The sequence below is a fragment of the Nicotiana tabacum genome, chromosome 1 (assembly GCF_000715075.1).
Source record: "Nicotiana tabacum cultivar K326 chromosome 1, ASM71507v2, whole genome shotgun sequence".
In the NCBI taxonomy this organism is placed as follows: domain Eukaryota; kingdom Viridiplantae; phylum Streptophyta; class Magnoliopsida; order Solanales; family Solanaceae; genus Nicotiana; species Nicotiana tabacum.
The window spans coordinates 70,649,769-70,773,090 of record NC_134080.1 but is presented as its reverse complement, the minus strand read 5'-3'; the positions used below and the strand labels follow the sequence as shown (position 1 = coordinate 70,773,090).

The 123,322-nt window shown below is 37.8% G+C and overlaps 2 protein-coding genes across 2 annotated transcripts; both read right to left on the bottom strand.

Annotated features, from left to right (window-relative positions):
• Positions 1-11,547: 11,547 nt before the first annotated feature.
• Positions 11,548-27,243, bottom strand: LOC107772434 (protein TIC236, chloroplastic-like). The gene is made up of 10 exons (XM_075251443.1): positions 26,827-27,243; positions 26,589-26,654; positions 26,348-26,479; positions 24,698-25,522; positions 24,203-24,483; positions 23,513-23,769; positions 16,964-17,202; positions 16,616-16,807; positions 15,853-16,125; positions 11,548-11,944 (listed from the first exon to the last, which is right to left on the bottom strand). The coding sequence occupies exons 1-10, from the start codon at positions 27,013-27,015 to the stop codon at positions 11,798-11,800; spliced, it is 2,601 nt and encodes an 866-aa protein (XP_075107544.1). The 5' UTR covers positions 27,016-27,243; the 3' UTR covers positions 11,548-11,797.
• A 6,670-nt stretch (positions 27,244-33,913) lies between these two features.
• On the bottom strand, positions 33,914-79,678 carry LOC107777328 (protein TIC236, chloroplastic-like). The gene is given in 25 exon segments (XM_075251440.1): positions 33,914-34,323; positions 38,194-38,466; positions 38,957-39,148; positions 39,305-39,543; positions 45,852-46,108; positions 46,542-46,822; positions 47,037-47,861; positions 48,687-48,818; positions 48,928-48,993; positions 49,166-49,441; positions 54,620-54,742; positions 55,341-55,400; positions 55,482-55,649; positions 59,444-59,972; positions 60,877-61,034; positions 71,068-71,151; positions 71,229-71,459; positions 72,843-72,905; positions 73,463-73,603; positions 73,930-74,034; positions 75,377-75,436; positions 75,564-75,644; positions 75,646-75,763; positions 76,302-78,504; positions 79,405-79,678. Coding segments are annotated over 24 exon segments (6,705 nt in total). The 5' UTR covers positions 78,398-78,504; positions 79,405-79,678; the 3' UTR covers positions 33,914-34,176.
• Between the last annotated feature and the right edge of the window lie 43,644 nt (positions 79,679-123,322).

The following is a 123,322-nucleotide window of genomic DNA, read 5'->3' as shown; positions in this document are numbered from 1 at the left end:
CCCAAACTGAAGGGCCATGACTAGCACCCGACCACACTTGCCGAGCACCAACGTACATTTCATCTAACCTTCATTATTATCTTTTAAGGCTGACGAGATCAATATAAATGGTAGACCTAGATCATGGACAACCAGCAATAAAATATGACGGCATGAACATACATAGCAGGGGATGACCAGACAATCAAGAAACTACGTATAAGGTATGAGCTACCACGCTACTATGAAAGACTATACAACAAAAACTAGCCGACAAGGCATACCAAACTATACATGAGCCGACACCTGTCTATGAGCCTCTAAAAGAACATAAGTGTTGCAACATAGCCGGAACAGGGCCCCGACATACCCATAATGTCTATAACAAAAATTGCATACCAAGACCAAGGCAAGTCCGGAGAAGGGATCTCGCCAATCACCTCTGAACTGGACAGTCTACTGTGGTGGGGGAGCTGCACCTGCCTGTCTATTAGGACTTGCAGCACGACATGAAGCGTCCACAAATAAAAGGACGTCAGTACGAATAAAGTACTGAGTATGTAAGGCAAGGAACCATAAATACGATCAATAATGTAAGCAAGGATAGAGAATATACAACCTGTAACATCTTAGTACCTCTGAGGGCTACTTACATGAAATGCATGATACATATGTATAAATACATAAACCTTTAAAGCATTCGCCTCTGTGGGCATCATCATCATCATATCGTACCCGGCCATAATAGGCTCGGTAGAATCGTACCCGGCCACGTGGAGCTCGGTAAAACCCAACTGATCAGTGGTTGCACAATAGATGCCGTACCCGGCCAACTATAGCGTGGCTCGGTAGAGTAAAATAGATACATATATATAATGCATGCTCGACTCATGGAATCACATTCTAAACCTTTCGGAGTGATGTAAGGTCGGTATCCTCTATACACGTTATTAGGACTAACTCTTCACTATGAACCTTATAAGATTTAGGAAGTACGAACAACATTGATAACATAAGAATAAGAGAAGTAACATTAACATTAATCGTTCCATAAGAGGGAAAACAATGTAAGTACTGCTAGCTTCTAAGAGTAGAGTATCTTGGAAGCTCGTTCATTACATTATGTACAATCGGAGTCGTGCAAAAGAAGGAAAGGGATAGCCTCACATACCTTGTATATACTGCCCCAATCTCAAGCTATGCAATTGTCAAAACTCCTTAGTCTACAATAAGAGAAACGATACTATCGTTATCATTTAAGCGTCATAACTATTATGTATCGAACACAACCTATTTTACGATAAAACGGACAACACCTCCCCTATATATATGACCTCACACCATTCAAAACAGTCACCAAACAGCCCAAACAACATCAATAATAAACATATTGAGCCTCCCAAAATAGTCCACACACAGCCTAATCACTTCATACATACAACGACCACCGTAGTCGTGTAAAACAACCTGGAAATATTACGGATAACTATCAGCCCATAACCCTACATATATATGGTGTTTATCCACACCCTTCCTCCTCCAAAACTCCACAAGATAGTAGTAAAATACGCAGCCCAACAACAACGCAAAACAGTCCACAAAACAATAACATTACTACCAAGCCTTTCGATATATATCTCACAAGTTCTAGCTTCAATGGCTTAGCCGCAACTTGGATAATCTTAAATACATATAGAGTAAGAGGTTCCTTACCTTTATACATAAATAACAACTCCAATTTGACCTTAAATTTCCATGAAATATCCCTCCAATGCTGCCACAACAACAAAAAAGCGAAACTAGCGATCAATTAGTGTTTTTCGGCACTAGAATCACTTTAGAAGGCTTGAAATCACCTAGGATTGATATTAAGAACATGAGGGAGTATTTACAGAACATAAAACCTTTAAAACAACCTCCCACACGAGCTGGAACGACACAAAAATGAGCAACAACAAGAAGAACAAGAGACTTACTAGCGCCACGGAATTCCCGACACTTGATTTGTGTTGTTTGCCCTTTTTTGGGTCTTGAATCTTGAGAGAACCTTGAGAGGATGTTCCTAGGGTTCTAAGGTCTGAAAATAATGAAAAGAAATGACTTAAAACGGGTTGGAGTCATCCTATATAGGTCCAAATATCTTAAACCGACTTAGTGGGCCCCATAGAGAGGTGCTTGGCGCAGTCTCGCGAAAACGCGAATATCTCTCTACTCCAAGATCGTATCGATGAACGGTTTAATGAGTTGGAAACTAGACTCCTAGATCTTTAATTTGGTTGGTAGATCACCCCTTAATTCCTTGTAAATTATGAGAAAAGATTAGAAACATTTGACCCAATGTTTAAGTAAAATTATGAACCTAAGTTGCGACAACTTTTGTCGACTTTTGTTTCATAACTCGTTTGACTTCAAGACTTATGATACGGATATTATATGATTAAAATACCTTAATAAATGACCTCTTGAGTGTATTAAGCACCGCTAGATTACCTGAAAATACGAGTTACAACATCCTTGATTCGTTTAACTTCTAATACTGGTTAATCACCCTTATACACTCTTGTATCACTTAAGACCAATAGGATTGACTTCTTATCATCTAAAAGATAATTCCTTATTGGATTTATGTTAACTAATATATGGCATGAACTAACACATGTGGATATGGGTTGTAACACCCTCCCCCCCTTAGGAACATTCGTCCTCGAATGTAAGGGTTTATGGGGATTTTAAATCATCGTGGATTCCAATGGAAATTTCCGATCAATTTTCCCCTATAAAATGGTCACTAGCAAAACTTGCATGTAATTAAGCCCAACATATGGCTTCACAAGGCTACACAAAGCATTATGCGTATTTACATTATCTACATATCACCATTTTGTATTAAGGAGGAGTATTCTCAAATTATTGCTTACCTCATAGAGCCGTTTCACCTTCCAATGTATCCTGTCTTCCACCAGCATCCTTGTTATCTTCATTCTGGAATAAGTAAGGGTATTTAGACTTCATCTCCTCTTCTGCTTCCCATGTCATTTCTTCCATATTTTTGTTCCTCCATAATACTTTGACGGAAGCTACATCTTTTGTTCTCAGCTTGCGGACTTGCCGATCTAATATCGCCACTGGCACTTCTTCATATGATAGGTCCTCTATAACTTGTACATCTTTGATAGGGACAACTCGAGAAGGGTCTCCAATACATTTTCTCAACATAGATACATGGAATACCGGGTGGACAAATTCCAATTCGGATGGCAATTCTAACTCATAAGCAACCTGTCCAATCCGTCGAAGAATTTTATATGGCCCGATATACCTTGGACTCAGCTTACCTTTCTTCCCAAAATGCATAATACCCTTCATTGGTGAGATCCTCAGGAAAACCCAATCACCAACCTCAAACTCTAGATCACGACGTCGGACATCAGAATAAGATTTTTGCCTGCTTTGTGCCGTCCTCAATCGCTCCTGTATCACTTTCACCTTCTCAATAGCTTGGTGAATCAAATCTGGCCCATATAATTCTGTTTCACCGACTTCGAACCATCCAACTGGTGATCTACATCTCCTCCCGTATAGTGCCTCGTATGGGGCCATTTTAGTACTGGAATGGTAGCTATTGTTATAGGCGAATTCTATGAGTGGAAGATGATCATCCCAATTCCCCTTAAAATCTAGAACACATGCTCGTAGCATATCTTCCAGTGTCTAAATGGTACGTTCAGCCTGTCTGTCAGTCTGCGGATGAAATGCAGTGCTGAGATTTACTTGTGTGCCTAAACCCTTCTGGAAAGACCTCCAAAAGTTAGCCGTAAATTGAGCTCCTCGGTCTGATATAATAGATATGGGCACACCATGAAGCCTAACAATCTCCCTGATATACAACTTTGCATAATCTTCAGCCGTGTAAGTTGTCTTCACTGGCAGAAAATGGGCACATTTTGTAAGTCGATCAATTATCACCCAGATGGAGTCAAACTTATGATAAGAGCGAGGTAATCCAATAATGAAGTCCATATTAATCACCTCCCACTTCCAGGTCGGAATCTCTATATTTTGAAGCAATCCACCGGGTTTCTGATGTTCTATCTTTACTTGTTGACAATTGGGACACTGGACTACAAATTCTGCAATAAACTTCTTTATATTATCCCACCAGTATTGCTCCTTGACATCATGATACATCTTTGTCGAGCCGGGATGGATGGAATATCGGGATTGATGAATCTCATTCATAATCTTCTCTCGCAACCCTGCCAAATTAGGCACACACAATCGGCTCTGGTATCTCAGTGCCCCATCTTTTCCGATCCCAAAAGCCATACTTTTACACTGTTGAATGCTTTCTCTTAATCATACTAAGATAGGATCTTCATATTGTCGTGCTTTTACCTCGACTACCAAAGATGATTCTGATGTATTCTGTACAGTAACACCTCCGTCATCAGAGTCTAACAATCTGGTTCTCATATTGGCTAGCTGATGAAGCTCTTTAATCAACCCCCATCTACCTGCCTCAATATATACTAAGCTTCCCATTGATTTACGGCTGAGAGCGTCTGCCACAACATTGGCTTTACTGGGATGATACAATATCTCGACGTCGTAGTCTTTCAATAATTCAAGACACCTACGCTGCCTCAAATTCAACTCTTTCTGCTTGAAGATGTATTGTAAACTCTTGTGATCTGTGTAGATGTCAACATGGACGCCGTATAAGTAGTGCCGCCATATCTTCAAAGCATATATTACTGTAGCCAATTCCAAATCATGGGTTGGATAATTCTTTTCATGCTTCTTCAATTGTCTTGATGCATAAGCAATCACATTCCCACGCTGCATCAATACGCACCCCAAACCTATACCTGAGGCATCATAATATACCACATAACCTTCTATTCCTTCAGGAAGAGTGAGCACTGGTGCAGATGTCAATCGATTCTTCAGCTCCTGAAAACTACGTTCACAAGTGTCAGACCACTGGAATTTGGTAGCTTTTTGTGTTAACTTAGTCAATGGTGATGATATAGAGGAAAATCCTTCTACAAACCGCCTATAATATCCTGCTAGCCCTAGGAAGCTGCGGACTTCTGATGGTGTTGTAGGTCTCGGCCAATTCTTTACTGCATCGATCTTCTGAGTGTCGACACTAATACCCTCATCAGATATCACATGGCCAAGGAATGCTACTGAGTTCAGCCAGAATTCACATTTGGAGAGCTTAGCATATAACTTACGATCCTGAAGCGTCTGTAATACTATCCGCAAGTGGCCCGCATGTTCCACCTCCGAACGAGAATACACTAGAATGTCATCAATGAATACAATCACGAACACATCAAGATAGGGCCTGAATATAGTATTCATGAGATCCATAAAAGCTGCTGGGGCATTTGTTAGCCCGAACGACATCACCAAGAACTCAAAGTGCCCATATCATGTCCGGAAGGCCGTCTTTGGAATATCCTTCTCCCTAACCCTCACCTGATGATACCCTGAACGTAAATCAATCTTAGAGAAATACTTGGCACCCTGGAGTTGGTCAAACAGGTCATCAATTCTTGGAAGTGGATACTTGTTCTTTATAGTAGACTTATTCAACTGTCGATAGTCGATACACATCCGTAACGACCCGTCTTTCTTCCGCACGAATAGGACTGGTGCACCCCAAGGTGAAGTGCTAGGCCTAATAAAGCCCTTATCTAGCAAGTCCTTCAACTGCACCTTCAACTCTCTCAACTCTGCCGGGGCCATTCTGTATGGAGGAATAGAGATCGGTTGAGTGTCAGGCAACACATCAATGCTAAACTCAATCTCCCTTTCAGGAGGAAGGCCTGGGAGTTCATCTGGGAAAACATCTGGGAATTCGTTGACCACAGGGATTGATTGTAAAGTAGGCGGTTTCGCCTCCGTATCCCTAATGCGAACGGGATGATAAATGTAACCTTTTGAGATCATTTTCCTTGCCTTAAGATAGGAAATAAACCTACCTTTCGGTGTAGCAATGTTCCCTTTCCATTCAATGACGGGTTCACCCGGAAATTGGAACCTAACCATCTTCGTACGACAGTCAACATTTGCATAGCATGAGGCCAACCAGTCCATTCCCATTATCACATCAAAATCAACCATTTCTAACTCAAATAAATTTGCCGAGGTTTGACAACTACAAATCATCACAGTGCAACCTCTATATACCCTTCTAGCAATCACAGAATCTCCTATCGGAGTAGATACCGCGAGGGGTTTACTTATCAATTCAGGTTCAATGCCAAACTTATTAGCCACAAAGGGTGTAACATATGATAATGTAGATCCCGGATCAATCAGCGCATATACATCATAAGAAAACACAGATATAATACCTGTAACAACATCTAGAGACGACTCGAGATCCTGTCGACCTACTAGAGCATAGGTTCGATTTTGAGCACCACTCGAACTCGGCACTGCACCTCTACCCCTACCACGACCTGTCGACTGCTGAAAACCCCGTGCTGGAGGTCGAACTGATGAGGAAGAACCAGACACAGATCCAGTCGGCTGAGCCATACCATCCCCTCCTCTATTAGGACAATCCCGCATCATATGGCCAGGCTGCCCGCACGAATAGCATGCATCAGAACCTCGACGACACAGTCCAAAGTGGGCCTTGCCGCACTGATCACAATGTGGTGTTGGGGGTCTCATCTGACTAGTATCCCTGTGATGTTGCGAGCCAGATGCCCGCGAACTCTGACCTGGACCAGAATAGGATCGATCATATCGAGGCCTCTGAAACTGTGGAGGAGCACTAGCTACAGGTGGCGCCGGACTCCTCGAAAACTATGGCCTGATGCGGCCTCTGAAGTCATCAGAATACACTGCAAATCTCGCCCTCTTATGCTGGCCTCTATCCTGCTCCCTAACTGCCCTCTGCTGGCGCTTACGATCCTCTAGGGTCTGGGCATAAGCTTGAATACGGGAAATATCCATGCCCTCCACCAAGGAGGCTGTCGTACACTCATTTATTAGATGTGGTCCCAACACATTCACGAACATATGCACCCTATCACTCATCTCGGCCACCATATGGGGAGCATACCTTGCCAAAGAATCAAACTGCATACTGTACTCTCGCACACTCATATTACCTTGTCTAAGGTTCAAGAACTTATCAGCTCTAGCTCGTCGTATCTCAACTGGCAAGTAGTGACGAAGAAAGGCCTCAGAAAATTCCTTCCACACAGCTGGAGGAGGGTTCGGACCCCTGGATCTCTCCCAACTATCATACCAGAGAACCGCTAAATCCCGTAGCCGATAAGAAGCCAACTCTACTGCCTCTGTATCACTAACATGCATAACCCGAAGTGTACGATGAACCTGGTCAATAAAAGTCTGTGGGTCCTCCTTCGGGTCTGATCCGGTAAACACTGGAGGGTCTAAATTAATAAAATCACGAACTCTTGTACTAACTGGTTTCTCAGCAGCACCTGTATTCTGCCTCTGAGCCTGAGCAGCTACCAAGCTAGTCAATAACTGCAAAGCACTCTGCATATCCTGGTCTGGAGTGCCAGACGGAGGAACTGGAGGCGCTGGGTGCCTTCTAATACCCTCTGGAGGAGATGGAGTAGATAAGGTATGAGAGGGCATCTCACTTTGAGCCTCACTTTGTCCTGCACTGACTTGGGGCACCTGACTGGTACCCTCTCCCGCTGCTGTATCAAGCCGTCTACTAATCGTTTGCTTCCTAGTCGAAGGCATCACTGAAAAAAACAAGGTGAATATTAGAGACAAACACTTACGACTCAACTCTACGCACGATCTAGATTCAGGAAGAAGGTAACAACCCTAGATGTCATGTAGCCTCTTGATTATAAATGTGGCACGCTACACATCCATAATCAAGACTCTACTAGACACGGCTCATAGACAACCCCTAGGACAGACTTGCTCTGATACCAAGTTTGTCACGACCCAAACTGAAGGGCCATGACTAGCACCCGACCACACTTGCCGAGCACCAACATACATTTCATCTAACCTTCATTATTATCTTTTAAGGCTGACGAAATCAATATAAATGGTAGACCTAGATCATGGACAACCAACAATAAAATATGACGGCATGAACATACATAGCAGGGGATGACCAGACAATCAAGAAACTACGTATAAGGTATGAGCTACCACGCTACTATGAAAGACTATACAACAAAAACTAGCCGACAAGGCATACCAAACTATACATGAGCCGACACCTGTCTATGAGCCTTTAAAAGAACATAAGTGTTGCAACATAGCCGGAACAGGGCCCCGACATACCCATAATGTCTATAACAAAAGTTGCATACCAAGACCAAGGCAAGTCCGGAGAAGGGATCTCGCCAATCACCTCTGAACTGGACAGTCTACTGTGGTGGGGGAGCTGCACCTGCCTGTCTATTAGGACCTGCAGCACGACATGCAGCGTCCACAAATAAAAGGACGTCAGTACGAATAAAGTACTGAGTATGTAAGGCAAGGAACCATAAATACGATCAGTAATGTAAGCAAGGATAAAGAATATACAACCTGTAACATCTTAGTACCTCTGAGGGCTACTTACATGAAATGCATGATACATATGTATAAATACATAAACCTTTAAAGCATTCGCCTCTGTGGGCATCATCATCATCATATCGTACCCGGCCATAATAGGCTCGGTAGAATCGTACCCGGCCACGTGGAGCTCGGTAAAACCCAACTGATCAGTGGTTGCACAATAGGTGCCGTACCCGGCCAACTATAGCGTGGCTCGGTAGAGTAAAATAGATACATATATATAATGCATGCTCGACTCATGGAATCACATTCTAAACCTTTCGGAGTGACGTAAGGTCGGTATCCTCTATACACGTTATTAGGACTAACTCTTCACTATGAACCTTATAAGATTTAGGAAGTACGAACAACATTGATAACATAAGAATAAGAGAAGTAACATTAACATTAATCGTTCCATAAGAGGGAAAACAATGTAAGTACTGCTAGCTTCTAAGAGTAGAGTATCTTGGAAGCTCGTTCATTACATTATGTACAATCGGAGTCGTGCAAAAGAAGGAAAGCGATAGCCTCACATACCTTGAACATACTGCCCCAATCTCAAGCTATGAAATTGTCAAAACTCCTTAGTCTACAATAAGAGAAACGATACTATCGTTATCATTTAAGCGTCATAACTATTATGTATCGACCACAACCTATTTTACGATAAAACGGACAGCACCTCCCCTATATATATGACCTCACACCATTCAAAACGGTCACCAAACAGCCCAAACAACATCAATAATAAACATATTGAGCCTCCCAAAATAGTCCACACACAGCCTAATCACTTCATACATACGACGACCACCGTAGTCGTGTAAAACAACCTGGAAATGTTACGGATAACTATCAGCCCATAACCCTACATATATATGGTGTTTATCCACACCCTTCCTCCTCCAAAACTCCACAAGATAGTAGTAAAATACGCAGCCCAACAACAACGCAAAACAGTCCACAAAACAATAACATTACTACCAAGCCTTTCGATATATATCTCACAAGTTCTAGCTTCAATGGCTTAGCCGCAACTTGGATAATCTTAAATACATATAGAGTAAGAGGTTCCTTACCTTTATACAGAAATAACAACTCCAATTTGACCTTAAATTTCCATGAAATATCCCTCCAATGCTGCCACAACAACAAAAAAGCGAAACTAGCGATCAATTAATGTTTTTCGGCACTAGAATCACTTTAGAAGGCTTGAAATCACCTAGGATTGATATTAAGAACATGAGGGAGTATTTACAGAACATAAACCCTTTAAAACAACCTCCCATACGAGCTGGAACGACACAAAAATGAGCAACAACAAGAAGAACAAGAGACTTACTAGCGCCACGGAATTCCCGACACTTGATTTGTGTTGTTTGCCCTTTTTTGGGTCTTGAATCTTGAGAGAACCTTGAGAGGATGTTCCTAGGGTTCTAAGGTCTGAAAATAGTGAAAAGAAATGACTTAAAACGGGTTGGAGTCATCCTATATAGGTCCAAATATCTTAAACCGACTTAGTGGGCCCCATAGAGAGGTGCTTGGCGCAGTCTCGCGAAAACGCGAATATCTCTCTATTCCGAGATCGTATCGATGAACTGTTTAATGCGTTGGAAACTAGACTCCTAGATCTTTAATTTGGTTGGTAGATCACCCCGTAATTCCTTGTAAATTATGAGAAAAGATTAGAAACATTTGACCCAATGTTTAAGTAAAATTATGAACCTAAGTTGCGACAACTTTTGTCGACTTTTGTTTCATAACTCGTTTGACTTCAAGACTTATGATACGGATATTATATGATTAAAATACCTTAATAAATGACCTCTTGAGTGTATTAAGCACCGCTAGATTACCTGAAAATACGAGTTACAACATCCTTGATTCGTTTAACTTCTAATACTGGTTAATCACCCTTATACACTCTTGTATCACTTAAGACCAATAGGATTGACTTCTTATCATCTAAAAGATAATTCCTTCTTGGATTTATGTTAACTAATATATGGCATGAACTAACACATGTGGATATGGGTTGTAACATAAATATTAGGACTTTTTACTTAATTCAAATAATGAATGATTTAATGATAACAATTTTAGTTGATTTTGAATTCCTAAATATTAGGAAAATAGTTTAAATTACAATTTTATCCAATATGAATTCTATTTTTAAAGGGTAAAAAAGGCAAACGACATTTCGCTAAAGGCCTTCGTGCTTTTAATATAGTATAGATAGATGACACTTGTAGCTTTTTAATGTATTCTCTTGTAAAATATTCAAATACCGTGGGGAAATAATACCATTCATATCAATTTTTCAATTTGATGTTTGTGTTTGACATTAACCGAAGGTTAAAATGGGTATTATAGCACGTACTCTTTTTATGTTAATTGAAGCAACTTAAACGAGTTATAATTTGTAGCTTAATTTTATGTAAATTATTAAAATAAATTAATTGTAAATTGTGATCCCCAATATCATTCTCTATCCATGATTAAATGCATATAATAATGATAATTTATTTATTAAAAAATTAACTAAGAACCGACAAATAACAATTTTAAAATTGTAATGTTGGGCCCGTATACATGCCTTTCCTCATCTAGTAAAAAAATACAAGGTAAGGCTGCATCCAGCAAGACCCAATGAGGTTTGACCCCTCGAAAATTCCGCACATAGCGGGAGCTTAGTGTACAGGGCCACCCTTACTTCTAATGTAGCCGAATTGCTGGTGAAAATAGTGTGGGGGTATTGAAACATATTTTTCAATGATTTTTCGAAATCAAACAGGGCAAATGCTTGCAGCTTGTCATGGTGGCAGCAAAGAGAGAAGGGGAGGAGAAAGTATTGTCTTGGTTGCATCTATCTACTCCTTTGAACCCAAGGTTCTGCTCACACCAGAAGATTGAACAAGGAATAGCTTAGGGGTCAGTAAAGAGATGCTGCTATGGTGCTATGTATGTCCTTCAACTCAAAATTATTTGGGATGAACAAACTGATAATAGTCATCTTGCATATATTTGAACCAAAAGTAAAATTTACAACCTATAAACATGCTCATTTGTTCCTTTTTCTGAGCAAAGAATAACGGAATTTCCAACTAATTACATCATTCAGATGCTGCAATGAAATCTGCTTTACTAGTAGTTTGCTGGTGGGTGACAAGGCGAGTGAAGGTGTTTTGTTCTAGATTCCTAGGCTCCTATAACAAGAACAAAATATTTACAATGTTGAAAACCTAAGCTAGTCTTGTGATGTTGTTGAATATTCGAATAGAAGACGTTTGGATGGAGTAGACTGTAAAAGCACCTGGAGCCGGCTTGTGAGCTGATATATCAAAGTCCATTGCATTGCCATCTCAGAGTCCTTCATCTGCCTTACTACAGAGGCCTGAAAAGGAGAGTAGAAATGTCTTGGTTAATGATAAATTGGTAGAATCAATTAACATAGAACTGAGTATCACTTAAATAGAATATTTGCAGATAAAAGGGGATTTACAATATTATCTCAGAGTATGATTAACATGATGTTCTCCAACCCTTGCACTTTTCAACCCAATGCCAGAAAAAGCAGCACGAACGACCAGAAGATGTTAAGAACATACTTTTTATGGCCCCACCAACGCAACAGTAAGTTCAAGTGATTCCACACAAAAACACTAGAACTGAATGATGAATTAGCTATTCAGGCTTTCTTTGCTCATTGTCTATCAGCTTAAGAATTTGGAGTATGACGGCTATCGTAGATAATCATAATCCTACAACAACTAGGTGTGCTGCTTTTGCCATGTGAACAGCTAGAAACATGTGACGATATGTGTTCCAAAGTTTCATTGTACTCACAAGTCGTTTGATAACCTTTCTACTAAATAACAACAAAAACAACAACCCAGTATAATCCCACAAGTGGGATTTGGGGAGGGTAGTGTGTATGCAGACCTTACCCCAGGGTAGAGATGTTGTTTCCGATAGACCCTCGGCACAAAGAAGATGAAATGCGACAATAGAATAATAACAACAACATAAACAGAAAGATAGTACTAACGAGCTAAGAACCAAAAAATATACCTGGAAAAGCAATATCAATAATCAGTGCAGTGACAAGGTCCTAGAAAATAGTAGGAGCACAACATGTACCTAGCATACTAAAACACGACACTGACCGACTAGACTTACACACAGAACGGAGTAGAAAAATGCTCAACTACCTACTAACCTTCAACCCTAATGCCCTCTCTCCATACCTTCCTATCAAGGGTCATGTCCTTGGTGAGCTGGCGTCGCGCCATGTCCTGCCTGATCAACTCTCCTCAATACTTCTTAGGTCACCCTCTACCTCGTCTCATACCCGTCAGAGCCAACTGCTCGCACCTCCTAACCGGGGCATCTAGGCTTCTCCTTTGCACGTGCCCGAACTATCTAAGCCTCACTTCCCGCATTTTGTTTCCATGGGAGCCCCGCCTACCCTCGCCCAAATATCTTCATTCTTAATCTTATCCAACCTCGTGGCCTGCAAATCCATCTCAACATCCTCATTTCTGATACCTTCATCTGCTGGATATGGGCAATCTTGACTGGCCAACATTCTGCCCCATACAACATGACCGGTCTAACCACCGCTCTGTAGAACCTGCCTTTAAGTATCGTAGGGGCAGGTTGGATGAAATGGAGGTTATCATCTAGCATTTTGTGTGACATCCTCGTCGATCTCCCCGTTCCCCTGGATAATCGACCCAAGGTACTTAAAACTTCTTTTCTTGGGGATGACTTGTGAATCAAGTTTCACGTTGATGTCCACTCTCCCCATGGCATCGCTGAACTTGCACTCCAAGTACTTAGTCTTAATCCTGCTCAACTTGAAACCTTTAGACTCAAGGGTCTGTCTCCAAACCTCTAGCCTCTCGTCAACACCTCCTCGCGTCTCATCAATCAGAACTACATCATCAGCAAATAACATACACTATGACACCTCCCCTTGAATATGGTGCGTCAGTGCGTCCATCGCCAGTGCAAATAAGAGAGGGCTGAGCGCAGATCCTTGGTGTAACCCCATAACCACCGGAAAATGCTCCGAGTCTCCTCCTCCTGTCCTAACCCGAATCTTGGATCCATCATACATGTCCTTAATCACACTAGTGTATGCTACCGGAACACCTTTTACCTCCAAACATCTCCAAAGAACCTTCTTCTATCCCTCTAGGTCAATAAACACCATGTGTAAATCCTTCCCCTTATCCCTGGACTATTCCACCAACATCTGGATAAGATGGATAGTTTCCGTAGTTGAACGACCCGCATGAATCCGTATTGGTTCTCAGATATAGACAGCGACCTCCTCACCCTCGCTTCCACCACCCTCTCCCACACTTTCATAGTATGACTAAGCAGCTTGATAACCTTATATTTGTTACAATTATGGATATCACCTTTGTTCTTGTACAACAGAATCATCGTACTCCATCTCTATTCCTCTGGTATCTTCTTCGTTTAAAAATAACATTGAACAGCCCGGTCAACCACTCCATGCCAACTCTACAGACATACCTCCAAAATTCAATCGGGATCTTGTTCGGCCTAGTCGCTCTGCCCTGTGAGGGTCATGGGGGCCTGGAGGAGCAATGGAGACGCTAGTGTTATGTGGTCGATGATGTCGAACTGTATTAGGGAGGTGTTAGCGGTCTCAAAGGGTTACTCTGGTGGGTATAAAGGAGATTGGTGGTGGAATGAAGAGGTTCAAGGAAAAGTAGAAGCAAAGAAAGCGACATACTTGAAGTTAGTGGAGAGTACAGAAGAAGAGGAGAGAAGAGCGAACAAAGCAAGCAGGGGCGGCTAGAGGGTGAAACCACTAAAGCAGGGGCCTTAGGCCCAGAATTTTAGGGGCCCCAATTTTTTTTCCAATTCCTATCTGATGTCCGATATTTGATTTGGGACCTTGAGTAATTCCACGTACTGTGTAAAGTCCTTTAATTTGGGAACCGCTCCTTAGAAATAATTTTTTCATTCCCATTACTCTAATCGAATACCTCCGATTAAGGAAGGAAATATCCTATCTATCCCACTACAACACTACTTCTGAGGTCCCAAATTTTTCTGGAAAATATTAAGTATTTCAAATTAGAAAAGTAAAATACTTTATATAACGAAAGATTACATTTATCATTAGAAAATTAGTAACACACTTTTAAACTCCGTTTTATTTGTTTTTTTTCCTCAGGTTTCCATCATTGCAACAGGTATATTCAAACATCAAAAAGTTATTCTGATATAAAGTTATCAACTTCTTGAATCGGGTTGTATTAATTAAGATCTGTTACATGAAAGATTAAATGGCTTATGTAAAAAAAAAAATTAAATTTTATTCTAAAAAGCTAGAAAAAACTTCAAATAAAAGTATATAGGATTTTTTTTTTAAATAAGGCATTTCATTAAAGTTTGACTTTAGGCCACCAAATTTATTGAGCCGCCCCTGAAAGCAGGGTATAAGAAGGCTAGGAAGGAGGCGAAGCTAGCGGTCACTTATGCCAAGAATGCAACGTTTAGTCGTTTGTATGAAGAGTTGGGAGACAAAGACGGGGACAAAAAGTTATTTCGGTTGACCAAGGCGAGAGAGAGAAAGACTCATGATTTGGATCAAGTGAGGTGCATCAAAGACGAGGAAGGCAGAGTTTTAATGGATGAGGCTATGATTAAGAGGAGATGATAGACTTACTTTCATAAACTTCTGAATGAAGAGGGGGACAGAGACATTGTGTAGGGTGATTTGGAGCACTCCGAGAGAAGCCGTGATTTTAGGTACTGTAGGCGCATTAAGGTTGAGGAGGGCGTGGGCTCTATGCGTAAGATGAACATGGGCAAAGCGACTTGGCCGGACGAGATCCAACCTTTCTACTAAATGAAATCTAAAAAGATGTAGTTCATCTACCTCCTCTAGTTTGGACTAGATTGAATATACAGTGAATGATTAATTTGTTCTGTCATAAGTTCTGCTCATCATTGAAAAGCGAAATATGTTCTATTAAAGGTTCTATTTGTGTCCTAAAAAAGGACTCAAAGGAATCAGTTTTTTCATGATGTCCAGAACAGAAGTTTATAGTTTCATTTACTTTCACATCAAAATCATCTTTAATTGGACCAGTGGCCTCCACTTATGATGCATATAGCATCCATCTTCTGAAATTCTCAACAATATTAATGCTAATGTAATTTATCTTGAATTATAAAATCGTTTATGGAAAGATCAAGCACAGAATCCACTGACCGGCAAAATCAGAAACGGAAAGAAGAAAGAATAATTCTAACCTGGAGGCGCTTCCCTAGTTGAACTTCAACCTCTGTACCAAATGAAATATTGCTGGCCAGAGACTTCAGAGGATCAACACTGGGATCAACAGAAAGCAAGTTGGGGATCTGTGGTGCATAAACTAGCCTCCATCTGGCCTGTCCAAACTCTCCTTTCCCCTCTATTCTTGGCATCAATGTTTCAAGTGTTGCAGTGGCAAGCTTCTTAAAAGCAAGCTGGCCATCACCTTCTAAAATGGATTCAGCTAATTGACTCTCGAAAACTCTAGCAGCCTGTTCAGCCAGAACCGTTTTAAGTTAGTTTAGCCATGTATCAATACATCTCTTGAGCCACATTTACACAAATATTTAGTTGTCCATATAGATATTTGTAATTGTATTCTGCAGTTTATCCCAAAAGCATTAAATATTTGAACTCAAGTATTCAGTAGCGCAGGTGAAACATGAAAGCATGGATGGATGGAAGGATATTGGCATGTTCATTCATTTAAGATCCACCAGCAACGCACGCCAAAGTAATACGATTCTTTAGCTCACTGTAAAATAAACCACTAGAAAAATTGCTTTTGTTTCCCTCCCCCAACCCCTTTCCAACTCATTCTTGTGGAAGCATGCTCGTCTATTTAACCTTTGCGAAATTTAAGATTGTCAGCATCCAATTAAATAAATTTCTAAATAATTTAACGTAAAAAGTTCGCCATCTTTTCATTGTTGTATTATTAGATTGATTGCATTAAGAAAACATTGGCATCAAAGTGACAACCTCAGTAGGTGACAAGACATCTTGCTCCACAGAACGCGTTGATGTGACCACTAAATTATCCTGCCATTTGCTAGCACGACTTTGTATCCTGAATTGCCACTCTGATCCAACCAAAGCCAAGTCTAGCGTTGGGTCAAGTCCATTATCAGGCTCAAATTTGGCTATGTTTAAATGATCTCGCTTCAGTCTCACCTGGATTTGAAGACAATAAAGATATCAGATGAAGAGAAAATGGAATCTCAGAATTCCACAAGGAGCCTACACCCACCCAAGAACAAAAATAAAAATAAAAAAGAGAAAATCAACTCAAAACTTGCCAGGACGAGAAAAGAGTTCAAAAGGTTTAACCTGTGTTGCAACAAGATTGACATCTCCATTCTCAAACATTAATACGCCTTTAGGCTTTATCCACTTGGGATGAGCAACACCATTTAACTCAAGTTCTCCACTAACAGCAAAATTGAGAATTAGAGGATAAACTATCCTCAGTTCTGGTCCCAGAACAAGTTTCAGGTCACTGAGGCGGATATCCAGCTTAGGTTTGCTCTCTACTTGGACGCTTTCCTTAATATCTTCAGCATCTTTACCTGCATATTACAAAAATTGGATTTAACATTCGTAATAATGAACCCAGCAATATCACCTCATCTTAAGCAAGAAAGTCAAAAAGCCATAGGCAACTGCTGGACCATTTGATGTCAAGTTTTGACGCCACAACACGTGAAAATATTCCCACATTTTCTTCAAAACCAAAGCAAAACACCTTGGGAAATTGAGACAGCAGTATATCTTAGTACATAGTTTTCGAAACCAAACACAGGTGTTGGGCTCCAAATCCAACTTGGAAAACCCAGTTGATCTGTGAGATTCTCGGTTTTAGTTTCTGATTTCCAAAATTTTGAATTTGGTCCCATTTCTTTTTTTTTTTCACTTAGGCTTTCACATTTATAAACTGAATTTTCTTTTGCTTACCGGCTGCATGAGCCTAATAGCTGAACAGCCCTTCTCCTTTTTTCTATTCAGCTATTCAAATATAGTTCTTTTTTTAGCAAATAGAGATATTTTCTGATCATTCTCGTAACTATTAACATATGAAAGCGTCTACAACACTTTAAGGTATTGATAAATGGACCTTGGGCCTAACTCAACCCCAAAAGCTAGCTTATGAGGTGAGGGTTACCCAAGACCATATAAGGAGACCAAGGACCTCAAATCCCACCGATGTGGGACAACTCAACAGGTATTAGTGATAATCTATATTATATTAAAAGCACGAAGGCCCTAAGCGAAATGTCGTTCGCCTTTTTTATCCTTTAAAAATAGAGTTCACACGGGACAAAATAGTCATTTGATTATCGTCCTAATATTTAGTATTTTGAAATCTATTAAAATTTTAGTTACTAAATCTTTCCACGTAGGAAATTCTAATATTAAGGACTTTAAATTTGAGTCGGATTTTACCTTATTTAATTGTGCAACTATTTTCCTTAAATCCAATACTTTCACGTTTCTAAGGTTTTCAATATTACAGATTGTTATTAAAGCTTCTTTTTTTAACGCTTTTGTCTTCATTTTGAAGTAAACTTCAATTTAAATAGCAATATGTTCATAAACAGATATATGAAAATTAAATACAAAATTAATTTGTTTTGTGGTCTGCTATGTAATTATGAATTTGCCACGATTTTAATGATGTAAAAACTAAGAATCCTGCTTTTCCTCTTTAAAGTTTCCTAGAATTATGATCGTTTTAGTTAAATAGGAATCATTTGGAAATCATCTATTGTTACATATCGTTTTATAATTTATCGTATCGTACTGTATTGTATTGTACTGTTTCGTTTTACAAATATAATGTTTGGATAGATTGTGTTATTTTCCATCATTTCATGATATCACACACCAGCGATATAAAGAATAAACTTACAATATTATAAAAAAAAAGTATGATACAGGTAAAATTATTATATAAAAAGGTAGGGTAAATGATAAAATAAAATTATTTAATAATAATGAAGGGTGAGATTGAGAGAAAAAGACAAGGTAACGACGCGACCATACCAAATTGGTCGTTACATAAAGTGGCACATTTCGTCGTTATGTAACGAGAAATTTAACGATACAATACAATAAAATTTAAGTAACAATCAAAACAAATATCGTATTTAACATAACAATACGATACAATACAATGGGTAACAACCATCCAAACAAACTGTAAGTTTTTGTATATTTCTTTTTTCTTTTGTCAGAATTATTTTAAATCATATTTAGACTAAAATAGATGTTTGGTAATAAAGTTAGATAGAAACGACTTCAACTTTTTCTAGAATTTATGACCTTAATAATCAATAAGAACCTTTATTTCATTGCATGGTAATGTTAGGAAAATCCTTTCCAAATTTTCAAATTTTAACACATAAGAATCATTAAGCAATTATTGGAATTCTAATCTTTCGTCGACTTCCTTTTGTTTAATTTTCATTCTAAATTAAATAATAATAAAATTGTTGTGAATATATGAAATATACTGCATCCTACGTGAGAATATCAGTTGTGTTGATTCTAATTTTTCACACGTGGACAAAGAGTTAGGTGATTTATAAGTTTACCTTTAAAAATAAAGTTTACATTGGATTACAGAAAGTACATTATAAAATTATTATTTAATAAATTTCTTAATATTTAAAACTTTTAAATTAATAAAATTTTAATTATTAAACCTTTTCTTATTTGAACTATATAAAAACTCCTAATTACTCGAAATTTTTTTACTTTTATTTCTTTTTTAAACTAACTATTTTTTTACCACGTTCTTTTCTTCTATTATTTTTTAAATAAAAATTAATGTTTCCAATTTTGTTAAAACTTCTTAATGGTCGTGTTGATTAGAAGATGGTGATAATAAATAAATTTAACTAGATTGCTGCAAGGAGATCAAAATTAATTATCTATTCTTTTGTATATTTGGTTGATGATACTAAGGATATATACTAACTATAAGACCATGAATCGATTAAGACTTTAGTATTTTAATTTTAAATAAATTAACATTTAAATTTAAAGTTTATAGTATGAATTTTCACTCTATATTTTAAAGATCTTTTGATCTTATATAATCGAAAATTTATTTTATTCTAGAAAAAAAATTAATTACTTCACCATATATTAAAAGCAGTAAGAAAAAAACATATATTAGAAAATACTGAATTAAAATACTTTATTTCCCAGGCAATACCTTAATTTACTATAATGCATATTTCCTTAATGACTTTTTTTTGGGATAAAAAAAAGTTTGTTACATAATTTGACTTTAAGAAAAATAGAAATTAGGTATGGAATTCGTCTCATAGCTAATGGAAATTTTCTTTTGATAATCTGTCACTAATCCATAGCTAAAGTTTACTTAGAAATTAATATTTACTGTTTAGCTACATAATTTATTTGTCATAATTTTTTTAGTTGCTCTGTCTAAAATACATATTACCTAGACAATTATTTTCATTTTAAGTTAAAACAAAAGAAGGATAAATGATAGATCACTAAGTTATCAAAATTATCTTGATTGTTTTCATGCTTAGCTAGGTCATCTTCTATTTTGTTGACTAAATAAGATCAATATTCATCATTTTCAAGAACTTATATTTTTAAAATTTATATTATAACTCATACACATTATTTAATAATATTTATGTAATTTTAAAATATATATACTTATTGATATAGGATACACGCGCATTGCGCGTATCCTAAAACTAGATTTCAATATGATCAAACATTATTATTTAGAAAATTCCCTTAATAATAATAATTATTCTCTTTAATGTTAAGAATAAATAATTAAGTCCTAATTAACCAGAAAAGTCTTTGATTTTACTAATTTGTAGAAAATCCAAGTCATTCTTTTTAAAATTCATCATATAAATCGGTTATAGGTAATTGTTAAAAATACAAACATTATACAATAAGATGAAGCATTAGAGACAAAATATATTCTCAGTGAGTTGTCATTACTTATTTTTCTTTCTTTCGATATTCATTTAAACAAATGACAACTCTCTATATTTTTCTACGTACAAAGTTACTTATTGTAAAATACTATCTTAATGTAGGCATTTTAAAACTTAGTATTTGATAATTTCATTTACTTGTTCTTCTTGTACATATATTTTATTGATTGATGCTAAGTATTGACGCGAAATACACGTGCAATGCACGTACACTAAAGCTAGTTTTAAAAAAAATTATAACCCAAATCCAAACAAGACTTTCCCAGAAACAAACATAAACTGACTCTTTTAAAACCACCTCCAAAACCAGGCATTAGTGCAGCTAGTCAGTAATAACTAAAGTCCCTAAGAGCTTTTATATGTGTTTCGTTGTGAAAGTGACTATTCAAATTGAATGTTCTCCATTAGCAAAAGAGAAGAATTTGGATTTCACATAAATGCTAAATCTGGCAAATATTTTTACCCAAAGATCAAGCATTTAAGAAACACTACAATCGTTAAGGTCAATGAATTGCGTTTAACAGTGCCTTCTGCAAAGCATCAGACACAGAGTTAAGTTTGGACATTACTCTTGTAAGATCCCTGTTATCCGTAATGAGGACAGTGGTTTATATCACATAGAAAATAGAGCGTTAAAGACATCAAACACTGCTTAAGATTGACCATATCATAAGTCAAAAATACAAGAAAATGATAGCTCAAGGGTAAACTTAGTAATGGTGAAATATTGGGGAAATTCTCCATTGATTAAAGTCATTCTTCACACTTCTAAGATGGTATGAAGCATACACATTTCCAGAAAGCCGACATATCCTATGAGGCCTTTGTGCTTACACCTCGTCAACCAATATAGGAACTGTATGAAATGTGTCGATCATATTCAAAATCTTGTTTATTGTCGAAGATCAGAAACATAAAGATTTTCAGTTCACGCATCAAGATTGGCATGCCCATTGTAATTCATTATTGTCCCCTTTCCCAGCCGCACGTCTTCTTTCAAATCCTAATACAGAGTCTATGTAGTGCTTGAATAGGAGGCAAAAATATTGTAGTTAATATCAAAGGATAATAAGGGTTGACTGTTTTGTATTGTGCCACACAGTTCAATCAATTATTTATAAATTAAATATCACTGATCATAAGTATCTGCCTAATGTTCCTAAATAAGAGCAGTTTTCATAGTCTATATAAACACACGTGAATAATATTATTTGAGTAATGTGGACCCTTAATAAGTTATATATGGACTGTTAGCAATAGCAAAAACAGCTATAGTTCAATCACAAAATAATTGGGTTGGAAATATGAATCCTCTATTATCCATTCCGCTCCATTTGGGCATGTTAGTGACAACCTCCAAGTTTAGAAAGAAAAAAAATAGCCACACGGCCCTTTCCAACACTTGGCTTCATTTCCTAATGCTCTTTATGGTCCTATAGACTCCCTTTACAAACTAATCTTTTCTTTAATTTTTTTTTTTATAAACTGCAAAAATAACTTTGTGGCAGATGCACAAAGTCTGACCTTCATTAACTAACAGCAATTAGCAAGTATTTTCATTTATAACATTGTTAAAGACTCGATTGGAATGTGCTCAAGTCCCGAAGCTCAGTAACCAGGTCATGTGCTTTGCCTCACTTAGGTGGGGCTAAGGTGCTGTGCCGTGTCCCTCGCTACCCATGGACCCTGTCTTTAAGAAGGTGACACTAGACAATAAACACAGTTCGCAAACTGATATATTAATAGTGAAGACGACACTGTGGATGAAGTATTAGTCACTAGGAATTATGAAACTAAATATTTAGCATATGAAACTCACCCATCATTTTCTTTAAATAAAAAATTTAAAATAGTTTTTTAACTTAATTTCCTATTTCACCCAATTATAGTTTTTTAATTTTAAAATCCTTTTCCAAATAATCATTGTTTGCGTTTAAAGTTATTTTGTTGCATTATACTATTTTTTTTCTTCATTAGTGCCTTCTGTCACTAAAGCCCACGCTTTGATTCTAGCGTGTGCTTGTCCCAACGTATTTTGGTGCTTTTCTACGCTTTTTGCTTTTGACTACTTCTGTAATTATGTAGAAAATTATAATAACTAAATCTGCTAGGATATAATTCTTATACTTGAAATGGAGCACCAAAAAGACTCTTATACTTGAAACGTGGTAATTCTATCTATTATTTCATTTTTGGGAGCTATTGCAACTGAGTCCACTCAAGTCATGAATCATGGAAAAAGGACTTTGATCTCAAAGTCAAAATCCCTTTATGACAATGATGTGGGAGGATGGATGTGCTTAAAATGAACAGCTCATAGAACTTTCAAACTTTAAAGAGAGCAAACCAAATTGAGATAAAATAGAAGCTAAAAGAAATAGAGCTGAAAAAAGATGAAGACTGATATTTTATTTTTGGGGAAAGAGGGAAGGACAATCCAAGTGTAAAGTTCCGGCTCAGCCACTGCACATCCATGCAAGGATATATTTGTTGTTGTTAACAAATGATATACACATGTCTTCATTTTTCCAAAACAGCAAGCTGTTTCGATATCTGGTTCTTTCCACAAACTAACATCAAGCAGGCTCTCATCAAACATGACACGATATTTTTATATCAGTATATATATAACATTTCAATACTAGTCAGCTTAGGCTCAGCCCAAGGGCAATTAGTTAATGCACACCGAATCATGCTAAACAGTGTGAGCTAATGTTTAAAAAGCTTTAGTTTGACAAATCATCAAGTTGACAATCAAAAAGCAATGAAGTACCTACCACGTAAATAGAACATCTGGTTCAAGCAAATAGCCTGAACTCAACCAGGATGCTCGAGTAAATTGATGAAGAAACCCAACTATATAGACTAAAGTTCATACTGAAATTACCTGATGATTGATTGAACTGAATGCTTGAAGCAGCAGGCTTTAAACTGAGGAAGCGCGAAACATACTTTGATGCAACTATACGATTGTAACCTCCAGCTGGAAGTCTTGATTGATCGGATGTCTCTCTATTGAAAGGAGCTGTTCCACTACCCTTGTCGTGTGGCAGGTATGCTTCACCATGACTCAGCTTCATCTTCCCGGAAATGTTTGGTTGCAATATGGACCCACTTATTTGCAATTGAGTATCAACTTGCCCGCTTTTATTTCAGAGATCAAGTTTTAGAAGAAAAGAAGAGATGATAAGATTCAAATGTTTTGCTTGAGCTAAAAAATTCAAAAAGGAAAATAACTGAAGAAAATAGGAAAAGCGGAATGTAAAATGCAGTACAAGCAGTGTAATGTCTACATAGACTCATCAGGAAAGCAGGAAATGGTTTTTAAAAAGAAAACCCCAACATAAGGTGAGCAAAGGAAATACTCTATGTCGTTTAAAACAAAGACTTGAGAAGATGGAAGAGTGACTCGAAGCAGAGAGAAAGCAAGTCAACAGGCTGAAAAGTGGGCCTAGACAGATGAAAACAAAGACTTTAACAATTTGCTTGTTAATGCACCTAGACAGATGAAACACACAGAATCCTGCATAGTCACACATTTAAATATTTCCTATAGATAAATGCACATAAAATATACCTCAAGATATTCTTAGCTCGTACTTCCAGAACTTCACATTTCAAATCAATTTTATCACCATCAGATGCCTCAACTGTTCTGAGTGGCAAATTTCCCTTCACGGAAAGTTTTCCTTTTCTGCTTACCCTACCTTCCAATGAACTAATACTTAGTCTGTTTGAGTTCACTAGAACTGAGCCACCAAAGTTGGTCAGAGGTTTACGAAATACAGGTGAAGATACGGTCGCCCTATGGAAAGATGCAGATCCATCGAGTACTGGTTGTTCAACGGTACCTCTAACCTGTATGTTTGAACAAGTGACGTATATCAGCACTAAGAGAAAGGGAAACAGATACATAATAAAGTGCAACTCCCGATTTTCTCTCTCTCTTTTTTTCTTTCTTCCTTTTTATTTTTTTGAAAATCAACTTTTACCCAACTTGAAATAGTCTGTTGACGCTTCACACTTTCATTTTGACATTTCTGCATGTAATCTAATAAGTAAGTAACCCTACCTGAAGCACAACTTCAGCATTTCCATGGAGCCAGTTTGCATATGGAGACAAAGCCGTCAACAACATCATGCCAGAGTCTTTAATATCAGCATCAATCCTGACTTCCCCGGCATCAAGTAGGTTCCAGTTCAACCCCTTAAGGTTTTCAGCTAGCTGAGTGTCCCAACCCTCCTCATTTCTCTCTCTGGAGCTTCTTTTATCACTAGCTTCATCAACAGGCGCTTTGCTCTTCTCCGCACCCCAACTCCGAACCCACAATGCTTCACTTTTGTCCCTTTCTGAATTATCTTCCTCCAGAACATTATTTTGGACAAAGGTCACAGGAACACTTCCTTGAACGTGTACATGACCATTTTGGATGATTGGTTCAAATTTTGCATTGAACAGGAAACGGCTGGTTGGGGTTAGTGAAGCAACAATTTCAGCTCGACCAAGCTCAATACCCCCAATGGCACCATCTAGAAGCCTTACTTGTACATCACATTCTGGTTTAGCAAGATTTCCTCTAAGATCACCTTCCATATGCAATATGCCTCTTATTGGAGACAGAAATTGCCGCAAAGAATGAACAGCTTCAGTGGCAGTTGATTCAATAACCTGAACCAATGTAGGAACTAAACTAACAGGAAAGTTTAGAACAGCAAAATGTAGGTTAGTCTTTGCTCCAAAGAGAGTTCCATCTGCATGTATCGTGGCATTATCCTTTTGAATAAAGATTCTCTCAAGACGCAAACCATCATCATTGCTGTATGCACCAGCTGCCAGAACACGCTGAGTCTTATAAGCACCCCATTCCCATTCCTCCCCATGAAAGTCGAACTCGGCCTAGAAGTTACAGAAATCAGGACAAAAAGTTAACAATAAGAAGCAACCTGGAAGTATATTGTTCAAACATCTTATGCTGTATTGTAGGCATTAAAATCATTTCAAAAAGCTATAGCTACATATCAACTACATGTTTCTTGAATTTCGCAATCCTACTTAAAAGAAAATATCTTGAAGGGGAGCCTTGGCGTAACTGGTAAAGTTGTTGCCATGTGACCAGGAGGTCACGGGTTGGAGTCGTGGACAACCTCTTGCAGAAATGCAAAGTAAGGCTGCGTACAATAGACCCTTGTGGTCCGACCCTTCCCCGGACCCCGCGCACAGAGGGAGCTTAGTGCACCGGGCTGCCCTTTTTATTTTATTTTTACTTAAAAGAAAACATCTGAGAGGTTTGGCACTGTTTCCACAGGAATAGGCTCCATAACTGTCACACCAAAGGATGGAGTCCATAGCCCACCCTAATAAAAAATAGATCAGGTGGGGAGGCAATTAGGTTAGAATATTTGCATGTAATACAACCAGCAAATAGGAAGGCTAAGGTCACAAGTGTAGAATAAAAATAAAGAAGCAAAGATTTGCATGCAGATTAGGGATGGAACCAGAATATATTTAGCTAAACAACCAGCTCAAACTTAAATTTTAACACAAAATCAAAATGCTACAGCATAATAACTTTTAGCAGACATCTTTGGAAATAGACTGAATCGCACTATTCTATTGAGTTTTGTGGCCATAATTAAGGTGGGAAACAATATATTGCAATGCAAAGACAAGCAGGAATATTCCATATCAGAAAACCATGACTGAAATGTAGACTTATTTTACCATTGTGTCTCCGTTTCCTCCACCACTTGCGTCTAAAGAGCCGCTCCAGTGACCCTTAAGTTCAGCTAAACCAGGAAGATTGAATTCTTCAAGGATAACTTCATCTGAGAGAGTAGAATGACCCCGGATTTCCTATGTTTATTGCCATCAAGAAATGAAAATTTCCATTAACTGAAAATCCAAGAGTAGCAGAATTAGCAAAAGTTTCCAAAACCTATCATGGTATTTTTTCGATAAGTACCTCGAGCAACTTCTGGAGGCTTTCAGTATACAATCCGATTGAATGCAAACTTTGGATGAAGAGGTCCTACAAGCAAGTAAAAAAGAGGGTTAAAATTTTTATTTAGTGGAATCATTATTTGTATTTAGTGGAAATCATTCTGCAACCAATTCAACCAATTCCATGCCCTCCAATCCTGTCTTTTTTCATTATTTCTTTACGAGAAACAGATAATTTCATTATTTCGTTATTTCATTACCTTTGACCTTGATTGAACAGCAGGGTCAGAACTTCTAGAGAGAAGCCTTGCAAGCGGAAGCATCTCAGCAATCTCAGCTCTTGGAACCTCAAGCCTCATTCTCCATCTACCCATGGAGGATATAACGCTACCCAGATGTCCAGTCATTGCTCGGTGAAACAAATTACCTCTCTCCTGGCCAGATGGCATCCGATATCGTGTGCCTGGCAGTACATATTCACCTTGAAGCTCATATTTACTATTGCTTTGCTCCAAAATGGACTTCTCAATGGTGATCTAAGAAACAAGGTATCAACCAAATTGCATTACTAAAACTTGGTACTGGTAAAACCTTAATCATGATACTGAAATAGATAACATAATTTGTCATTCTACATCAGTAATAACAACAGCACATATAAGAATATGCATTCCATAAACCACACCATTACACAGCTGAAAGGAGTTATCCCCTTTTTAAATAGAAGAAAGCAGACAGTTTTCTGTTGTCATTGAAATAATCCTTTTGAGCAATAAAACAAAAAGATATGATATATTAGTACATCAATCAGAGGTGGACCTACTCACAGGGTAGAGGGGTCACCAACCCCCAGTAATCTCGGAAAGAATGTACGTATATATATATATATATATATATATATATTTATTTTGGTTGGCACTGCAACTCACAAAAGTTGGGCAGCTGCATTGGTTTGTTTGGGGTGCACAGATTGACCTTTAGCATGCTAACTTGGGTTCAATTACCACTGCAGCATTCGCCAATTTTTTTTTCTTTGTAGCAAGTAATTGATATGTCTATGTTAAAAATAGTGGTGCCTCTACCACTTTCAAATTTTGGGTCCGTCTCTGACATCAATGAACTAGCACTTAAATATAACCGTCGCATGATTTAGGAGATTTAAGCTTCAAGCCTTTATCCATCACATAAAACAATTACCTTAAAGTTTTTAGAGCCTATGAATTAAGTAGGTTCATCTTATCTAAAGCTTACACTTGTCAGACTTTAATTATGCCATCAAAACATTCACATATGTAGAGGTGGATCCAGAATTTGAACTTGATCGTAGGACCTTTAACTCAAGCACTGAAGTGAACTCACTGTACTTTTGAAATTATGGGTTCAAAATCTAATATAGCTGAAATTTTGTGCTTTTTCACATATATAACTGTGTTCCATGTCAAAAGTACTGGGATCGGTTGAACCGTAGCTCAAAAGCTACATCTGCCATTGCACATATGAGAAGTATTCTTTTACGTAGTGGGACAAATGCAAACTGTTTGATGGTCTGATGAAAGGTAGAGTAAAACCATGAAATTCACTAGCTTTACTACTTTCTTTCAACAAAGTTGTTAATAGTCAAAAAAAGAGGTTAGAGATCATTTGGGAAAACATCTGGGAATTCGTTGACCACAGGGATTGATTGTAAAGTAGGCGTTTTCGCCTCCGTATCCCTAATGCGAACGAGATGATAAATGTAACCTTTTGAGATCATTTTCCTTGCCTTAAGATAGGAAATAAACCTACCTTTCGGTGTAGCAATGTTCCCTTTCCATTCAATGACGGGTTCACCCGGAAATTGGAACCTAACCATCTTCGTACGACAGTCAACATTTGCATAGCATGAGGCCAACCAGTCCATTCCCATTATCACATCAAAATCAACCATTTCTAACTCAAATAAATTTGCCGAGGTTTGACAACTACAAATCATCACAGTGCAACCTCTATATACCCTTCTAGCAATCACAGAATCTCCTATCGGAGTAGATACCGCGAGGGGTTTACTTATCAATTCAGGTTCAATGCCAAACTTATTAGCCACAAAGGGTGTAACATATGATAATGTAGATCCCGGATCAATCAGCGCATATACATCATAAGAAAACACAGATATAATACCTGTAACAACATCTAGAGACGACTCGAGATCCTGTCGACCTACTAGAGCATAGGTTCGATTTTGAGCACCACTCGAACTCGGCACTGCACCTCTACCACTACCACGACCTGTCGACTGCTGAAAACCCCGTGCTGGAGGTCGAACTGATGAGGAAGAACCAGACACAGATCCAGTCGGCTGAGCCATACCATCCCCTCCTCTATTAGGACAATCCCGCATCATATGGCCAGGCTGCCCGCACGAATAGCATGCATCAGAACCTCGACGACACAGTCCAAAGTGGGCCTTGCCGCACTGATCACAATGTGGTGTTGGGGGTCTCATCTGACTAGTATCCCTGTGATGTTGCGAGCCAGATGCCCGCGAACTCTGACCTGGACCAGAATAGGATCGATCATATCGAGGCCTCTGAAACTGTGGAGGAGCACTAGCTACAGGTGGCGCCGGACTCCTCGAAAACTGTGGCCTGATGCGGCCTCTGAAGTCATCAGAATACCCTGCAAATCTCGCCCTCTTATGCTGGCCTCTATCCTGCTCCCTAACTGCCCTCTGCTGGCGCTTACGATCCTCTAGGGTCTGGGCATAAGCTTGAATACGGGAAATATCCATGCCCTCCACCAAGGAGGCTGTCGTACACTCATTTATTAGATGTGGTCCCAACACATTCACGAACATATGCACCCTATCACTCATCTCGGCCACCATATGGGGAGCATACCTTGCCAAAGAATCAAACTGCATACTGTACTCTCGCACACTCATATTACCTTGTCTAAGGTTCAAGAACTTATCAGCTCTAGCTCGTCGTATCTCAACTGGCAAGTAGTGACGAAGAAAGGCCTCAGAAAATTCCTTCCACACAGCTGGAGGAGGGTTCGGACCCCTGGATCTCTCCCAACTATCATACCAGAGAACCGCTAAATCCCGTAGCCGATAAGAAGCCAACTCTACTGCCTCTGTATCACTAACATGCATAACCCGAAGTGTACGATGAACCTGGTCAATAAAAGTCTGTGGGTCCTCTTTCGGGTCTGATCCGGTAAACACTGGAGGGTCTAAATTAATAAAATCACGAACTCTTGTACTAACTGGTTTCTCAGCAGCACCTGTATTCTGCCTCTGAGCCTGAGCAGCTACCAAGCTAGTCAATAACTGCAAAGCACTCTGCATATCCTGGTCTGGAGTGCCAGACGGAGGAACTGGAGGCGCTGGGTGCCTTCTAATACCCTCTGGAGGAGATGGAGTAGATAAGGTATGAGAGGGCATCTCACTTTGAGCCTCACTTTGTCCTGCTCTGACTTGGGGCACCTGACTGGTACCCTCTCCCGCTGCTGTATCAAGCCGTCTACTAATCGTTTGCTTCCTAGTCGAAGGCATCACTGAAAAAAACAAGGTGAATATTAGAGACGAACACTTACGACTCAACTCTACGCACGATCTAGATTCAGGAAGAAGGTAACAACCCTAGATGTCATGTAGCCTCTTGATTATAAATGTGGCACGCTACACATCCATAATCAAGACTCTACTAGACACGGCTCATAGACAACCCCTAGGACAGACTTGCTCTGATACCAAGTTTGTCACGACCCAAACTGAAGGGCCATGACTAGCACCCGACCACACTTGCCGAGCACCAACATACATTTCATCTAACCTTCATTATTATCTTTTAAGGCTGACGAAATCAATATAAATGGTAGACCTAGATCATGGACAACCAACAATAAAATATGACGGCATGAACATACATAGCAGGGGATGACCAGACAATCAAGAAACTACGTATAAGGTATGAGCTACCACGCTACTATGAAAGACTATACAACAAAAACTAGCCGACAAGGCATACCAAACTATACATGAGCCGACACCTGTCTATGAGCCTCTAAAAGAACATAAGTGTTGCAACATAGCCGGAACAGGGCCCCGACATACCCATAATGTCTATAACAAAAGTTGCATACCAAGACCAAGGCAAGTCCGGAGAAGGGATCTCGCCAATCACCTCTGAACTGGACAGTCTACTGTGGTGGGGGAGCTGCACCTGCCTGTCTATTAGGACCTGCAGCACGACATGCAGCGTCCACAAATAAAAGGACGTCAGTACGAATAAAGTACTGAGTATGTAAAGCAAGGAACCATAAATACGATCAGTAATGTAAGCAAGGATAAAGAATATACAACCTGTAACATCTTAGTACCTCTGAGGGCTACTTACATGAAATGCATGATACATATGTATAAATACATAAACCTTTAAAGCATTCGCCTCTGTGGGCATCATCATCATCATATCGTACCCGGCCATAATAGGCTCGGTAGAATCGTACCCGGCCACGTGGAGCTCGGTAAAACCCAACTGATCAGTGGTTGCACAATAGGTGCCGTACCCGGCCAACTATAGCGTGGCTCGGTAGAGTAAAATAGATACATATATATAATGCATGCTCGACTCATGGAATCACATTCTAAACCTTTCGGAGTGACGTAAGGTCGGTATCCTCTATACACGTTATTAGGACTAACTCTTCACTATGAACCTTATAAGATTTAGGAAGTACGAACAACATTGATAACATAAGAATAAGAGAAGTAACATTAACATTAATCGTTCCATAAGAGGGAAAACAATGTAAGTACTGCTAGCTTCTAAGAGTAGAGTATCTTGGAAGCTCGTTCATTACATTATGTACAATCGGAGTCGTGCAAAAGAAGGAAAGCGATAGCCTCACATACCTTGTATATACTGCCCCAATCTCAAGCTATGAAATTGTCAAAACTCCTTAGTCTACAATAAGAGAAACGATACTATCGTTATCATTTAAGCGTCATAACTATTATGTATCGACCACAACCTATTTTACGATAAAACGGACAGCACCTCCCCCATATATATGACCTCACACCATTCAAAACGGTCACCAAACAGCCCAAACAACATCAATAATAAACATATTGAGCCTCCCAAAATAGTCCACACACAGCCTAATCACTTCATACATACGACGACCACCGTAGTCGTGTAAAACAACCTGGAAATGTTACGGATAACTATCAGCCCATAACCCTACATATATATGGTGTTTATCCACACCCTTCCTCCTCCAAAACTCCACAAGATAGTAGTAAAATACGCAGCCCAACAACAACGCAAAACAGTCCACAAAACAATAACATTACTACCAAGCCTTTCGATATATATCTCACAAGTTCTATCTTCAATGGCTTAGCCGCAACTTGGATAATCTTAAATACATATAGAGTAAGAGGTTCCTTACTTTTATACAGAAATAACAACTCCAATTTGACCTTAAATTTCCATGAAATATCCCTCCAATGCTGCCACAACAACAAAAAAGCGAAACTAGCGATCAATTAATGTTTTTCGGCACTAGAATCACTTTAGAAGGCTTGAAATCACCTAGGATTGATATTAAGAACATGAGGGAGTATTTACAGAACATAAACCCTTTAAAACAACCTCCCACACGAGCTGGAACGACACAAAAATGAGCAACAACAAGAAGAACAAGAGACTTACTAGCGCCACGGAATTCCTGACACTTGATTTGTGTTGTTTGCCCTTTTTTGGGTCTTGAATCTTGAGAGAACCTTGAGAGGATGTTCCTAGGGTTCTAAGGTCTGAAAATAGTGAAAAGAAATGACTTAAAACGGGTTGGAGTCATCCTATATAGGTCCAAATATCTTAAACCGACTTAGTGGGCCCCATAGAGAGGTGCTTGGCGCAGTCTCGCGAAAACGCGAATATCTCTCTATTCCGAGATCGTATCGATGAACTGTTTAATGCGTTGGAAACTAGACTCCTAGATCTTTAATTTGGTTGGTAGATCACCCCGTAATTCCTTGTAAATTATGAGAAAAGATTAGAAACATTTGACCCAATGTTTAAGTAAAATTATGAACCTAAGTTGCGACAACTTTTGTCGACTTTTGTTTCATAACTCGTTTGACTTCAAGACTTATGATACGGATATTATATGATTAAAATACCTTAATAAATGACCTCTTGAGTGTATTAAGCACCGCTAGATTACCTGAAAATACGAGTTACAACATCCTTGATTCGTTTAACTTCTAATACTGGTTAATCACCCTTATACACTCTTGTATCACTTAAGACCAATAGGATTGACTTCTTATCATCTAAAAGATAATTCCTTCTTGGATTTATGTTAACTAATATATGGCATGAACTAACACATGTGGATATGGGTTGTAACATAAATATTAGGACTTTTTACTTAATTCAAATAATGAATGATTTAATGATAACAATTTTAGTTGATTTTGAATTCCTAAATATTAGGAAAATAGTTTAAATTACAATTTTATCCAATATGAATTCTATTTTTAAAGGGTAAAAAAGGCAAACGACATTTCGCTAAAGGCCTTCGTGCTTTTAATATAGTATAGATAGATGACACTTGTAGCTTTTTAATGTATTCTCTTGTAAAATATTCAAATACCGTGGGGAAATAATACCATTCATATCAATTTTTCAATTTGATGTTTGTGTTTGACATTAACCGAAGGTTAAAATGGGTATTATAGCACGTACTCTTTTTATGTTAATTGAAGCAACTTAAACGAGTTATAATTTGTAGCTTAATTTTATGTAAATTATTAAAATAAATTAATTGTAAATTGTGATCCCCAATATCATTCTCTATCCATGATTAAATGCATATAATAATGATAATTTATTTATTAAAAAATTAACTAAGAACCGACAAATAACAATTTTAAAATTGTAATGTTGGGCCCGTATACATGCCTTTCCTCATCTAGTAAAAAAATACAAGGTAAGGCTGCATCCAGCAAGACCCAATGAGGTTTGACCCCTCGAAAATTCCGCACATAGCGGGAGCTTAGTGTACAGGGCCACCCTTACTTCTAATGTAGCCGAATTGCTGGTGAAAATAGTGTGGGGGTATTGAAACATATTTTTCAATGATTTTTCGAAATCAAACAGGGCAAATGCTTGCAGCTTGTCATGGTGGCAGCAAAGAGAGAAGGGGAGGAGAAAGTATTGTCTTGGTTGCATCTATCTACTCCTTTGAACCCAAGGTTCTGCTCACACCAGAAGATTGAACAAGGAATAGCTTAGGGGTCAGTAAAGAGATGCTGCTATGGTGCTATGTATGTCCTTCAACTCAAAATTATTTGGGATGAACAAACTGATAATAGTCATCTTGCATATATTTGAACCAAAAGTAAAATTTACAACCTATAAACATGCTCATTTGTTCCTTTTTCTGAGCAAAGAATAACGGAATTTCCAACTAATTACATCATTCAGATGCTGCAATGAAATCTGCTTTACTAGTAGTTTGCTGGTGGGTGACAAGGCGAGTGAAGGTGTTTTGTTCTAGATTCCTAGGCTCCTATAACAAGAAGAAAATATTTACAATGTTGAAAACCTAAGCTAGTCTTGTGATGTTGTTGAATATTCGAATAGAAGACGTTTGGATGGAGTAGACTGTAAAAGCACCCGGAGCCGGCTTGTGAGCTGATATATCAAAGTCCATTGCATTGCCATCTCAGAGTCCTTCATCTGCCTTACTACAGAGGCCTGAAAAGGAGAGTAGAAATGTCTTGGTTAATGATAAATTGGTAGAATCAATTAACATAGAACTGAGTATCACTTAAATAGAATATTTGCAGATAAAAGGGGATTTACAATATTATCTCAGAGTATGATTAACATGATGTTCTCCAACCCTTGCACTTTTCAACCCAATGCCAGAAAAAGCAGCACGAACGACCAGAAGATGTTAAGAACATACTTTTTATGGCCCCACCAACGCAACAGTAAGTTCAAGTGATTCCACACAAAAACACTAGAACTGAATGATGAATTAGCTATTCAGGCTTTCTTTGCTCATTGTCTATCAGCTTAAGAATTTGGAGTATGACGGCTATCGTAGATAATCATAATCCTACAACAACTAGGTGTGCTGCTTTTGCCATGTGAACAGCTAGAAACATGTGACGATATGTGTTCCAAAGTTTCATTGTACTCACAAGTCGTTTGATAACCTTTCTACTAAATAACAACAAAAACAACAACCCAGTATAATCCCACAAGTGGGATTTGGGGAGGGTAGTGTGTATGCAGACCTTACCCCAGGGTAGAGATGTTGTTTCCGATAGACCCTCGGCACAAAGAAGATGAAATGCGACAATAGAATAATAACAACAACATAAACAGAAAGATAGTACTAACGAGCTAAGAACCAAAAAATATACCTGGAAAAGCAATATCAATAATCAGTGCAGTGACAAGGTCCTAGAAAATAGTAGGAGCACAACATGTACCTAGCATACTAAAACACGACACTGACCGACTAGACTTACACACAGAACGGAGTAGAAAAATGTTCAACTACCTACTAACCTTCAACCCTAATGCCCTCTCTCCATACCTTCCTATCAAGGGTCATGTCCTTGGTGAGCTGACGTCGCGCCATGTCCTGCCTGATCAACTCTCCTCAATACTTCTTAGGTCGCCCTCTACCTCGTCTCATACCCGTCAGAGCCAACTGCTCGCACCTCCTAACCGGGGCATCTAGGCTTCTCCTTTGCACGTGCCCGAACTATCTAAGCCTCACTTCCCGCATTTTGTTTCCATGGGAGCCCCGCCTACCCTCGCCCAAATATCTTCATTCTTAATCTTATCCAACCTCGTGGCCTGCACATCCATCTCAACATCCTCATTTCTGATACCTTCATCTGCTGGATATGGGCAATCTTGACTGGCCAACATTCTGCCCCATACAACATGACCGGTCTAACCACCGCTCTGTAGAACCTGCCTTTAAGTATCGTAGGGGCAGGTTGGATGAAATGGAGGTTAGCATCTAGCATTTTGTGTGACATCCTCGTCGATCTCCCCGTTCCCCTGGATAATCGACCCAAGGTACTTAAAACTTCTTTTCTTGGGGATGACTTGTGAATCAAGTTTCACGTTGATGTCCACTCTCCCCATGGCATCGCTGAACTTGCACTCCAAGTACTTAGTCTTAATCCTGCTCAACTTGAAACCTTTAGACTCAAGGGTCTGTCTCCAAACCTCTAGCCTCTCGTCAACACCTCCTCGCGTCTCATCAATCAGAACTACATCATCAGCAAATAACATACACCATGACACCTCCCCTTGAATATGGTGCGTCAGTGCGTCCATCGCCAGTGCAAACCACCGGAAAATGCTCCGAGTCTCCTCCTCCTGTCCTAACCCGAATCTTGGATCCATCATACATGTCCTTAATCACACTAGTGTATGCTACCGGAACACCTTTTACCTCCAAACATCTCCAAAGAACCTTCTTCTATCCCTCTAGGTCAATAAACACCATGTGTAAATCCTTCCCCTTATCCCTGGACTATTCCACCAACATCTGGATAAGATGGATAGTTTCCGTAGTTGAACGACCCGCATGAATCCGTATTGGTTCTCAGATATAGACAGCGACCTCCTCACCCTCGCTTCCACCACCCTCTCCCACACTTTCATAGTATGACTAAGCAGCTTGATAACCTTATATTTGTTACAATTATGGATATCACCTTTGTTCTTGTACAACAGAATCATCGTACTCCATCTCTATTCCTCTGGTATCTTCTTCGTTTAAAAATAACATTGAACAGCCCGGTCAACCACTCCATGCCAACTCTACAGACATACCTCCAAAATTCAATCGGGATCTTGTTCGGCCTAGTCGCTCTGCCCTGTGAGGGTCATGGGGGCCTGGAGGAGCAGTGGAGACGCTAGTGTTATGTGGTCGATGATGTCGAACTGTATTAGGGAGGTGTTAGCGGTCTCAAAGGGTTACTCTGGTGGGTATAAAGGAGATTGGTGGTGGAATGAAGAGGTTCAAGGAAAAGTGGAAGCAAAGAAAGCGACATACTTGAAGTTAGTGGAGAGTACAGAAGAAGAGGAGAGAAGAGCGAACAAAGCAAGCAGGGGCGGCTAGAGGGTGAAACCACTAAAGCAGGGGCCTTAGGCCCAGAATTTTAGGGGCCCCAATTTTTTTTCCAATTCCTATCTGATGTCCGATATTTGATTTGGGACCTTGAGTAATTCCACGTACTGTGTAAAGTCCTTTAATTTGGGAACCGCTCCTTAGAAATAATTTTTTCATTCCCATTACTCTAATCGAATACCTCCGATTAAGGAAGGAAATATCCTATCTATCCCACTACAACACTACTTTTGAGGTCCCAAATTTTTCTGGAAAATATTAAGTATTTCAAATTAGAAAAGTAAAATACTTTATATAACGAAAGATTACATTTATCATTAGAAAATTAGTAACACACTTTTAAACTCCGTTTTTATTTGTTTTTTTTTTCCTCAGGTTTCCATCATTGCAACAGGTATATTCAAACATCAAAAAGTTATTCTGATATAAAGTTATCAACTTCTTGAATCGGGTTGTATTAATTAAGATCTGTTACATGAAAGATTAAATGGCTTATGTAAAAAAAAAAATTAAATTTTATTCTAAAAAGCTAGAAAAAACTTCAAATAAAAGTATATAGGATTTTTTTTTTAAATAAGGCATTTCATTAAAGTTTGACTTTAGGTCACCAAATTTATTGAGCCGCCCCTGAAAGCAGGGTATAAGAAGGCTAGGAAGGAGGCGAAGCTAGCGGTCACTTATGCCAAGAATGCAACGTTTAGTCGTTTGTATGAAGAGTTGGGAGACAAAGGCGGGGACAAAAAGTTATTTCGGTTGACCAAGGCGAGAGAGAGAAAGACTCGTGATTTGGATCAAGTGAGGTGCATCAAAGACGAGGAAGGCAGAGTTTTAATGGATGAGGCTATGATTAAGAGGAGATGATAGACTTACTTTCATAAACTTCTGAATGAAGAGGGGGACAGAGACATTGTGTAGGGTGATTTGGAGCACTCTGAGAGAAGCCGTGATTTTAGGTACTGTAGGCGCATTAAGGTTGAGGAGGGCGTGGGCTCTATGCGTAAGATGAACATGGGCAAAGCGACTTGGCCGGACGAGATCCAACCTTTCTACTAAATGAAATCTAAAAAGATGTAGTTCATCTACCTCCTCTAGTTTGGACTAGATTGAATATACAGTGAATGATTAATTTGTTCTGTCATACGTTCTGCTCATCATTGAAAAGCGAAATATGTTCGATTAAAGGTTCTATTTGTGTCCTAAAAAAGGACTCAAAGGAATCAGTTTTTTCATGATGTCCAGAACAGAAGTTTATAGTTTCATTTACTTTCACATCAAAATCATCTTTAATTGGACCAGTGGCCTCCACTTATGATGCATATAGCATCCATCTTCTGAAATTCTCAACAATATTAATGCTAATGTAATTTATCTTGAATTATAAAATCGTTTATGGAAAGATCAAGCACAGAATCCACTGACCGGCAAAATCAGAAACGGAAAGAAGAAAGAATAATTCTAACCTGGAGGCGCTTCCCTAGTTGAACTTCAACCTCTGTACCAAATGAAATATTGCTGGCCAGAGACTTCAGAGGATCAACACTGGGATCAACAGAAAGCAAGTTGGGGATCTGTGGTGCATAAACTAGCCTCCATCTGGCCTGTCCAAACTCTCCTTTCCCCTCTATTCTTGGCATCAATGTTTCAAGTGTTGCAGTGGCAAGCTTCTTAAAAGCAAGCTGGCCATCACCTTCTAAAATGGATTCAGCTAATTGACTCTCGAAAACTCTAGCAGCCTGTTCAGCCAGAACCGTTTTAAGTTAGTTTAGCCATGTATCAATACATCTCTTGAGCCACATTTACACAAATATTTAGTTGTCCATATAGATATTTGTAATTGTATTCTGCAGTTTATCCCAAAAGCATTAAATATTTGAACTCAAGTATTCAGTAGCGCAGGTGAAACATGAAAGCATGGATGGATGGAAGGATATTGGCATGTTCATTCATTTAAGATCCACCAGCAACGCACGCCAAAGTAATACGATTCTTTAGCTCACTGTAAAATAAACCACTAGAAAAATTGCTTTTGTTTCCCTCCCCCAACCCCTTTCCAACTCATTCTTGTGGAAGCATGCTCGTCTATTTAACCTTTGCGAAATTTAAGATTGTCAGCATCCAATTAAATAAATTTCTAAATAATTTAACGTAAAAAGTTCGCCATCTTTTCATTGTTGTATTATTAGATTGATTGCATTAAGAAAACATTGGCATCAAAGTGACAACCTCAGTAGGTGACAAGACATCTTGCTCCACAGAACGCGTTGATGTGACCACTAAATTATCCTGCCATTTGCTAGCACGACTTTGTATCCTGAATTGCCACTCTGATCCAACCAAAGCCAAGTCTAGCGTTGGGTCAAGTCCATTATCAGGCTCAAATTTGGCTATGTTTAAATGATCTCGCTTCAGTCTCACCTGGATTTGAAGACAATAAAGATATCAGATGAAGAGAAAATGGAATCTCAGAATTCCACAAGGAGCCTACACCCACCCAAGAACAAAAATAAAAATAAAAAAGAGAAAATCAACTCAAAACTTGCCAGGACGAGAAAAGAGTTCAAAAGGTTTAACCTGTGTTGCAACAAGATTGACATCTCCATTCTCAAACATTAATACGCCTTTAGGCTTTATCCACTTGGGATGAGCAACACCATTTAACTCAAGTTCTCCACTAACAGCAAAATTGAGAATTAGAGGATAAACTATCCTCAGTTCTGGTCCCAGAACAAGTTTCAGGTCACTGAGGCGGATATCCAGCTTAGGTTTGCTTTCTACTTGGACGCTTTCCTTAATATCTTCAGCATCTTTACCTGCATATTACAAAAATTGGATTTAACATTCGTAATAATGAACCCAGCAATATCACCTCATCTTAAGCAAGAAAGTCAAAAAGCCATAGGCAGCTGCTGGACCATTTGATGTCAAGTTTTGACGCCACAACACGTGAAAATATTCCCACATTTTCTTCAAAACCAAAGCAAAACACCTTGGGAAATTGAGACAGCAGTATATCTTAGTACATAGTTTTCGAAACCAAACACAGGTGTTGGGCTCCAAATCCAACTTGGAAAACCCAGTTGATCTGTGAGATTCTCGGTTTTAGTTTCTGATTTCCAAAATTTTGAATTTGGTCCCATTTCTTTTTTTTTTTCACTTAGGCTTTCACATTTATAAACTGAATTTTCTTTTGCTTACCGGCTGCATGAGCCTAATAGCTGAACAGCCCTTCTCCTTTTTTCTATTCAGCTATTCAAATATAGTTCTTTTTTTAGCAAATAGAGATATTTTCTGATCATTCTCGTAACTATTAACATATGAAAGCGTCTACAACACTTTAAGGTATTGATAAATGGACCTTGGGCCTAACTCAACCCCAAAAGCTAGCTTATGAGGTGAGGGTTACCCAAGACCATATAAGGAGACCAAGGACCTCAAATCCCACCGATGTGGGACAACTCAACAGGTATTAGTGATAATCTATATTATATTAAAAGCACGAAGGCCCTAAGCGAAATGTCGTTCGCCTTTTTTATCCTTTAAAAATAGAGTTCACACGGGACAAAATAGTCATTTGATTATCGTCCTAATATTTAGTATTTTGAAATCTATTAAAATTTTAGTTACTAAATCTTTCCACGTAGGAAATTCTAATATTAAGGACTTTAAATTTGAGTCGGATTTTACCTTATTTAATTGTGCAACTATTTTCCTTAAATCCAATACTTTCACGTTTCTAAGGTTTTCAATATTACAGATTGTTATTAAAGCTTCTTTTTTTAACGCTTTTGTCTTCATTTTGAAGTAAACTTCAATTTAAATAGCAATATGTTCATAAACAGATATATGAAAATTAAATACAAAATTAATTTGTTTTGTGGTCTGCTATGTAATTATGAATTTGCCACGATTTTAATGATGTAAAAACTAAGAATCCTGCTTTTCCTCTTTAAAGTTTCCTAGAATTATGATCGTTTTAGTTAAATAGGAATCATTTGGAAATCATCTATTGTTACATATCGTTTTATAATTTATCGTATCGTACTGTATTGTATTGTACTGTTTCGTTTTACAAATATAATGTTTGGATAGATTGTGTTATTTTCCATCATTTCATGATATCACACACCAGCGATATAAAGAATAAACTTACAATATTATAAAAAAAAAGTATGATACAGGTAAAATTATTATATAAAAAGGTAGGGTAAATGATAAAATAAAATTATTTAATAATAATGAAGGGTGAGATTGAGAGAAAAAGACAAGGTAACGACGCGACCACACCAAATTGGTCGTTACATAAAGTGGCACATTTCGTCGTTATGTAACGAGAAATTTAACGATACAATACAATAAAATTTAAGTAACAATCAAAACAAATATCGTATTTAACATAACAATACGATACAATACAATGGGTAACAACCATCCAAACAAACTGTAAGTTTTTGTATATTTCTTTTTTCTTTTGTCAGAATTATTTTAAATCATATTTAGACTAAAATAGATGTTTGGTAATAAAGTTAGATAGAAACGACTTCAACTTTTTCTAGAATTTATGACCTTAATAATCAATAAGAACCTTTATTTCATTGCATGGTAATGTTAGGAAAATCCTTTCCAAATTTTCAAATTTTAACACATAAGAATCATTAAGCAATTATTGGAATTCTAATCTTTCGTCGACTTCCTTTTGTTTAATTTTCATTCTAAATTAAATAATAATAAAATTGTTGTGAATATATGAAATATACTGCATCCTACGTGAGAATATCAGTTGTGTTGATTCTAATTTTCACACGTGGACAAAGAGTTAGGTGATTTATAAGTTTACCTTTAAAAATAAAGTTTACATTGGATTACAGAAAGTACATTATAAAATTATTATTTAATAAATTTCTTAATATTTAAAACTTTTAAATTAATAAAATTTTAATTATTAAACCTTTTCTTATTTGAACTATATAAAAACTCCTAATTACTCGAAATTTTTTTACTTTTATTTCTTTTTTAAACTAACTATTTTTTTACCACGTTCTTTTCTTCTATTATTTTTTAAATAAAAATTAATGTTTCCAATTTTGTTAAAACTTCTTAATGGTCGTGTTGATTAGAAGATGGTGATAATAAATAAATTTAACTAGATTGCTGCAAGGAGATCAAAATTAATTATCTATTCTTTTGTATATTTGGTTGATGATACTAAGGATATATACTAACTATAAGACCATGAATCGATTAAGACTTTAGTATTTTAATTTTAAATAAATTAACATTTAAATTTAAAGTTTATAGTATGAATTTTCACTCTATATTTTAAAGATCTTTTGATCTTATATAATCGAAAATTTATTTTATTCTAGAAAAAAAATTAATTACTTCACCATATATTAAAAGCAGTAAGAAAAAAACATATATTAGAAAATACTGAATTAAAATACTTTATTTCCCAGGCAATACCTTAATTTACTATAATGCATATTTCCTTAATGACTTTTTTTGGGATAAAAAAAAGTTTGTTACATAATTTGACTTTAAGAAAAATAGAAATTAGGTATGGAATTCGTCTCATAGCTAATGGAAATTTTCTTTTGATAATCTGTCACTAATCCATAGCTAAAGTTTACTTAGAAATTAATATTTACTGTTTAGCTACATAATTTATTTGTCATAATTTTTTTAGTTGCTCTGTCTAAAATACATATTACCTAGACAATTATTTTCATTTTAAGTTAAAACAAAAGAAGGATAAATGATAGATCACTAAGTTATCAAAATTATCTTGATTGTTTTCATGCTTAGCTAGGTCATCTTCTATTTTGTTGACTAAATAAGATCAATATTCATCATTTTCAAGAACTTATATTTTTAAAATTTATATTATAACTCATACACATTATTTAATAATATTTATGTAATTTTAAAATATATATACTTATTGATATAGGATACACGCGCATTGCGCGTATCCTAAAACTAGATTTCAATATGATCAAACATTATTATTTAGAAAATTCCCTTAATAATAATAATTATTCTCTTTAATGTTAAGAATAAATAATTAAGTCCTAATTAACCAGAAAAGTCTTTGATTTTACTAATTTGTAGAAAATCCAAGTCATTCTTTTTAAAATTCATCATATAAATCGGTTATAGGTAATTGTTAAAAATACAAACATTATACAATAAGATGAAGCATTAGAGACAAAATATATTCTCAGTGAGTTGTCATTACTTATTTTTCTTTCTTTCGATATTCATTTAAACAAATGACAACTCTCTATATTTTTCTACGTACAAAGTTACTTATTGTAAAATACTATCTTAATGTAGGCATTTTAAAACTTAGTATTTGATAATTTCATTTACTTGTTCTTCTTGTACATATATTTTATTGATTGATGCTAAGTATTGACGCGAAATACACGTGCAATGCACGTACACTAAAGCTAGTTTTAAAAAAAATTATAACCCAAATCCAAACAAGACTTTCCCAGAAACAAACATAAACTGACTCTTTTAAAACCACCTCCAAAACCAGGCATTAGTGCAGCTAGTCAGTAATAACTAAAGTCCCTAAGAGCTTTTATATGTGTTTCGTTGTGAAAGTGACTATTCAAATTGAATGTTCTCCATTAGCAAAAGAGAAGAATTTGGATTTCACATAAATGCTAAATCTGGCAAATATTTTTACCCAAAGATCAAGCATTTAAGAAACACTACAATCGTTAAGGTCAATGAATTGCGTTTAACAGTGCCTTCTGCAAAGCATCAGACACAGAGTTAAGTTTGGACATTACTCTTGTAAGATCCCTGTTATCCGTAATGAGGACAGTGGTTTATATCACATAGAAAATAGAGCGTTAAAGACATCAAACACTGCTTAAGATTGACCATATCATAAGTCAAAAATACAAGAAAATGATAGCTCAAGGGTAAACTTAGTAATGGTGAAATATTGGGGAAATTCTCCATTGATTAAAGTCATTCTTCACACTTCTAAGATGGTATGAAGCATACACATTTCCAGAAAGCCGACATATCCTATGAGGCCTTTGTGCTTACACCTCGTCAACCAATATAGGAACTGTATGAAATGTGTCGATCATATTCAAAATCTTGTTTATTGTCGAAGATCAGAAACATAAAGATTTTCAGTTCACGCATCAAGATTGGCATGCCCATTGTAATTCATTATTGTCCCCTTTCCCAGCCGCACGTCTTCTTTCAAATCCTAATACAGAGTCTATGTAGTGCTTGAATAGGAGGCAAAAATATTGTAGTTAATATCAAAGGATAATAAGGGTTGACTGTTTTGTATTGTGCCACACAGTTCAATCAATTATTTATAAATTAAATATCACTGATCATAAGTATCTGCCTAATGTTCCTAAATAAGAGCAGTTTTCATAGTCTATATAAACACACGTGAATAATATTATTTGAGTAATGTGGACCCTTAATAAGTTATATATGGACTGTTAGCAATAGCAAAAACAGCTATAGTTCAATCACAAAATAATTGGGTTGGAAATATGAATCCTCTATTATCCATTCCGCTCCATTTGGGCATGTTAGTGACAACCTCCAAGTTTAGAAAGAAAAAAAATAGCCACACGGCCCTTTCCAACACTTGGCTTCATTTCCTAATGCTCTTTATGGTCCTATAGACTCCCTTTACAAACTAATCTTTTCTTTAATTTTTTTTTTTATAAACTGCAAAAATAACTTTGTGGCAGATGCACAAAGTCTGACCTTCATTAACTAACAGCAATTAGCAAGTATTTTCATTTATAACATTGTTAAAGACTCGATTGGAATGTGCTCAAGTCCCGAAGCTCAGTAACCAGGTCATGTGCTTTGCCTCACTTAGGTGGGGCTAAGGTGCTGTGCCGTGTCCCTCGCTACCCATGGACCCTGTCTTTAAGAAGGTGACACTAGACAATAAACACAGTTCGCAAACTGATATATTAATAGTGAAGACGACACTGTGGATGAAGTATTAGTCACTAGGAATTATGAAACTAAATATTTAGCATATGAAACTCACCCATCATTTTCTTTAAATAAAAAATTTAAAATAGTTTTTTAACTTAATTTCCTATTTCACCCAATTATAGTTTTTTAATTTTAAAATCCTTTTCCAAATAATCATTGTTTGCGTTTAAAGTTATTTTGTTGCATTATACTATTTTTTTTCTTCATTAGTGCCTTCTGTCACTAAAGCCCACGCTTTGATTCTAGCGTGTGCTTGTCCCAACGTATTTTGGTGCTTTTCTACGCTTTTTGCTTTTGACTACTTCTGTAATTATGTAGAAAATTATAATAACTAAATCTGCTAGGATATAATTCTTATACTTGAAATGGAGCACCAAAAAGACTCTTATACTTGAAACGTGGTAATTCTATCTATTATTTCATTTTTGGGAGCTATTGCAACTGAGTCCACTCAAGTCATGAATCATGGAAAAAGGACTTTGATCTCAAAGTCAAAATCCCTTTATGACAATGATGTGGGAGGATGGATGTGCTTAAAATGAACAGCTCATAGAACTTTCAAACTTTAAAGAGAGCAAACCAAATTGAGATAAAATAGAAGCTAAAAGAAATAGAGCTGAAAAAAGATGAAGACTGATATTTTATTTTTGGGGAAAGAGGGAAGGACAATCCAAGTGTAAAGTTCCGGCTCAGCCACTGCACATCCATGCAAGGATATATTTGTTGTTGTTAACAAATGATATACACATGTCTTCATTTTTCCAAAACAGCAAGCTGTTTCGATATCTGGTTCTTTCCACAAACTAACATCAAGCAGGCTCTCATCAAACATGACACGATATTTTTATATCAGTATATATATAACATTTCAATACTAGTCAGCTTAGGCTTAGCCCAAGGGCAATTAGTTAATGCACACCGAATCATGCTAAACAGTGTGAGCTAATGTTTAAAAAGCTTTAGTTTGACAAATCATCAAGTTGACAATCAAAAAGCAATGAAGTACCTACCACGTAAATAGAACATCTGGTTCAAGCAAATAGCCTGAACTCAACCAGGATGCTCGAGTAAATTGATGAAGAAACCCAACTATATAGACTAAAGTTCATACTGAAATTACCTGATGATTGATTGAACTGAATGCTTGAAGCAGCAGGCTTTAAACTGAGGAAGCGCGAAACATACTTTGATGCAACTATACGATTGTAACCTCCAGCTGGAAGTCTTGATTGATCGGATGTCTCTCTATTGAAAGGAGCTGTTCCACTACCCTTGTCGTGTGGCAGGTACGCTTCACCATGACTCAGCTTCATCTTCCCGGAAATGTTTGGTTGCAATATGGACCCACTTATTTGCAATTGAGTATCAACTTGCCCGCTTTTATTTCAGAGATCAAGTTTTAGAAGAAAAGAAGAGATGATAAGATTCAAATGTTTTGCTTGAGCTAAAAAATTCAAAAAGGAAAATAACTGAAGAAAATAGGAAAAGCGGAATGTAAAATGCAGTACAAGCAGTGTAATGTCTACATAGACTCATCAGGAAAGCAGGAAATGGTTTTTAAAAAGAAAACCCCAACATAAGGTGAGCAAAGGAAATACTCTATGTCGTTTAAAACAAAGACTTGAGAAGATGGAAGAGTGACTCGAAGCAGAGAGAAAGCAAGTCAACAGGCTGAAAAGTGGGCCTAGACAGATGAAAACAAAGACTTTAACAATTTGCTTGTTAATGCACCTAGACAGATGAAACACACAGAATCCTGCATAGTCACACATTTAAATATTTCCTATAGATAAATGCACATAAAATATACCTCAAGATATTCTTAGCTCGTACTTCCAGAACTTCACATTTCAAATCAATTTTATCACCATCAGATGCCTCAACTGTTCTGAGTGGCAAATTTCCCTTCACGGAAAGTTTTCCTTTTCTGCTTACCCTACCTTCCAATGAACTAATACTTAGTCTGTTTGAGTTCACTAGAACTGAGCCACCAAAGTTGGTCAGAGGTTTACGAAATACAGGTGAAGATACGGTCGCCCTATGGAAAGATGCAGATCCATCGAGTACTGGTTGTTCAACGGTACCTCTAACCTGTATGTTTGAACAAGTGACGTATATCAGCACTAAGAGAAAGGGAAACAGATACATAATAAAGTGCAACTCCCGATTTTCTCTCTCTCTTTTTTTCTTTCTTCCTTTTTATTTTTTTGAAAATCAACTTTTACCCAACTTGAAATAGTCTGTTGACGCTTCACACTTTCATTTTGACATTTCTGCATGTAATCTAATAAGTAAGTAACCCTACCTGAAGCACAACTTCAGCATTTCCATGGAGCCAGTTTGCATATGGAGACAAAGCCGTCAACAACATCATGCCAGAGTCTTTAATATCAGCATCAATCCTGACTTCCCCGGCATCAAGTAGGTTCCAGTTCAACCCCTTAAGGTTTTCAGCTAGCTGAGTGTCCCAACCCTCCTCATTTCTCTCTCTGGAGCTTCTTTTATCACTAGCTTCATCAACAGGCGCTTTGCTCTTCTCCGCACCCCAACTCCGAACCCACAATGCTTCACTTTTGTCCCTTTCTGAATTATCTTCCTCCAGAACATTATTTTGGACAAAGGTCACAGGAACACTTCCTTGAACGTGTACATGACCATTTTGGATGATTGGTTCAAATTTTGCATTGAACAGGAAACGGCTGGTTGGGGTTAGTGAAGCAACAATTTCAGCTCGACCAAGCTCAATACCCCCAATGGCACCATCTAGAAGCCTTACTTGTACATCACATTCTGGTTTAGCAAGATTTCCTCTAAGATCACCTTCCATATGCAATATGCCTCTTATTGGAGACAGAAATTGCCGCAAAGAATGAACAGCTTCAGTGGCAGTTGATTCAATAACCTGAACCAATGTAGGAACTAAACTAACAGGAAAGTTTAGAACAGCAAAATGTAGGTTAGTCTTTGCTCCAAAGAGAGTTCCATCTGCATGTATCGTGGCATTATCCTTTTGAATAAAGATTCTCTCAAGACGCAAACCATCATCATTGCTGTATGCACCAGCTGCCAGAACACGCTGAGTCTTATAAGCACCCCATTCCCATTCCTCCCCATGAAAGTCGAACTCGGCCTAGAAGTTACAGAAATCAGGACAAAAAGTTAACAATAAGAAGCAACCTGGAAGTATATTGTTCAAACATCTTATGCTGTATTGTAGGCATTAAAATCATTTCAAAAAGCTATAGCTACATATCAACTACATGTTTCTTGAATTTCGCAATCCTACTTAAAAGAAAATATCTTGAAGGGGAGCCTTGGCGTAACTGGTAAAGTTGTTGCCATGTGACCAGGAGGTCACAGGTTGGAGTCGTGGACAACCTCTTGCAGAAATGCAAAGTAAGGCTGCGTACAATAGACCCTTGTGGTCCGACCCTTCCCCGGACCCCGCGCACAGAGGGAGCTTAGTGCACCGGGCTGCCCTTTTTATTTTATTTTTACTTAAAAGAAAACATCTGAGAGGTTTGGCACTGTTTCCACAGGAATAGGCTCCATAACTGTCGCACCAAAGGATGGAGTCCATAGCCCACCCTAATAAAAAATAGATCAGGTGGGGAGGCAATTAGGTTAGAATATTTGCATGTAATACAACCAGCAAATAGGAAGGCTAAGGTCACAAGTGTAGAATAAAAATAAAGAAGCAAAGATTTGCATGCAGATTAGGGATGGAACCAGAATATATTTAGCTAAACAACCAGCTCAAACTTAAATTTTAACACAAAATCAAAATGCTACAGCATAATAACTTTTAGCAGACATCTTTGGAAATAGACTGAATCGCACTATTCTATTGAGTTTTGTGGCCATAATTAAGGTGGGAAACAATATATTGCAATGCAAAGACAAGCAGGAATATTCCATATCAGAATACCATGACTGAAATGTAGACTTATTTTACCATTGTGTCTCCGTTTCCTCCACCACTTGCGTCTAAAGAGCCGCTCCAGTGACCCTTAAGTTCAGCTAAACCAGGAAGATTGAATTCTTCAAGGATAACTTCATCTGAGAGAGTAGAATGACCCCGGATTTCCTATGTTTATTGCCATCAAGAAATGAAAATTTCCATTAACTGAAAATCCAAGAGTAGCAGAATTAGCAAAAGTTTCCAAAACCTATCATGGTATTTTTTCGATAAGTACCTCGAGCAACTTCTGGAGGCTTTCAGTATACAATCCGATTAAATGCAAACTTTGGATGAAGAGGTCCTACAAGCAAGTAAAAAAGAGGGTTAAAATTTTTATTTAGTGGAATCATTATTTGTATTTAGTGGAAATCATTCTGCAACCAATTCAACCAATTCCATGCCCTCCAATCCTGTCTTTTTTCATTATTTCTTTACGAGAAACAGATAATTTCATTATTTCGTTATTTCATTACCTTTGACCTTGATTGAACAGCAGGGTCAGAACTTCTAGAGAGAAGCCTTGCAAGCGGAAGCATCTCAGCAATCTCAGCTCTTGGAACCTCAAGCCTCATTCTCCATCTACCCATGGAGGATATAACGCTACCCAGATGTCCAGTCATTGCTCGGTGAAACAAATTACCTCTCTCCTGGCCAGATGGCATCCGATCTCGTGTGCCTGGCAGTACATATTCACCTTGAAGCTCATATTTACTATTGCTTTGCTCCAAAATGGACTTCTCAATGGTGATCTAAGAAACAAGGTATCAACCAAATTGCATTACTAAAACTTGGTACTGGTAAAACCTTAATCATGATACTGAAATAGATAACAGAATTTGTCATTCTACATCATTAATAACAACAGCACATATAAGAATATGCATTCCATAAACCACACCATTACACAGCTGAAAGGATTTATCCCCTTTTTAAATAGAAGAAAGCAGACAGTTTTCTGTTGTCATTGAAATAGTCCTTTTGAGCAATAAAACAAAAAGATATGATATATTAGTACATCAATCAGAGGTGGACCTACTCACAGGGTAGAGGGGTCACCAACCCCCAGTAATCTCGGAAAGAATGTACGTATATATATATATATATATATATATATATATATATATATATTTATTTTGGTTGGCACTGCAACTCACAAAAGTTGGGCAGCTGCATTGGTTTGTTTGGGGTGCACAGATTGACCTTTAGCATGCTAACTTGGGTTCAATTACCACTGCAGCATTCGCCAATTTTTTTTTCTTTGTAGCAAGTAATTGATATGTCTATGTTAAAAATAGTGGTGCCTCTACCACTTTCAAATTTTGGGTCCGTCTCTGACATCAATGAACTAGCACTTAAATATAACCGTCGCATGATTTAGGAGATTTAAGCTTCAAGCCTTTATCCATCACATAAAACAATTACCTTAAAGTTTTTAGAGCCTATGAATTAAGTAGGTTCATCTTATCTAAAGCTTACGCTTGTCAGACTTTAATTATGCCATCAAAACATTCACATATGTAGAGGTGGATCCAGAATTTGAACTTGATCGTAGGACCTTTAACTCAAGCACTGAAGTGAACTCACTGTACTTTTGAAATTATGGGTTCAAAATCTAATATAGCTGAAATTTTGTGCTTTTTCACATATATAACTGTGTTCCATGTCAAAAGTACTGGGATCGGTTGAACCGTAGCTCAAAAGCTACATCTGCCATTGCACATATGAGAAGTATTCTTTTACGTAGTGGGACAAATGCAAACTGTTTGATGGTCTGATGAAAGGTAGAGTAAAACCATGAAATTCACTAGCTTTACTACTTTCTTTCAACAAAGTTGTTAATAGTCAAAAAAAGAGGTTAGAGAAGTTTGAAGCAGCAAATATGCATGATTGAATATTGATATAAGAAGAATCAGGTGTATATCACAAATAAAAGGAGGAAGAATAGTAATTAGTTAATACCTGCATCTAGAGAATCTTAGAAAGTGCTAGGATTGGGTTTATCTTAAATGGTTCTGAAAAAATCTTTTATAGTAGGTCTTGCTTCTCAGGGAATCTCCATAACCATAAAGTTGATTTTCTTCAAACAATGTAGAGAATAACTTAATGGAGTTGGATCGGATTTCTTTTTCCATATGAATTTTCTTTTGCGAAATCAGTAAACTGTATTAAGCACTTCTCTCATAGCCAAACTCTCTATAGACTTATCAGGATCCACATTAATCCTGCGTAGGCTAAAAGAGGATCAAAGTTTATTCTCTGCGTATTCTATGCTCAGCAACAGTTTTAGCTTAGCAGTAGCATAATCTGGTTCAACTGTAAGATATAGGAGGGAAGGAAAAGAAAGAGGTAAGTGCGAAGACCTAATTTAAAACAACCGATTGAGTTCTACATAGAATCAACAGGCAGGAATGATCCAGCCAACTTACCGAGGAACAAGACTTGGTGGAACATGATCTCTGCATGTATTTGGTGGATAATTTGGAATGAGTGGAACTTAAGATGCTTTGAGGGGATTGTCAACTCTAAACAGAAGATCATTTTGAATTGTATATTTTTGTTTCATATTTGGTGCAAAGAAGATGACGACGGCAAAGTTTTGATGGGAGATGACCAGATTAAGAGGAGGTGGCAGACCTACTTTCATAAACTTCTAAGTGAAGAAGGAGATCAAGATATTAGACCTGGGGAATCGAGGAATGCCGACAGTCACCATGAATTAAGTAATTGTAGGGACATTGAGATCGATGAAGTCATGGAGGCAATGCGTAAGATGAGAAGGGGCAAGCTACCGGGCCAGACGAAATCCCGGTTGAACTGTGGATGTGTGTGAGTAGAGCAGGCTTGGAATGGCTTAACTGCATTGTTTAGTGTTATATTCAAGACTAATAGGATGCCTGAAGAGTGGAGGTGGAGTACAATGGTCCCGTTGTATAAGAACAAAGGTGATGTCCAGAGCTGTAACAACTATAGGGGCATCAAATTACTAAGTCATACCATGAGAGTTTGGGAGAGAGTGGTAGAAATGAGAGTGCGAAGGACGGTGTCTATTTCAGACAACCAGTTCGGGTTCATGCCGGGGCGATCTACCACAGAAGCTATCCACCTTATTAGGAGGATGGTGGAACAGTACAGGGATAGGAAGAAGGATCTTCACATGATGTTTATTGATCTGGAGAAAGCGTACGATAGGGTTCCTAGGGAGGTCTTATGGAGTTGCTTAGAGGATAAAGGGGTCCCGATTGACTATATTAGGGTGATTAAAGACATGTATGATGGAGCTAAGACTCGGGTTAGGACAGTAGGAGGCGACTCTGAACATTTTCCAGTTATTACGGGGTTGCACCAAGGGTCTGCGCTCAGCCCATTCCTATTTTCCCTGGTGATGGATGCACTGACTCATCATATTCAAAGGGGAGGTGCCATGGTGCATGCTATTTGCTGATGACATTATTCTAATTGACGAGACACGAGGCGGCGTCAACGAGAGGCTAGAGATTTGGAGACATGCTCTTGAGTCTAAAGGTTTCAAGTTGAGCAGGACGAAGACGGAATACCTCGAGTGCAAATTTGGAGTTGAGCCGACAGAAGCGGGAGTTGAAGTGAGGCTTGACTCTCAAGTCATTCCCAAGAGGGGTAGTTTCAAGTACCTTGGATCGGTTATTCAGGGGATCGGGGAGATTGAGGAGGATGTCACACACCGTATAGGGGTGGGGTGGATGAAGTGGAGGTTAGCGTCGGGAGTCTTGTGTGACAAGAAAGTGTCACCGTTACTAAAAGGTAAGTTTTATAGAGCAGTGGTTAGGTCTGCCATGTTATATGGAACTGAATGTTGGCCGGTAAAGAACTCACACATCCAGAAGATGAAAGTAGCAGAGATGAGGATGTTGAGGTGGATGTGCGGGCATACAAGAATGGATAAGATTAAGAATGAAGATATTCGAGAGAAGGTGGGCGTGGCCCCCATGGAGGACAAGATGCGGGAAGCAAGACTCAGATGGTTCGGGCACATTCAGAGGAGGAGCACTGATGCACCGGTGAGGAGGTGTGAGCGACTGGCGGTAGTGGGCACGCGGAGAGGTAGAGGACGACCTAAGAAGTATTGGGGAGAAGTGATCAGACAGGACATGGCGCGACTTAGGATTACTGAGGACATGGCCCTTGACAGGGAATTATGGAGGTCGAGTATTAAGGTTGTAGGTTAGGGGAGAGTTGTGAATATTTCTACGTGAGACTAGCCAGTTAGGAGTTAGACTAAGAATGTCAATGGTCGTCTATTGATGCAGGGTTTTACCTGCTAGTTTTACTATACCAGCCATCTTTTTCGTATTTTGTATTCTGTATTTCATATCTATTGTATTGCTGTTATTTTATTATGCATTTATATGGTACTAATATAGCGGCTTTTGTTGCTTTTTGAGCCGAGGGTCTCCTGGAAACAGCCTCTCTACCCTTCGGGGCAGGGGTAAAGTCTGCGTACATATTACCCTCCCCAGACCCCACTTGTGGGATTATACTGGGTTGTTGTTGTTGTTGTATTTGGTGCAAAGAAGCACTAGTAGAAGATGTAGATTCAGTAGTTGACATCTTGGGTTCTTTGTAATTAGCACATGACTAACTTTTTGTTCTTTTTTGGGGTCCTGTAACTCAGGTTCCTCTTAGCTAAATCTTTGTGCTAAGGACTGCTTTCATTGTTAATAATATAAATGTTATCTTGTTCCAAAAAAAAAAAAGGCAGGAAGAAGGTTGGGTCATATCCATTCTTGAAGTTTTAAACAATGCCTTAAAGACACTCTAAGAAGTTCCGGACTTCGAAATTTGAAACCTATTTCAACCATTTAAAAGCCTTCATTAGATTTATTTTTTTATCCTGATGAGAAAGAACATGTATATGATCATAAAAGAACAAACAAAATCACCTCGGAATCCCCAAAACAGTGAAAGTAAAAGCACCAGGAAATACACATCACCATTTTATTTTTAAAGAAAGAAGAGTTCATTTGACAAGCAGGGGCGAATTTGTAGGCAAATTGACGGGGCACGTGAACCCATGGTCTTTCCATCAAATTAGGTATTTTATGTACAACTTTATTGGAATTAGTCTAGTATTCTCTGCTGGCACCCATGCTCCAAAGAGGCTAAATGGTGCACTTGGTTGAATGATAAGTTATTTACCTACAGGACTAGGGATCAAATCCCACTTTAAACTTTTTTTTTTCTCCTTTTTAGTGATGCACCCATGTTATAAAAATCCTAGATCCGCCTCTGTTGACAAGCCAAAGACTTCTACAAGAAATTATAACCGGAGAGGTCTAAATAAAACAAATGGAAAATATTAATTTAAAAAGACAGCACTGCAAGAGGTGGTAATTCCAACATAAAAATTGAGAAGAAGACATCAATAAGATGAACGTTTTGGACTCTCTCTTGAAAAAAGAAGGGACAAACATCACAAGACCCCTTTTCTCTTGCCGAACAAGAGGTTATAAAGTCTCTCTTACCCCATACAAACTAAAGAGGCATGTAACATACTCCCAAATATGCATTGTCAACTTGATAAATATTTTGAATTCTTAAACTCACACTTTTTAGCAATTTAACATTAACATTCTACACTCTCTGTTGGTGATGGTTATATAGATCACAGAGACACCAACTTTGTAAACTAAAATTAAACTTAACGGAAGATAAGTAAATACAGCTTTTTCAGTTCTTGCAAAAACATTTTCTTTTCTCGGTTAAAAGACAACAGCTTTTAAAATTCAACGTAGTTCAGCGTTGATTGTAGTATTAGCACTGCAAAAATGCGAGCTCAAGAAAAGACCAGATAACTGCAAAAACTCTAATGAAGACATAGGAGAAAACATAAGCACTTGCAACATCCCCACTTCACAATAAATAAACAAAAAATTAAAAAAGGATGTACTCACAACATCTCCACTCCACCTAGCAGCAACATCTAGAGCTTCACCCAACAAGCCGCTGAATTTTGGCCGGAGTACTGACAACTCCCCATGACCTCTTCTTTTCTGAAAGTTGAGTTGAATTTCCGCCTGAGAGTAAAAGTAAAACTTTACAATGTAACTATTTGCTAAATTGCGGATCCTCTAAAACGATACTCCATTCACTGCTTTATTACTTGAAAAGACTAGTGTGCTTAGTAGTGTAAGTCAATTGCATCAGTCTATTAGCATTAGATCATTTTGGAGTTTACGGCGTACAAAAATCTAGAGGGGAAAAGAAAAATAATTGATGGGGAAATGTTGGAAAGAATGGTTTCGTACAAAAAATCTTTTGATATTCAAATAAAGGGACTTTCTGAATCACTTCCAAGTATTGATGGTAAGAACACCTGATCCAGGAGATGAGAAAATGCAAGCAGAAAAGCCAGATAAACATAAACTCTATCTGAACCTCAACACCTAAGGCATGACGTAACTTATTTTCACGCAAAATTTCAGTAGTTTAGTTCCAATAGTTTCTTTTTACCTTTTATCAAAAGAGAAAAAAGAAGCTTTTATAACCCTTTAGTTTTTGAGACGTGTGAAGGATGATGATTCAAAGCTTCCTTATTATGCAAGTATGACAACCAAAACTCTTGACCAGGCAGTCAATCAAAGAACAAATTATTTCAGCTGGATAACAGATTACCCTTTGAATCGTTCCACGAAGCGAAGCCAGCTCCAATTCATCCAAAGGCAAATGTCGCACCTGGTATGCAGGTAAAGGCAGTATAAGTCGTTAAATCAAGCATCTTTATGATCATTAAAGACATGGAATAAATGGAAATACCTCTAAATTAGCTGAGTGCAGCGGCAGATAGCACATGTTAGCTTTTAAGTGTCCCTTCTGGAAGGAAAAAGAGAACATTTTGCCAATCATATTCTCTTCAGAAAGAGGATGAAATGGTCCTCTGACCTCCAGAGTAAGACTTTCATCTGGTCTCCCCATGGCATCCAACTGTATAGAAAATAGAATCAAAATTTAAACACTACAAAATTCATCTAATGGGTATAAATAATTAGAATTTGTAACAAAAATGGACCTTGGAATAACTCAACTCCATAAGCTAGCTCATGAGGTGAGGAATGCCCAAAACCATAAAGGGAGATAACGGCCCATCCCTCAACAAATGTGGGATATTCTAAGAGAACTAAAGCAACCTAAGAGGTGCTAAACAAACCTCGTTCCCATACAAAAAAAGGCAATAATTAAAAAAAGACTAGAACCTAAGTATTGGCATTCTAACTAATCTCATGTATTTAGAGTAGACACTACTCACTTTCTCCAGGCAATCACTCATGATTAGCCACCAATAGCTTGCGGTTATGAGCAAGGTGGGTTCTCTACCCACTAAATACTTGGGATTGCGCTTGGGAGCTTCGCAAAAGGATCTTGCAATGTGGAATCCGGTTATAGGAAAGGTTGAAAGGAGACTAGCAGGTTGGCAAAAGCGGTACTTGTCGAAGGGTGGGAAAGAGTACTCATAAAAAGCACTTTATCGAGCATTCCCACCTACTATTTGTCTTTGTTGCAAGCACCAACGAGACTCACAGAAAATTGGAAAAGCTCCAAAGAAATTTCCTATGGGATGCGGCTGATGGATAGAAAGATACATTTGGTAAATTGGAAACTCGTTACAGCACCAAAGAAGTGGGGTGGTCTAGGGGTAAAAGATCTGAGGCTGTTCCATAGAGCATTATTAGGAAAGTAGCTATGGAGATGTGGGGTGGAGGAGCATGCCTTATGGAGAGAGGTAGTAGTAGAGAAATTTGGTTCTATGGAGGGGGGTTGGAGGACTAAGACCATTTCAGTTCCATTTGGGTGTAGTATGTGGAGGAGCATAATGAAGGGTGGGAAGACTTCAGTGGTCACATTACCTTTAAGGTTAGGGACAATAGAAGAATTAGCTTTTGAAACCACACGTGATGCGGGGAGGATACCTTGAGGACCTCATTCCCTAATATTAAGGCTGGCATGCGGGCCGAGCTCGGGCCTAAGTGGGCTTCGTGGGCCCGGTCCCAACTTAAACGGGCTTCGCGGGCTTTTTGTAGGAACCGGCCCGGGACCTAATGGTCCCGGGCTAAGTGGGTCGATACCGGGCCTAAGTGGGCCCAACAGATACTTTCTATTTTTTTTAAAATTTTATAAAAGTTAGAGAAAAAAAATGGTAATAAAAATATCTAAGGCAATTTCATGTAAATTATATTTATAGAATTGTGACCTAAATTTTTTAATTCAAATTTAAAGACAAAAATATTGTAAAGAGATATTCAAAGCAATGCGTTATAATTTTATTATAGCATTATAAAAACATGACAATATCTTTCTTAGTCTTCCTCCCCCTATGGAATGAGCACAACAAGGTGCTAATACCACCGTTGAGAAGAAAAAGAAACTAATCAAGATGTGCCAAAATACAAGTTACATATTAATTTTTGTTCATACAAGTTACATGGTATCTCTTACAAATTTCATAAATCCTTCAAGGTCCGGAGGAATTTCCGTTGGTGGTGGCAGAAAAGAAGTTTGGTCATCACAGCTTCCGGGTGAAGCAGCATCCTCCCCAAGTTCAGCTAGCATCATTTGGATTATTATTAGTTGGGTTAACTTCAGGAGCAGGACTAGTGGATGTATCGCCATCCGGTTGCATTTCATCAAAATCTATTTCTTCATCATCATTTTCATCAATAGTTGGATTACCATAAAGAGCATTCATATATTCATGATTTAATTGTTCACAGGGTGCAATATTATGGCAAAATTGACTCTCGGTAAATTGTAATAAACTATTATCGCTATCAAGAATAGCAGGTGTAGGACGGGTAACAGGTTTGGGTCGGGGAGCCGGGGGAAGTGGAGGAGGAACAGATTGGCCACTAGATTCACCACTCTTGGAGTTCCCTTATTTTTACTAAATATTTCTTTTAAGGAATAAGCCATCTTAATTAATCAAGCAATACAAAGTAAATAAAACAAACAAAACTATTATATTAAAACGTAAGAGTTGGAACGAGTTTACCGAATTGACGAACTTATTGAAAATTAATTATCGTTGAAGACTTGAAGACTTCAATTCACCAACTTCACAATTTTTCACAAATTGTAACAACAAAGTAAGCAATTATAGAAAAAAATTAGAGAGAGATTGATGATTTGGTGAGAAAAATGAAAGAATGAGGGGTATTTATAGTTGAAAATAGGGAAAAAGTGTAATTATAAAAACTTTGGGGTTAGAACAAAGTTGGGGGGTTAAATGGCTATTTGGCAGAGGAAACGACTAGATTTTAAATGCCCAAACGGACAGATTTTTTTAAAAAAAATTATGGCCGTTGGGACCGTTTAGGACCGGTCCGGTCTCGGTCTCGCGGGCCTCAAGCTAAAGACCGGCCCACTTGCCAGGCCCACCTCCCCGATCCCGGTCTTAAACGGTTCAGTCCGTTTAGGCCCACTACCCACATGGGCCGCGGTCCCGGTCCTGGACCGGCCCACTTGCCGGCCTTACCTAATATGTACACAGTTTCGAATCATAGACCATTGACAGTCCACCAGATTCGTAGGGAGCATGAACGGGAAGTTCTATGGGACCTCACGTTTAGGAGAAATCTGCAAGAGGAGAAATCTGCAAGACTGGAGATTGGGGAGTTTCAAGGGTTGATGGAGCTACTCTACAGGCAAATCAGGCCCCATTTTATTAGTGACTCATGGAGATGGGCGTTGAGGGGTGATAGTCTATTCATTGTCAAATCTTTCTATCAAAGTTTGCTGGTGAGGGAGGAAACACACTTTCCACATCTATCGATTTGGATTCCTAGGGCGCCTAGGAAATATGCTTGTTTGCATGGTTGGCAGCAAGCGGAGCAATTCTGACAGCTGAGAATTTGAGAAAGAGAAGTATTATCCATAACAGCTGGTGCTATGTGTAAATGTCCGGGCGAAGAAGTTGGTCGTCTATCGGTGCATTGTGTAGTAGCATCGGGATTGTGGATGGTGGTTTTGAACTTCTTTGTTGTTCTGTGGGTTATGCCAACTACTATTAGAGACGTATTGCACAACTGGGATGGTAGACTAGGAGAAGAAGACAAAAGGCATGGGACGTTGCTCCGTTAGCTCTTATGTGGGTCAGAGAAAGAAATAGGGGAGCTTTTGAGGGGATTGAAAATAATTTTATACACTTGGGGAATAGTCTTTTGTCTTTGATTGCTTTTTGATGCACCCATGAGATCCCTACTTGTTTAGATGATTGGGTGCCTTTCGTAGAGAATCATGTTTTGTTGTAGATTCTCTACTTTTTGGTATACCAATATATACGGGATTTTCCCCATTGCTAATAATGTCTTTTACCTTATAAAAAAATGTATGCCATATCATCCTTCCATAGAGATGAGAACCAAGATACTAAATCACGCCAAGCCGACGAGTCAGAAACCTTTAAACAGAATCCCCACAGACCACAAAACCTTGGGACAAAAATAAAAAAGGACAGGCATATAGAAAGATTTGCAATTTTCTGTAATTAATTTCCTGTTAGGATGGATGCATTCTCTTTTCCAACCAACAACTCAGGTGTTCAGAAGATAACAAAGATGATCCCATGGGTTCTTCAGATGAGGACAACCTTGTCCACCAATATTTTAGGTAGGCAGAAATTTATTCAAGAGCTGAGGACTAAGTTGTAGCAAGGAATATTCAAATGCTGTTTCAAACATAAACTTGGGGTATACAAAAATAAGAAACAAACTAATGCGGCATACCTTAAGACCCTGCTGTGTGATGCTCAATGCTCCAGCCATCTGAGGTGCCAGCATCAATTGATTGAGTTTGAGTCCAGAGATTGAAACTTCACCAGAAAGAGTATCTGTAGCATCATTACATTCAACTGGAACATCTTCTGATCTCTTTTCAGAATGCACAAAATGCTGGTCAGCAATGCTGGAAGCTTTAACAACCTTTCCTTGAAACTTTATCCTTCCAGTTGCTTTCAGGTGAACAGGTTTTGGAGAATCCAAAGCATATGAAGAGACTGAACTGAAAAATTCGAAACTGCGCATTCTCAAATCCAGTTCAACTCCTTCCACAGTAAAGGGCAGGGGAGCATTCACGTGATAATCTCTCAGGTTTAAACAGTAATCATCACGATAGGAGGTCAGAACTTTTGAATACAAGTCAAAAGCAACTGATGAAGAATTAACAGTTATATGATCAGGTGAAATTATGATATCTCCACGAGCATCTGTGAGTGATCCTTCAGCTTTGGGTGCCGTCCATTTGATATCAAACCGTCTGCAACCAGAAATTGGTCTATCAGCAATGTCATGATAAATTTTTATCAAACTACTAGAAATACAACCTTTTTAAAAAACATAAAAGCATCAAATAGGGGAAAATTACTTACCCTTTTTCCGATAAAAGAAAATTTTATTAAGTAAGGAGGTTAAACAGAAAACTAAGATATCTTCATCCCTGAAAAAACGTCTACATCAGATAAACAGAGCCAGGAGCCTTCAGCTCTCATGCGAAGATCACAAGCGCTAAAACATGAAAAGAGCCTATTGCCTTCTTTTGGGACACTAAGACCCGACCACAAAGAAACAGGAAGATCACTATATCTCAAACATAATTTATCCTGAGAAACCAATCTTTGGTAACAATGATGCAGTCCGAGAAACTAATCGGAAATGCTAGCATTACATTCTACCAACGACATAATAGGCAGTGAAACACCTTGCTAGACAATCTTTCCCCCCAATATTAACATTGAAAATTTTACAGAATGAATGTGAAACCACAAAAGATTCAGCAAAAAGCCCAAACCATCTCCACCACAAACCTCTTGCAAACGAGCAACGGAGAGAAGATCTAGTTGTTCTTGCACATAATGCACCAAACTTGACTTATGGTTTTCTAGAGTGTTCTCAGCTGTAAAATTCTATTGGTGCTATGGAGCACAGACCAATCAAAAGCATTGGCTCAAAGTTAGGAGAATAAAAGAGGCCTGAGGGGGACTCCCTGAGGGTTGTCGGTGCCCGCGAGGATGGATGAAGATTTTTATCTGAAGGCCACAGCTGAATCTAGATACCAGATGTGTTATGAATATAAAATATTACCATTCAGAAAGTAGATACAGAACTGTCTATCTAAAGACATATGACACCACCATTAAGAAAGATGTGACTAGAAATCTTACGGCTTCAATAAAGACCCAGAAATCTTCGTATCTCCATTTAAATGACCCAACTTAAGAGGCATCAGCTGAAGGAAACCAGGTAGATAGCGATCCATGGTCTTATCAAAGCTTAAATTACCAGAGAAGTTCACATCCATAGCCGTGTCATCAACCTCTCCCTGCAAAATTGAAAATGTCAACACCAAGGTTACGGACATGATCAAATATGAGAAGTTGGACATTTAAGGTAATTTACTGTTCCTCAAGATTTAATATGGTGTCACAAAGTCAGCAAAAAGTCAAAAACATGTTTTTGTGTTGTATAATTTGAATAGGAAAAAAAGGCCCTATTTTGAGCTTGTCTTCCTGTGCATTTATCAGGAAACTATCCAGATATTAAATTAGTTGAACTTATATTCTTCAAAAGTTAACCAAATGTTTTGGCCTGTGTAAACACAAAGTGGGGTGAAAAGATGAAAGATCCTTTTTTTGTTGGGCCAGATGAACAACAAGCAAAAAAGAGATACTTTTTAAAATACAACCATGATGAGATAACTTGTTCAATTCAATTGAGGATGTTGCAAAGAGTTGATCAACAAACATTGACTTAGAAGTAGTAGACATATTACTCAATACTCAATAGCGTTTTGCGAAGAGGAGGGGCACATATGCTCTAGTGAGGAGGTGCTACAGGTTGGCAGTGATAGAGAGATAGAGGTAGACCGAGGAAGAATTAAGGAGAGGTGATTAGACAGGACATGGCACATCTTCGGCTCACCAAAGACATGACTTTAGATAGGAGAGCATTGAGGTCGAAGATTAGGGTAGACGGTTAGCAAGTAGTCGAGCGATTAGGGTAAAAGCTTAGCAGGAAGTCCAGTGATTCCTCTCCTTTAGGGTAGAAGGTTAGAGCGACTCCTCTCCTTAGTATGTTAGATGCTCCTCTTCTCCTTACTAGTATTATTGTTATTACACTATATTTATCTTGCTCTTCAATTTTATGACTACTGAGCGAGTGTATCGGAAACAACTTCTCTACCCCACAAAAGGGGGAAAGGTCTGTGTGCACCCCACTCTCCCAGACCCCACTCGTGAGATCACACTAGGAATGTTGTTGTTGTTGTTGTACTCAATAGTGTCCTCTCAACTTAGATAATTCTTATTTATCAACATAACTTGGTTAATTAATTATCATCCAAGAAAGACAGATTCGTACATACACATATTTATGTCTCACACAAGATATGTATGAAGATTGATTTCTTGTCTTTCATGGATTATCCAGCTTTAAGAAGATATGTGCTACTAGTTCTCAATTTTACTTTATCTAATTAATGTTATCCTTCAGACCACTATAAATTCTAGTTTGGTCAGGGTTTTGAGGGAACTTCTTCTTATTGTCCTATCTAGAAAACTCCGTAATGTTGTATGCTATCACAAAACCAACACTGTCTCCTTCTTAGACCTTCATAGATTAGCTACTTGACCAATTTGACAGGAAGTAACTCCGTTTTGCACTTTCCTATCCTAATTAAAAAGCAAAAAAGTAATGTAAAATTACCTCTCAAGTAAAAGCTGTCCTGGTGGGGCCATGTTGTGTCTTGCAGATTGTTAGAACACTCCCTATCAGTAATTTAGCATAGATGACTTAATTTAGCATAGATGACTGGTTTATATTTTGCTCTAAAGTTTTTTTGATTAGGTAAATTGTATTAATCAAAAGGGAGAAAAAACTCCCATGTACAAGAAATATACCAAAAAGTAGAGAATTTACATCAAAACATGATTCTCTACAAAAGACGCCCAATCTTCTATACAAGCAGGGGCTATATGAGTACACCAAAAAGCGATCAAAGATAAAAGACTATTCTTAAGATGTGAAAAAGGAGACTCAATCCCCTCAAAAGCTCTCCTATTTCTCTCCCTCCCAAAATATCCACATGAGAGCTAACGGGGCGAACTTCCACGCCTTTTGCTTTCTTCTTCTACGGAAACCGACCCAGCTATATAACATTTCCTTTACAGTGCTTGGCATCACCCATTGAACACCAAAAAGATTCAGGATTGCCTTCCACAAACCCGAGGACACAGGGCAATGCAACAAAAGATGATCAACTTCTTTCCCTGAGCTTTTACACATGTAGCACCAACTAATAAGTGTAATTCCTCTCTTTCACAGATTTGCAGCAGTCAAGATCACTCCCCTTGCCGCTAGCCAGGCAAAACAGCACACCTTCGAGGGCGTCTTAGGAATCCAGATCGAGGAGTATGGAAAAGTGGCCTCTTCTCTCACCAACATACTCTGGTAAAAGGACTTTACGGTGAACAAACCATCGCCACGCAACCCCCATCTCCAAGAATCACAAGATGTCTGGGGCCTGTCTTGCCCATATAGCAGTGCCAACAAATCTTGGAGCTCTGCAATCTCCCAATCTTGCATGTTCCTTCTAAATGAGAGGTCTCATACTATCCCCCACCCATGCTCCTTGCGAATCTGTTGGACCATCAATTCCTTCTGATTTGAAACTCTGAAGGCGTGGGGAAAGAGACCCTCAGAATATCCTCTCGACACCACCTGTGATTCCAAAAGCTGATTCTTCTTCCATCTCCCACCCTGTAAGTGATGTTGCCATTGAAGGCTTCCAATTCTTCATGATGCTCCTCCAAATGCCACACCCGAAAGGTGTTGTGATTGCTTTGGTCCTCCAACCCCCTCCCGTGGAATCGTACTTTTCTACTGTGACCTCCCTCCATAGAGCATGCTCTTCTACCCCGAATCTCCACAGTCACTTCCCCAACAAAGCTCTGTTGAATACTCTAAGATCTTTTACTCCAAGTCCACCCCACTTCTTAGAGGAAATGATTGTCTGTCAATTCACTAGATGAAACTTTCTAGTTCCATCCCCGCATCCCAAAAAAAATTCATTTGAAACCGCTCCAGTTTTTCTATGATGCTCACAGGAGCTTGCAACAGGGACAAGTAATAGGTGGGTATACTCGATAAAGTGCTTTTAATAAGCACTTCCTTACCGCCTTTTGACAAGTATCGTTTCTACCAGCCTGCTAATCTTTTTTCAACCATTTCGATCACTGGATTCCAAACTGTAGTATCCTTATGCGAAGCGCTCACTGGGAGACCCAGGTAAGTAGTGGGAAGAGAGCCCACCATACATCTGAGAACATAAGACAAAGCACCAATGTTAGCAACCTCACCCACCAGAAAAATCTCACACTTGCCGAGGTTAATTTTGAGTCCTGATACTATCTGAAATCACTGCAGGACCTGCTTCAGGTAGGTCAACTGATCCATATCGGCATCACAGAAAACCAGGGTGTCATCCGTAAAAAACAAATGAGAGACTCTTCGGGCACTAAGCACCCCGATCGGAGCTGAGAATTCTCTCAAGAAGCCTCCACCCGCCACACGATCCATCATTTTACTCAGAGCATCCATCACTAGAATGAATAGCATGGGGATAGGGGGTCACTTTGCCTGAGACCCCTGGAGTTGCCAAAGAAACCATACGGGCTACCATTAACCAGGACAGAGAATCTGACTGAGGAAATGCAGAACTTGATCCATCCCCTCCATCTTACCCCAAACCCCATCCGCATAATAATGAAATCCAAGAACTCCCAATTGACAGGGTCAAAAGCCTTCTCAAGGTCCAACTTGCATAGTAAGTCGGGTTCTCTATTTTTCCTTCTGGAGTCTACAAGTTCATTTGCCACCAAAGCAGCGTCCAGGATCTGCCTACCTTCCACAAACGCATTCCGGGATGACGAAACAGGCACGTCAAGAACCTTTTTGAGTCTATTGGAGAGCACGTTAGAAATAATCTTGTAAATGCTCCCCACGAGACTAATAGGCCTGTAGTCTCTGATACTAAGATACACCTTCTTTCTTAGGAACAATAGTAATAAAAGAAGCATTGATACTTCTCTCGAAAACACCGTTCACATGGAAGTATTCAATGACTTCCATCAACTCCCCCTTAATGGTGTCCCAACAGAGCTGGAATAAGGCCAAGGAGAAACCATCAGGCCTGGGGCCCTTATCACCAGCACAACTCGACACAGCCTCGTACACCTCCTCCTCCTCAAAAGCCTCTCTAGCCACTCACTGTCTCTCTCCCCTATGTGGTTGAACTCTATTCCCCCCAAAGTAGGGCTCCAACTAACTTCCTCTTTGTATAAGTTCTTATAAAACCTCACTATCGACCCTTTTACCTACTCCTCTCCCTCAATCCTCACTCCATCCACAACTAAGGACTCTATGAAGTTTCTCCTTTGATTTGCAACCACAACCCTGTGGAAAAACTTGGTATTTGAATCCTCCTCCTTTAACCAGAGTGCCCTCGATTTTTGCCGCCAACTAGTCTCTTGAGCTATTGCTAACTCGACTATTTCCCTCTTAACCTCCCCCAATCTCGCTTTCTCAGATTCATCTAGCTCCCTCGCCCCTTCCCCTCTCTCTAATTCCCCCAATTCATGCATAAGCTTCCTCATTTTAACCTCTACCCTCCCAAAAAACCTCCTTATTCCACCTAATAATATCTTCATTGAGCAATTTAAGTTTCTTCGAAAGACGGAATGAAGGTCTCCCTAATACCCCGTAGCTTGTCCACCATTCTTTCACTTTGTCACCAAATCCTGGCACTTTCAACCACATGTTCTCGAATCAGAAAGGAGCACGCACCCCCTCCCTCTGCATCCATCTAGCAAGATTCTCTATGATTGTTTACACCTTTCATAAGGGTTGTTCCCTCCTTAATATAAAAAAACCTTTTTGATAAACTTTTTGCCTTTATCAAAAAGGGTTGCCTTAGGGAAACCAACCCTCTATTCTTCTGATCCAAACATCCTACCATTTTCCTTGTTCTTTCTTCTCACTCAAACTACCTACGGATAGTGTGATTAGCTCATTCATCATTGGAGGTCTGAACCTATCATGAGCATGGTCATAGTTTGTCACGAAACGTATCTCAAGTTACTTGTTTTAACTCTAAAGGTCTCGACATGTGCTTTCAACCTAGAACGTTAAGTGACTCCTCCATATCCTCAAGAGGGAGAAAGGTTTTGGCATCTAAAAACCACATTGATTATTTACATTGCATTCTTCTCTTTGTAGAAACTGCAGTGTCTTTTAATAGCAAAGGAATTGGGATAGCCGGACCATAACATGAGAAAGGGATCCTTTCTGAAACCCTCTAGGATTGATTTCCCACCTGGTACTGAAGTATCTTTCATAAAGAAGGGTTCGGGACCCAAATTCCCAACCAAGCTTCTCTCTACCACAAGTAAATCTCAGGCAAATTGGACATAGAGAAGGCATACGATCACTTAAATTGGAACTTTCTGCTGGAAACTCTGACCAAAATGGGGGCTTTGAGGATAGATGGATTAACTGGATAAAATTTTGCATCAGTACAGTAAAGTTTTCAATTCTGGTTAATGGTTCACCAGTTGGTTTCTTCCCTTCTCAGAGGGTTTGAGGCAGGGAGATCCTTTATCTCCTTTTCTCTTTATAATTGCTATGGAAGGATTGAATGATATGTTGAAAACTGCCCAATTAAACAATAGGATAAGGAGTTTTAAGGTAAATGCTAGGGCAGACAGCAATTTGGCGATATCCCATCTACAATATGTTGATGACACTATTGTATTTTGTGAGGCTGACAGTGAGCAATTGAAAGTGTTAAGGACAATTTTTTTTTTCTTGTTTGAAGCTACATCTGGTTTACATATTAACTGGAACAAAAGTTTTATGTATCCAGTTAATAATGTAAGTGAGATGTATCTAGAATTCTTGGAGGTAAAATAGGGGAGCTGCCTACTGTCTATCTGGTAATGTCATTGGGGGCAAAGAGCAAATCAAAAGGGATGTGGAATGGTGTCATAGAGAAATGCGAGAAGTAGTTGACTAACTGGAAGAGTCAGTACCTATCAATGAGGGGTAGATTAACTCTGATTAACTATGTATTGGATGCTATGCCTACTTACATGATGTCCTTGTTTCCAATTCCTGTGAATGTAGTGAAGAGTATATATGCTTTAAGAAGGAACTTCTTGTGGGAAGGGAACTGTGATAAGAAGAAAATACATTTAGTCAAATGGAACTCTCTTACTATCAACAAGAAGTAGGGGTGGACATCGGTCGGTTCGGTTCGGTTGTGAATATTATAGGTTATCGGTTTATAAATATACTAAACCGATAATCGAACCGATAAGATATCGTTTATTGGGTATCGGTTAGTCGGTTAAATCCTTATCGGTTCGATTATCGGTTTACCCGATAAGAATAAAAACTATCCAAAAATTTATTATAGAAATCGTGACCATACTATTAAGAGAAAGGAATTGAATTTTTGCTCTTAAGAGAAGAGAGATTCAATTTCAACTTAGAAAATAAAACTTTCTTTGTATTTGAAAATCCCAATGAATGATCTCAATTTTCAAAACTATAAGTTAATAGGAGTAAGGGATAAGACATTCAACAATCTAATCTTACTAACTATCTCATTGCGGGCGGGCATAATTCATAGAAAAATAATAAAATCCTAATCTTGTAAATACTAAAGAATCAGTGCAACAAAAGAAACAAATAGAAAAACTAAAAATCTGAACAATTAATTCTCTAAAGTTTAAAACTAAAACTTAATTGAAAAATTAAAATGAGAAATTCAGAAAAGTTTAAAACTTACTCTAAGGATTAAGGTCAGAAGATGAAGAGTAACTACCGAGAGAATTGAGAGAATGAAGCCATAAAGTGGTTTTATATACTTAGTGGGTAAAATTATAATTTTGATAAAGCTTATTGGGCTATCGGTTAAACCGTTAATAAAATTGGGCAAACCGAGACCCGGACCGATAACCTATTAATCAAATAATATTAAACCGTTATCGAACTATTTACCCAATAACCCGATACCGATAACCCAATAGCATTTTATCGGTTCGGTTTATCGGTTATACCCGATATATGCCCAGCCCTAACAAGAAGGATGGGGGTTGGGAATAAAGAATTTCAGAACTCAGACTCAAAGCTTGATGATGAAGTGGTTATGGAGATTTGCTGGAGAAGAACAATCCTTATGGAAAGAGGTGATTAGGGAAAAGTATGGTATGAATGGTAAATGGACAACCAAATCAGTGAATGGGCCTTATGGGGTTAGTCTATGGAAATCCATCAGGAATCTATGGCCTAAATTCATGAACAAAACAAGTTTCAGTGTAGGAAATGGCATAAAGATATCATTTTGGAAGGATAACTGGTTCGGGCAAGGATCTTTGAGTCAAATGTTTCCTGACATCTACATCCTCAATCAGCAACAAGAAGCAACAATAGGAGAGGTATGGAATATACAAGGGTGGAATCTTACTTACAGAAGATTATTAAATGACTGGGAGGTTGGTAGACCAACAGAGTTGTATAATGTTATAGAACAGTTCAAAGGTATTTCAAACTCTGAAGATTGTTTGAATTGGCAAGAAAATAAAATTGGGAAGTTCTCTGTTAGATCAGCTTATAAGGAATTCAACCTTTCCATGAATCAGGTTGGTTGTTGGCAATGGAAACTGATTTGGAAAGTTAAAATTCCTTATAAAGTTGTTTGCCTTACTTGGTTGTTGGCAAAGGAGGCAGTGTTAACACATGACAACCTAGTCAAGAGAGGATATCAATTATGCTCTAAATGCTACTTGTGTGGAGAGGAGACAGATATAATTAGTCATCTCTTTTTACACTGCAGGTTGACTGCTCAACTATGGAGAATTTTTATCAACGTAAGGGGTATTATGTGGACTATGCCAAGAAGAATTCTTGAAGTTCTTGCAAGCTGGAAGAATTTCAGAGTTGGTAAGGCCATCAGGCCAATCTGGAAGATGATTCCTGCGAGTATTTTTTGGTGTATATGGTCAGAAAAGAACAACAGATGTTTTGAAGGTTTATCAACTCCAAATCATTCCCTCAAGGCTAGAAGTCTTTTGTATCTTTATAGTTGGCATTACCTTTCCCCCTTAGATTCTCCTGACAACTTTTTGAACTTCGTTAGCTCCATTATACTAGAATAGTCTTTTTGTAATTGAGCTAACAAAGTCTTTTTTGCTTCCATAACTTTTGTATTATTATACATCTTCTTGATGCCAGAATGAAATCTATCATTACTTCATCAAAAAAAAGTTCTTGCATGCTGGAATAGAGATGGTACTTTGTCCAATCAGAAGGAGAGATGGAGGATTGTCCCTGTTTGCATCTGGTGGACAATTTGGGAAGAGAGAAAGCAGAGATGTTTTGAAGACAAGTATAATCATGTCCAGATGATAAAAATGAAGTGTCTACTGTTGTTTTACTTTTGGTGTAAATGAAAACTTTTAGAAGAACACGAGTCTATTTTTGATGTTTTAGATTCCTTGCGAGAAGACCAAGGATTAGGAGTTTTTTTCCCTCTCCTATGTAATTGTGGGTGACTCCACAGTTTTGGTGTAGTCTTTCTATTAATATACAATATATTACCTTCTACCACAAGTAAATCTCAGGCCATCAGAAAATATGCAGAGCTTCAAAACTGCCAGTACATGATAGGTAAATGTGTAAGACCTAACAAGAGGTAATTATGCGATACTCCATCCATCCCATTAAGTGTGACCTAATTTGACTATCTGGAGTTCAAGAGGAAAAGGTTTCGATGAGTTACTAGGTAGATATATGTTAATATAACGGTTAGCAAATATAAAAGATATAAATTCTACTGATCATGATTAATGAACGGGTACAAATTTCACGTCAAATACAAATATAATATAAGTTAGGTCCTTATCATTAATTCGATGTTTGAAGTTGGAGGATGCTGCCATTCAAAGAGGTCATATACTTTAACAAAATAGGATCATAAAGTAAAAAGAGAGAGAGATCAGATGAGTGGAAGGGGCAGATAAAACACGATAACAGAAGAGTTAAGAGGCTGAAAACCTTGGGATTGCATCCACTAGTATTATCATTTTCTTTACACTTTTAAGGAGGCACCTATTACTGACAAGAAAATTGTAAAGAAAATGGAACTTGGACTTAACTCAACCATGGTAGCTCATGAGCATGAGGATTGCCTAGACTATATAAGAAGACAACAACCTACTTCCTCAACCAATATGGGAGAATCTAACATCCCATCCCCGGCAGGCCAAGGCTGGATGTCTGGAGCGTAAACAATATAACATTGGGGGGGGGGGGGGGGCATTAGGCAAACCAAGCATAAGGATGGGTTTAGATTTGCTACCATAATAAAGAAATAAATAGACCTTAGGCTTGCTCAATCCCAAGAGCTAGCCCATGAAACGAGGAACGCCAAGACTATATAAAAAAACAACAGTTCATTCTCTCAATCAATATGGGACAATGATCAGATGGCCCTTTCTTCGGGCAAGCAACCAAACCAGCACATCCAATTCTAGTCCGATCAACAACTTGGAGGTATGGCTGAGTGGCTTAAGGCATTGGTTTGCTAAATAGACATACAAGAAGATTGTATCATGGATTCGAATCCCATTTCCTCCGGTACGGAAATGAAAGGGGCGGGCGAAATTACGTGAGAGAAAGAACCTCTTGATGGAGTCCGGGGGAAAGTCCCCCGGAGGACAGCTTAACCCAAACGGAGTTCTTCCTAACAACTACATCCACACTTGAATCCTACATAAATGTCCCATAAATTATGTCGCTAACCAAAAGTTTTCCATATATATATTTTTTTTCTTAATAGATTTTTCTATATAGACATCCAAGCAACACAAATTTAAGGGAAGTATACACCTATTTTGGAGCAAGGATTGGTTATCAAGGGGTAGAATCAAAAAAACCTTGTAGCACCTCCTTGACCATAAAGCTATCGCACATTTCTATCAACACCAAAACCTGCATAACCAGGTACTTATAGGATCAAAAATTGTAGAACTGATAAATGCGGACAGCCCTTAGATATTCATCTGTAGCTAGCCAAAGTTACGTGCAGCAAGTTCAGGCTAATTTTTCTGGTTTAATATTTGCACCCTAAAAAATTGAAATATTCTGGAGACAAACAACTCTCTCCTTTGGACACTTATTATCGTGTATATTTTATCTAGTGACTTGAGAATATTTTTGAACTTTTGGTTACAGAACATAGCCATATTTACTTGATTTTCAAGCCAAAGTGAATTGTCTCAGATATAAACAAGTACCTCAGGGCATATCCATGCATTTCCTGCACCACGAATTTCACCGCCATCAGTTAGGCTAGCTCTAATGCCGTACAAGTCAGCCACCTGTCCCAGACATGATGAATTCCATAGTACAGAAGTTTTACGAAAAAATTGAAATATTTATAGCTGATTTTGCTTACACAGTTGTCCGTGTTGAAAGTAAAGTTGGCTGAAATGTAGGAGAATGGAACACGATCAATTGCTGCCACTGCACCAGCCTCCTTATTACTGATCACAGCTTCATATGCGGCAGATTTAGGAAATTCATTGGCCAAATTGGCTATCTTCCTTGACACCAATGCACTCCCCACGAATATGGGAATGTCCAAGGGGCCTTGACAGTTGAATACAGCTGTAACTGAACCAGCTAACTGAGTAAATCATCAAAGGATTTTGACATCAATAAGGAGAAAGAGGCCAAGAGCAGCCCGATCACAGCGCCCTCTTAAAAGATACAAGAAATCACAGAGATCTAGAACACATTTCAAAATTTGATCACAAATGGTTGTGCAATGCCTTTCATTAAAATAGGAAAGGACCTGTAAGAATGTTTACAGTCCTTGTAACAGAATAATGAAGCACATTATTTGGAAAAAGAAACCAGGAATCAAGTCATAAATAATGAAGCTGAAGCCTGAAGGAAATTTTCCCATTAATTCTCAGTTTTCACTGACTTGGGATGCAAAAGAGTTAGTGTGTTTCAGCAAGAGGGCAGGAGACTAGTTATTTTTCATCATTTGAAGTACCTCTTACTCTTGCTCTTCATCAAAGTAGAGCAGAGGTTCAGTCAAAATTGTCTTTTGATAAAAAAGTAACATTTCATTAAATAAAACACAACGAAGTGTTGCACCTGTCTAAACGAAGCGCATACTATGAAATCCAACCAGTAACTTAAAATAATTCTTTCCCTCAATACAATTTCACACCCTGTTAAAATTCCTTGGAATAGGAGAAACATTCTGATATAGAAAGGTCTATCATTAGATTCCTTCTGCCATGGCACATTAAGCTTAAAGCTACTCTATAGCACATTTTTCAGTTAAGTCTGCAACACTAAAAGCACATCCCTGACAGATGATAGTTTTTCAGATTATTACCAAATATACTATCAACAAAGACAGAACATCTTTGTCAAAGCACTTTGGATCTTTATAACACCCGAGCCCCAAGATGACTTACTGCCTTATTCAAAACACTTGAGATACTTATATAGAGGGGACATAAATGGTTCTTTTTAAGGCAATAATTTTGATAAATATAGCCATCAGAAATGGCTAAAACTACAGTTTATTTAAACAAAAGATATAAATGTGGAGCTACATGTTACTCTTTGTTTGCAAAGAACAAAGAGTATGCATTCATTTTTTTTTTTTTTTGGGTATTCATAACTTAGGGAAAAGCTGTGAAATTTACTTTATTTGCTGCTAGCTACTAGAGTAGATATTTATTTGGATGAGAGGCAAAAGAAGATCAATCTCTTGTTCAGATAATGAAGTTTGGAACAGGAAGGGGATCATAATTTATACCTATGCAACCAAGATACGAGGGTTACTAGCCCAACGCTATAAAATGTAAATTTATGCGTACAATAGATCCTTGTGGTCCGGTCCGGCTATTCCCCGGACCCCGCGCATAGCGGGAGCTTATATAAAATGTAAATTTATGGGAATAATTGGAGGCAAAAATAAACCTAGAGTTGCAGGGCTCAAGATAGATGAAAATATGTAGCCAAGGGAAGGTGAATAGAAACAAACCGGAAACAATAGAGGCTTCATCTTGAATGTTTTCATTAAGGCATTCACTTCAACAGATGGAACCTGAAAAAAGTGTCCATACCAAATCAGAATTATATGAATGAGAAATTTATTTGGCAGAAGAGAAGAGAAAGACCACCAGACAGGCAATACCACCTTCCACATTCCCATCACAACTGTTTCAAACACTTATTGGTAGTGCTTCTAAAACTAAGACAAACAACATTTAAGAGTGTCACATGACTGCTAGGAAAAGAATATCTTCTGCTGTAATGTATTGATACATAAAATAAGCTACTTCGAAGATTTCATGAGGCAAATTTAAATATGTTAAGCAATGGTGATCAAAGATCAAATGATTTCTAGTAGAAATTAATAAATCTACTTTAAATTTCATATGGCAACTTAAATTATGTTAAGCAATGTTGACAAAGATCAAAAGAATTCTAATTAAATGATTTCTACATCTTGATTTGAGTTCAAATTCGTTTCTGCTACCACTTACGCAAATAGGATGCAACCATTCAAGTTACTATGAATACATAACCCAATGTGGATAGCAGCGGACTGCAGCCCAAGAATGTTGTATAACTAGTAGCTATTTACTTCATATAGTATACCTGACACATGAGATGGAATTCTCCTTCCTCTGGATTGATGCCAAAATCTCCAGAAGCTTCTAAAGGAACATCACCAAACCAACCACTAGTATTATGCAAGAATATACGTTGAGCGCGAAAACATAAACTGGCAGACATGTCCTACATAAGAGAAGGAAAGAGATGAAAATGCATAAGGGCATCAACCATCATACTTTTCAGATGGGCCGTCAACACACTTAACCACGCTTATGTCTTAGAGCATGTAGGACTATGAAAAAATCGCCATTTCTATAAAGCTACTCAAGAACAAAAATGTCTACACAATTCACAAGTTAAGAGAAGCAAATAACTAAAAGTACTTCCACTACTTGTAAGTTTAATAGCAGACAACTCAATACAAGTAATAGACAAATAAATATATGAACTGTTAAAGAGATCATAAAAAACTGTTTGGTTCCCGACTCCAATGCCGAAAGATAGCTTACCCAAAACCCAGAAGGAGCATCATATATTTGAAATGCCAACCCTGTGACATCAAGCTGCCCATGAAGATTTGGAAAACTTTCCCCCTTATCCATGCACATGTGCACCTATCAACAAATGATAGCAAACTCAAAATCAAAGTAATTGATCAGCCATAAAATTAGTCAACATATACGATCTTCCACAGAGGATAATGTCAACCATATCCAAGGATAACATACAAAAGGAAATATACATATTACAAATAAGCGCACACACAAATATTTGGATCTGATAAAAGAAATCACCAAAAGCAACCCTGATACACACAGTCAGAATTTAGCTTTATGAATGATAACACGAGGAATTCAGGACAACAGTATGCATCCAGCTTTAGTTTTATGGGATACGTGAACTATGGATCCAGCTTTAGTTTAGCACAAAAAAAGTTTCACTCCTATCACAATGGTCAAGGGCAAAAGGATTGTGCGTTAGGATAGTGTTAACTAATCTCCGACGTTCATTACTGGACCCTTTTTACTACATTTACTGTGACATGAGAGAAGAGGTTGGAAGAGCATCAAAACAAATGTCTTACATCTATGTGCTTTTATAGATACTTTAAACAGTATACACAATTCATTCTTTCAATGGTACAGCAACACATATTTAAACACGTCATTGATGTGATTAGTTCCAATCTAACCAACTACAACAACAACAACAACAAACCCAGAGTATTTCCATAAATGGGATCTGCGGAGGGCAGTGTGTACGCAGACCTTACCCCTACCTTATAAAAATAGAGAGGTTGTTTCCGATAGACCCTTGGCTCAAGGAACAGTGGAGATAAAGCAACAAGTAGCAAATAATAGTAACAACAATATATTAAGTTAACGGGCGCAAATGACACGGCATGTAATAGTAATAAAGAACCATGAATAAGATAATACAAAATAGTCCTAGCTCTACTGGTAAGCCTAGGAGGAACACACTACTATCTGTCAACCTACAACCTTAATCCTCGACCTCCACACCTTTTTATCGTGGGTCATATCCTCGGTAAGCTGGAGCAATGACATGTCTTGCCTAACTACCTTTCTCCAATACTTCTTAGGCCTACCCCTTCCCTTCCTCAAACCCGCTATGGAAAAGCTCTCACACCTCCTGACCGGAGCATCTATGTCTCTCCTCTTCACATGCCCTAACCATCTCAGCCTCGATTCCCAGCAACTTGTCCTCCACAGATACCACTACTACCTTGTCCCTAGTAATTTCATTCCTAATCCTGTCATTCCTGGTATGTTCACTCATCCATCTCAACATCCTCATTCGGGTTACTTTTCTGGACATGGGACTTCCAATCTAACCAACTAAACTAACATAATCAACTCATCTTGCAATTGAGATGACATAATGTGTTAACAAACTGAAAAATGTTTACAGGACACATTCAGAGTTAGGGAATACCTCGCCACTAGCTCTTCCTTTGGACCATGTGATTGGAATTTCCAAAATTCTCTCGAAAAGCTGCATCCGAGATAACGAACAATACATGACACATAAAATAGTAAGAAAACAAGCATTATTGCAGCAGCCTCCTGTGGACTAGGGTCTTCAAATTTTACAAATCAAGTAACATGGCAGTGCACCTTACCGGAACAAAGAGGTTCACAATCTTCAAATTTGCATGCCATTTCTGCTCAGTCATATCAACATAAACATCTGTTGATAACCAAGCCACCATTGTCAGATCTGATGTCCGAACGCCACATCTTACAATTACCATTTAGTTGTACGTGCACCCGTCCATAGTGGTTTTGAAACTTGATATGCCCCGTGACATTTTCCATCTCTCTATAAACACAGACAAAGATAATACTGAATGCATAGACCAGCATGAAATAAACCTAAGAACGAGAAAAAAGATTGCCATTAAGATAACTTCAGTAGCAGATCATTCTCAACAAACAAAAAATAATAACTCCAGTAGCAGAGCATGCACACATCAAGAATGTATCTCCCATCACCACAGCATTCAACAAGACCAATTGGAATTTATCACTAAGCTAGCCACTCAAAAAAAAAAAAAAAAAAAACAGGTAAGAAAATAGATATTTAATATTCCCATTAACAACAAAAGAAACGCTGTCCATGACAAATCAAAACAGATGAGGATGTTAAAATCCCTATCAAACCAACTATACTGGGTGGAGCACGAGAGAGAGAGAAAGAGAGAGCGAGTAGGACGGAAACTATTTTTTTGATTGGTAAGAGTAGGACGGAAAATATTAAAAGGAAGAATTTCAAAATTAAAAGGAGTTTTCACAAGAATTATTGTTTTGGGCAGGATTCAAAACCTTTAACCAGGAGTTTTAGCTGTTTTGAAGCTTACCTTGGCTCTGTATCACCATAGGCAAGCAGCATCAATGAGCCCCCACTGAAATGTACAGAATCCAGAATTAGTGGAACCATCTTTTCAACACTAGAGACATGTTTTCCGTCATCACCATCAACAAGTTCAGCAACAATATCCTCCACTCTTGGACTCATCTCAAACTTCAGCCTTTCCATAGGCTTTACAATTGAATTAGCCCCGAGCTGACCTAGATTCTTCACAAAAGAATACAAAGCTGACTTTGGGCTCCAGGACTGTAGAGTTTTTGATGGATGCTGCAGAGGTAATGGCTCAAGCAAAGTAAATCCAGAACCACTAGAGGCATTGCCGTGTCGAATATCTGAAATCCCCCAATAAGACTGTTGTACCTGCTCCTCAAATCGATGTGAATCATCTCTGCTATTGGCACCCCTATTTATGATATCAGCTGCAATTTCTTCACTACTTTCTCCATGCCTGTCAGCTGTTCTATCCCCCATGTTGGCGGAGGATAATTTTTCACTGAGACTTAAAGCTTTACAAAGTCTAACCAAAGTAAAAAGAAATGGATCACGTAGAACAGCTAAACCATCAATGCAATCACTACCGCATTTCTCTACAGGCAAAGGATATGTTCCCAACATTTTTTGACACATATCAAGCTGGCATGTTTCTACTTTGTCAGAAATTCCTTCACTTGAAGAACCACAATCGAACACGTTACGTTTGGCATTGCTGGTAAATAAGTTCCCCTCAGAATTATCTACAGGGTTTACAACTTCTTCAGATATTGTTGGTGAAGAAACAGAGGGTGAGGTATCACCCTCGCTTTTGACAGGAAAAATTGCAGGATTTGCAACATCATAAGCCTCAGATGGCAGACAACTGACACCAAGATTTGCATTTGATGGGCCCTTGAAATACAAACAGGCTGCTGATGCACTACGCTCAAGAATTCTTCTTCTAGCTGCGATACCAGCTGCAGATAAATCTCTCCCATTAGCCTTCTTGAATCGTTGTCTTAGCGCTTCTGGTATGATTTTAGACCAAAACCTAGTCCCAGAAGGTGGAACTTTTGCACCAAATGTTTTCTCTAAATCTGCGTGCTTCAAATCATACTCCCCTCCTGCATCCATGTGATGCTGATCTCTCCAGTGCAGTTTCTCATCCATACAAAAGAAGGACTCTGAAGTTACTATCCTCGCAAGAGTAGTTGCAGCGTTCTTTGAGAAGTCATCATCTAATAGAAAAGAATTTCCTTCAGGAAGAAGATAACCCTTCTCAGCTGCTTCCCTTGCTGCAACATCTCTCTCCCTGGCCCAACGAGTAGCTGCTTCCTCTCTGGCAATCCTCCTAATTTTTGTCCGCAAATCAATACCTTCCTCATCTGACAAACGGCTTAGCGGACTGCCTTCAGAAAAGGGCAGTCCAAGCCATGTATAGTTTTGCTTTTGCACTACCAGAATACTTGGATTTGACAAGACCGCATCAACCACAATCTTTCCCCTACTCAGACTCGAAAAAGGACGAATTCGCAGCTTAACAGTTGGTAATTCACCACAGGAGAACTCTTCACTATGAGAACCAAAAGAGCATGACTCTAATGTAATACTTAAAGGTGATATTCTTCGGACCCTACCAAAATCAAGTTCACGCTGAACATATTCACTCAATAATGCACAAACAGAAGGCAAAAGCTTTGCTTCAATGTAACTCTTTGCTTTCAACTGGCCATACCATAGAAGTAAGCACACCCCAGATATTACAGCACCAAAGATTGAACATCGGACAAAGAATAACCCTTCTTCCCAAACTGGAACTAGTGACTTCACCAAGCCTTTACTTCGAGCTAATGGCTCTCTCACGGAGCACATTAATGAGCCACTTCTCAGTGCAAAACTCTTCCATAATAGCTCCACGTTTCTGCCACAAGAATGTGTAAATTTGACCCCTTGAGTTATCCAGTCTCCTTTCTTTGAACATCTACAGTTGTAAACACCTCTTCTTGATGATCTTACTCCACTAATAAAATTTCCGCTTTTCCTTCTGTTAAGGTTGCATTGAAGCGGAAGCCCAAGAAAGGGGCTATGAAGCTTAGCATGCGTTATCTCCATATTATGAGTCTTCACTTGATATTCAACATAATTGCAGGGGACCAAGAGCCTACTCTTAGTCCCCCTAAAAGCTTCAAGCTACAAACCAGTTCCCAAACATTCAAAGCCTGGTTAAGCATAAAAGAGGATTAACACTTTTCATCACTAAATGCATAAGTATCAATATTTAATAATTCATGAGGAGACCAACTTCACTAGCTAAAATCCATGGTAAAGAATTACGAAAAGATTTTAAAAAAAAGCCTGCATCCAATCCCATTCTAATTGACCTAGGTTGATTTCCAGGGAATTTATGAAGAAATGGAGCTTGGGTCAAACTCAATCTCAAAGGCTAACTCTGTTCAAGACTATATAAGGAGGCAGATAATCCCTCCCACACATGCCCAGGAATGGGCATCTGGAGCGTGGACAATATAAGATGGCAGCCCAACATCGGGTAAACCAAGAATTGGGGTAGGTCTGGCTCTAATACCATGTGAAGAAATAGACCTTGGGCTAACTCAACCCCAAAGCTAGCTTCGGGATTGATTCCAGCTCAAGGTCCATTTCTTATCATAATTTAAAACTAAGATGTCATTGATTTTTTTCTTTTTATATTCTTGTAGCTACACATAAGTTTTGTAGCTATGTATTTATTGAATTTCGTATGAAAGAGTTTAAAATGTGAAAAATAGAAAGCTGGTTGAGAAGTGGTCATCAAATTTTAAAAATGACACAATATAGTACTCCTATTTCTTTACATTACGCCAACTTGTTTAAGGGGAAAAAACATGTCAGTTTAGGATAGTTCATAAACTTTGAGCAGATAAAATCAAAATTAGGTCAATCAAAATCGGAGAAAGATAGAATACAAATTTTATTCACACAGCCTCTTTACTGAACAACAATGTTTCAAGCTATGAGCTTACTGAAAATGGCTTATCAATATTAAGAGTTTCACAATTCAGAAAACAGAAAATGAAACAGTGTATACAAAATTAACATGAGTTCAAGGAGTTGAGTCTTACTGTGTATAAGCACATAAAATATGTAGTAAAGAACTTTAGTGAGGCAAATTCAATGAGGGCAGAATCAAAAACAGGAAACTCTTTGTTTGCTATTTTTCAAACTATTTTGATGAATCTTGAGATTGCGTGTGGCTATCGTTTTTTTTCAGTACGCAGAAGGAAAAAAAAAAGAGTGTTCCAGGAAAGCGTGGGGCGGGGATTTGATTAATTGCTTTGGCTCGCTTGGTCAGTTCCGAAAGGAATGATATTGCAGATTGCACTGCAAGTCCTTTGAACTGTTTCGAAATGTGCCATCTAGTCCTAAAACGATCAATTTACTTCTCAGGTTTCGTTTTTGTTCCTCTTGTACCTCGTTCTTTAACAAGTACTAAAGAAACATTACTCTCTTTCCGGTTTACTTTAGAGGTGCTCAAAATCGAACCGAAATTGAAAAAATCTAAGCTTAATGGTTTATTGGTATCGGGTTAATGATTTAACGGACAGGGAATGAATTGAATTTTTTTTATTAACGACTTATCGGTTTGGGGGATTATTGAATTTTCTTAACGGATAATCCGTTAACCCGTTAAGAATATATATAAAAAATTTATTTTTATTCATATATATTAAATAATCAAAAACCCTTTTCAGTACTCTATCTTTAACGCCTAAATAATCAGAAATTCTAACGCCTAAATTTCAACCAGCAGCCACATTACTCAATCTCGTCGATAGAGTAATGTTGAAGCTTGTAGTTTCCAGCTAAGTGGATCCATTCCATCTACAGCTCAATATTATCTTCCAATTTTGCAAGAGCTATCTTATCTTTTTGTCTTTTTCTACTGATAGCAAACCATTTACTCCAACAATCTCTTGTACGTATTTTACTCCAACAAGATTATATGCATTGACTTTAGGTAGCATCTTGAACTTATGCGAAAATAGAGAACCGCCAAAAACCACACCAACATCACCGGAAATAAGTATAAAAATACTACCTTCGATTTTGTGGCCTACTGGTCATGATAATTATTCTCAACTGAAATTTGGAATTAGGAAATCAATTTTTTTTCTACTTTAATCTTTTTAAATAAAAATAGAGAAAAAATTGTTGGAGATAGAGGAGGATGAAACTGTTGGACTTTAAGCCATTGGGCTTTAAAGTAGAAGAAGTGTGAATTGGAAATAAGGGAAATAAAATGGAGGGAAAATGAAAATTTGAAGAAGTGAACTTTTGTCTTGCACTTTGTCCCTCATTGGTGAGGGACGATCACATTTGTGTGTTTATATATAGATTCACTTCTTAAAGCTCTTAAAAGGAGTTGAAGAGAATGAACCCTCGCGCCGTCGTCGTCGCTCGCTCGGCTCGGCTTCGGTGTGCTTATATATAGATTCACTTCTTAAAGCTCTTAAAAGGAGTTGACGAGAATGAACCCTCGCGCCGTCGTCGTCGCTCGCTCGGCTCGGCTTCGGATTTGGATTTGGATTTGTCAAATGATCGATAAGATTATTTTTGGACAAAATTTATTTAATTATTTAATAATTAATTAAATGCCAAATCACTGCTGAAAATACGCCAGAACACTTTCGGCCGCGATCGCGGTAGAACCGCGGCAGGTCGCGTATTTTCTGAAAAGGCACCTTTCCAGACACCTCTTCTGATATTTGCCTATAAATTTTGAGGCAAGACTGCATCTTCAAGATACGAAAAACACTATAGAACTTCTTTCTTTCTGAATATACTGCATCCTAATTCGCAATCTCTCTCTCTCAAATTCGTAAGTGTGATTTTGCTCCGTTCTTTGAGTTCGTTGGTATCCTGCAGTTTGTATTGCCACTGTTGCAGGAAGGTTTATTCTGTTTTATCCTGGGAGGATTTAATCCATTACCTTGGCAACGTGTGAGGGGGTTAAAATTCCTTAAGGACGCACAAGAAAATTGTGGACTCGGAATATTTCTGATTATTTACTATTTTATACATTTTTTTTATTCTTCTAACAGTTTTCTGATTTTTGTTTTAACACAGTAACGCTCACAAGCTTAAGGAATTTTAATTACTAACGTTTCTGTGTTGATTATTAAACTGTTTTCTATATACTTTGTTGGAGACTAAAGCCTTGTTGCTTTCTACTCCTATAATTGTTTCTGTCCGGTTTAAAGTACATAAAAACTTTGCCGGAATAATAAACGTACGGGTTTGAAGTATATAAAAACTTCACCATTGTTACGTGTTGTATGGTTGGTTTGGTATTCAGTTTGAAGATATCAAAAACTTCACTGATTAACAAGTTCTGTATTGTTTTCAACTTTACAGAAATATGATGAATGAAAACCAAACTAATGGAAGTGTTGCGGGAACGGTTGCTACTGTTACAAGCCGTTCTACTCCTGCTCATGCTATGGCACCGACAGAAAAACCCAGAAAGTTTTCCGGTATTGACTTCAAATGTTGGCAAATGAAGATGCTCTTCTATCTTACTACGTTGAGTTTGCAACGTTTCATCAAGGAGGATCCTCCGATCATGGCTGAAAATACTCCGGATGATGAACGACTTGTTGTAACTGAAGCATGGAAACATTATGATTTCTTGTGCAAAAACTACATATTGAGTTGTTTGGAAGATGGCTTGTACAATGTCTATAGTGTCATGGAAACTTCAAAAGCGTTATGGAATGCACTTGAGAAGAAGTACAAGACTGAGGATGCCGGACTTAAGAAGTTCGTGGCTGCAAGGTTTTTGGATTTCAAGATGATTGACACTAGGTCCGTCATAACTCAAGTCCAAGAATTACAAGTCATTGTGCATGACCTCCTTGCTAAAGGTATGACCCGAATCAATAATTTTATTAATAAGATTTATCTTATTATTAATTATGAATTTGTTATTGAAGGTATGGTCATAAATGAGGCCTTTCAAGTCGCTGCTTTCATTGAAAAGTTACCTCTATTGTGGAAGGATTTTAAGAACTATCTTAAACACAAGCGGAAGGAGATGACACTAGAAGACTAGATTGTTCGTTTGAGGATAGAAGAAGACAACAAAAATGCTGAAAAGAAGTCACGTGGAAACTCGACAATGATGGGGGCAAACGTTGTTGAGGAGGCCCCACAAAATAAGAAGAGGAAGAAGGCTTCCGGACCAAAGAATTACCCAAGCAAGAAAAAGTTCAAGGGTAATTGCCACAACTGTGGAAGATCTGGGCATAAGGCCGTGGATTGTCGTGCGCCCAAGAATGATAAGAAGAAAAAGAATCAAGCTAACATGGTTGAAGATGAAATGGAGGACTTATGTGCCATGTTGTCTGAATGCAATTTGGTAGGAAATCCAAAAGAATGGTGGATAGATTCTGGAGCCACCCGCCATGTTTGTGCTAACAAGGAGTTATTTTCTTCTTATGCCCCCGCAGGACCCAACGAGACAATCTTCATGGGAAATTCATCTACGGCCAAAATTGAAGGAGTTGGCAAGATTGCGTTGAAGATGACGTCGGGAAAAATAGTGACTCTAAATCAAGTCCTCCATGTTCCAGAAATTCACAAGAATCTTGTGTCTATCTCACTTCTTGTCAAGAATGGATTCAAATGTATTTTTGTTTCTAATAGTGTTGTACTTAGTAAGAACGATGTATATGTAGGAAAAGGTTACCTAAATGAGGGCCTTTTTAAGCTAAATGTAATAGCAGTTCCTATCAATAAAGTGAATGTTTCTTCTTACTTACTGTGAGCACGTGATTTTTGCCTTACGAAAAACTACTCCAAAATAAATCCAAAGATAAAATAAATTTCTTTTACTGTGTAATTTTTTGAATTTGCGTGGTGATTAAATACTTGTGTTATGTCCGTAAGTGTTTACATTGTCATAATAAAATGAAAAAAATAAAATAAAATATATGTTGCATGCATATAGGATTTAATTATGCATTTAAAAGATAATTTAAATAAAATCACAAAAAAATATGTAATCGTTCTATTTTAAATATTCCACTGTGTGATTGATGTTTTGTCTATGTGTTAAATAATTGTTATAGAGTAATTAATATATTTTTGTGAAGATAAAATTATTTTATAGTTAATATTAAAAATTTAAATTAGAACAAAAAATAAATAAATAAATAAATAACACATATACACAAAATCGGACCTGGATTAAAATCCAGGCCCAAATCGAATTAATTCCCCCCTCACAGCCCAATCCAAACCAACCTGTCCGGTCCAACTCATGAGTAAATCCAAACGACGACGTTTGGTCACACTCCATCAAGGACCGTTGTATTAAATCAATCCAACGGCTGATATCCCCTACCCTTACCCGTAACCCGTAACCCGACCCATTGACCCGATTCAGTCCGACCCCAGCGTTAAACCAAACGACGTCGTTTGGTTAAGTGAGTTGATCCTGACCCTTCATTCTATCTAATCCAACGGACAATATCAATCCACCCCACCCCTATATAAGTCCCAAGCCCTACCCCGGCCCCTAACTGAACACCCCCCTCCTACACTGTTCATCATCGTCCCCCAAACCCCCACTCCTAACCCTAGCCGCCCTAGGATCCCACCGCTTGAAACCCGGCGACATCAACGCCGCCGGTCACCAAAATAACACCCTAGAACCCCCTGAACATCCTCTACACGAATCTGACCTTAGTTTCCTTCGAATCAGGCCCCAACTCTTCGAATCTTAAATCGAAGGTTGGCCTGAAAACCTGATCTTCTCCGATGGCTTCCAAAATAACACCACAACTTCCCCTAGATACCCTCATCACGGATCTGTTAGTTGCATGGTTCGAATCATACTGGAACTACTCGAATCTTCATTTGAAGATTCGAGTACAACCTGGCCTTATCCCAACCTACTTCAAACTCACACCAGTTACCCTCTTGACCTCCCTCGTGCCTAGAACATCTTTGGTTTCCCTCGAATCTAACCAGAAATGAGTAAATCCCAAATCGAACTTTCAAGAACCCTAAAAATACCAGACTTTTGGATTCTGTCCAGATTGAATAAAGATTGACGTTTAATCGACCTTAGTCAAAGTATTTTCAGTGGAAAATACTTCGACTAAGGTCTGTTTGATTTCAAACAAAATCCAAATCCAAGTCGAGTTGAGTTCAGTTGAATTTAAAGGTTCAGAGGTAATTTCTGTTTCTTATGTGCATTCTATGTGTATTCTATGTTCGTTTCATTAGTTTGTTTAATTTTTCATAATTTTCTAGTCAAATTTTTGTTATACTGTCCCCTACCCGTTAACTTGATTCTAAATGTGAATTGTTTCTGTTGATTGTGATTATGTACAATGTGTGTAATCGACTCGACTAAGTTCGTCGATTAGTTATATCATAAATCCTGCTTCTGAAAATGTTGACTGAAATAACCTGTTTTGGATGGATTATTTTGCTATAATCAGTTAATTAGTTATTGTTAATCAGTTGGTTCTTGTTTAATAAATCCATCAAATGGACGTTATATGTGTGTTGTTTTCTGAACATTAAGTTCAGAACATTGTCAATATATTGACAATGCTCCTGTTTGTTTGATCTTAGTTCAAAAGTTGAGTTCAGTTTGAATTATTATGCTGAACTCAGTGTAATATTGTCAAGTTTGAATTCAAGTTTACAAATGTTGATTAGATGTAATTGTGATAGAAGGTTTACATTCTTAGGATTCAGTCCAAACTTAAGAGAATTGGTTATAGCTGTTTTAAATCAGGTTGATAATTAAGTTTGAACAGATTTTTAAATCTGTTTTGTAAATTCTGTTATGATTTTGCATTTAAGGCAGTAATAATAGTGATCATAGTAGGATTTCTGGGACATTTTTGAGACAGAACAGTAAGGATAACATGATAACATAATGGGCTGAAAGTTAAAAGTTAGTGGATATTATTTAAAGTGATAATGGAAAACAAAGGGTAATGGGGCTGCTGAAAAAAACAGGATAAATAGCACTTAGTTTTAAATTATTCAAAAGTAGTTTTAATGGAAAAACTTTCTGATTTTTAAAGGAGAAAGGGTCCATCCAGCACTAAACTGTATAGGACCAGCCCTGTATAAATACAGGGAGCTGGACAGACTTTAGAGAAGAGATTTTTGGGAGAAGAAAAATCTGATTTAGGAGAAGAGAAGAAAAAATCAGATTTGAAGAGAAAGAAGAAACAGAAAAAATCAGTTTCAAAAAATAAAGGGAGTTTGGAGAGATTTTGAAAGAAAAAAAAATCTGATTTATCAGTGAGACAGAAAACAGAATTTAGGAGACTTTAAGAGTTTTCAGAGAGAGAGAGAGAGAGACATACAGAGAAGAAATATAAAATTTGAGAAAGGAAAATCAAGCAGAAACAGAAATCTGAAAAAGGAAGATAGAAAGAAAGGAAAACAGAAATATTAAACAGAATTCTACATCGGAAGTTAGTATTGAAGCTGATTCTGTGTTTTGAAATTGAAAGCTTTTTCAGTCTACTTTGTTTTAAGTCTCAAAAATCAGAAATATTACTCTTTGTATTAAATCTGTCCGGATTTGTTCGATATCATTGTTCAGTTAAAAATCTGAAATTTCTTAAAAGTACTGTCACTGTGCATTTGGTTTTCTTCGGGTCTTATTATTGCTCAAATCTGTGGGAATACTGGTATTTTGCTGTTTTTGTTACTGCTGCAACTGCTGAAACTTACTTCTTCTACCTCCATTTCCAGGTACATATCCTTTTAAATTCTATGTTGGAAAGAGATTCAGTATGACAGATAAATGAAGCTTGAATTGTAATAATATCTTTATTCATTTGAGCTTTTTAATTAAAAATTCAGTTTTGATTCTGGATCAAATAAGTAGTATATGTTGATAGGATGACTGTAAGTTAAATATCCTTTATTGAAGACTGTATAAGTGTTGTAACAAGGTTAATTTTCTAAATTTTCATTAAAGTATAGTTGTGATTAAGATTGTCAAGGTAGGAGACCTGGCATAAAGTGGGCCATTATTTAAATTTTATGGTATTGTTAGCTAAGTAAAGAGTAATGTAGAAATATCAAGAAAACTACATTACTAACTCTTGTTGTTAAATAAGGTTAAGATGGTATTGATGGTATATTTTTATAAAGATAATAGATGTGTGTATAAACGTTGGTGAAAGATGATATGATATAGCTTGTTACGATGTTAAAACGTTATGAATGTTTACGACATACAGTTAAGTTGCATGTAAGGTAACTTTATTGAATTAACTTGTATAATAATTCCTTTCCTATAAACTCGATGCCTATCTACCTTCATAAAACAAATTGACCAAATAATTAGGCCTATTAGATTAAAAGCAAGTATATGAGAATGAAAAGAGATATACAAGCATAAATTGCCACACTTTATATCAATGGTAATTAGAAATAGAATTTGCATTAAGTAAATAATGAAAATTCTTGGAAAATATTTCCTTCCTTTATGAATCATTCATTTTCAGTTTCATATGCAATTTATTCTTTGGCATATATATATGTCATATTTGTTTAAAAAATAGTATTAATCATATTTTTATTCTGTTCTTTGAATTTGAATAGTTGGAATGAATATAACTTATATTCGGAAATCATAATCGACAAGCAACCTTTAATAGATTGCGAATTCTTTTCAAAGAATTTATAGGCCTCTAAAATGGGAGTTTCTCATGATTTTCACATAAAAGAAATATATGAATATAATAAACAATTTGTGGAAAATCCCTAAACCATTACAAATATTTTGCGCAATTAGGGATACGTTCGCGTACCCTGATTATATTTTTAAAAGCAAAATTCGGATTATGCGTACGCGCAATTTCGAGCGAATATTTAATAAAAGGATTTTTTCAAAAGCGTTAAATTAATTTCATAAAAACCCGCGATGTGCGGTTCAATATTTAAGAAAAACAAATATTCTTGATTCAACACAATCTCGAAAAATGATTGCTTAATAAATATATTATCAAAAGTTATTGTGTACACGTACGCGTGACACAATTCCGCATTTTTTTAATTTATAACACGAATATACGTACGCGTAATTCGATTCAAAGAAGGGTCCTTAATCACAATAAGTATAAGCGGTAGTTAAAATTACGTAATAAAAATATATTTAATAAAAATCAAGATAATTAAGCCAATAATAAAAACAGTTAAGCGACCGTGCTAGAACCACGGAATTCGGAAATGCCTAACACCTTCTTCCGGATTAATAGAATTCCTTATTCAGGATTTCTGGTTCGTAGAATAATAAACAGAGTCATATTCTCCTCGATTCAGGGATTAAAATTGGTGACTTGGGACGCCTAAAATTCCCAGGTGGCGACTCTGAAATAATTAAATAAATCCCGTTTCGACTGTCCTTCAATTGGAGAAAACTCCCCACGCGCCCCGCGGGCGCGGTAAAAAGGAGGTGCGACAGCTCTGGCGACTCTGCTGGGGGAAAAATGTTATTGTAACCCAGAACCATTGGTTCAGGGTTTAAAGAATTCGAGCTTAAAATATCTGTGTTAATTGGCTTTATTTACTATATGATTTTCAACTGTTTATATGCTAATATGCTAAATGTTTTTTTTACCGCTTTAATATTATTTGAATTGTGAATATATACAACTGCTACGAAACCCCCTTCTTTCTGAGTCTTCTGAATTTATGGTGTACACGTGCGCGTGACCCACCTTTCTGTTAGAGTCATACCAAATAAGACGGAGTTGGGACAAGTAACTAGGCCGGGCAGACTTTCGTGCTCCCGGTACGTTGCCCCCGCTTTGGCTCAAACTGTCCGTTTGGGTAAGCCAGGTTTAGAACAATCAACCTAAGGTTTTACACTTAGAATAACTCAGCCATGTACCGGATCCCTAGTAGGAACGAATATTTGCATCATATGCATTTGGCCTTGGAGACTCAACACAGGGGTTGGGTCTGTATAGGACAGGTGAACCCAAAATAAAAAGACCATCATGATGCATCCTACTTGTTACTTGTGCATTCATTTGCCTCGAACATGCTTGTTGACCAGCTTAAATAAAATCATGGTGAGAAGAAAGGAATAAAATGGGTTGTTTTAAAAATTTCGAAAAAAATATAGTTTTAAATTTTGAAATAAAGGTATTTAATAAATAAATAAAAAATCGAAAATGATTTTTTTTAGTATAAATTTTCAAAATGAATTTTAACTTTATCAAAATTAAATTTCAGATACAAAATGAGCACCACACAAAGCCCCTCATCCACAAGTACGGAAGAATTTCTATGTCAGCTTCAAATGTGGTGGTATGATTTAGGCGAAGACGGTCAAAAATGGGTCGTCAAGCATTTGGGAAATCTCACGGACATTATGAAAGTTAAACCCCGTGATGATCTGATTGCGGCGTTAGTAACTTTCTGGGATCCTGTTCACAATGTTTTTCGTTTCTCTGACTTCGAGCTTACTCCTACATTAGAGGAGATAGCTGGCTATGTTGGTTTTGACGGAAGTTTAAGAAATCAAAGCTTGATATTCACAAAGGCTCCTTCGGTACATCGATTCTTCGGTCTTCTGAACATCAGCAGTCAAATCAGGAAAAGCAATGTCATCAATGGATGTTGTTCCTTCAACTTTTTGTATTCAAGGTTCGGAAAGTCAGATGGGTTCGAAATTCATGAGAAAGGCCTTACCAATAAGCAAAACAAAGACACTTGGCAGATTCACCGTCGCTTTGCTTTCATGGTGGCTTTTCTAGGAGTCATGGTATTTCCAAACAAAGAGCGAACAATTGATATTCGCACCGCGAAAGTTGTGCAAATCCTCACGACCAAAGAAAATCACACCCTTGTCCCCATCATTCTATCAGATATTTATCGGGCTTTAACTTTATGTAAATCAGGAGCAAAGGTCTTCGAAGGATGCAAAATTTTGTTGCAAATGTGGGTGATGGAGCATCTCCAACAACAGCCCAAGATCATACAGTATGGATCAAACAAAGATAATTGCATCGAGAGCTATGAGGAAAGAACAAAAAATTATCAGGCTCCAGAAGGGATAGAAGCATGGGTATCTCATCTAAAGGCTTTAACGGCAAATAAAATTGAATGGACTCTGGGATGGCTCCCGATGAGGGAAGTAATACACATGTCAGCCTCAAATATCTACTACTATTGGGATTGAGAAGCATTCAGCCGTATGCACCACTGAGAGTCCTAAGGCAATTAGGGAGATATCAAATAGTTCCTGATGATGAAGATTTGAGTGTGCAAGTAATCGAATTACACCCAGAAGCCACTATTCCCGAGGCTCTACTTCAGCAGATGTGGAATGGGTGCCGATACTTGAAAAGTGATACTCAAATCCCAGACGCTACAAAGGGTGAGATAAATCCTGGATATGCAAGGTGGTTTGAAAAACGGTCTCGCGTGGATGATGTACCAGAGCCTGAGCTAAGAAGTCCAACAAAAAGACCCCATGTTCAAAACTTCAATGATAAAATCCAAGAACGGTTGATCTGGGGAGAAAAGGAAAAAGGGTACAAAGCAACTATCCATGCCCTAAAAGAAAATCTAAGAAGCCTCAGTTTGGAGAAATATTTGCAAGAACAAGAAGCCGAAGGCGAGAAAAAGAGTCTAGCTTGTGAGAATGAAAATCTTCATTCTCGATTCCAAAAAATGAAAAGAGTTTCTGAAACGCCAAAGAGAAGCTGGAAGGATAAAAAAACCATCGCCAATCTCTTTGAAAAAATGCAAGATTATGATTCCATTCTTGCGGAAAACGAAAGGGCATTGAGCAAAACAAAAGAAAGGATCCAACAATTAAACGAAGAAGCCAGATCTAACAAGGAACGCCAGGATAGGCAATCCGAAAAAGACAAGGCACAATTCAAGAAGGAAAAGGACTATTGGATGCAATCAGAAGACCAGCTTCATGCACAACTAGAAGAGGCAAGAAGATGCAACAGAAAACACCAACAAGCAGACCTCGACAGGGAAAGAGCGCAAGCAAGATTAGAGCAGGCCAGACTCCGAGCTCTGTTAGAATCAGCTCTAGATCGTGAGAACCGTGTTAGAGATATAGCCACCACTCGTCAGCAGCAATTGCAAGACCAAGACCAACGTCTCCAAGGTTTCAGGGCACAAATCCACGACCTGGCAGTCTTCACATCTCAAAGTTATGTAAACTGCCAAGGAATGGATTATGAAAGGTTTACAGAGCATGCGCCCACTTTTGCTCGTCATCTAGCAATGAAGTTGGAAAGGATGTATCGAACGCTGGGATTCCATCCGGGTCAAGCCCCACATTGAGCAGATAATCCAATATTTGACAACAAAAGTGGAAAGTGGGGCACGTTGTGAGATGTTAAGAATTGTATCTTTTATTTTGATTTAAGTGTGTGTGTTTTCAAGCCATTTTCTTAAAGTTTTCAAATGTAATTCCATCTTTGTGTAATGAATAAAAGTGATTGCCTTTGGTCCAAACTACGCATGGTCTGATTCATGTGGGGGCATGATACGTAGGCAATCTCTAAGATTCGACCACCACGATAAAAGATATATATAATAAATAAAAGTGAATAACAATAAAAAAAATTCAAGAAAGCTGGGACGACACAAGCAGTCGAGAAAATGCATAATAGAAAGGGATTATTTGTCTAGGAGCATTGCATCTCAACGTGTGATTATATATGTGTTAAACTCTAAAAGCTAACAAGATTGTTCATTTTCAGAATTCAAGCAGTTAGTTTCTCTAAAGAGTATACTGGCATATTATCACTATCACACAAGATCAAAAGGACCAATACCCGAAAGTATGTCTATCCCAGATGTTGACACAGGTATGGAGATAGAGGAGATGGATGTCGGGAAAATGAAAGAAGAGATGTTTAAGCTCAAGCAGCAAATGGCTGAGATGTACCAAGCCTGGTCCACAGGATAGTTACCCCCATCTTACCCAAATAACCCTGCTCCATCAATGACCCAAACTCAGGATAATATCACCACTGAATTGTCCCCAAACTTCCCCATTTACCAGCACTACCGAGGCACCACCTCTCAGACACCGCAGTCTCCACCTCCGAAACCCGTTCCATATTTTCCTCCACCTATGACTCCTGTTTTCGTAGCACCTCCCCTTGCTACATTCCACAAATCTCCTAGTGAGTCTATATTCCAGGCCCAAGACAACCAATATTACCCCCCCGGAGCCCACCCTCAAAGCTTTAGAAATTAATTCAACTGCTCCTCGTTTTGATCTCCCAACCGAAATTAACAAGCCAACTAAAAATGTTGAACAAGAAGAGATGTTCAGGAAGGTCAAGAGTCTAGAGCAATCGTTCAGAGACATACGAGGATTAGGCGAGCAAGTCAGTGTACCATACAAAGATTTATGCTTATTCCCCAATGTACAATTGCCAGTTGGCTTCAAGATGCCCAAATTTGACCTATACAGCGGGCACGACGACCCAGTAGCTCACTTAAGGGGTTTCTGTAGCAAGATGCGAGGAGCTGGGGGAAAGGATGAATTATTGATGGCTTACTTCAGTCAAAGTCTAAGCGGATCAGCTTTGGAGTGGTATACACGCCAGGACCATGGAAGATGGTACACCTGGGATGACCTGGCACAGGCATTCGCATACCATTTCCAATACAATCTGGAAATCATCCCAGATCGATTATCTTTGACCAAATTTGAGAAGAAACACAATGAAAGTTTCAGAGAGTATGGTTTTCGGTGGAGAGAACAGGCAGCAAGAGTGGATCCTCCTATGAAGGAGAGCGAAATGGTTGACTACTTCCTCCAAGCCTTGGAACCAACTTACTATGCCCACTTGGTTTCAGCGGTTGGGAAATCATTCAACGAAGTAGTGAAGATGGGAGGTATGGTGGAAGAAGGCCTCAAGACAAATAAAATCATGAGCTATTCAACAATTAAGGCAACTACTCAAGCTATTCAAGGCGGGGTAGGAGGAATTGGAAGAAAGAAGAGGGAGGAAGCAGCGGTAGTTGATTCAGGAATTTGGCCGGGACCCAGAGGGTCACCGCTTTACTATAATCAACAACGACCTCGCCCATCAGCTTACCACCATGATTCATCCCAACACTACTATCACCCTTCAGAGCCTCATTTTTCCATTAACCATGCTCAAGCATACAATCAGCCACCTGTTCACACCAATTGGCGTGCTCCCGTCACACCAAATACTTACCCATGAGCCTATCCCGGACCAGGTTTCAGGCCTAGGCCAGCATTCAGGGGAGAAAGGGAACAGAAAAAGAAAACTTACACTCCATTGGGAGAGTCTTACACCAGTCTGTTCCACAGGCTAAGACAGCTAGACATGCTGAGACCAATACAATCCAAGCTACCCAATCCTCCTCCAAAGAATCTGGATTACACCATTAGCTGTGAATATTGCTCCGGTGCACCAGGCCATGATACGGAGAAATGCTGGCATTTGAAAAATGCAATACAAGAGCTGATTGATACTAATAAAATCGAGGTTCAAACCCCCGAAGCCCCAAATATCAATAGAAATCCAATGCCAGCCCATCAAGAGGCTAATATGATAGAAATCATACAAGCTGATGGGGAGACAAAGAAGCCGTCACAAACTGTCATGATGATCAAGTCTCATGAAGCCAAGCCAGATAAGCAGTTAATAGAGGAGAAGCCGGTGTCTAAGCAAAACAAAAATGGTGATGAACTATCTATGATAGTCGATGAGGGGTCATTCGAGCAAAGTTGCCGCAAAACAAGAAAGGCCGAAAATAATAGTACCAGGGGTTGCTAACAAACCCATTGTATTCGTGGAAGGAGCCCGTACAGATCAGGTTATTATTGCACCTGTAATCCAGCTGCCGGTCATCAACAACAAAGCCATCCCATGGAACTACGAACGGGTGACTGTAATGTACAAGGGAAAAGAAATCAAGGAAGAAGTGTGTGACGTGCAAGGCTTGACTCGTTCGGGAAGATGTTTTACTCCCGAAGAGTTAAGAAAAACTAAAAATAATCCAACGCCAACAAAGAGAGCTGTGACGGAAGAAGAGGCGGAGGAGTTTTTAAGAAAAATGAAACTCCATGATTATTCTGTTGTGGATCAATTAAAGAAGACCCCCGCTCAAATTTCATTGTTGTCATTACTGATCCATTCAGAGGAGCACCGTCTGGCTTTGATGAAAATCCTGAATGAGGCTCATATTCCTGAAAAGATCTCTGTAAATCATTTGGGAAAAATAGCCAACAGAATCTTTGAGACAAACAGAATTACATTTGCGGATGATGAATTACCTGTGGAAGGTACCGAGCACAACAGAGCTCTTTACCTCACCGTGAAATGTGAAAACTCCGTAGTAACCCGTGTATTGGTTGACAATGGTTCAAGTGCAAACATATGCCCTCTCTCCACTTTAAACAAATTAAAAATTAAAGAGGAGAGGATCCAGAAGAATAGTATCTGCGTGCGGGGGTTTGACGGTGGAAGCAAAGATTCATTTGGCGACATAGTGTTGGAACTAACTATAGGGCCAGTTGAATTCACAATGGAATTCCAAGTGTTGGGCATAACTGTTTCTTACAACTTGTTGTTGGGTCGACCATGGATCCATGCTGCTAAAGCAGTCCCGTCAACACTACATCAGTCTGTCAAGTTTGAATGAGATCATCAAGAAATAGTCGTGCATGGAGAAGAAAGTTTAAATGCTCACAGCAGTACCATTGTACCGGTCGAGGGAACAGAAAATGACCAGGGATCATGGGTATACCAAGTGACCGACACAGTATCGATAGAGAAAATTCCAGAGGGGAAATATCTTCCAAATCCAAAGATATCCTCTGCATCAGTCATGGTAGCTTATGAAATGTTAAAAAATGGCTTTATACCCGGCAAAGGTCTGGGTTTATCTTTGCAAGGAATTATACAACCAGTATCTCTCCCTGAGAACTGGGGAACATTCGGTTTAGGGTTCATACCCACCGCCAATGACGTGATAAAGGCCAGGAAGTTGAAACACCAAGCATGGGTTCTTCCAAAACCAGTACCACATCTGTCAAAGTCTTTTGTCAAGACCGGTGCTAAAAATCGCCCGATAACAACAATTCCTAAATCCCGGATCAATCCTGAGGAGGAATTAATTGAAAGATTCGAGAAATTGTTTAGTGATGTGAACATGTTGGAAAGCAGAGAAGGGTGTAGCAACGCAGAAGTTCAATTCGTTGGGCCAGAAACAAAGCTCAATAATTGGAAAGCCACTCCTCTCCCAATTCGAAAAGAGTCTTGGTAGTCTATTTTGATTTTCTTTCAGTTTGTTTGGGTTACTTCAGGGTTGTAATCCCAAAGCTTATCTTACAGTTTGTGTGAAGTGTGAAAACCTTGTTATCTTTCATCATCCAATAAAAAGCAATTTCCTTTTTATTATCATTCCTAATAGCTTTCTTTTCTTTTTCTTCTTTCCTGTACAGTTCCTTTTACGCTGGCTCTAGTGATATGGCATGCATGAGGAATCCTCAGTCCAGTCTTAAAAATCAATCTGGTTCCGAAATATTAATTCAAGAAATATATTGTGATTATGAATCAGAATATGATGAAGATGAGATTTTTGAAGAGATTAGTAAAGAGTTAATTCACTTTGAGGAAAAAATCAAACCTAACTTGAGTGATACCGAGGACATCAATATAGGGGACACGAGTAATATCCGAGAAACTAAAATAAGTGTCCATCTGGAACCAAAGATCCGAGAGGAGTTAATTAAAGCACTCATAGAATTCAAAGATGTTTTTGCATGGTCGTATGACGACATGCCGGGCCTGAGCACTGATTTAGTGGTTCACAAATTGCCCACCGATCCAACGGTGCCTCCTGTCAAACAGAGGCTGAGAAAATTCAAGCCTGACATGAGTGTGAGAATTAAGGAAGAAATCACCAAACAATTGGAAGCAAAGGTCATTCGAGTCATTCGATATCCTGTTTGGTTGGCTAATATCGTTCCTGTACCAAAGAAAGACGGCAAAATTAGAGTATGCGTCGACTATCGCAATCTCAACAAAGCAAGTCCAAAGGATAATTTCCCATTACCCAATATCCATATTTTGATCGACAATTGTGCCAAGCATGATATAGGGTCTTTCGTGGATTGTTATGCCGGGTATCATCAAATTCTAATGGATGAAGAAGATGCAGAAAAGACGGCATTCATCACACCATGGGGAACTTATTGCTACAGGGTAATGCCATTCGGTTTAAAGAACGCCGGAGCAACCTATATGAGAGCAATGACCACGGTGTTTCATGATATGATACACAAGGAGATTGAGGTATACGTGGACGATGTGATCATAAAATCAAAGCATCAGGCCGACCACGTTGAGGATTTGAGGAAGTTCTTCTTAAGACTTCGCAGGTACAACCTCAAGCTTAACCCTGCCAAGTGCGCATTTGGAGTTCCGTCTGGAAAATTGTTGGGATTCATAGTCAGTCGACGAGGCATCGAGCTAGACCCCTCAAAGATCAAAGCCATCCAAGAACTGCCACCTCCAAGAAACAAAACTGAAGTAATGAGTTTGTTGGGGAGGTTAAATTACATCAGCAGGTTTATTGCTCAGCTCACAACAACCTGTGAGCCAATTTTCAAATTGTTAAAAAAGGATGCTGCGGTCAAATGGACCGATGAGTGTCAAGATACGTTCAATAAAATAAAAGGGTACTTGTCAAACCCACCCGTGTTGGTCCCGCCAGAACCAGGAAGATTTTTGATTCTTTACTTGACGGTTTTGGAAAATTCATTTGGTTGCGTATTGGGGCAACATGACCTCACTGGCAGAAAAGAGCAGGCCATCTACTACCTTAGCAAGAAGTTCACAGCTTATGAGGTTAAGTATACTCATCTGGAAAAGACATGTTGCGCCCTAACATGGGTAGCTCAAAAATTGAAACACTATTTATCATCCTACACTACTTACCTCATTTCTCGGTTGGATCCATTGAAATACATTTTTCAAAAGCCTATGCCAACGAAAAGACTGGCAAAGTGGCAGATATTACTCACAGAATTCGACATCATCTATGTAACTCGAACTGCAATGAAGGCTCAAGCACTGGCCGATCATTTAGCCGAAAACCCGGTCGATGATGAATATGAGCCGTTGAAAACTTATTTTCCTGATGAAGAAACAATGCATATCGACGAGGTGAAGCAAATTGAAAAGCCTGGCTGGAAACTTTTCTTTGATGGAGCCGCTAACATGAAAGGAGTCGGAATAGGAGCTGTAATCATTTCTGAAACAGGGCATCACTATCCTGTTACGGCTCAATTACGATTTTATTGCACCAATAATATGGCTGAATATGAAGCTTGCATTTTGGGGTTAAGGCTAGCCGCCGATATGGGTATCCGAGAAATCTAGTCATGGGAGATTCGGATCTTTTGGTACATCAAATTCAAGGAGAATGGGAAACCCGCGACTTGAAGCTCATACCATACCGACAATGTCTACATGATCTTTGTCAGCGGTTTCAATCAGTGGAATTCCAACATATTCCAAGAATCCATAATGAGGTTGCTGATGCATTGGCTACCCTGGCATCAATGTTGCACCATCCAGACAAAGCTTATGTAGATCCAATACATATTCAAGTCCACAATCAGCACGCTTATTGCAATATGGTTGAAGAAAAATTTGATGGAGAACCATGGTTCCACGACATCAAGGAGTATATCAGGATGGGGATATATCCTGCACAAGCCACAGGAGATCAAAAGAGGACCATTAGGCGATTGGCAAATGGATTCTTCTTAAGCGGAGGAGTTTTGTATAAAAGAACACCAGATCTTGGATTATTAAGATGCATAGATGCCAGACAAGCTGCAGCTGTCATGTCTGAAGTACATTCAGGAGTTTGCGGACCCCACATGAGTGGATATGTATTGGCAAAGAAAATCCTCCGAGCCAGTTACTATTGGCTTACCATGGAGCGAGATTGTATCAGTTTTGTGCGCAAGTGTCATCAATGCCAAATACACGGAGATTTTATTCATTCTCCACCATTCGAGTTGCACACAATGTCGGCACCATGGCCCTTCGTTGCCTGGGGCATGGATGTGATTGGACCAATTGAGCCGGCAGCATCCAATGGGCACAGGTTCATTCTGGTAGCTATCGATTATTTTACCAAATGGGTTGAGGCCAAGACATTCAAATCAGTGACCAAGAAAGCTGTGGTTGATTTTGTCTATTCAAATATCATATGTCGATTCGGAATCCCGAAGGTGATCATCACAGATAACGGTGCTAATCTTAACAGCAGCTTAATGAACGAAGTATGTCAACAATTTAAGATTACACATCGTAACTCTACCCCATATCGGCCCAAGGCGAATGGAGCAGTAGAAGCAGCCAACAAAAACATAAAGAAGATACTTCGGAAAATGATAGAAGGTTCAAAACAATGGCATGAAAAATTACCATTTGCATTATTGGGATACCGCACTACTGTTCGCACTTCAGTAGGAGCAACTCCTTATTTGTTGGTATATGGCACTGAAGCAGTAATTCCTGCAGAAGTTGAGATTCCTTCCCTTCGGATCATCGCCGAAGCAAAGATTGATGATGATGAATGGGTCAAAACCCGTCTGGAACAGTTAAACTTGATTGATGAAAAACGATTGACCGCAGTATGCCATGGTCAATTATATCAAAGAAGAATAGAAAGAGCATACAACAAAAAGGTGCGTCCTCGAAAGTTTGAAGTAGGTCAGCATGTGCTGAAACGTATTCTTCCACATCAGGTTGAAGCAAAAGGCAAATTTGCCCCGAATTGGCAAGGACCATTCATTGTGACCAGAGTATTATCAAATGGTGCACTATGCTTAACAGACATTGAAGGCAAATGCATAGATATGGCGATCAATTCTGACGCGGTAAAGAGATATTATGCATAACTTTTTGAGTGTTTGTATTTAGCATTATTTCGAAGATTGGAATGACAAAGGCAATTTATTCTGCTATCCAAACACTATACCATTTGCTTCCCCTTTGAGCCATACTGGTTTCTTTCCTACCCTCTCTTGGAATCAATAGAAAATCAAGTATGAAATAAGTAATAAAAAAAATCACTATTATTTAGTGAACTACGTTTGACCTGATTCCTCAAAAAAGGATACATAGGCGCCTCACGGCTCGGTCATAGGGTGCACAATATACATAATGTGCACAAAAAGTTATGTCAAGCAACCCCAATCAAAAATTGGGGCAGAGAAACTGTATTGCAAATAAGAGAAAGATTCCAAGAGTTGTAATTTTTAACACATACCAAAGCTATTTAACTTTTAATACCTTTTCCATTTCTAACCCCATACCAAAAAGACCTTTCGATCAATCTTAGAAAAATGCTGAGTCAAGCAAATGAAGATGGCTCATAACACTCGGGTACAAACAAGAAAAGAAAGTAAAAATGAGAGAGTTTTATAGGTGAAAACCCACACGGGCACCATAAGGCGACGGAAGTTGAGAGAAAAGTAAAATGAGAGAGTCTTATTGGTGAAAACCTTCGTGGGCACCATAAGGCGAAAAGGAAGTGAGAAATGAACAAATGAGGAAAGTTTATCGGTGAAAACTCTTTAAGACGTTACAAGTCCAACAGGTCTGTGAAATGAAAAATGAAGTTGGGTTATGGAAATTTTGGCAAAAACAAAAATGAGACAATTGAAAGGAGATTGATTAAAAGACTGGGTTGATTAATCCGAAATGCATACCCTGATCATTGGTGCCAGTAACTCCAATCAGATAAGTTTTTATTCTTTCTCCAACAGTCATCCAAACTTGGATTTTTCTTTTCATTCTATAAATTGTCGAAATCAACGTATTTCGTTACTAATAATCTTACTTTTCTAAAAAAGTTTTGAGATAAGTTTTATTCCAAACAAATAAGAAGGAATGTCAAGGTATACTACCAATATTCAAGGTTACAAAATACAGCCACGAAAGGTGGGAGATAAAAGATATGGGGTATAAGAAGGGTGAAATCGAAAGTGGATCAGCAAAGTCAGAAGGGACATATGATTACAGTTAAAAGGGTTTGAAGGAAAACATACAGAGGGGAATCCTATAGTCAAGGATCAATTACAAGAACAAAACAGTCTTTTCAACCATTCCAAAGCAATAAAGAGAGACGAATAGAAGCCTCACCATCGGCAAGAATGCCCCAATTAACCACCCTGCTTTAAACTAACAAAGTTTTCTTTGATTTAAAACAGGGGAAAATACAATATCTGTGTCAGGAAATACCTGGTAAAGAAGAAGTCAGGCGTCCACCTGGAGAATGAGGATGAAGAAATTGAAGAAGTCAGGCGTCCACCTGGAGAATGAGGATGAGAATTGAAGAAGTCAGGCGTCCACCTGGAGAATGAGGATGAGAAAAAGAAGTCAGGCGTCCACCTGGAGAATGAGGATGAAGAAAAGAAGAAGTCAGGCGTCCACCTGGAGAATGAGGATAAGAAGAATTGAAGAAGTCAGGCATCCACCTGGAGAATGAGGATGAAGAAATTGAAGAAGTCAGGCGTCCACCTGGAGAATGAGGATGAGAATTGAAGAAGTCAGGCGTCCACCTGGAGAATGAGGATGAGAATTAAAGAAGTCAGGCGTCCACCTGGAGAATAAGGATAAGAAGAATTGAAGAAGTCAGGCGTCCACCTGGAGAATGAGGATGAAGAATTGAAGAAGTCAGGCGTCCACCTGGAGAATGAGGATGAGAAAAAGAAGTCAGGCGTCCACCTGGAGAATGAGGATGAAGAAAAGAAGAAGTCAGGCGTCCACCTGGAGAATGAGGATGAAGAAAAGAAGAAGTCAGGCGTCCACCTGGAGAATGAGGATAAGAAGAATTGAAGAAGTCAGGTGTCCACCTGGAGAATGAGGATGAAGAAAAGAAGAAGTCAGGCGTCCACCTGGAGAATGAGGATGAAGAAAAGAAGAAGTCAGGCGTCCACCTAGAGAATGAGGATAAGAAGAATTGAAGAAGTCAGGCGTCCACCTGGAGAATGAGGATGAAGAAATTGAAGAAGTCAGGTGTCCACCTGGAGAATGAGGATGAGAATTGAAGAAGTCAAGCGTCCACCTGGAGAATGAGGATGAGAATTAAAGAAGTCAGGCGTCCACCTGGAGAATGAGGATAAGAAGAATTGAAGAAGTCAGGCGTCCACCTGGAGAATGAGGATGAGAAAAAGAAGTCAGGCGTCCACCTGGAGAATGAGGATGAAGAAAAGAAGGACTCAGGCGTCCACCTGGAGAATGAGGATGAAGAAAAGAAGAAGTCAGGCGTCCACCTGGAGAATGAGGATGAGAAAAGAAGAAGTCAGGCATCCACCTGGAGAATGAGGATAAGAAGAAATTGAAGAAGTCAGACGTCCACCTGGAGAATAAGGATGAGAATTAAAGAAGTCAGGCGTCCACCTGGAGAATGAGGATGAAGAATTGAAGAAGCCAGACGTCCACCTGGAGAATGAGGATGAAGAATTGAAGAAGTCAGGCGTCCACCTGGAGAATGAGGATGAAGAATTGAAGAAGTCAGGCGTCCACCTGGAGAATGAGGATGAGAATTAAAGAAGTCAGGCGTCCACCTGGAGAATGAGGATGAGAATTAAAGAAGTCAGGCGTCCACCTGGAGAATGAGGATGAAGAAGTTAAAAAGAAGTCAGGCGTCCACCTGGAGAACGAGGATGAAGAAGTTAAAAAGAAGTCAGGCGTCCACCTGGATAATGAGGATGAGAAAGAAAAGAAGCAGTCAAGGCACCCACCTGAAGAACGAGGGAATGCAATTGAAGTGTTGAAATCAAAAGCCCGCTCACATGAGAAAGGAGCACACTTAGAATCAATAAAGCAGAGGAGTCCAACAAAATCCCCAGCAAGAAACAACAAGAGTTCCAAAAGGAATACGGAATAAGCCAAATGCCCAGGAGTCACCAAGATATCAAGACAACAAGAAACGCAAGGGCATGATCTAGATAAGATTTTTATAATTCATGTACCATAGTCTAGTTTAGCTTTTTGTATTTCCTTTAAAGTAAGGTGTAATAAGGAGGTCAGCAAGTAGTAAAAACAACACAAAGCAGCAGTAACATCACAGTCCCATGGTAGTCCCAGCTACCCAAAATTCCCGAACTACATTGACCTGATTCCTTTATAGCCAAGGATATGTAGGAAACCTTTGAAGCAGAGGTTCGGTCAAATCTTTCTAAAAATGCTTCCCACGGAGTATTCGAACGGGCAAAAAATCGCTCGTATCCGCTCACTTTATCTTTGCACGAAAACTCTTCGAGTTTCCGCACAAAGAGGGGCAGCTGTGAGCACGTGATTTTTGCCTTACGAAAAACTACTCCAAAATAAATCCAAAGATAAAATAAATTTCTTTTACTGTGTAATTTTTTGAATTTGCGTGGTGATTAAATACTTGTGTTATGTCCGTAAGTGTTTACATTGTCATAATAAAATGAAAAAAATAAAATAAAATACATATTGCATGCATATAGGATTTAATTATGCATTTAAAAGATAATTTAAATAAAATCACAAAAAAAATATGCAATCGTTCTATTTTAAATATTCCACTGTGTGATTGATGTTTTGTCTATGTGTTAAATAATTGTTATAGAGTAATTAATATATTTTTGTGAAGATAAAATTATTTTATAGTTAATATTAAAAATTTAAATTAGAACAAAAAAATAAAAAAATAAATAAATAACACATATACACAAAATCGGACCTGGATTAAAATCCAGGCCCAAATCGAATTAATTCCCCCCTCACAGCCCAATCCAAACCAACCTGTCCGGTCCAACTCATGAGTAAATCCAAACGATAACGTTTGGTCACACTCCATCAAGGACCGTTGGATTAAATCAATCCAACGGCTGATATCCCCAACCATTACCCGCAACCCGTAACCCGACCCATTGACCCGATTCAGTCCGACCCCAGCGTTAAACCAAACGACGTCGTTTGGTTAAGTGAGTTGATCCTGGCCCTTCATTCTATCTAATCCAACGGACAATATCAATCCACCCCACCCCTATATAAGTCCCAAGCCCTACCCCGGCCCCAAACTAAACACCCCCTCCTACACTGTTCATCATCGTCCCCCAAACCCCCACTCCTAACCCTAGCCGCCCTAGGATCCCACCGCCTGAAACCCGGCGGCATCAACGTCGCCGGTCACCAAAATAACACCCTAGAACCCCCTGAACATCCTCTACACGAATCTGACCTTAGTTTCCTTCGAATCAGGCCCCAACTCTTCGAATCTTAAATCGAAGGTTGGCTTGAAAACCTGATCTTCTCCGATGGCTTCCAAAATAACACCACAACTTCCCCTAGATACCCTCATCACAGATCTGTTAGTTGCATGGTTCGAATCATACTGGAACTACTCGAATCTTCATTTGAAGATTCGAGTACAACTTGACCTTATCCCAAACTACTTCAAACTCACACCAGTTACCCCCTTGACCTCCCTCGTGCCTAGAACATCTTTGGTTTCCCTCGAATCTAACCAGAAATGAGTAAATCCCAAATCGAACTTTCAAGAACCCTAAAAATACCAGACTTTTGGATTCTGTCCAGATTGAATAAAGATTGAGGTTTAATCGACCTTAGTCGAAGTATTTTCAGTGGAAAATACTTCGACTAAGGTCTGTTTGATTTCAAACAAAATCCAAATCCAAGTCGAGTTGAGTTCAGTTGAATTTAAAGGTTCAGAGGTAATTTCTGTTTCTTATGTGCATTCTATGTGTATTCTATGTTCGTTTCATTAGTTTGTTTAATTTTTCATAATTTTCTAGTCAAATTTTTGTTATACTGTCCCCTACCCGTTAACTTGATTCTAAATGTGAATTGTTTCTGTTGATTGTGATTATGTACAATGTGTGTAATCGACTCGACTAAGTTTGTCGATTAGTTATATCATAAATCCTGCTTCTGAAAATGTTGACTGAAATAACCTGTTTTGGATGGATTATTTTGCTATAATCAGTTAATTAGTTATTGTTAATCAGTTGGTTCTTGTTTAATAAATCCATCAAATGGACGTTATATGTGTGTTGTTTTCTGAACATTAAGTTCAGAACATTGTCAATATATTGACAATGCTCCTGTTTGTTTGATCTTAGTTCAAAAGTTGAGTTCAGTTTGAATTATTATGCTGAACTCAGTGTAATATTGTCAAGTTTGAATTCAAGTTTACAAATGTTGATTAGATGTAATTGTGATAGAAGGTTTACATTCTTAGGATTCAGTCCAAACTTAAGAGAATTGGTTATAGCTGTTTTAAATCAGGTTGATAATTAAGTTTGAACAGATTTTTAAATCTGTTTTGTAAATTCTGTTATGATTTAGCATTTAAGGCAGTAATAATAGTGATCACAGTAGGATTTCTGGGACATTTTTGAGACAGAACAGTAAGGATAACATGATAACATAATGGGCTGAAAGTTAAAAGTTAGTGGCTATTATTTAAAGTGATAATGGGAAACAAAGGGTAATGGGGCTGCTGAAAAAAACAGGATAAATAGCACTTAGTTTTAAATTATTCAAAAGTAGTTTTAATGGAAAAACTTTCTGATTTTTAAAGGAGAAAGGGTCCATCCAGCACAAAATTGTATAGGACCAGCCCTGTATAAATACATGGAGCTGGACAGACTTTAGAGAAGAGATTTTTGGGAGAAGAAAAATCTGATTTAGGAGAAGAGAAGAAAAAATCAGATTTGAAGAGAAAGAAGAAACATAAAAAATCAGTTTAAAAAAAAAGGGAGTTTGGAGAGATTTTGAAAGAAAAAAAATCTGATTTATCAGTGAGACAGAAAACAGAATTTAGGAGACTTTAAGAGTTTTCAGAGAGAGAGAGAGAGAGACATACAGAGAAGAAATATAAAATTTGAGAAAGGAAAATCAAGCAGAAACAGAAATCTGAAAAAGGAAGATAGAAAGAAAGGAAAACAGAAATATTAAACAGAATTCTACATCTGAAGTTAGTATTGAAGCTGATTCTGTGTTTTGAAATTGAAAGCTTTTTCAGTCTACTTTGTTTTAAGTCTCAAAAATCAGAAATATTACTCTTTGTATTAAATCTGTCCGGATTTGTTCGATATCATTGTTCAGTTAAAAATCTGAAATTTCTTAAAAGTACTGTCACTGTGCATTTGGGTTCCTCGGGTCTTATTATTGCTCGAATCTGTGGGATTACTGGTATTTTGCTATTTTGTTACTGCTGCAACTGCTGAAACTTACTTCTTCTACCTCCATTTCCAGGTACATATCCTTTTAAATTCTATGTTGGAAAGAGATTCAGTATGACAGATAAATGAAGCTTGAATTGTAATAATATCTTTATTCATTTGAGCTTTTTAATTAAAAATTCAGTTTTGATTCTGGATCAAATAAGTAGTATATGTTGATAGGATGACTGTAAGTTAAATATCCTTTATTGAAGACTGTATAAGTGTTGTAACAAGGTTAATTTTATAAATTTTCATTAAAGTATAGTTGTGATTAAGATTGTCAAGGTAGGAGACCTGGCATAAAGTGGGCCATTATTTAAATTTTATGGTATTGTTAGCTAAGTAAAGAGTAATGTAGAAATATCAAGAAAACTACATTACTAACTCTTGTTGTTAAATAAGGTTAAGATGGTATTGATGGTATATTTTTATAAAGATAATAGATGTGTGTATAAACGTTGGTGAAAGATGATATGATATAGCTTGTTACGATGTTAAAACGTTATGAATGTTTACGACATACAGTTAGGTTGCATGTAAGGTAACTTTATTGAATTAACTTGTATAATAATTCCTTTCCTATAAACTCGATGCCTATCTACCTTCATAAAACAAATTGACCAAATAATTAGGCCTATTAGATTAAAAGCAAGTATATGAGAATGAAAAGAGATATACAAGCATAAATTGCCACACTTTATATCAATGGTAATTAGAAATAGAATTTGCATTAAGTAAATAATGAAAATTCTTGGAAAATATTTCCTTCCTTTATGAATCATTTATTTTCAGTTTCATATGCAATTTATTCTTTGGCATATATATATATGTCATATTTGTTTAAAAAATAGTATTAATCATATTTTTATTCTGTTCTTTGAATTTGAATAGTTGGAATGAATATAACTTATATTCGGAAATCATAATCGACGAGCAACCTTTAATAGATTGCGAATTCTTTTCAAAGAATTTATAGGCCTCTAAAATGGGAGTTTCTCATGATTTTCACATAAAAGAAATATATGAATATAATAAACAATTTGTGAAAAATCCCTAAACCATTACAAATATTTTGCGCAATTAGGGATACGTTCGCGTACCCTGATTATATTTTTAAAAGCAAAATTCGGATTATGCGTACGCGCAATTTCGAGCGAATATTTAATAAAAGGATTTTTTCAAAGGCGTTAAATTAATTTCATAAAAACCCGCGATGTGCGGTTCAATATTTAAGAAAAACAAATATTCTTGATTCAACACAATCTCAAAAAATGATTGCTTAATAAATATATTATCAAAAGTTATTGTGTACACGTACGCGTGACACAATTCCGCATTTTTTTTAATTTATAACACGAATATACGTACGCGTAATTCGATTCAAAGAAGGGTCCTTAATCACAATAAGTATAAGCGGTAGTTAAAATTACGTAATAAAAATATATTTAATAAAAATCAAGATAATTAAGCCAATAATAAAAACAGTTAAGCGACCGTGCTAGAACCACGGAATTCGGAAATGCCTAACATCTTCTTCCGGATTAATAGAATTCCTTATTCAGGATTTCTGGTTCGCAGAATAATAAACAGAGTCATATTCTCCTCGATTCAGGGATTAAAATTGGTGACTTGGGACGCCTAAAATTCCCAGGTGGCGACTCTGAAATAATTAAATAAATCCTGTTTCGACTGTCCTTCAATTGGAGAAAACTCCCCACGCGCCCGCGAGCGCGGTAAAAAGGAGGTGCGACACTTACTTGAGTCAAACACTTTATGGAATTCGCGTTTAGGTCACGTAAATTTCAAAACATTGCGGAAGATGATAAATCTAGAAGTATTGCCAAAATTTGATTGCATTAATTGCAAATGTCAAATATGTGTAGAATCAAAGTATGCTAAGGATCCTTATAAATCCGTTGAAAGGAATTCAAGTCCTTTAGACTTAATTCGCACAGATATTTGTGACATGAAGTCAACACCATCTCGCGGTGGGAAAAAGTATTTTATTACTTTTATTGACGATTGCACGAGATACTGCTATGTTTATTTACTTAATAGTAAAAATGAGGCAAGTGATGCTTTCAAGCAATACAAGAGTGAAGTTGAAACGCAACTAAACAAAAAGATCAAAATGATAAGAAGTGATAGGGGTGGCGAGTATGAATCTCCTTTTGAAGAAATTTGTTTGGAAAATGGCATTATTCACCAAACAACTGCCCTTTACTCTCCACAATCTAATGGAATTGCGGAGAGGAAGAATCGAACATTGAAGGAGATGATGAATGCATTGCTAATAAGTTCTGGCTTACCACAGAACTTGTGGGGGGAAGCTATACTTACAACTAACCGGATAATCAACCGTGTACCTCATAGTAAAACACAGTCCATTCCTTATGAAAAGTGGAAAGGAAGGAAGCCTAGCTTGAAATACTTCAAAGTGTGGGGGTGTTTAGCTAAGGTACAAGTTCCTAAACCTAAAAGGGTTAAGATAGGTCCAAAAACGGTTGATTGTGTGTTTATTGGATATGTAACCAATAGCAAGGCGTATCGTTTTCTGGTTCATAAATCAGAAAATCCCGAGATTCACATTAATACGATAATAGAATCAGATAATGCTGAATTCTTTGAAACTATTTATCCGTATAAAAAGGAAGTGAAGTGACCTGCCAAAAGTCAAAACGACCTCGGGAGGAAATAACATATGGTATGCCTAATGAAGAAAATCCAAGAAGAAGTAAACGTCAAAGGATATCTACTTCATTCGGTCCATATTTTCAGACTTTTTTGTTAGAAAATAAGCCTCGTACCTTCAAGGAAGCAATGTCTTCCTCAGAAGCACAATATTGGAAAGAAGCTGTCAATAGTGAAATAGAATCCATATTGAGCAACCATACTTTGGAATTGGTTGATCTTCCTCCGTGTAACAAAACGTTGGGTTCTAAATGGATTTTCAAGAAGAAAATGAAAGACGATGGTACTATTGACAAATACAAGGCAAGACTTATTGTCAAAGGATTTAGACAATGAGAAGGTCTTGACTATTTTGACACATACTCGCCGGTAACAAGAATTACATCTATTCGGATGCTAATAGCGTTAGCCGCCTTGTATGGTCTTCAAATCCATCAAATGGATGTAAAAACAGCATTCTTAAATGGTGATCTTGAGGAAGAAATTTACATGAACCAACCTGAAGGGTTTGTGGTTCCGGGAAAAGAAAAAAAGGTGTGTAGACTTGTCAAGTCCCTTTATGGACTAAAACAAGCACCCAAGCAATGACATGCGAAATTTGACCAAACAATGTTGTCAAATGGTTTTAAGATTAATGAATGTGATAAATGTGTTTACATTAAGAACGTTCCAAATCATATAGTCATTGTTTGCTTATATGTTGATGATATGCTAATAATGAGCAAAGACATTGTCGACATTCAAGCTACTAAGCGTATGCTTGCTAGTAAGTTTGATATGAAAAACTTAGGAGTTGCCGATGTAATTCTAGGAATTAAAATCCAAAGGACTCCTCAAGGTCTAGCTTTGTCTCAATCACATTACGTGAAAATGGTACTTGAAAAATTCAAACACTTGGAATTTAGAAGTGCAAGGACTCCAATTGACTTAAACCATCATCTTATGAAGAATAAAGTCGAAAGTACGTCTCAATTGGAGTATGCTCGTGTGTTGGGAAGTCTAATGTACATCATGAACTGTACACGGCCCGATATAGCTTGTGCAATAAGTAAACTTAGTCGATTCACAAGTAATCCCAACAAGCATCACTGGGTGGCTATGAAACGAGTTTTGGAATATTTGGATTATACCCAAGACTACGCTTTACACTACAATAAATATCCTGCAGTTATTGAAGGATATAGTGATGCTAATTGGATAACCGGCTCATCAGAAACAAAGTCCACAAGTGGATATGTGTTTACTGTTGGTGGAGGAGCAGTATCTTGGAAGTCTTCCAAATAGACATGTATCGCTCGCTCTACAATGGAATCAGAGTTTATAGCATTGGATAAAGCCGGTGAAGAAGCTGAATGACTTCGGAATTTTTTAGAAGACATTCCGTTCTGGCCGAAACCTGTGGCTCCTATTTGCATACATTGCGATAATGAGGTTGAAATAGGACGGGCAGGGAGCGTTATGTATAACGGAAAGTCTCGTCATATACGACGAAGACATAATACCGTTAGACAACTACTTTCTAATGGAATTATCACTATTGATTATGTAAGATCAAAGGATAATATTGCGGATCCACTTACAAAAGGCTTAACTAGAGAGGGAGTTGAGAAATCATCTAAGAGAATGGGACTATGGCCGAGGACAAGTCAACATGGCGGTAACTCTACCTAGAATTTTGGTTGTTCCGAGATCTAGGTTCAAGGAGCTCAAACAAAGTTATGATTGATCGGTTCAACATTGTCAAAATAAAAACTTTTGTCCATTCTCGTGATGAAGACAATGTTCAGTAACAAGGATAGAACTTTACAGTTCTTTAATGATTACCTAAGTTTGATGAGGTATTTATCAAATAGTGTCAATCTAAAGGATTACACGTTTAGGAATCACCTATGTAACTGTGAAGTGGAAGCCGCTTCAATGAGAATTCTGTAAGGCCAATTCTCTACGCACTTATGAAACCAGGCGGTGTTCATGGCTAAAACGAACACAACAATGAGAACCAAAAGACGGTTAAGGGTTGGTTGTGTGACATATGGCTGTCTAGGTATACACTAAAGTTCGACGATTCAAAGATATCAAATATATCGATTGACCGAGTATATCCGACATATGTTCACTACGGAAAGTTCAAAGGGAAACTTACTTATCCAGATGCAATTAATCCTTACTTGCAAAATCACATAGCTTTCATCTATGATCTTTCTTGATACAGTCATTCCCATTCATGTGGGGGATAGTTGGACTTTAAGCCATTGGGCTTTAAAGTAGAAGAAGTGTGAACTGGAAATGGAGGGAAATAAAATGGAGGAAAAATGAAAATTTGAAGAAGTGAACTTTTGTCTTGCACTTTGTCCCTCATTGGTGAGGGACAATCACATTTGTGTGCTTATATATAGATTCACTTCTTAAAGCTCTTAAAAGGAGTTGAAGAGAATGAACCCTCGCGCCGTCGTCGTCGCTCGCTCGGCTCGGCTTCGGCTTCGGCTTCGGCTTCGGCTTCGGCTTCGGCTTCGGCTTCGGCTTATTTTTGTCCCTCATTGGTGAGGGACAATCACATTTGTGTGCTTATATATAGATTCACTTCTTAAAGCTATTAAAAGGAGTTGAAGAGAATGAACCCCCGCGCCGCCGTCGTCGCTCGCTCGGCTCGGCTTCGGATTTGGATTTGGATTTGGATTGGATTTGTCAAATGATCGATCGATAAGATTATTTTTGGACAAAATTTATTTAATTATTTAATAATTAATTAAATGCCAAATCACTGCTGAAAATACGCCAGAACACTGCTGAAAGTTTAGAGGGCCTCGCTGGCCGCGGTTCTGCCGCGATCGCGGTAGAATCGCGGCAGTCAGATTCAGAGAGGCTCTCTGGCCGCGGTTCGGCCGCGATCACAGTAGAACCGCGGTAGGCCGCGTATTTTCTGAAAAGGCACCTTTCCAGACACCTCTTCTGATATTTGCCTATAAATTCTGAGGTAATGCTGCATCTTCAAGATACGAAAAACACTCTAGAACTTCTTTCTTTCTGAATATACTGCATCCTAATTCGCAGTCTCTCTCTCTCAAATTCGTAAGTGTGATTTTGCTCCGTTCTTTGAGTTCGTTGGTATCCTGCAGTTTGTATTGTCACTGTTGCAGGAAGGTTTATTCCGTTTTATCCTGGGAGGATTTAATCCATTACCTTGGCAACGTGTGAGGGGGTTAAAATTCCTTAAGGACGCACAAGAAAATTGTGGACTCGGAATATTTCTGATTCTTTACTATTTTATACATTTCTTTATTCTTCTAACAGTTTTTTGATTTTTGTTTTAACACAATAACGCTCACAGAAACTAGGTGAAGTTGAAGGAAATATCAACTAGTTTAAAGGAAGAAGAAGAAAGAATCAAAAAAGAAAGACAGAGAAAGAAAATGCCAAAGGCAAACAAGGAACAAATAAAAACAAAAAACTATTCAAGTTTGGGCATATTTTTTTCTTCACACGCACTAAGAGTACGTGCAAAATGTTGTAGGTGCCACGCCAGCTTAGAAGGAGATACTAGGGGGTCACAATATCCGCACAAAGTTTAAGGGTGCAACAGGTAAAGTGGTATGGGTGTGTTTGGTATAACGGAAAATGTTTTCCGTAAAAAATATTTTTCAAGAAAATATTTTCTTGGAAAACAAGTAGTAATTTTATTTATTTTTCGGTGTTTGATACGCAAATTAAGGAAAATAACTTCTCAAGAGTATTCATAAATAATTTAGATATAATAAACATGAAGCCATAAACTTTTAAACCAACAACCTTCCGAACCCATAAATTTCATAAACTTTCGAACCGCTAAACTTTTGAAACCGCGGAATTTCGAACTCGTAAACTTTATAATTTTTAAACCCGTAAACTTCCAAAACACATCCTCCGAACTCATTATTTTGGAACTTGTAAATTTTGAACCTTTAAACCGATAAATAAAAGAAAATTAAAACTAAAAAATATATTTAAAAAATATTTTTTTTTCGGGGTAGGGGCAGGGGCGGGGAGGGGGTGACAGTAAAACAAAAAAAAAAAATAGAAATTTAAATTACAAAAAAAAAGTAAAATTTTTTTTTTGGGGTGAGGGGGGCAGGTGGGGGAGGGGGTTTGTGGTGGGTGGTGCAGAAAAACGAAAAAACAGTTTTTTTTTTGTTGTGAAAAACTGATTTTAAAAAAAAAGCCTTTTTTTGAAGGGATGGGGTGGGGTGAGTTGGTGAGGGTAGGGAAGGTTGAGAAAGAGTTTTGGAAAATGTTTTCCCTTCTCTTGATAAGGAAAACATTTTCCTCCAATTAGAGGAAAATGAGTTCACAAGGAAAATGTTTTCCAAAACATTTAAGCCAACCAAATATGGAAAAATTGGAAAATATTTTTCTTCATACCAAACACACCCATAATCTCAATGATATAATTATGTATTTTACCTGGTAATAATGGTATCTTATTAATAAGAGCATAAAGTAGAGACATATTTTAGTATGTTACTTATAAAGTCCTGATTTACTTAAAGGTAAAATATCATATTATTTAATTAAAATTTATAAACTTGTATGTAAATTAAATAATTTCATATCTGAAACATTATGTTAGTTAACATCTTACACTTAACTGTATGTTCAAATAAGTGAGAGACTTAACTGTCTTATAGCCTGTTTGGCCAAGCTTCTCAAGAGGCCAAAAGTGTTTTTTTTTCTTTTCAAAAACACTTTTTTTCTCTAACTTGAGGTGTTTGACCAAACTTATTTGGGGAAAAAAATGCTTTTGGGAAGAAGCAGAAGGAGTTTCAGAGAAGCAGAAAAAAGTAGCTTCTTTCCAAAAGCAGAAGCAAAAGGAGTTTTGACTTTTCTTCTTACCTAAAATACCCTTAATAAAATATAGTATATACCAAAATAACTCTTAAACCTAATACTTAGGATATTAATATATAAATATTTCTTTTTATTTTTAGGAAAACTTTTTAATATATAGTAACTTTAGGGGTGAATGCTTTTATATTTGTTGAAGGAATTTTAATATATTTAACTTATATTAAAAGAATTAAGTACTTTTTAATTTATTTTCATATTTTAATTAAATAAAATAATTTTTTTAATTATTTCATGTAATAACCAAATGTTGAGATTATTTATTTACTTATAATATTAATTATTAAGTACATCTATTCATGTCCTTATTCGTAATTTGACACTTAAAAGCACTTTCTAAAAAGCTTGGCCAAACACAAATTATTTCTCAAAAGTGCTTTTCAGACTGATTAGCCAAACACAAAAACTATTTCTCTCCAAAAGTACTTTTTTCAAAAGCACTTTTGAAAAAAGCACTTCTCAAAATAAGCTGATTTCTCCAGCTTGGCCAAACAAACTATTATACTCAAAAGTTTTAAAAGTATGAATAAAAATACTCATATTAGCTTTATGAGACCAACAAGAAATAATTATGTTTGTCACCTAAATAGCTAACAAACAAGGAAGGGGTCAATTATAAAACTCTTTCAAAAAAATAAAATAATTTTTGAGCTTTTGTATCTATTTAGGTGCTAATTGTAGGGGAAAAAAAATCATATTTTGCTTCTCAAACCTAAAATTACTATATCTTGTACTACTCTCTTGTGCACTCAATAAATCAAGGTTTTCTTTTGAATTCAAAATGAGCAGCTAAAAGCCATATTTATCAGGCACCGTATTGCTTTACCTTTCTTCGGCAACCCCATCGCGAACAACCTTATAACTTTGAAACAACCTTATAACTTCGCTGGAAAATTTAATTGTTATTTTATAACATCAAACCAAGCATTCAATCTCAATGTTCCCTTAATGGAATTATTATTCAAGAAGTCATCGTTGTATTAAATTGGGAGGTCTTTAATTTTGTAGACCAGTTTGCTTGAAGTGGCAAAGCATTAGATGAGAAAGAAGAAGACCAGACGGGGTATAGGGAAGTTGGAACCAAGAGGATTTTTTTTAAATCACCTTAAAGTTTTTTTTTTTAATTATTTAGAATTAAATGACACTTGTGTTCTTTCATTGACTTATTTGTTTTTTTTATTCTTGACGACTTATTTTTGAATGGCATAATAGACACAGCATGAGCATAGGTCATGAGTTTACTTTAGATGGCTATGTAAAAATATAGGTTTAGGGGCTGTCTATGTGCTCAGTCGAGATTTTGCTCTCAAAACTCTAAGCACCTACAATAAGCATTAGTAAGAAATAATTTTATCATTAGAATAGTATAATCAACCAAAGACATGTTTTTCCATCACGATTTTCTCTTCGAGAATACTCGCTTCGTTAATTTTTCTCTTTGTCCCTTTTATCTTTGACACTGAGATGTTATGCAAAATATTCTTTTCTACTATGTAGGGGACACAGACTAAGAAACTGTAAACTCAAGACCTATGATATTTTTTGACGAATGATCGAATCTTAGAATCCCCATATACAATTTTAATTTTATTTTCTATATATAGATATGGTTTCCTTTTCATGAAATGTATAAAATTAAATCTTCTTTTTAGAACCACAACTAAGTGAGATAGGCGACAACTGCTATTTGGGTTTGTCTTAAAGCATTGACTCTCTGAAACATAATTCCTAATCGTTATTGTTGGATATTAGATTTGGATCGCGGGTTGCCCATGTGGACTGACTAGACCTGTTTTAGAAGAGATTAAACTTAATGAAGTTACTAACGAATGTTTTATAACTCCTAAAATATCACCGCACATTATTGAGAGATGTGGGAATGTACAATAGTGGTTTACATAGGTATTTCTTCCTACGGAGCAACTATGAGGATCCTTTCTAGGTGTTAACCTGATAGAAAGAACCTACTCTAATACCAATTGATAGAATTTAAGGGTCCACCAAACTCTATAGAGAACCAGGTTCTCTATCAGTTTCAACAGAACACATGCACACTGCAGTAATTAAATGACAAGAGCAATTTTACGTAAAAAATTCCCAACTCGACGGGGTTAAAAATCACGACCTACCCTTGTAGAATTTCAACTTCACTACTGAGCAGCTTTCAGATTACAACCTATGCAACCTAGGAATTAACCTCTTAATCCCTCACTAACTTGTAACACTCTATTACAAGTCACGTTGTAATAACTCTATTACAAAGACTTTACAACTCGACTAACTCTAGCCAAGACACAAACACAAAGATTTATAATTTACAAAGGGTTTCCTACGGAATACTTCTAAACAAGCTAAGTAGGAATTACAATTTGAAGAACTATTACAAAGGTACAACTCAACTAAGGACATACAATAACTTGATATGGGAACTGGTCCGTAGCAGTGTTGTTCTTTGTTTATGATGCACTTAAGAATTGCTTTCTTGATAATTAATGACCGTGAAAGGGCTTTAGTAAATTTTCTAAGTGTACAAGTTATTTGTTTTACCTTCCTTGGTGTTAATAATACATTTGTGGCATCACTTGGGATGATGTAAGCAAGATAGGTAAAAGACATTCCCCATAAAGTTGACTGTTGCACTGTTTCTGTACTGTAGCATGTGTAGGCGACAACTTTACAGCTGGGGCAGCTGACTTGTGCAGTTTCCTCGGGAAAAGGTAGCTATCTATTTCCTCTGACTCTGAAGAGTTGAACTATATCCCAAACTAGAACCTTTTGATCTTAAGGTCTTGAGAATGTGCAACATGTTCCTTATCTGGTTCTTGACAATAAGTTTGTTAGATCATCAAAATATAAAATAAGGTACTTGTAACCTATCAATTTTTCCCCTTTTTATGATGACAAACTTATAATTGAAAATCCTAGAAAGAGCTACACAGAACTAGACAATGAACCAGAATGACCCTAAGTTTCCCCCTGAATCTGTATTCCTCCTTAATCAGTGCACATTATTATTCAAATTATGCACATTATTCTTTCCTCTTTTGGCATCATAAAAAGAATTGTAACAAGCTTATAGCAAAAAGAAGTCTAGTTTGAGTTATTTTGTGCCACTTGTGTGCACACAACATGACTAAAAACAAAGCATAAAGACAAGGCATATACAACAAAAAAGAAAAAGCTTGCATTAACATAATTTGGATTTTTCAACATGAGCATAGTCACTGTTACTACCAACATCCACAATTTAGCTACTGGAACCAGGTGCCTCCTGCGGCTGACTTAACTGAGTCTCAAGGATAGCATTTCTTTCTTTTAATTGTCTTATCTCAACAGTAGCACTGTTCTGAGTATTGATCAACTGAGATATGGTAGAAGTGCTTCCAGCCCCTCCAACTTTTCCAATACATTCACATTCTTCAAGAGTAGCTTTGGAGAAAGTTTGCTTATTAGTGCCCACTTTAGCTTGTCCTAGAGGAACCTTGAAGTGCTTAAAGACCTTGGTGAGAAGGAACCCATAAGGCAGCCCATAATTACCATCTTTAAAATCTGCCACTTTATTCATGTGCTCTATCATGATCCCGGGCAAGTTGATGGTAGTAAAGTTGTCCAGTGTTTCCATGAGGAACATGTCTGCACAAGAGGTGATAGATCTTCTCTCAGCTCGAGGCAGCAATACCTTGTTCACCATCTCAAATAGCAGTTGATACACTGGGAGGATGGCCTTCTTTTGAACCCGTTCCCGTTGCCGAACTACTCTGCCCTTTAAGATGGCATTTCTGAAATTTTAAGAGCAGGATCCGTGAACACTTGACAGCCCTTCAGTAGGCACACCCAAAATAGACCCCAACATAGCAGAATCTATTACCATTTCAACTCCATTCACCAACACACAGATGTGATCATCCTCAACTTTGAATAAGTTGGAATAGAAACTTTGAACTTCCTCCTCATACACCTTTGGAGCATCACTTGTGAACAAATGTGTCCGCTGTTGGAACTCACAGATCTCAACCAGCTGTCTTATACCAGCCTCCTCCAAGATATTAGGGGCAAATGTGCGGCCCCATAACACCTTTTGACTCTTCAATCTCTCTTTCCCAGCACTTCTTATATCACCAACTTTGGCCTTCTTGGAGGAACCAGGCTCCTCATTCAGTATAAGCTTTTCTTTTAGCAGACATGCGAATATTCTTTCCTTTTTTATCAGACTTCACAGACTGTTTACCCAGTTCCTCCATCACCCCGGTACCAGGCTCTTCCATAGACTTATCACCAGATTCTTTCACTACATTTTCACTAGAGACAAAATCATCAGACTTGTTCAGATTTTCAGCAGACACGGAAGATCCCCTTTTTGGCTTGGGGAGACCATGCTTATATGAGAGCTTTCTAGTCAAGGAACCAGGTTTATCGGCTTCTTCCTCATCCACATTCACAACAGGTACTAACTTCTCACTCACAACTTTCCCATCTTTCACCAACTTTCTTCTCCTTGACCCAACCTTACTTTCTTCAGCAATAACCTCTTCACCAGCTATGGACAACATGTTCTCTATTGCTTCTTTCTCGTTTACACCTATGAAAAACTCAAGAGAGGAAAGAGTGTTACCTGTGGACACAAGATCAGGAACAATCTTTGTTGAGTCAACATTCCCGGAACCATAAGTTTGGTCTACCTTTGACCCTCTTCCATATGAGAACGTGAAATTTTCTAATTTTCTTCTTTGTCAGTAGTACTCTTTTCATCCCCTTTTTTCGGCGAAATAGAAGGAGAGCTCGGGGCTACATACCTTTTGCGAGTTGAGATTTTGCGGCTCCTATGAGAACCAGAACTCGATTGGGTAGGAGAGGAGAAAGACTGTGGGGGTGACTCTGCCCTAGGGTTTTAGCTAGTGGTGGTGTTGAGGGAGGAGTCTAATATCAATGTTTGAATGGCCGAGGACTCAATGGGGGTGTCACTTGGGACACTTGAGGTTTCGTGACTTTCAGCCATAGAGAGGAGTGATGAGTTGAAGAGAAGAGATTGGTAAGAAAGTTTTAACATTTGATGTGAGGAGATGTGACACTGATGGATGCATTTAAGGTTGGTGAGGGACCGGTTAGGAAAAGAGGGCCAATTTGGAATCGGGTCGATTTCTGACGGGTGAGATGTTTGGGTTCAAGAGACACAAAGAAAAGAAACTGACACACTGATAATATAGAACTTGTTTTAACCGTTCAAAATTGTGCATGAGAGAACAGAGAAACTACTAACCTGTGTTAGGAGAACCATGTTCCCTAACTAATCTTGCATCTGTAAGCTTTGCCCTTTTTACTAGCGCGTACTACATCAACTGCCTATTTGCTTTGTAATCATCATGCGCGTCTACCTGTAACGGTATAGAGATGAGTTAGACTTTGCTAGAAAACACTTTTTAGCTTATTTTACCTAAACATTTATTTCATAGCCAATCATTGAGGGACCAGGTTCTCAATTTGGTTTTATCAACCCCAGTGCGAGACTCAACTCTCCTCAATCAGCGCTCACACTCAGCACACACTGGTAAATATATCTGCAATTTGATCTTCTGTGCTGCAGAATTTCATGCATATAAGCCTTTTTTCAACATTGTCTTTGAGAAAATGATGACGTACATCAATGTGCTTGGTCCTCTTATGTTGGACTAAATTTTTGCCATGTTGAGTGCACTTGTATTGTCGCATAAGAGAGGCATATAATCTGAGAACACTCCAAAGTCTTCCAACTGCTGCTTGATCCATAGTAATTGAGCACAGCAAGAAGCAGCTGCTACATATTCTGCTTTTGCAGTTGAGAGTGCCGAGTTATGCTTCCTTGTACCCTATGAGATTAGGCAAGAACCCAAGAAATGTACCATTCCAGACGTGCTTTTCCTATCCACCAGATATCCTACATAATCAGTGTCATCATACCCAATAAGATCAAAGCTGTCACCTGAGGGATAGTAAAGAACCAGGTCCTGCGTTCCTTTGAGATATCTCAATATTCTCTTGGCAGTCTTCAGATGAGATTCCTTTGGATTTGATTGAAACCTTGCACAAAGACCCACGCTAAAAACAATGTCTAATATGCTTGCAGTGAGATACATGAGTGACCCTATGATCCCTCTATACATGATCTGATTTATAGGGGAACCAGGTTCATTCATGTCTAGACGAGTGGCCGTGGAAATAGGAGTGTCAATAACTTTTGATGCTTCCATGTCAAACCTATTCAGCAGCTCCTTGATGTACTTCTGCTGATTTATCAATATTACCTTTTGAGATTGCTTTAGTTGAAGTCCTATGAAGAAATTTAATTCTCCCATCATACTTAATTCGGACTCACTCCCCATGAGTTTTGCAAATTCTTCACAAAGAGAGTCAGATGTGGATCCAAAAATGATATCATCAACATATACATGAACAATGAGCAGGTTCCTCCCTCGTTTCTTCAGAAAAAGAGTGTTGTCAATTTTCCCTCTTGTAAAACTATTTTCTAGAAGAAACTTTGATAACTTTTCATACCAAGCCTGGGGAGCCTGCTTTAGACCATACAATGCTTTGTCCAGCTTGAACACATGCTCAAGATGCTCATGATACTCAAATCTAGGAGTCTACTTGACATAAACTTCTTCTTTCAGGTAGACATTTAGAAATGCACTTTTGACATCCATTTGGAACAATGTGAACTTCATATGAGATGCAAAGGCAATAAGATTTCTAATAGCTTCTATTCAAGCAACTGGAGCAAATGTTTCATCATAAGCAATCCCTTTTCCTGATTGTAGCCTTGAACTATAAGGCTTGCCTTATTTCTTGTTGTATATCCAAACTCATCAAGTTTGTTCCTGAATACCCAGCTGGTCCTATGATAGTTCGATCTGCAAGTCGACGAACCAGGTGCCATACCTTGTTTCTTTCAAATTTATGCAGCTCCTCTTGCATGGCTGTGATCCAGTCTATATATTTCAATGCTTCTTTGATATTTTTGGGCTCTATTTGGGAAAGAAAGTCTGAAAAGGCAAGTGAGTTTCTTGCTTTTGATCTGGTTTGAACTCTTGAGTCAAGAGAAGTGATTATGTTGTCAAAAGGATGTAAGCTTTTGTGCTTCCAATTTGGTACCTGAATCTTATTGGCAGAGGACCTAGGTATGTCTGACTGAGGTTCTCGGCTGCTTCTTACTTCAGCAAGTGGAGTACCTTGGACTGCATCAACAACTCTATTTTCAGCTTCAGTTGGTGTGATCATGGGACCGAGTTCCTCTCCAATAGATGGAAGTGTACTTGCATCGTCTTCGCTGGATTCCTTTACATGACTCATCATGTCTGCTTTTCCATTTTCCATGTCAATAACTTCTCCTGGAACAGATAAGGGTTCTCCATCTTGATCAACATGTCTGCCCTTCTCATAGGAGAGATAAGATTCATCAAATATCACATGTATACTTTCCTCAACACATTGAGTCCTTTTGTTGTATACTTTATAAGCTTTGCTGTGAGAAAAGTATCCCAGAATGATTCCTTCATCACTTTTGGCATTACATTTTCCAAGAGCTTCCTTTCCATTGTTGAGAACAAAGCATTTACACTTAAAATTCCTTAGATGTGTCAGCTTGGGCTTCCTTCCATTCAACAGTTCATATGGAGTTTTGTTCAGAAGGGACCTGATTATGCACCTGTTCACCAAGTAGCAAGCAGTGTTGACAGCTTCTACCCAGAAATTCTTTGCAATCCCACTGTAAATCAACATTGTCCTTGCCATGTCTTCAAGACTTCTGTTCTTACTCTCCACAACACCATTTTGTTGAAGTGTTCTTAGAGCTAAGAAATTATGAGTGATACCATTTTCAGTACAGAACTTATCAAGTTTGGCATTATCAAACGATGTCCCATGATTAGACTTGATGCATGCTACCTTATTACCCATCTTCACTTGGATCTTTTTGACAAAAGCAACGAACACTTCAAAAGTTTCATCCTTAGTTCTGAGAAACAAGGTCCAGGTGAATCTGGAGTAGCCATCAACTATCACAAAGATATATTTCTTTCCTCCCCTACTTGGCACCCTCATAGGTCCACATAGATCCATGTGAAAAAGATCAAGTGGCCTTGAGGTACTGACTTCCTTTTTGGGCTTGAATGAGGATCTAACTTGCTTGCCTTTTATACATGCATCACACACTTTGTGATCCTTGAAGCTTGACTTGGGCATACCATAAACCAGGTCCTTTTTGACCAATTTGTTCAGCAACATGAAGCTTGCATGACCCAACCTCCTATGCTATAGTTCTGCATCATCACCAACGACACTTAAACAATTGAGATCACCATTTTGCAGAGACTCAAAATCAGCAACATAGATATTTTATATTTTTTTGTTACTAGCACTACCTCACCAGTTACTAGGATTGTGACTGTACATATTTTTGACACAAATTTCTCCTTGTTTCCCTTTTCACAAATCTAGGAAACACTTAGCAAGCTGTATTTCAACCCGTTCACATAGTACACATTTTCGATTGAGTGTGAGAGAGACTTTCCAGTCCTTCCAACTCCCAAAATATATCCTTTTTTGCCATTTTCAAAGGATACACTCCCTCCTTGTAGGGCCTTAAGTGAAATGAAATAATTTGTACTTCCAATCATATGCTTCGAGCAGCTACTATCCATGTACCATTATAGGTTATTTTCTTTCACTGTTCCCTGCACAAGAAAATCAGGAGTTAGACTTAGGAACCCAAACAAGTTTGGGTCCTTTGTAATGAGGAAAGGGGTTAATAAGGGATCTTCTGGTCCAAGCAGGCATCATGTGTTTTTTATATGAGGGACCAGGTTCTCTACCAGTAGTTACTTTTTTAGCAAAAACTTTTTTTTCTACTGTGACTGAAATCTGGCCTTACAGTTTTCTTTAAAGTGCCAGTGTTACTGCAGTGAGTACAAAGTCAATTATCAGGTACAGTAACGTACTTGCTATGAGGATTGTAGGGAATCTTTTCCCTTTGGAACCCAATCCCCTGCATGTTTTCCCCATTGTTGGTGTACATGGCAGTGATAGCATCAGAGGACCAGGTCCACTTGAGTGATTTTTCAAGATCACTCTTCACTCTACCTAGTTCTTCCTGAAGTTGTTTGTTTTTCTCAAGCTCAGCACACAGACTAGACTTCACTGAATTTAACTTAAGCTTAATGTGAACCTCACTTGCAACTTCCTTTCTCTTTTGAGAATCGTCCCACAGAGACTGGATAATCTATGCTACAGATTTGTAATATTTTAACTACTATTTGAGAGAATCAAATTGATGAAAAGTGAGTGAGGTTTAAAACTTGTTATATACTTAAACAAAACAAATATTTTTGGAAGATTTATAATTTAAAAATGAGTTGGGAATCATTGAATTCACTTGATAATATTACTATAATAAAATCTCAATTTCTACATTTATTTCTCTAAAGAATAATTGTTTATTTATAATACAATTATATTTTTCTCACTAAGAAATAATCAATTAATAACACTCCGTGAGAATTATGTTAATTAATCAATTTAAGACTAGTGACGTTTAAACCGAAATATTTTTCTTGCTTGAATTGTGCTAAAAGAAAGTAAAAACTTCGTGAGAATATTTTTACCAAGGATCAATAATCTTGCCTCCAACAATTCCTCCGTGAGAATTAAAACTGAGGCAAGCAAGATTACTGACTTGAAATAACAGTTTACTGAAAAATTACTTTCACACTACTATTTTATTCATCAGTTATTATATATTAATTTTGCTATGCGAGAACTATAAAATTAATATTTGAATAACTTATAGATAAAATATGTAGATGTGATGATAGAGTAATTAAAAACCATCATTTCAGCACAGTATGAAATGTAAATAAAAAGTTTCAAGCCAAGAATATATAAAAACTAAGATAATATTATAAAATATATCAAGCTTCATCAACTATCCCAACAAAAAGAACTTACTCCATTATGGAGTAAGTAAAGCTAAAAAGGATATTTAAAAGACTAGAAATATTTTTACTATAAGGAAAGAAAAGAAAGAAAGATCAAGACTAATTCTTGTCTTATAAAGATTGAATATGCTTATACGAAGATAGCTTGCTATTTATAGGTAAAGATGAGTAGCTTTTGTCATGTTTCACTTTTGCGAATTTGAAATCCATGTATGCGAAGTGACCTTTGTGTACGTAGATTCTATATATGCAACTATGACACTTGTGCTTCACTTTTGACTTCATTAGTTAGTCTTGCAAATGTAGCTTCCATGTATGCAAAGTGACCTTTGTGTAGGTAGATTCAATATATGCAAATATGGCACTTGTGCTTCACTCTTGACTTCATGAGTTAGTCTTGCATATGTAGGTTCCATGTGTGCGAATATGAACTTTGCAAATATAGATTCCACGCATGCATCTATGACTCTTTTGCTTATATTCTTGACTTCATGGCTTAGACTTGCAAATGTAGGTTCCATGTATGCGAATGTGACCTTCGCAAATATAGATTCCACTCATGCATCTATGACTCTTTTGCTTCCATTCTTGACTTCATGACTTAGACTTGCAAATGTAGGTTCCATGTATGCGAATGTGACCTTCGCGTATATAGATTCCACATATGCAACTATACTCCTTTTCATCTCTAATTGTCTCTTTCCATAAGCCCATACATATATTCCACATTTGCGAATATGACGATGATGTGTGCAACTGTGACTTTGCTTCATTCTCTTGTCTTTTCATAATTTCTTTTTCCTACAAGAATTGTTAGAAAATATGCAAGGATAGGATATTATTATTCATATTTTATTTTAAAAACTTATTTTTTACATATGAAATTACATGAATAATTTATATCCATCATCAGTTTCAAGCTTAATGTGTGCCTTACTTGCAACTTCCTTTCCCTTTAGAGAATTTTCAGGCCTATTCTCCATTTTAAGTTCCCCAATTATTTCCTTCAAGTCCACTACCACCATCAATAGGTCATCTCTCTCATGCTCAATGTTAGCTACTCTCTCAGCTAATACTTCTTTTTCCTTTCTTACACACTCAATGGTCTCTTTTAGGTCTACCACAAAGATCATTAGATCATCTCTTTCATGTTCTATATTTGAAAATTTTCATTTAAGGCATCCT

Bases quoted from the DNA above. Each gene is read 5' to 3' on its own strand.
- LOC107772434 (XM_075251443.1), bottom strand. From the start codon at position 27,015: ATGCCATCTGGCCAGGAGAGAGGTAATTTGTTTCACCGAGCAATGACT. The intron at 25,523-26,347 runs GTAAAATAAGTC...TGTAACTTCTAG, and splicing joins GAGGAAACGGAGACACAATG to GCCGAGTTCGACTTTCATGG. The intron at 17,203-23,512 runs GTAATTTCAGTA...TGTAATATGCAG, and splicing joins TCAGTTCAATCAATCATCAG to GTAAAGATGCTGAAGATATT.